We start from the raw sequence: 142,516 nt of genomic DNA, 5'->3' as shown, positions 1-142,516 counted from the left end.
CTTTTGCCCTTCATCATTTTCAGGGCAAAATGCCACATCTCCTATAGCATGAATGAAAAGTACTATTTTTGCCTCCAACAACCCTTAAGAATCACACACAAGATAGAAGATAAATCAAGATGACAGCAGCTAACAGCTATTTGATCCTCTCCTCTCAATTAATCTGAGAGACAGTGAGCTCACATGCAGCTTTAAAAGGCCTTGGCAGAGCACACACACAATCCTTCACTCCACTCAAATGTCTGTGCCCCGGATGAAGTGCCGTTCTTGGACTGTCCAAAAAAAACCCCTTCACCTGGAGACAAAGCAGGAAGCACCAGAGACAGGTGTTGAGGCACTGCCTTTTATTCCCTGGGCTTTTCCCAGTTCAGGCTGGAAGGTATATATATATAGCAGTGCTGCACCCTGAGAGAGGGCACCCTGCACTCCCTCTGGGCTCAGATGTCCACCTCCTGCCTCCTTCCCTGCACCAGGGCTTTCACAGAAGGACTCACTCCATTGCAAAATGACTCAGAACAGAAAGGTGCCAGAACCAAGCTCTTTACCTGGTATTACTGCAGCCTTAAAGTTTCACTATGACAAATGAAGCTTTTTTGGGGGGAAAAAACCCAAAAAAAACAGAAGAAAAAAAAAAAGGCTTTCAAACACAAAAGGAGGTCCAGCCTTATTATTTTGCTCTCTTACAGGGCTATCTTAATGGCTGCAGTATGGCCTTATCACTACTCACTAAAACAAGTGTACTTGGACAAGTTAAGTCTTAAGAGCATGCTTAAAAAGCAAGATGAAAATAAAGTAATCACACATCAAAATCATGCCTAGGAATACAGAGTCTTCCTATGACCTCCATTCCCTTTCTTACAAGAATGAAGAATAGGGAAGTGATATTACAAGCCAGCTGCACACAACTAAGTAGAAGCCACTGGACTTGAACTTTCGATTCCCAAATCGTCCATATGAAAAAAAAAAACAACTTTGAAAGAAAACTTTTAGATTTGTACATTTCTAAAGGCTGATTAAACTATAAGCTTTCCATTATTAGTCATATTTGCCCTCTGAGTCCAATATTTTGTTTCACTCCAATCTATGTGAACTGTATTTGAAGTACTGAAGTAACCACCCACTGAAAAGTGTAAAAATTCTGGAAGTTACTACATTACCACATGCTTTAACTTTAAAGTTTATACAGTCACTGATAGCATCTTCAAAGCTACAATGGCAAAGTCAACATGCACCTTTAATAAGTATGACAGAAGAACAAATGCAACTTTTTATTTGCATGCACATTACCTGGCTTGCACATAAATTGTGTCATGAGTTGAGACACAGGTGAGCTGTAACAGCTTATATGGGCAAAAGCCTGTCTGCACATCTATCCATATATCATCCCTCATACCCCTATAGAACAGCCACTCTCTCTAACACAAATGCTCACAAAACAGCTCCCACAAGCACCTGCCCTGCAACCCAAGAAAAGTGAATCAAGACTAACATTCCCTCCTTAAGTGCTGCTTTTGAGTTATGGTTACATTTCCCCTTTTGATTTTGTAGTCCTTCAGCTCTATTAAGGCACAGAGATTTACTTTGTTTTACAAATAGTGGATTTGTCCAATTAAAGACATTGTCAGACTAGTCATCCCAGCCAGCTTTCATATGTTCCTGAATCCTTGTGTCAGCTAAATGATTCATGCATTGCCTATAGGAGTGTCTGCACTCCCACTCTACATTTACATAGCTTGTTCCACAACTGAAGGTGCCAAAATCTTATCAAAAGAGTTGTAGTTACACATCATTAACTAGGTCAGCCTGATAATGTCTCAGCAGAAGCCTCAGACCATTTGTTGAGAAAGCCATCAAGACTACGTGTCAGTTCAGAAAACCAATTAATCCAGCCAACAGATCAGTTGAAACATACAAGTTATATTGCAAATTCTCCTCAGTCCTTCTGCATCTCTTTAAAAATTTTTCTTTAACAAATAGAAAAATCCTTAGATCTTCGTCATTAATTTCAAGAGACCACAGTAAAAACGAAATATAAGAGTGCAATGACAGCAGAAAATAAAGAAAATAGAGACAAAATTCATTCCTGTGAACAATCAGAGGCAAACACTGAACACAAAAAAATTCCATTTTTAAAAGGTTGTTTACCCATCAGAAACAGTCATAGACACTACTTCATGAGACATGCACTAGAAAAAAAGCAGAGGTCTAGAACAATTACAAGGCATCCTTTTCCCACATATCCCTCCCCTACTGCTTGAACCAGACCATCATGACAAGTATTACTTCTCACTACACCACACTCCACTACAGGTACATGAAGTTGGACAACGTAGAAGAAAAACAACTACAGAGCTGGTGGTCTTTAAGCATATGATTTTTGACCTGTTGATGGGCATCCTCAATTGAAATGTGGAAAATATCATCCTGAGGAACGTTTGCACTATGCAATATTGTGGCCACTTGACCATTAATGGAACAAGTTTCTACACAAACCAAGCATCTTTTCTGCCCTGTTATCCCCATAAGGATAACTCCCCTGGGGCTTCATGCTACAGTATCATGTTAAAACACTGCACTAGTAAGCAAGAGGTGATGACAAGTAGCAAGAAGTTCTCTGGTTTTCAGCAATGATACTGCTAGCACTGAACAAGTCACTGTATTTGCACTTTTCCATGCCTACCCGTGCCTTTCCACGGATTCAGATGCAAACTCTTAACATTTGACTTTTGAGTTCCAAAAAGAATTGTCAAGTTTATTTGAATTGCATCCTCCCCTTCTCCTCACAGACATGTTAACCATTTCTAGTGCAATACTATGTATTAACCTTTGAATAACCTTCTAGTCTGGTCCTTCAGTGACCTTGACCACCATACACATCTGAAACCACACATTTGCTTTTGTACCTTTTCACAATTCTAAATAAACATTATAGGCAGGTTAGTCCATAGCTAAGTATTTCAAGACTGTATCAGACAATTCTGCTGCCCACAGAGTAAGCAGTGTGCTCCCCACATGTAAGATCTTGACTACGCTGTAATGCCAGCTGTTTACACATCTCAGGGGCAGCTCCTTTATTCTCTTCTGTGTAGCGTATTTACAGCTACACCACCCAAAAAGGATCAAAGATGATCTGAAAAGAGATGTTGTAAGAGATTTCTTTTAACAGGAAATCAACTTAACATGGATAACATACATACTGATTCCTCACATTTTCAATAATAATTAATTTCTCAATTGGGATAGGCTTCTTCAATTCCAAAACACTTGACATATACCATCCATCAGTTTACTGCTTTCAGGTAAATATTTCAGCTTGTTCTCTTTAACAGAGGAATGAAGTTAATAAAACTGAGCTATGCCTAAACTATTTCAGCCTCTACATTTCATACTCACCCAGAAGACAATGTTGTAACTGAAGAGCAAGTATTTGTACCAACAGCTGACTTCTGCATTAGAATATCGGTAATAGTGCATCTTCTATAGCACAGCGTCTGCAAAGAAGAGAAGCAATGAGAATAATTACAGTGAAAGATTTCAAGAATTTTTTCCAAATCTCTCTTGACAAGGGACTGTAGTAACCTGTACCATACGCCATTCAGAGGTATTTTAAAAATCAGCTCACTGACCCTCAATTCCCTTTAATTACTTTATTTACTTAATATTACTTATTTAATTGCTTAATAATCCTATCTTTACGCACCCTTATGTGGTAACAGGTAGGGATCACTCAGAAAGGAAACCAGCTATACAGTTAGCCTAGGAAGATCTGCATCAGCAAGCTGACATTCATTCACTTTGTCACTCCTTCAAAACCATTTCACTTAGAGATGACTGCTCAATGCAAAAGTGTCTGAACACACTGTGGATTGCACATCCAGCAACCCAGCCAGCAGGATGTTGGAAGTGGTTACATGGAATCCCTCAGTGTCTACAGATTGCTAAATACAACAGGCAGTTGTACCTGGTCCATTCCATACTTTAATGTTTCTTTACCAAATCATATCCCATAAGAGGTTTTATTCTCAAGAACAAAAGCCCCACCATTCAACAGCCGATCTGCTCTGCAGAGTTTTGCTTCCTTACATACACTAGAGATAAGGTTCGACTGCAACTGTTGCTCAAATATTTCCAAGAACTACAGCTTTTCAGAGTATCATAACTAAACCACCTCTGCAGAAATGCCATGCACAAGAAAACAGAGGACAAGCTGTGAAATTGAGAGCCAGAGCAAGGAAGACAAAGCACTCGCAAAGCACTCACACAGCCCTCACATTCTGAGCCGAGTGCTGCCCATGACTGACAAGTTCCACAATTCAACCCTCCATTCACTTGAGGGAAATGTTAGTGAAAGACTTGCAAAGGGAAGGAAGCAAGGATAGAGAATTTATTGTAACAACTCATAACTAATAAAAAGTATTGTGCCTGGCTGGACATTCACAGACAACATAAAAAAAAAAAAAAATCAAGCCTATCCAGCAAAGCCTGAAATCAAGCACCATGGAATGCAAAACTCATAGCTTTGGATGTGGTGAACTAGTTTGCTTTTTTTTTTTCAGAAAGCAATCTGCACCTTAGTATAAAAGACGATCCCACCAAAAGAAATAAGTAAATACCTGTCAGCTTTGAGAATTCCATTCAATTCAATAAACAGCTTGCTTTATCTTTGAAGTGAAATACCAACTGTTTTCTACAATTATGAAGTACTACCATCAGCATCTTACTGAAGGAGCTTATTTTTTGAAATCTCAACACAAATATTTCAAGCTATGCCTTAAAACTTTTTTCCCCGAAGCTAAAACGACACACATACAGATCAAGGACACAAAAGAGGTCTCCAGTCCACAAGACTATGAACACAGATCCCAAACAGACTTTGATTTTCCTTCCAGAGGTCTTTTCATGCCAGGCTTGGCTTACATCTGGAATCCCACTGAGAGTCCCTCCTTGGTCCAGACACATCCCTCATCCCTCTACGAGTCCAGTCAGAAAGTTTCTTTGCTGCTCAACCAAATGAAAATTGTTTTCAGAAATACCAAGACAATGTAGAAAAATCTAAGGAGGGTACATTTTGGTTGAATACTCCACAGCTTTAAGTAGCTATGAGGAAAAATCCACTGGAAAATAATGTGAGCTGGCATAACGAAGTAAGATTGCAAGATTTGTGGATTGAGAGTAATTTCTGATTTCTTTCAAGCTGAAATGGCCTGCACATGCATAAGAGGAATTTTCAGATCCTACTGAAAGTTGGTAATTATTATACAAGTCATACTGATCCACTTGGCATGAAGTAGATTTATTTATATATAACAAAGGCAGACAACACCTAAGTAGCCTTCATGCATGTGGAATCAGTGCAGGTTGCTTAATATATATCACCCACAGGCAACTCTAGATTAGTGCATCTGGACAGACACAACAGCAACAGAAAAAAAAAATCATTAAGAGAGGAAATTCTTCCTCCTGATGATTGATGAGAAGGAGTAAAACTGAATTAAGTCAGAATTCAAACATCTTTTCCTCACTAGCCCCAGTAAAGATTTCAGAGAGAAAAGAGTCTGGAGAAAAGTAAATTATTTATTGCACACTGTTACAGAAACAGGACCTGTAAAATTTTACAGGCTAGAGAGTGTGAACATTCACCATTAATACTTGAACCTGATATTTCCACAGTTCAGATGTTGATTTTCATACAATTTTAACCAAACACTAAAAACAAGTCTTTTTTTCCTTCCAAAACCTCACCTTATAATTAGGTTCTAATGCTTACAATTCATTTATAGCAAAAAGCACTTAACTTCCGTTAAAACAAAAGAAATTGTACTTTATGGTAGTACAGGCAGTGACTGGAAAGGATCTTCCTGATATGACCCATCCTAGGGTCAGATCTAGGAATGTTTATATTGTATTACATAAAAATGAGCTTTGTGACATACATTCCTAAGAAGTAGTTTTCTTTCCTCATCCCCTGGTTCAGCTTTAGTTACTTATCTTTTCAATCCATTCAACATCACAGACATTTAGGAACTTTACCAATATGGATCACAGCAAAGAACACGTATTTAAGCACCACTCCCCTGACACACTTATCTAAGACTGCAGACGAGAGAATACAAGAGAAGGAAAAATATCTGGTTCTCAAGTTCATTCCCCTTTCTAGCTCCAAATGGTAATTTATATTTCAACAATCAATACTCATAAACTTGTCCAACTCAATAAGTATGATTGCCTGGGGAAGAGCAGAAAAAGAGGGTAAAAAAGCAGAATCCCACTAATCTGAGCAGAGTCCAAGACTCCATTTGCATGAGTATAATCCTGTATTACAGCAATACACTGGCTGCCAGTGCAAAGATTCTCCAGATCAGGCACACTAAGGCCTCCATTATTCTTCTGCCTCCCTTCCTGTGAAAATCAGGAACCTGGTAAAAGACATGAGCAGCAACTGTAAAGTGAACATACTAATAGTCAGAAATACTGCTTTTGCTGCTGCTACCTTTACAAAAGAGGAGGCAGCAGGTGGCATTCAGCTAGCACATCATTAAATTCCATAAAAATGGGGTTCTACTAGACAAGGAGGCTTAAAATATAATCTGTGCTCGCAAAACAGCAAGCACATAATTTCAGGACCTGAAACACAAGTGTTGTTTGAAGATTCTTTTTGTTAAGTTACCCTCCCTGGCATTGGGACTTATATTTAACTGCTCAAGACCCAGCTTCAGTGAAACTATTCACACGAATAAGTGTACCCTTAAAAGTACCCTTATTGATAAGCACTACTCCCAGCTACCTCATTGTTTTGACCAGCAGCTTGCAAGACATTTCTCCCCACTTCTTCAAAAACTGGTAAGATGTCCCAGTCAGTATCAATCATAGTATTTTAACAGAATGAAAAAGTGAAATGCTTTTTTAACATAAACACTTCTTATTAATGCTCTGAGGTGAAACGAGGGGGTTGTATTACCAGTAATAGCAAGAGGTTGCACATGGCTCCCCAGACACATATTACCTTCTAACACCTATCTTAAGAGCTGATTTGACTTACTGTCTTTGCTTACCCTCATCAGAACTGACAGACCACTGAACAGCATATGGCTGGTATGGGAGTGATATAATACATCTGAAGTGCAGGGATGCCTGACTTTTTCCCCAAACACTACAAACAGACCAAGCAATCCACTCAAGGCCACACAGCCGCCTTCCCCATGTTTATACCAAAAGCAGTTTCCCAATGTAGGAGGCATCTGTTACTGGGCTAGAAATCTGCTACATCAGTCACTCATTTAGCTCACATCACTGGCTACATAACTATGCTTAGGCAATACTACAAAACACTTGGAAGATTAAAGTAGTATGTGGGCAGCACAGACTAATAACTTTCTCTACTGTATTTCAGACAAAGCAAGTCACATTGTGTCAGCTGACAGTTATCACCCACTCACAGTAACAGAAATTTCTAAAAATTAAATGCAGAGCACTGCTGCTTTGTTAGAATATATAACTTTGTCTTTGTGTTTACAGCTTTAGCGAGGGGGGGGAAAAAATGTAGTCATTCATCAAGAGGCTACTACCATTTCCAAAGCATTCCTACACCCACGATTCCACTCTTACCTTCAAAATAATACAGCAGTGATCTTCCTACTGTATATACTTTAACTCCCCTAAAACAGAAGACGTAATCTATTAACTAATCTAATGTGAACATGCAGAGAAATCCTCATAGATAAGAAGATGTTAAATCTAGAACAACTGAAGCAAATCTCTTTTCTACATCTAGGACAACAAATTCTTTTAATCCTCAGGAGCAATTAACTGTACAAGGCAGACCTAAGTCATGCTGAAGTTCCAAGTTCAGCCAGTACTACCACCATATGTAGTCCTGATCCTCCTCCCTGCCCCTCCTAAAATCCACAATCATTAATCAGCCTACTCAGTGGAGCAAACAATCACACAGCAAACCATACAGCAAATCTCCACATCAATTCTGTGATCTTGTACCATGCACCAAGAAGCAAACAGTTTTAAGCCTTCCAACCTACCTTCCCAGAGCACACACAAAAGCCAGTGTGGGTGCAGTCAGGAGGTGGAAGGACAAGGATGGGAAGGTAAAAGCAGTGGTAGATGAGTGTGCTCATGGAAATGCAGCACCTCTACAATGCCAGCCTATACCAGCACCACAGGCTGCACCACACTTGAAGCCAAAATGCTAAAACGGATGAAGCTGGGGGAACAGAGGCAGAACTGAGGCAAGAGAAAACAAAAAAATTTCACTTGGCAACCTGTTGACTCCTCCACCATTCTTCACCAATACAAAGCATCAAATCTAAGTGAAGCTTGTGAAGCAAATGAATAAAGTCAACAAAAGAAAACCTTGAGGAACAAGAACTTTTAAAATACAGAGAGATGCACTTTGGCCTATGACTTGTTTTGATATGACTCCTTAATTCCATTAATCCATCAACACCAAATCTACATCATAAAGCATCAATTCATTCAAGCCATGGTGCCACTAAAAATAATTGTCATTCTTTGAAGGTGCTTAATCGTTAGCAGTTTTGTGAAGTTGAAAGAAGACATCTCTGACCAGGAATAATTAGAGATATTCTTAGGATCCCCTGAAAAATGGAACAACAAACAGACTGCTCTTTCCACATTCTAGTGAGAAGCTGATCAGCAAAGGTCATGTTCAGTACAGTGTCTGGGTGCTGGGCATAAATCTTCACTGTAGGGACTGAACTGGTACAACAAAAAGGCAAGACAAACTGAGAGGATTCGGAGCTCTTACAGGCTCATCTGTTCCTGGAAACAGAGGCAGTCCTGCCGGTGACTCAGTAACTCCCGGCAAACGTGTCATTTTGCAATTTTGTCTCCAAGGAACTCAGACTGGAGTCTTATAAAGAAAAGACAAACTTCTCTTAAGGAATACAAGTATAGTGTATTAACTTCTGCTGCAGCCCAGATGAGCAGAGAAATATTTGCTCATTCTTAGAGGAAAGCTGAGGATTAGTCAACAAAAGGGTGTTTTTTAACCTGAAAGACTCAGGATGCAAGACAGATATCCTTAATAGGTTTTACCTCAAAAATAACGGCAGATAACAGATCTCAGAATTCAATGGAAAACATGACCAAAGCCAGACAAAATTCTTAAGACATCATCATATGGGGCCCTTCCTTTGTAGAGAAGTCAAGACTCAAAGTCCTCAGTATTTGAAGAATATTTCAAGCACAAGTTGCTCCAGTGCAAACTCTAAATTGCTCAGAGCAGAACGAATCCCCTACAAATGGGAAGGGTTTCAAGATTCAATGATGAGGTTTTATTCACTACAGCTCAGACTACAATTCATGAAAACTTTTAAGAAACATACACCAGCATTCCCAAACCCAAAACAATGAAGCAGCAACTCAAAAGAGCTCAATTCCAGCTCCCTATATAACTCAGACTGAAGTTATGCTGTGCTTTTGACCAAGCCACTGGTTTTATGCACATGAGTTGCATATGAAATACATGTAAGCACTCTGAACTCAGAGTAATATTCAAAATCTAGACATTGGAAATTCTGAGAAATAAGCTACATGCACACCAAGAACCTCTTCTAAACTGCCCACTCAACTAACATCACCAGTACTTTGGCATAAAAGCTCTACATTGCAAAACCGTAAATCAAGGAGTTACTCAAACTATGATTCATAGAATATTTTCAGCTCCACTTGATTTCTTAAACTAACAAAACTACACTACGTGAAGACTTGAAAATGGCAAGAGAATTCAGGACTGCTCCCATAGCAATTAAAAAGCTGTGACAGAGGATAACAGCAGTTGTAAGAATTTCGCTTTTCACTGTTCTTCATACAGAAGCTCCTAAAAGACATTGTTGGCTGGCCTTGCTTTCACGTGCACAAGTATTTATTTCTATATTCACAGGTAGAAGTAGTATTATTCGGCCAAAAATGCTACCACTAATATTAAAAAAAAAATCCACAAAACAAAAACAGTTCCACAGATTCCACATTTTCATTTCTACAAACTGATCAGAATGAAAGTTAATGACACTGCAAGTATTGACCATGTAAATTTAAAAGGCAAATATTTTTAGTAATTGACTAAATAATTCAAAATAACTTACTTAGGCACAGCTCAATTATCCACTAAATTTTAGTGGGTTTGTGCTAGTTCTGCTCCCCTGACCTAAGGTTCATCAAAGTAGTAAGCAGACAGATGAGATACTATCTGCTCCAACATAGAGTAATGCTTGACAAAAGCACCAACTAAAGGGCATAGATATCTCACCTATATAATGGCCCATCTTCGCGAACGAAGATTTTGGGAAAGGTCTTTTTACCTTTCCAGCCTGCGCAATGGATTTTTTAGGTGAGACACAGCCTGCGCTGAACTGAGCCCACCCTTTAATCCTAAGGTTCATCTGCCGGGGCCAAGCAAGCTTGGACAATGGCAGTGAGGTCCTCAGGATGTAGGTTTGTTTAGAGTGACCTTCTCATAGATGGATGGCCTCACAGGGCTAACGGGTACCATCTGCCCGGGAGGGACTGGGAATTGAACCTGGGTTGCAGCGGTGAGAGTCCCGCATGCTAACCACTAGGCCACCAGGGGTCCCTATATCTCACCTAGCTCAAGGAAAATCTGCTCAAAGTAGCTGACTGCAAATAGACTGCAAATGCCTAACTTTGACTTCAGGCAAGAGGAAACAGGAAACAGAGAAAAGGAAGTGTCACATGTAAGCCTCATCTAAAAGCCGGTAATTTTCCAAACATGAGCAGAACACGGCAGAAGAGAGAAGGATCCTTTTGTAAGCTACCCATCTCTTTACTAATCTTTAAGAATTGCAGACAACAGCAGGAGCACAGGACGTAGGGCCCTCATTGACCTCATCCTCAAAAGCGCTACTGGATAAACCTCTGGAGATAAAGCTCAGTCAGATTACACCAGAGTAAGTGAAAACAACACTAAACACTGTCACCACAGTTCAATAAATGTCTCATTAACATCTTGGAAAAGTTTAGAAAAATATTTCATGTGTATGAAAATTTTCATGGATAAAGCTATTGACCAGTTTAACCTGAACAGGACCTTGCCTGTGCTGTAACTTATTTAGTACACACAACAAGCCAGAAGCTGTTTTCCCTTTTGCTCTGCAGAAAGTTCAGGTACTGTGAAACACACAGAAGTGTCAGTCATTCTGACCAGGAGTTTATTCACTCCAGGAAGCAAAACCTGTTAGAATAAGTAGCCAGAATAATCTTAGCTGATCCAAACTCCTCAGCTGTTTTCTACTACCTCTTAGGAGAGCACAAATATACCCACTGTCTATAACATCAACAGTAGCAAGGCAAAACTCAGCCTTAAAGAAAGCATGTAATTTGACTTTTTTTGCCTTCCAACAGAAGGTTTTGGAACCCTCACAAAGTAAACATCTTATCTGAGGAGCCAGAATTTCCAGTTTGGTGAATAATTTTATTTCTATTTGGTGACTGAGGAATAATTTTATTTCTACTCAGTAACAGTAACAGAACCTATTCCATACACTGCTCCCTCCCATACCTCCCCATAGACCAAAAGGTTTCAAGAACAAAATGCTCCCTCCATTTGCTACAGCACTTTATATCACAAAAAATAAGTCACAACTTAGATAACAAAAGACAGGAAGCCACTAACTTTCTTTGCTGACAAATACACTCTTTCTTCAGAGAACATCCTAAACTTCTATACATATTGTGGCTTTTCTCCATTTTCAGGAATGCCACTTGTTCAAACTCCAGTTACATTTTCTTCAAAATGGATACACCTTCATTTTCTTTTTTCATAAGAGAGAAAAACAAGAGACTGATTATAGCAGTATACAATAAGGAAGTGATGACCGTATAATTTGCTTTGGGTTTTGTTGTTTGTTTTCTTAAAAACATTCCTTGCTTTGGATATAATGTGCAGTCTGTCCACATCCACACCATATTTCTTAGCCTTCACACTGTATGTTCCTATATACATTTATATATTATATAAATAAATACATATATATTGCATATAATAAAATAGGTGTTTATTTTAACAGTTTAAACCAAATCAAGGTATCTCTTAGTTAAAAAAAGGATTCCGGTGTTGACATCTGATCTCCTGTAATTAGCACGTATCTGTATATATGTATATCTGTATATATGTGTATCTGTTACATCCTGTTACTAGTTACATCCTCCACTTGTTCTGGTCAAACAACGCTGATTCCATGTCATGGAAACATGATGTGGAGTTCAATCCATGAAGCCTCAGGTATTTTCCCCCCCTCCCACCCCAAGTAACAGGACCTATGCTTTCAAACACCAGAGGAACACTCATTCCAAGTGAGGCACCCTCCCAGTACCAGGGGATGCTATAGGGGGAATGGGGTGTTAACATAGGTAGGGTTTGGGGACCATGCTCTAAGCTTGCCTTTGCTGCCCTCCACCTCCACTAGCTGCATTCACAACACAACCAGGACAACCTTACTTTACTTGCCGAGAAGGAAAATCACCAGCTTAAAGGCCACAAGAGAAAATGTCTCTTTGCAGCCACGTAGACAGCTCAACAACCATGTAATTAGTCTCTCCACTGACTTTCTGGTAAAGAAACACACTTGTGCAACTTTCAAAAGTCAAGTAGCAGATAAGCCTCCAACGCAGCACCAGAAAACACAGAAGATGTGACAGCACAGCCTTCACCAGTGCCTCAGGATCATAACCACTGCCAGCTCCTTGGCAGACTATGTGTCTCAGCCCAAATACACAGCAACAAGCTAATGCTTCAGGAGATACTGCAAATAGGTTTTCAGAGCACTCTGCACATGCTACCACAACACAAGGAAAAGATTAAAAAGACAAAGACCACAGCGGCTTCAGGCCAAGCCCATGCTTGAACAGCTCCAGCCCTTCCCCCAAGAGTCAGTGCTCTGGCAGGTCGTGAGAAACCCTCGACTGTCTTGCCCAGAGACTCTGCATCCACCCCTGGGGAAGGAGGGAAAACAGGCTTTCCACCTCTTAAGATTATGCCAAGAACAACATTGTGCCATTTAGAGATCAGGGCAGCAAAGGCTGTGAAGGGACACAGACAGTGCTCCCTCCACTGCAGACCTCAGCCTCTGCAACAGCTTAACAGCAAACAACAGCAGCATTAGAAGGTGAAGAGGTTAGACACAAACACGTCCTAACCTGTGCCTTCCTGATGGAAAAAAAGTGATAACACAGGAAACTGCCACCTCAACAGGCTGACAGCATGACTGGTTACATGAGCACCACAACTGAGAGAAAATAAAAAAAACAAAACACAACAACCCAGAGTTGAAAAACACATTCCCTTCTCACTTGCCCCAGCTGGACAAGTTCTTTCAGTCGAACACACTCCTGCTTTGCAGAAGCAGACCAATGCTACGACCACTTTGTCAAAATACCCTTTGCAACCTCAGCACGCTGTACACTTTGCAAAGAAAGTTACTCTGTTGTCTTCCAAGAGTCATTCACTAATTGTCTTCCATTAGTTTCAAGTCAGACAACTTTTTCAATGAACCTTCCTCCTCAGCAGGTTTGCCACACAGACAAACTGAAGTAACTTAGTTCTCAGGGCAGGGTAGAAAGCTTTGCTGTTTTGTACCCTTTACTATATATAGCTACACCACTGCAGGCATATTTCACACAACATTAAGCACTTCCCTGAGCACCATTTAATAACAAATTGTTGAGGAAAAAGCGGTGTGCATCAAAAGAATCAGCTCCATATCCTGGCAGTCAGAAGGCTGTTGTCACATAGTGACACAAGTCTAACATCTCAGGTGCCTTTCTTCAGATGCAAGTTACTTGATGCTATTCCTTCTGTTTTCTATTCCAGGAGTGTCTGGGTGTCAGTGAACATATTTCAGCACTCATTTTATACCCCAAAGCAAGAGTAGACAGTTCTTGCCAAGCAGAGCAAATGACCTTTTTTTTAAATATTAAAATTCACAGCATTCAGCTGCCTCTGAATACTCTGCTTCATCCTGTAACTGCAAGTACAGCAACTTGAACCTGCCTTTGTTAACTCCAGGTCCATCAATTATTTAGAGAAAACACCTTTCCAGAGAGACTTCAGTATCAATTATTTAGTTTTTGAGGAGGAAACAAAAACCTTAAAAGAGGAAAAAAAGGTTTCTGGAAAGGGCTGCTGGGTCACATGAACATATTTGGGGGTGTACACTAGCAACCTGCCTGAAACAGAATGAAAAAGCCAAAATAAAACAACCCATAAAGCCAAAAGCTCACAGGTACACATAAGCTCATCAAGTGCCTGAGGCAGTCAGTGCCAAAGAGCCCCAACTACATCAGGGGGCTTCAGTACAGTTCTCCACATGGAAGACCCTTATCCATTCTGTATAAATGCCTGTTCTCTGGACTGGGACTGTAAACCAGAGAAGCTCTTTTGTACTACTAGGATAACATTCAACAATGCTTACTGCAAAGATCAAGGGGAAGCAAAGCCTCTGTTTATTACACTCTTGCCTTTCACACTCAGGTTCAAATTAAGGATGAAGACAGGCCTAAGATTTTCAGCTTTTGCAGACTTCTAAAGACAAGGATACAGAGAGAGCTCTCAGAAGAAACATATGTAAGTAGGCACTCTGGGTAAGAACAGGAATTCTTTCACTCCCACGTATCATTTATGAGCTGTACTACAATGAAAATGATAAAACACTGTTGCTTTGCTCCCAAAGAGTTGAAGAAAGACAGGAAACACTGAAGCAAAACAAGTGCTGGTCCACCCTGCCAAACAGGGGCCAAGGCACACTTTGAACCAGAAAGGAAAGTAAACTTATTTTTAAATCCTGCTAAGAGTCCTGTGTTTCAATATAGTTCCTCTTGGTGCCAGCATATTTTATTTTCATTTGCTGAAAGTTTTCTGCACAAGTGATAACAGAATTCACATGTGAATAATCAAGCAGAACGATGCTTCTCTCTGAAAAGTTCAGTTCCAAGATTTATGTCAGACTGGTCAAAAAGGTCAGCAAAAGCCTGGCCGTTCAAGGCAGTGGTTTCAACTGCAAACATCACAATCCCTTATATTGCCAATATTTGAGGATCATCACTTTCTGCAGGTTAAACCCGTTGCTGTTATCCTCATCTGTGACATGCCTAAAATAGAATTTACCCAAGAATGATTTTTCAGCTTGCTGACCATACTGAAAGCAGATTTTGTTCAGTCATCCAGAATAAAGAGAAGTTGTTTTACAATGCAAAAAAAATTTCAAATGCAAGACATTCAACTGTATTTAAGTAATAAATTATAGCTGCTTTTAAAATTAAGTCATCTGAGCCTAGACACTTCAGCCCCTCCCTTTCTTCTTTGATTGCTAAATTAAAATCAGATCTCTGTATACTTGGGAGGACACAAACTATTAAACTTTAAGACCCACACATATCTAACCTTGATAAGCTTTAGTTTGATTATCTCTGACATTGTTCTTAACCTTTATCAGATGCTTGTGTCTGAGCACGACCCAAAGGGTCAAGGAGAAGGCTCATGTTCCTGCCCAAGCTGTGCCAAGGGCTGGAAGGCAGTGTCGGTACCTTCACACAAGATACCAACACTACAGCTTTAGAAGAGCCATAGATTTTAGGACTGTGCAATACTAGTGAGGAAGATGCATGACCATCCTTTGGATGTACAATCAGAAGCCATCTGGAAAAGGACCTCTTCTTAATTCTCTTTTGGCAATAGCCTGCAGCATTTACTGTTTAAAGGTCTAATTTACTTTATCTGAGGTACTTCAGCTTAAAGCAACATGAGAACCATAACATGTTCATGAATTCTGCGAACTGCAGCCCTCCTAGCCTGAGAAATGCACCATAGATGCCAAAACACAAGAGCCCGTTCTACCAAAAACAGGAAGTTTTGCCCCAGGTGGTCACAGTGCAGAGCAGTAAGGCACAGAGAGCCCACAAGTGAAGTGCACACACTTTTCCATACTCCACCCAGGTGGAAATTTTTTTAAAAGCAGAAAACTACATAAAGGGAGGACCTGGGGAAGAGTTTGACCAATAGCTCTGTGAACTCCGCTTCCCCTCACACACACCCCAATGAGAATTCTAAACTAACACAGTGAGATTAAAACAAGAGTTTAATTTATTCACACTGATCAGTGCTCAAACTGTGCCATACTTAATCCAGAATAAGAAACTTGACAGAAGACTATGAGAATTAACTGAAGGACTTTGTCAGCAGAAAAATTACCCCCCTTTTTTTCTAAGCAGCCATTTACAGGCAATGGCCAACTAGTAGCCACCCACCAAAGCTTCATTAACTAATATAAATACCCTCTAAAAAAAGTCAGAGGTCAGCCACAAAACAAAGCAATAGAAGAGATAAATATTCCCCAGTTATTCATTAGAAGTTAGCATACAACTTAAACTTCATCACCCAGATATGATTAAATTTATAAGACACCATGTCAACAATCTTCTTGCTACATTTGAGAGCAAAGTTACATCTTTAATAACAAAGAAAAAATGCCCCAATTAAACAGTATTTTAGGGGTCAGAGTGAGGTGTTTTTATGGCCCTTTCATTAAATATTAGAAGGCCTTAGGCCAGCAAAAGTCAGACTAGAGCACACCCCCTTTCAGTCCTGTTAGGTATGTTACCTATGTGAGGGCTCCTGCACAGACACTGCTCCTAAGCAAAGACAATACTTCTTCTTTCTTTTCTGCCACCCTCTCACTCCCCGCAAGGAGGAAGAGAGGACAGGAAAGAGGCTTTAAACAGGAAAACAGCATAGGATTACTTTTTCTACAATGCACTAAATGTCAGGCAGAGCTTGTGCTCACAAATAAGACTCGATTAAGACTTAAGTGAGTTTTCTTATGATTTGGGGACTGGAGATAATGCTTCTACACAGAGGAAGCTACAAAGGAAGCTAACTGGATCGACTTACGCTAAATAAAAATCACATAGGGCACACACCAGCCAGAAAAGCAATTTTCCATGATTGCAATTTAGAGCTAGACTCCACCTTTAGCAAGTCCATCTGTGGGCAAGATCAACAAAAACAAAACAAAATGCCAAATATGTAATTTACTTGCATATTGGAAGTACATTTATGACAGTGCTGAAAAAACAAACTTTTGGGAAGCTATTCCTAAAAATTGTTGTTTCAGTGGCATTACAATTTTGAACACGACAATCTTCTAAGGACAGGCAATTCTCTCCCCACCTTCCAAGAACAGAGCTAAAAGGATATAAATCACACCCTAAAAGTAATTTCTTCAACTGTCATTAACCAGAGAATAAAGAACCAACACAAATGTCCCAGATTCTTTAAAAACCCAAAACAAAAACCAAGAAAAAACAAACCAAAACCAATACACAAACAGAAAACAAAACCTGCAAGTTGGTTTTCCCCACAGCTCACTTCTACTTCACACTAATGACTAGACTTGAATTCCCACCTGACCCCTTCCCTATGCACACAATTCTTCTGTCAAGCAAACAGTACTAGCACCTCAATCTTCCACACCCAAGCATCTAAAATGTCACATATTTATTGTGAGTATAAAGCGTCTCAGGAAGTTATAAGAGCACATGAGTACTCGCCAGAAAGGAGACCATCACACCAGGGAGCACTCCCGAACAACATATACCCTTGTATACTTCTGTTCTCTAGAAACTGCTTTCCAGAGCTCTAGGTCACAAGCTTTATGTCCCTATAAAAACCAAACAAATCCCCAAGCAAACAAAAAACCAGTGCTGGAAAAATCTTGTCCTGACAGTTATCTTAAAATATCCTTCTTTCCACCACCACCTTTGAAGATCTACTGAGGAAGGGAAAAAACAAACAAGTAACTTCTGTTAGGGCATGGGTTTGGTTTTATTTTGGGGTTATTTATTTATTTATTTATTCAGAGAGTCTCAAAATGAAACCGCTATATTTACACGGAAGGTAAAGCGCCAGCTGAAACTGACCTGGCCGTGGAGCATCACCTCCGGCTGCCGCCGCGCTTCACGGCCCGGCCTGTTCCAGCAGGCGGCTGAAAGGGTGTCAGAGAAATCCCTCACTATCACAGCTTAGAGCTGAATAAATTTAAAATAATTTTAAAAATTAAGTGACGGGCCTCAATCCTCGCCCCCACTGCGCTCCCCAGTAACAGCCATGTCTGGGCTGAGGGCAGGGTCTGGCAGCAGCCGGTGCGACGGAGGAGAACGGAGCGGGCAAACTGCGGCTGCGGAACCCCGAAAGGCTTTTTGGTTTTGTTTTGGTTTTAAATTTTTCTCCCTCGTGGCACCTCAACGAAACAACTTAGCGTGAACTCCCAGAGGAAGCCTCGCCCGGCCTCTCCGGCTTCCTTTAATGGACAAGGACAATGGCAGGGGCTCGCCATAGCCCCGCGCTGCCGGGAAACTTGGGAAGCCGGAGGGCTGCTGCCCGCCTGGACCAGGGGCCGCCAGCCCCCCGGGGATGCTGCAGGGGACAGACGTGCTCCGGGAAGGGGAGGTCAAAACGCGGGTGCTTAAAGACGGGGGGAGAAAGGGACACTCCGGACAGCGAGTCCCTGGGGACAGACGGCCGAGGGGACACCCGGGCGGGCGGGCGGGCAGGCACTCACCGGGGGCAGCAGCCTGCTCGCTAAGTCGCGCCGAGCTGGGCGGAGGGCGAGGCGGCGGTCGGCGTACCCGGGGTCCCTGTGCTGCCTCGGCTAGTCCATGGACACGGCGGCGCTCCCGGGCCCTCCTCCCGCGTCAGCTGCGCCAGGCGTGCCCGCCGGCCGTGCCCCTGCGCCAAGCCGAGAGCCAAGAGCCGAGCCCCGCCGGGCCCGAGGCAGCGCGGAAATGCTCGCCCGGCGCCGGCCACGCCCGCTCCCGCACGCAGCCGCGCTCCACACAAAGGGGCCGCGCAGGAAAGCCCAGCTCTCCCTCCGAGCCCTCGGGCTCCCGCCGCCTTCGTCTGCTGTGACCCCCCGCGCCGGGCAGAGGCTGCGGGCCCCCGCCCCTCGCGGTCCCTCTCCCACAGCCCTTGGGCGGCTCAGCCCGGGGAGACGCGGCCGCTGAGCGGGGCTCGCGGCTTTGTTAGGTTAGACCCGTGCCGTGGCCGGGATTGCCGCGTCCCCCCACCCCCTCCCCACGCCGGCCCTGCGGAAGGGGCTCAGCCCAGCCCAGCTCGCCTCAGCTAAGAGAGCCCGGCATAGCCCTGCCCTTAGCGGCGCCTCTCACCCCCCCAGGGCTTTGGGGCATGAACCAGCATGTCAGGGACGGGCACATGCTGGGTAATACTGAAGGCACGGCCGAGCTTACCTGGGAAGCCAGAAGGCGAAGGGAAAAAAAAAAACACGATTCTGAAGAGTATTTTGAGTCTTCAGGCGTCCCAGGGGTTTTATGTTTCTCGTTAGAGGCGCTGGGAAGAGAGGAGGGAGGGGAAGGAAGGGCTGAGCTGTTAAAACCCATGTGCTGAGCAAGTGATAGCTCACACCTGCGGCAGCCACCACCTGGCAGGTGGGAAATGCCCCCCCTTCCTGTCTAGCTTGGCTCCCAACCTCCTCAGAGTGCTTCTGCTCCCGTTCTGTACCTTGCGATCTCTCTAGGCACCTTCATTCCCTCACATACAGAGCAAAACTAATTTCTTCAGTGCCTCGCTAACTATGAAAATACGCTTGTGTTCAGGAAAGCAAGGCCACGGGAGGTAGTGCAGCACCACGGAAGTTTTTACGGCCGCCTCGTACTATGCACTTCCTTCTCCTGCTCCAGCCTTTGGACTTGGGGAATTCTTTATTCTCCCTGGATCAGCAATCCCATCGAGTGCTCAGATGCAAGGTGAAAGGGACTGTTGACTGACTGAAACGGTGTGAGATTAGCACTTCTTTTGTGTAATAATACTCCACTCGGTCAAGTCTGACAACCAAAACCATGCTAGAATTACCAGGGTGTAAGTGCACAGTTCCTCTGACCCACATCCTTCCGAGGTCAGAGAGAGCAGATAACACTCCAGTGTGTCACCCACATTATCGAGATTCCCTCTCGTTTCCTACCAGCAGTTTTTCAAAAAATGGGGTTTGGTTTTGGGGGGTTTTATTATAAAAAAAGGAAGGGAGGGGTGTTTGCAGCTTCCTCAAACTTGCTCGAGACTTCTTCGAAACCAAAGTAAAATTCAATTGAGTGTTAAAGCTGACAGAAGATGCTAGAAGAAGATTACCTGAATTTTAGGGAGGATCAAGTGGGGAAGGGTAGCTAGGACAGGTCACTGTATTATAAGATGGTAAGAAGAACGAGAAGAGATCCTTTCTCTATCTCAGTAGTACTGAAGTATTCTCACAGAGCACTGAGTCACATCTCCAGAAAGTCCAGAGCCAATGCAGAAAGCTTCATTATGCTGATTCTGTAAGGGAGGGGAAGATGGAGGGTGCAAAAGTAACTGGTAAGATTCAGCGGGGAAAATAGGAATTTCAGGGAAATTCAGCAGCTTTAGGATGTAAGGACTGTGGAATTAGGAAGGACATCCATAGGTAAAACAAGGCTATCTTGCAATTTAAAATAGTCTTGTAAAATGGTTAGTGTTAGCAGTTCACAGAGTAGTTGAATTGACTGTGTTCATTGTTAGCATGGAGATGGTTCAAACAACTTCTCTGTCCCATTTATTTGCCTTTGACATTATCTCTCACAGTGCTTTCACTGTGTTGCCAAGAAAATTAGGGTAAAAATCTCATCCATCACAGAAACCATTAACTAAGTGCTAGGGCAAATTGGAAGACTTTTAAAAGATAGTCACTTCAGCAGTAAGAGCTTGTAATAGTACTGTGGGAATGAAAATGGAAAATCTGATTTTTTCGTGAACTTGTGCAGGCCGATGTTCATGTATGGTTTGTCAATGCTGTTTCCTCTGACCACTGCAAAACATTTCCTGAAATTAATGAATGTTCCATTATGAGGAGCAGCTGTTGGAAAATGGCATGACCAGAGCTATTCACAACTTTATCTGCTCAGCATTATCATCAAACACCATTTTTCAGGGTAAAAAATTTCTATTTCTGGAGGGGGGTTTCGGGAAATTAGAGTTATAGTTGGAATTGTCATGTGGTTTTGATAATTATGAAATTAAGAGAGAGGGGTGCGTGGGGAAACAAAGCCCACAGAAGCCACTGGGAGACTTCAAACAGCTTCAAATACAAAGAAATCAATAGCGGGATCTAAAAGAGAAAACAGAAGTATTTTAGGGAGAAACCTTTATAACACGTTAGAGATCGATTAGGAGAATAAAAATTAGGCTGGAACTAGTCAGATATCAAATAAAATTAGGGGGGATTAGGCTGGATTGGTGATCGAACTTTGTCCGCAGCCTTTCCCACCTGCGCAGCTCCCCCTGCTGTTAAAAGTGGACATTGCACCTGTCCGCTCCGGCCAGCGGGACACGGGAAGCCACTCACGCACCGGCACTATCGAAAATTAGTATCACAAAAACGTAATATGTTACTTTTTGTAAGTATTACAGTGAGTCTGTTAATAACGTATTCCCTCCGCAGTCACTTGGAAATACCTATATGCCACAGACCGTGTCGTTCAATACAGTATATCCTTCCTCTAACTTTTCTTACTCTTAAAAGGAAACCGTCCACTCAAGTAAAAAGGTGGCAGGAGTAGGTGTCTTTGCTAACAGTGGTTAGAGTCTGTTATGCAAATCTTTTACTGCAGAAAACCCCTCGGGTTTACTGCTGACCAGCAGTTTGTTTGGGGCAGCAGTGACATCCAGCGGTGCAGAGAGGAGAAACTTGCTCGTTTTCTTTCTATCACAGCGAATCACAGGAAACGCATCAGAAAAAGGCAGGGATTCCTCGGCATTCCCTTCTCTTTGTGGATATTCGCAAATGGCACCAACTGCAGGCAATTTGACAGCCGTGTGAATAGATAACCCACACGGGGAAACAAAAATGCAGAACTGAAAACACCCTCCGGGGCAGACCATTTTTCTAATGGCCGTAAAAGGACACTGCAGATAGGAAATGCAACTGGTAACTCTTAAAGTTCAAATAAAAACACTTTCCTATATTACACCTACCCCCCGACTTCACAGAATATTCATTCTTTTATTATTATTTTTTTCCTTTTATTAACCCTGGTTATGTGCTGAAAAAAAAAGATGCACAGGCTGACAAGCAAAGTTAATTGAAGAGAAATTACTGTAGTGGAGTTTTGTTTCTCAAGCCCTGAATAAACAAATTTTAATAATTAGAGTTTCCAGTAGCCAGCTGAGTGTTGAACTGTGATGTGATATTTGATGCACCAAGAAGTGCATTTTCGGTACATGTCATGTTAAAGAAAAAAAAAATCTAGACATTAGATGCATACAAGGAACTGAGCCAGCAGAGGCCGCTGTTAGCATAACAAAATCGACACCTTTTTTTTTTTTTCTTTTACGAACATTCTAAATTTAAAGAAAATATTTTTTCTTTCTAAAACAGAGTCAGACCTTGCAGTCTGCAGCACTGGAAATTCACTAAGATTTAATTTGTTCCTCCTTCACTATTTTGCTGGGGGGATTATTTCTTCAAGACTGCCCCTTAACTGCCATTGTTATTAACCATTCCTTGTGTCTAGGCAACACATATTTTCTGTCCTCCCCATTTTTGTCAACACGGAGTTCAGAAAGGATGAGTCAACTCCAAACAAAAAAACAAATCAGATTTTTCAATAATAAATTTTTAAAACATTTTTAGATACCATTTTGACCTTCCATGGCTCCAAATTTTGACTTGATTTCTGAAATACAGGGTTAGAAAACTTTGAAGTGTGGGTAAGCTTACATAACTTTCAAATCAAGAAGTGTACTAACTGTTTAGGGGAACTAACCCAGGTCTGACATGGTTACTGTAAAAACACCTTTGCAGAACCTGACAGAGAACTTTCAGTTTCCAAGAGTATTTTAATAAACACCTTCAAAAAGACTCTGTGCGTCTTTCTAAAAATATTTTTACACTAAAAGAACACTTCGGCATGTTGTAGCATTAGTGATTTATATGTTTAACAGCCATTCTACTGCCATAAACATTTTAAATGCTGGACAAGATAGCTTCCTGCTTGTTTCCAAGATCACAAAACACAGTCCCTTTGGGTGAGCTAAGAGCAAGGCCACAACCCTGTGGCATCCTTGCCATCATCCAGGACTTCCTGCAGTCTGACTGCAAGAACGGGTGGCCAGCTCTGATAGAGTGGGTGGATTCAGCTGCATGTACACAAAATTGTAAGTAGTTGCTCTCTCCAGTTTTAGCAGGTTCTAAAGGCACTTTATCTTCGATTCCTTGGAATTTATCTGGCTTCCATTCCATTCTCCAAGGACTGTTTCTGCCTTCCACATTTCATGTTTACGTGAAATGCATAAAAAGCCCTTGAAACAAGGCCTGAAATCCAGGTCTAAGATCAGTACTTTGTCATTCTTTGTGAAGGATACATTCTCTGCAAATGGCAAGGCTTTCTAGCTCCCCCAAGAAAGACAACTCAGAACTGTACAGGAGCCACAACGCAGAATTTTTCCTATTGTAAGACATTTGTTATTAGTAACACATTGCAACTGCAAGAAACAGTAGCTCACACCCATTTCTTTTAGCATCTCTTTTGTGTTTCCTACCACTTGCACTCCCCAGTAACCACACACCTACTGCAGACAAGTGGACACTTACACAATGCTTTGAACTTTTTAGGGCCTTGTGTCAGGCAAGCACGCCTGATACCAGTACTGCCTTTCAGCAGCAAAACCCAGGGCAAGAGTCCCTCAGGCACAATTCTTTATTTCATGGAGCCAACTCTTGGCAGCTGCCTGGCTGCTGTGGATGCCATTCAGAGGAGCCCATTTCCAGTCAGGCATTTTGTGTCTTTGAGAATCCAACACCATTTATGAGCATACTTACCTGGGCAGCTCTGAACATGGACAGAGACAATACATGGTTCTCTGCACTTGTCCATGACTCAGAGGAGAGCCTATATAGGAAGTTCATATCATGTAGTAAGTTTGCTATAGAATTTGCTGCTCTGCTCTCTGAGCTCCTGTACCTTCCTCCATCCCCCAAAACAGTCACACACAAATTTAAGTTGATAGTAGCATACGAGTCCAATTTCCATTTAGTTTCCAAATGAAACATATGAATCACTCAAAATTCTCACTACTAGCCGTTTCAGGGAACTGTGAAGAACAGACTCTGAAGAGCATATAAATATTTTTGGTTAAAATCAGTTCTGCCTGGACATAAACATTAAAAAAAAAAGAAGTCAGGATTTCATCCATAATGATGCAATTAAGCCTGCATAACTGATTAACACAGACCAAAGCCACACCTCAGGGTTTGTGAAATTTTAGAGTTTTTGGCATCTAGTTTTCTATATAGTCAGCATCATGTACAGCCACTGTTTTTTGCACCCAACTCGACAAAACCCATGGATAGGTATTGGTACACAGAGCAAAAATAGGCATATTACCAGTCTCAGAGATGCAAAGTATCCCTGCCCTCGGTACCAATGACATATGAAGTTTTCATTAATTTTAAAATCAGAAGAAAGCAAAATTACAGTTCAGACTGATCTGCTGTCAGGACAAAAGAATCCTTCCCATTAATTCTTTCAATAGCTTCGTATGTTCCAGCCCACGCATTTTACCAAAGTTGCCTAGACTTTTATTTACACCAGCTAATGAAGAATATGCAACACTTAATAATCCTCTCTAAGTGCAATGTTAACATTTTGCTTAGACTTTGAAATATCAGCACTTTTCATGCTGCTCAGTTCATACTACACTCTAGGTACACGTATGTGGCTATGGATGGTACTGGCTGTCAGGGATCACATTGTGCAACTCTACATCTATTCTCAGGAGTAACAGCCCAGCCATTCCACCGCAAAATTCAAGCCAGGACAGAAACTACCTAATCTCTCTGATATTGTTCCCTTCTTTTTTTAAGAATCCTAAACACTAAAAGTAACTTGCCCTCATGCCACAATTATCTTCCTTGAAGGCAATCACACAGAGCTGGAAGACCTAGAGCCAGTAGTTAACTAACGAGAAACTTCATGTGCAGACAAAGTGGCACATCTTGACTGCAAAATCTCAGAATTATTTAGACTGACAGGATTTAGTCTTCTAGAAACATGTGTTTACATGTTAATAAAAAAGCAAAAAGCAAAGGCATTTCATTTACATAAAGATTTATTATCCTTCAACTTCAGCTGGCACTCCTTTACTCCAGCCTTAGCAGAGCCTTGCTCCCCTAGGTAGACAGGTTTTCAACCGACTGTCTCTGACTGAAAACATCTAGGCTAGGTCAGATTTTAGACCCAGCCTTTCATTAATACAGTCAGATACAAAGGAACAGTTGAAATCCTGACCACCTGGAAGGCTGCAAAGGAAAAAAACAATCCAAGAGGATTTTCATTAGTTTCTATGTTTGAATAGAGAACCTTTCCAGTGCATTGAACACCAAATAGTTAAGCAATTAAACTGTGCATTCAAGAAACGGATGCAGTCTACATTTCAAGCTGTAATCAGAAACATATGCAACTGTTTTTCCACTTATGAAGCCTGTGGTTTTATCTTCTCAGCAGCTTCAAGGACAGATGGAAGGCTGACTTTGTCTCCAAATTCCTTCTCACGATGCTCCAGTAACACACCCTATTCAAAAACACAAGAGGGAAATTCATACACTGGTCTCCTCATGGGAGATCAACTGCCCAGCAACTGAACAATTCCAGAAAACAAACTTTTGGTCTCATAGGAGGCATACAAGCCTACAGTACCTGTCTTCCTGCCCCAATCACATATACTCCTCCCAGGGTGAATCCTTCTCCTTCCAGGTTACCACTATATCCACTTCTCCAAGCACGGAAGAAATTTTGCCAGACTCCAACACGAAAGAAGCCTGACAGCATCATCTTTCGTCTGCGTGGACCATAAAAGCCTTTCTGCAGGGAAACAGAAGATATCTCAGCACACAAAGTGCAAAAGACTTTTCCTCCAAAATTAAATTCAGAAAACCAGTGAACCCTGCATCCAAGAAAAGTTCACAACACACAAAAGCTAACCAGGCACAGCTAAAAAAAATAGCACCTGAAAAAACCTCTTTAATGTTCTATCTGACCACTCACCTCCACGCAGCCAACTTGTGGCACTGCCACCGTTCATGTGGATTTTAAGCTCATCCACAGGTGTTTAAGTCCCACATACACCTGCATCCCTATTACTGACAACAAGGGTGCTTTGAGATAAACATATTTTTTGTTTGGTTGATTGGGTTGTTTTTTTTAAATTCAGCCTGATTCTTTCACACAAGCAGAGTGGGGAGGGAAAATAAAGGTATCTTCTAGTTGATTTTGAATATTACACATTGTTTTTTCTTCAGAAGCCAAATGATTTTTAAATGTGTCTTCTGGGTTTGGGAGAAAGCAGGGCTGTGGTTTTGTAGGACATGGGACTGGCAATACAGCATGTACCAGTGTATGGGGACAAGCCATATCACTGCAATTTGGCCTGTACATCATGAATTAATTATATCTATCTGTCACCTTCAAACCTTGACTCATACTTCATTAACATCAGCAAGTAACACAGCCAGTGGAAGAAAGGAATAAATATTAACAGGCCATATTGTTTACCTGTTAAAGGGGTGGAACAATCCTACAACAGCTTATTATCAGTGCATAGCAACCCAGCAGTTTGTAAGCTGAGCAGGATGTATATATATAGAAAAGCAAAGCTAATTAACTTCTTAAACCACAATGCTACTAAATCCTTTTTCATTCAGTCTACATTTTACCTATACTATTTATACAAGCTCATTGAAGAGGGCATTCATAGGCTTGTTTTTAAACAAAAGGAAAACACAAACTTTACTGCACCTTTTCATCCAGAAAGATTTCTCCTTTGAAATAATGCTGAAAATCCTCCACTTCAGTCCCTATCTTCTCTTTCACAACACCATAGAGAGGGACACCCAGCTTGGACAGCTGAGGTTGCAGAGAGGAGAGCTCAGAAGCCTCCTAAGGAAAGGAAAAAAATCAAACATTTCAGTCAGTAAATGGAAGTTGTAAAGCTTCACCTTGAATTTCAAGACCATCAGTAACATACGTAAATCCTAGGTTGAGGTGCAAACCAGAAATAGACCTGTAAATCAGACATTTAAGCTAGCTGTACTCCTAGGCAGCTCTTCATCAGATTTACTAAAATTTTCTTTGTTAAGCATAGGGGAAGGAGATTTTTTTTGAGCGTTTACTGGATAAAGTATTAAAAATCCTGAAGAAAACATATTTTTAACTCTAAGCTGTAGATATACCTTGCCTGTACTAGGGCTTCAACTATCTTTTGAAGTATTTAAGAATAGTAAAAAGATACTGCTTGCACATCACTTAAGTTTTTCAGGCCAGAAATTCCAGTGCTTTTTCCAAGTTGAAATCCATTATTATCAGTCCTTCTGCAAAGTATTTTGAGGGTTCTGTGGAGGAGCAGGCTTTACAAGTCCAAAATAAGTAATGGAGTGAAGATGCACTCTCCTTCCTAAATACCCCAGTAAAACTAATCAGGGAATTTCTTCATAGACCTTCAGTGTCCCAGAAGCAACACTGCTTTTTCTGATCTGTAAGAGTGTAACGTGTCACCACTCATCTGCTGGGTTTTTGTTCTGCTGAAGGAATCCCAGTTCCCACAGTTTGTACAAAGATCCCTGATGTTTTGAACAAATTAGAGTGTGCACTGAAAATATATTTCTTCTCATCTCCAATGGAGAAAGGTCCTTTTTACTGGATAAAATTCCCACAAAAAACCCCTCCACACTTTAAAAAATGGACACAGTTTACAGGAAAACATTCAGCCACCTAACTGAAATGCCTCAACTGAAGAATTTACTAAGTGCCAAGTAGCAGACAGACAGAGGTGAACAGACAGGAGAAAAGACATTAAGAAAGACATCAGTAAGTAAAAGGATAAGGGCAGCTTTCCAGTTCACTACTCTGCCTTTTCAGATGAAATGAAAAAGGATGAATCAACATCACAAGCAAACACTGCATAGTGAGCAGTGGGAGTTAAAGGATCTAGATTACCCTTTTACCTCTTTCTGCTTTTAAAGATCTGGGAACTTTCTGTTTTCCCTCACCAAAATGCCTTAGGATCTTCCTAAAAGAGGGTTAATAACAATTTTATCTGGGACGTTTTATATAGATCAAAACTCTCATAACCAACACAACAACCCAAAAAATAATTTGTATTGCAACCTAACATGTCTGAGAAGTGAAGTTCCAGGCTAGTGCAGTGGGGTGCCCTGTAAAGCCAGAAATCAGTGTCTGGAGAGACAGCAATACCATCAAACCTTGATGAGCCTTATGGAGAAAGACACCTCAGCAGTTTGGTGAAGTTTATTTTATGTCTCCTTGCTTGGCTTTTGGAAGAGGAAAGATCAGGAATTATGTAATGTAAAAGCATAGTTAAGTTTCAAAATTCACAAGAGATTAGACTTCAAGCAGCATCTTGGGACTAGACCAAATTTGGTTTTCTTTACTGCTATTTTAAGATGATACAATAAGAGAAATCAAGGAAGTCTATTTTTGTGGGCAAATTATATTACATAATATCTGTATGGCTGTGACCATTTCACCTAGTCTGTGAAACTGTTCTCTTGTTTTTCTTAAACGTGGACAAGCACATCCTAGCGGAATACTTCCTCTCTCCACCAAGGCAGGCACAACCCAAAAGAGCAATTCCCATTTCAGCCGGTCCCTCTGACAGATCTAAAGCTATGGCTTTAGATCAGCTGCTGCTTTAGAGTGCTTGAGTTAATATCTACATTATTTAACAAGCCCATGGCACTTTCACAACAACGGGAGGACTGGATCACTACACGGCTGGATCCAGACTACGCGATGTACAGTGCAGTGCCACTAAAGACAGTCCATAATAACAAAAAAAGGGATCTGATGATTTAGGATGCAGATGATAAAGACAAAAGACTCCATGTTTCTTAGATTTACACGCCTCAGTTCTCAAGGATCCCAAGGCATCATTCCAGTAGGATTTGTGACATCCTTTGCAGTGGGGAGCATGGAAGCATGTCCTCACCACTGATCTTAGGACAGTGATCTGTGAGGTAGAATGACTGCTTTAAAACACCACCACCAAGCCCAGGGAAGTATGTATTCCTTCTTGGTGCTGTTAAGAAAGACAAAGTTCAGCATCCTTTCCAAGGTGTAAGATAGTGGAAACCAAGGGTATCCAAGACCTACTGCCTACAGATTAACAGATATGGCGATTGACCTGCATTGAATCATTTCAGCAGCTCAGAGTCAGTGACAGTGGGGAAAGAAGCTTTCCATAGCTTTCATGCTATGGAAGAACATTAATGGACCAAAAAAACAGCAACTAAACTTAGGACAAAGGCAAGAGGCAACTCACAAAATGCTTTGAGTATACAAAAATCAAAAATAACTTAAGTTTAGAAGCTTTTTCAAATGGTTTCATGGTAAAAATACAAAACTCTTCGCCCTAATGAGCTGATCAGCAGTGTGACTACTGTGACATTTTAAACCAAAAATCAGAATTATAAAATTAAATTTCTTTGTCCTAATTTTTTTCCTGAAAGAAAAAGAAACCACAATTTTTTTTTGGGGGGGGGGCTCTTTATTTCTACTTAGGAAGTTTGCATTAATAATAATAATAAAAAATCACTCAAGGATTCCTTTCTGACTGTATGTGAAAGTCCCAATCAGGCACATAAGTGCATTCTGCTCCTGCCTACGCTACACCTGTTCAGAGAGTAAAGTACTTTAATCTTTAACCTTGCATGAATTCTACACGTACTTATGCAGTTACTACTGACGGGAGCAGATGCCTTAATGAAGTGGTTACAATACTAATTACTCCATATTATAGTGAGCAACAACATAATAGCTATTTTTCCCCATAGCTATGAGAAAAATAATGGCCAAGGTGCAAGTTATGGCTGTTCCCAGGTACCTGGTACATTCAAATCATATTTTAAGTGTCTCCTTCAGAGGAGCTCCACCCAAGGAGCCTAATGTCAACTCAAGGATCAAATGTTGTTTCCCAACCCACCTTGTTATGGAACAGTAACTACTTATCTTCAGACTCTTTACCTTCCTGCCTCACATTTCAGCATCCAGAACAGTAAGGGACTCCCTTTATGCACACCTCTTTATATTTTTTTTGCTGATAAGTGTTATCCGATGGCTTTCTGCCAATCCAATCTTGGGCTGCTTTTGACCAGAGACTACCTGGCTCAGAGAGATTTATTTTGAACATCTGGAATACAACTAGCTCGTAAGACTCATTACTAATTGGATTTTGTGCCATCTCCCTTTCTAATTACCGTGGGCTGGGTCCCTGGCAGATGTAAAAGTCATGTAACCGTCCCCTTCAGAAGGAAAATATTCAGGACCTGGGTTATACAAACAAGCTGCAAAGGAAACTAAGTTTGAACTAGGAAACAAGACCTTTCAGATATCTTAGATGTATTTGATGACTGCCCTATTTGTTCCTATCCTTTATTTAAAGGGGATCTAAGAGGATCTATTCAAGTATACCTTAACTCTTCTTAATTAATCCCCAAACCCAGCAAGTACCTCTCTGCACAAAAATCATCCAGGTCTTCGCACAGCCATGATCACTGCACCATTCTTCTGCCACAGTTCACCTGCTTTGAATGTCCTTTGCTCTGTTTGTACAGGAGAAACAGCACCAACAATAGTATCAGTCATTCTTGTTTATAATGATTAATGTTTTAAGGACCAACACAAAGCACTGCAGAGAATTCCACATTTAAATACAGTTCTATCAGAAAAAAAATATATGCATAAGAGGATATTACTGCTTTATTGTGTCTTTTTTCATTCACAAATAACAGTTTTGGTTGGTTTTCCTTCACTAGAACTACTGGATATCAAGAACACTCAACTACATGTTATAACCAGGAAAGACTTAAGAAAACTGCTTCTAACCCTGGCCTTACAAAGGTTCTTATAAAAGTCCAATTATTGAAGAATGTGGGCTGAAATACGCAGAATCTTACCTGATCCCAAAGTTTTTAGCTCTATCTCTTCTAAAAACTCCAACGTAGCCTTTTCTGGCTTGGACAAAAATAAGTCAGTGTTAGCAAGGACAATCCCTGTCACAGCTGCACCAATGGCTCCAAGGCCAACAGACCACATGCCCATGGTGAAGATCCCAAGGTCAGGCAGAAAGGACATTTCTGGAAAGAGAAAGAAGAAAGAGGGTCTAACATTAGACATCAATAAAGCCACAGAAGGAGGAATTGGACTGAAACAACAACTAAAAGCTCACATGGATATTTTTTGTTTGACTGGAGATGATCTGTATATTTATTAACATACTGAACTGGGTTTTAAAAGACCTAGATTACATTCCAGTTCTGTGCCTGACCCACATCAAAACTAGATATTAGAAGATATTCTTACCTTCTATTGAAGTGTTCAGATGCAATGAGGAAAAAGATTGAAGTGAATATATGTAATAAAGAGCCTCTAACAAGATGACCTCTGTGTTAGTCAGTAACTTAAATTATCACACCAAGACAGTGGCTTCTTTCAAAAAGAGAAGCATCTGTAGATTAAATGTTTTACACACATGCTAATTTATATTAACCAGTGACCTTTACAAGTATACTATAGAAGACTTGGAAAAAACTGAATCCAAACCTGCTATATGTGGTTCAACATAATTGGTAAGCTTCCACAGTCCTTACAATTCCCCACTAGAACCAAAGCAGGCACTAAGCCAAAATTAGAACTCATGCCTGCAGACAGAAATATGTAGACTTGCAACCATTTTATTACACACAGTGATCCAACATTACAAACATGCCTGGGACAGCACCTTCCTTCTATATGATAACTAATTTCCACTCTTGCTAAAGCAGAAAGTGCATCAGAAGCAAACAAACAAACTCACACCCATCAGTTAGAACTGATAACACTGCAGTGGGAACCATTTCACAGGCATGAAAACGTCTGAGAGCACAAACACTGCTTGTGGTTACTGGTGACTCTACTTAGGTGGCAACTTTATTTAACCACCTTCCATCCACAAATCCCCCGCAGCCCAATCTCGACCCTTGCACATGTTTCACAAGCCTGGAAAGGGCTGACAGTCGCCTTCCAGTGAGGCAGTATCAGTTAATGAGGATGCTGGAAATCACACTTAGCCCAGTCTCATGGACAAAACTCACGATCCAGCTCTGAGCACAACTGGTACAAAAGTCACTGAAGGTTTGGCAGTATAAGAAATCACAGTACACTTACATCACAACATTTGCTGTCACCCAGCTGCAGCATTACAGAACATGGAGAATCAATTTTTTTCACAGCCATCTGCAAAACCCCATTTCCTGATAGAATACTTTGGTAAATATCACTGTCAGTATATATGCTTGTATGGGAGAGGTTCTCACTCCAATAAATATAAGAAAATATTATTCTTTTCAGCTGTGATTGACAATAAACCAGACATACACATTATCTTTATCCCCACAGCTAGCTGTTGCCAAAATTCAGAAAGTGAAAATTAGGAGTAGCTCCTCATTTTTGTGCCCAGAATTTTCTGTGAGAAAATCCCTTTCCATCCCTAAAATTAGCTCCACAATACTACTGACAAACAAATACAACTAACTGCTTGTTTGCAGAAATAGCTAGAAAACATCTGGGGGAAAAAAAAAAAGATCACATTGTTCTTTTAATAGCATACTTGGTTCCACGGAAGACAGTATCATGGTATCTAGAAATGTGAGTAATTCATGAGCCCAAGCAGGGAACAAGGCCAGTTTACACAAACATAATGCAGATAAGAGAACAGATTCTACCCTATTTCACCACTTACTTCTACTCAAGGGAAAACTTCCTTGACCATATCTGCTTTCTTTGCATAGTTTTGTCAAACATGAAGTCATGTTGTAATGAAAATTTTTTGATATCTGCCTCTGACACCTATCAGAGACCATCCTGACACCAGCCTCTGGAATGACCAAAATGTAACTCCAAATATATGTAATGCAGCAATATCCTTGCATTAAGACTCAAAATCTCTGTGGCATACCCAAAAGGCTATAGCCCTGCTCTCTCCCAGAGCCTGATTACTCAACTTCAGTCTTGTCGGGTCAAGAACTGTTTTCCTCTTAATTCTTAGTTACAAGGAAGAGAGTGAGGATGTGGGGTAAAACATAAGTATTAATATCTTGTGCACATCATTTGTGTACAGAAATGTTGCCAAATTTGTGGCAACTGATTAATGAGTAGTTTTCACAAAGCTTTTCACTTTTATTAGCATTATTATTCTTAATGTCAGCATTATTAGCATCGCTAAAAGCCAGCTTCCACTCAGCAGCTGTTGATAGAGCAGATCATTGATCTTAGTCAACACATCTCTTTAGTTTAGTTGGACTCTCTGGTCTCCATATAATGACAAAAAAACCCCTATTCAAATATGTGAATTTTTTTGCTATTTATATAAATAGGGGAAAGGAAGATGCAGCTCTACACAGTGATACCAAAATTCCTCCTCTGCTAAGCAAACACCATAATGAGCCACTCTGAAAAACATGCATGGGAAGCAGCAGGCAGGTTATTAAACATTTGCTGGTGAGACAGCCTGAGCCTTGACGCATCATGTCATTGAACCCCAAGAGGTTCACTGGAAAATAGCTGAGCATTTGCAACTAGCAGCTTCATTTCTGTGTAGCTGCTGTTTATTAAGAAAATCTGAAGCTCAAAAGGACTTCACAGCCCACCTTAAAATACAAACACAACTGCCTTGTGACCAAGCCCTACGAGTTTTTAAACACCAGAGGACAATCAGCAATAAGAAGATACAACAAAGCATCCCATAAACCCTAATCCGTGAGAAGAGACACCAGAGCATCCTGAACCCCTGTAGCCAGAGGTGCAGGCACTCACCAGAACCCATGCAGCCTGTAGGAGCATCAGCCACCAGCAGCAACCCTGAATGTGTGCTCAGGCAGGAGAGAAGATAAACTGCTCTGCCACGGGTGGCGAGAGGGCAGGACTAGGCAGGAGTCCAGCTCTGGAGCCTTTGCCTTGAGGCCAGGCCCGGACTCTCCAGTCTTTGAGCAATCCCTGCCCCAGTCACCCTGCAGCGCTTACAAAAGAGCAGCTGTCCAATCCAGGGCAAGGCTGTTTTAAAGGCATCATAATCATTCAACCTTTTATTTTTTTTTTTTTTTAACTGAACACATGGTTACCCTTTTCATGGGGTGGGTAGGTACAGGGAACGGGAATTACGGAAAGCTTTTCTGAAGCTGGGAACACGGCACAAAGCTTTAAGATCTGCATGCTAAACCATGCTCTTCTGTAGAACTGTGCATTTTTACAAGTAATATTTTCTTTATGTTTCAGACTATTCTACATCTAACCACTTCACATATGCCACTATATACCAAAACAATACAAACAACTCTGGAAACAATTAAAAAGCCATCACATTGTGCAATATTAGGAAAAAAACCTCACTATAGAGGCTGTACTAGTGAATTAACGCAGCATTTCTATGGTGAGTTTCCTGCTTCAGTGGCAACATCCCTTTGCTAACAAAACTATCATTTTCTCTCGAACTATCAGATCTGCAAGCTCTCAACTCTGCTAGAACTTCCAGAAAAAAAGAAGTACTTTTCTTTAGAAACTAGAGGACAAAATAAAAAGGAAAAACATCTTTTTTGTGTGTTTTTGTGGTGACCACAAGAGATCTCCAAAATAACAGTGTGTTATTTAATGGTCTGTCAGTACTCAGGTAACCAGAATTTAAACAAGCTTAGTCTTAATCCTGTTTTAAGTGCCAGTTGATGGTCTTCACTTTCGTCAAGACCAGTTAAAACATGGCTTTCTAGATGTCTCATATCCCTCCCACCCACAATCAGAGAAAAAATAGTCATTCAGAGGATAGCTATCCTTAAACATTTATTTTAGCAGTGTAAACAAGACCCATTGCAGCTGTGTCCAAAACAAAAAAAAAAAAAAAAAAAGAAAGCTTATGTTTTCAAGTTGTCAGTATAACTCAGGGTAGCAAACAGATTTGCTTACATACTTTTCCTGAAAAGAAAACTGAACAAAAGTGGAAACGCTCAGTGGGCACTCTCACAAGTTGGATTACACTAGCAAATACTCTCTAGCCTAAAATGGCTTCGACCATTGCTTGTCTTTTTCTTCTCTCCCACTCCCAACTTCCTCAAGACATTCTATATCAAGCCTAAAAATGTTTCAGAGCTTTGTCAGAACTTGTGTATCCCAAACAAGTTGAGCTGATTTTTTATGAGACATTCCCCCCCATAAATGAGTCATGATTGCAAATATCTTTGTAAGCTGACTCCTATAAAGAAAACTTACAATTTACAATAACCCGGTAACATGCTCATCAAGATTTCATGAGCTTTTAAATACCATTAAGGATTACACAATACAGCATCCTGACAGACCTTCAAACTTAGCCTTGCTTTAAGTGGGGACCCGACTGGAGAAGCTTAGGAGGTCCCTTCTAACCAGAATTGTCCTTTAAATGCCAAAATCAATGAGCAGAGAAGCCTCCTAACATTTCTGTGAATGGCATAAATGTAAGCAATTTTCATGAAACGAGGTATTTTTTTTCTTTTTGCCATTGTAAAGGCCTAACAAACCATCCTTCGTGTCGAGAATAACAGTCATCTTTTTAAGTTTCTTCCTGGTCTGCACAGGGTTCGTTACTGAATTCCATACAACACTGCTCTTGGCTCTAGGTGAAGAGAAAGTTGCTGCGTCAAGCAAGCAAACCATACTCCTTCTTTTGAAATCAAGTTAGTTGCTAGACCAAATTATCTCCCCCGTTCTCAGACTGTTTTAAGAAACCCAACATCTCAACAAACCATTTTTTTTGAGCAAGGGAGAGCAAAGAGCTCTGGTACACCACTTTGGAAATCTTCCAGCTCTCCTGATGTATTCAAAGGGAACAACAGCCAGATACTGGTAGGGAAATCTCTGATCAAATCAGCAAATGGAGATACCATGGAGATGGGAGACAGTACCTGGAGCACAGAACTGCAAGAAGTACTTTACCTGAAGATAATACAGGCTAAACTCACTGCTTGGTCTGATGGTGATCGAGAGCAGGAAAGTTGCACTCTGCATCAGTCTGTAGAGGTGAGGGAAGAAGGGGAATACTAACAGACCCACTTATAATGCAAATCAGCATTCACTGAAAACATAGCAGATACTAAGCGGCAAGTGATCCCTCCTGTTCCAACCTAGCAGATTCAAGAATTCCAACTGCTGCAGATTCAAGCTTAAAGTAAAAATTATTTTCCTATTTTTTTGGATTCTTAGGCCTTGCTTGTATTTTAACTTTCACGTTCCTCACACTACATAATTCGTAACAGCAAAATTATTTGTTTCTAAAAGCAAAAATGCAAGAAAATGGACACACGTTTCAACTCCACCCCATAGGGCAGGGGGGCTCTGTGCATAAGTGAGACTGTAACACATTGCCATGTATCCAGCAGAGAACAATTTCCCCCACAAGCTCGTTTCCCTTGTCCATTTCCTGCTAAGACCCAGCTCTGATGGGGCACACTGTCCCTGTGGTTCTAGAGGAAAAGGTGAGGAGAGCTCTAAGTTGGTCCTTGGAGCAGCCCGAAGGTGCGTTCAGCGGATTTCTTGAGTCATGCGACTGCACCCAAGACCCAACCAACGCATTGGGATTAACATGAGAAACGAAGCAGTCTCTTCGTCCTTCATCAACCTTATTGTGCCTACCTTACACACGGGTTAAGTTACCCGAACAAGCAGCGATCTTTCAAAACGCTAAACCACAAGGGCAGGTATAAGCAGGATTTCAGAGCTCGACACCGCGGGGGGGCCGCAGAGCTCCGATGGCAAGAGCCGCGGGCCCAAGGGCGGCCCAGCCCGCCCCGACCTTCGCTGCTCAGCAGCCGCAATCGCTGCCGCCGCCTCCCGCGGGCGCGCACCGCGGCCGGACCGCACACGGCGGGGACGGCAGGACGGGGCAGCAGCCGCCGGGGACAGCCCGTGACGGGGACAGCCCCTGGCGGGGACAGGCCATCTCCGCGGCCGTCACAGCGGCGGTCCCGGTGCCCTCCCGGCCCCGCTCCCACGCCCACAGCCCCGCACTCACAGCGCCGCCGCTCCGGCTCCGCGGCCGCCGGCACCGCCCCCGGTGCGCTCCGCGCAGGCACCGCGCCGCGCCCGGCCCCGCGCCCTTCGGCCCCGCTCAGCGCCCCTCGGCCCCGCGGCTCCGAGCGCCGGGGATTATCCCCGCCGTTAGCGGCTGGAGCGGATAAAAGCCTCCTGTTCCTTCCCGGAACCCATTGTCCCCTCGCTGGGGTTTTTTCAGCTTCTGGCTAAGCAAATAAAGGAACGAAATACATTATGGGATACGGTGCTTAAATATGCAAGGAGGAAAAAAAAAAAAAAAAGCCCTAACGACTCGAGTCCAAGAATGCAGTGAGTTTATCATTCAAGTAATCTGATTAATGGGGCACTTGAAACGTTTACATATATATTGCATTCATGAATATACTTGTTCAGATAAGCCAGCCAATAACATGTCACAACATCCTTGAACAAACATGCTCTTGAGATGCTTGTGGTCATTAGGCACCACTCCAGCCAGAAATTCAGGGTACTCGTCTTCAATACCTTGGGACTCTTTCTGGAGGTCGCCTGTTAACCTGGCACTTAAAATTAAAAAACAAAACATAACAAAAAAAACCAACAACAACAAAAAAAGAAAAGTAGCAATGACAGAACAGTCTGGTCAGTAACACAACAGCAGCTCAGGAGAATTAATGTAACCCCTCTGATGGTACTAAAGAATCTACATTCCAACAACTAACCAGAGCCACTGTTATTCATCATGACCCAAACTTACCTGGACCAAATGTCCTTTTCTTATCTCTCTTAAATGGGAGTCACCAGCCACTCTGGTTAGACCTGCTCAGTTTATCCCTCCTTTGCAGTTTCTGTTTATCTTTAGTGCAGAGCTTGTTTTTCTGAGCAATCTCACCACAAAACAAGTTCCCCGCTAATTAGAAGCAACAGCCGCATTGCCATTCTGATCTAGCACAGATCAAACTGGAGGCAGCAAGCCACATGTGCTCGGATGCGCCAGAAATCACCTGGGAGCCTGCCCAGGCACCCCAGGAGAGTGCTTTGAACACAGGACCATCCTCCATGACCACACTGCCCTGCTCCTGCAAGAGGGGCACAGCAGCCTTGTGTTGCCAGAAAGCCACATGGAACAGCAGTTCTGCAAGATAGAGCCCCATTGCAATATGTTGGGTTGTACGTGTCCGAGTGGCATGGGCTCAGGCAGTTGCAGGGAGAAGGCTTTGGGTCTTTTTGCCCAAAATTGTGGTAGTTACGCTTTTATCTATACACTTTTCTTTTTAAGTCAAATGGATTATAAAAAGCACTAAAGTCACTCAGTCTCAGCAGCAATTAAAAATAACCTAAGCAAACTCCATGGTAGAAATAGCATTCCCAGACTACTTGAAAGAGCTGAGGAACTTGGAAAGCTTGAGAGTTTGGGGCTGCCATTTTTCCTTGGAAAGACATGAAACAGTACCTCTTCTTTTTCTCCTTAATCAGTTGGGAAGGTTCTCTGTCAACACTAAACATATGCTGAAGTGGCCTTCTTATGTTTTCTAAATGCAATCAGGAATAGAATATATGTATCTTTGCATGGTGACACAGCAATTTTTGGAAAAACACTATGACCAAAAAAATGATCAGTAAATTTTGTCAGCCATCACTGTGTAATTAAAACCCTAATTTCTGCAGGCTGTCAACGTTCCTTTCTTCTGAATTTTATAATGGTTGTGGATCCAGCTGTCAACATTTATCAATAGAACAGCAGCTCCATTATATTTGTTGCCATGGTAAGCACACAAACAAAACTTTTTTGTTAATGATACTTCTGCACATTACACCTCTAGCAAACCTGGCAGCTGGCCTTCACAATCGCCAGGTAGCCAGTATTGCTGGGGGGGAGGGGAGGAACCACCCATCACAAAATAGATCATCTTTTTATTTATTCTTTGCTCTGGGTAGGAGTCCATCACAAGGCACCAGGCAAGAACAATAAGCAGTTAATCACAGAAGTGACTCTGACTCCACTTGTCCCTACTGTAAAAAGGTTCTGAAAAAAGCAGAAAAATATGAGCTCACACATCTGGATTCCATCAAAAAATATCTTCCTACTTTACAAAGCAGTGAAATCCTTTGAATGCTTGCACACATCTAGTAGACACAGAACTCAAAAGAAATATGGTGTCATAAAAATACTGGAATATAACCTTCTCTACCTACACCTCCAGAAAGGCTACTGTGTTGCATTAAGTGGAGTTGCAACAACGATTATCTTTATTAGACTATCTTTCCCTTCATGGCATCAGAAAGATAATGAAATTTTGGCAGGAAAGTTGAATGGGAATTTGACTTCTTTGGTTGTCTGTTTTTCCCTCTTGATAAAATCATATTATGATTGATCTAGTTTAGTTTTCCCATACACCTATTCACACATTTTTTCCTGTTAAAAAAAAAGACAATAATAAATTCTCTAACAAACACACACAGAAGAACATTTCACAGAGGAACAGACACCAGCATGTAATCTTCAAGTTCTCAGTTTTGAACAGCATTCTTAAAAAGCACAGAGCCCTTCTCTTCCTGCCTTCATAATTCAGTTTTATAATAGTTAAACTGAATGAAGACTATCAGTCTGTAAAGTGCTTGTACATCAGTTAATTAAACTTCTCTGGCATGCCTGTGCATAAGTCACCCAGAATGCACTGTATCAGTACCTATGCTAAAACATGATCTAGCATTACGAAACTTTCAATTCATGTACAGAATGACAAAGCTGTGTGTTATTTCAGAAGTTATTTCTTTTTCTTGTTGGATCATGCTTCTATAGATCAACTTTAGACCAAGGGCATTGTTACATAAATGGCTTATATTAAACAAACTGCCTTTTCTATCAAGAAACAGGACATCTCAAAAGCAACAAGGAAAGACAGTGGTGGACTAAGACAGGATCTAGGTCTTGTGTCTGTAGAAGGATTTCCAGGCTAATTTAAGACTTTTGATACCAAGCTGATAAGATTGGATGTAGATATAAAAAAATACAGCTTGAACTTCTCACCTGTATGCTAGTAAAGGCAAATCCACACAGATGCAGGCTGACATAGGTCTCCACTAGGCCAGGCAAAAGCCATCTCGTCTTTGGAGCTGTACAGGGATGTGCTAATGTGGTGGTGTTCTCAACGTCATTCTGATTCTTAAGAAATAACAGCACCAGTCTGTTTACAGCCAGCCTAGACACAGGAACTCAGATTTATTTTAAGCAAGATTAGGGTGCAGTAGTCACACTAAGTTTCACCCCCACGAGCAGCTTGCTTCGGAACACCAAGAAGAGATTGGTGCAACACCCTCCATCTGGACAAGAACAGGAAGAAAGAATCAGTAAGTCTTTTTAGTGGGTATACAGATTCTTGTAACAAATCTCTTTTGCAATAGCAAATGCAAACACTGAATCACTGAAAAGCCTACCATTTACAAGACAAAAGATAACCAAAGCCTTTGGAAACAGCAGATGAAGTCATTAGTCCTCTGACTGTCCTTTAGTCTTTAATATCTTTATGTCAAGTAAGTGTAAGCAAAATAGAATCTCTGAGGTCTGTAGTTTGTCTTTCTCTGATTTACTGCAGTGCTACCTATAATGTTATTCTGCTTTTTTAGTATTCTCCATTGTTCACTAGGACACTGAAGCCTAGTAAAAACCAGTTATTTTTAATGACTGTTCAAGCCACTAGAATAGTGATCAAGCTTCAGGCTCTATAAGCAAAACCAAGCTCCCAAATATCCTGAAATACCCACGAAGATAGCACTCCAAAGGCAGTACCTGCACTTCTGCAAGATCAGGACATCAGAGGAAAACAGTCAATCTGCAGTGGTCCAGGTTAATTGCCTGCAACTGCTAGTTTCTATTAAAATCCAGGGACTCAACATGTTTCTAGGCTATTTCTCTTTCAAATTGTTGGGGTAAAACTGACACATTTAATTCTTTCTATAGACTTCAGTAGTAGTCATGCATCTTACAATCTACAGAAGTCATTAGTAAGGACAAGGCTGCTTGTGTTACTAATATAGCTAAATAAAGTGCCTTACATTGTCCTTAAGACAGTGAGTTTCTATACTCCATTAAATACTCACCAAGTCAGTTGTATGTAGCTAGAAAATCCAGTGTAAATATTTTTTATGTAAGTTGTTTGTTGATTTAGCTGTTACTCAGAAGTATTTGTTCAAGCTCCAAGGGAGAAAACTGGGCTTTCTCTAACAAATTTAACCTTCTCCAGTAGATGAGCTGCTCTTAATATTTAAAATTCGAGAGAAAAATTCCACAGCCTCTTTTGCTAAAAGAATATTCACGTTATAAAACCAAAATAACCCCGGTATTAGAAGTGTTGATGCCAATTTGGGTCATTTTGACAGAACTTGGCTAGGAATCAAATACACATGCCAGCAAGCCTCAGTTCCAACTCCTACTAGTAAGGTTGTAATGAGTAGTTAGGCACAGTAAACTTCTAATCTAGCAGAGCTACAGCCACACTCCAACCACAACCTTAGAGTTAAGCTCTTAATCCTCTTATTACACTAAACTATTTGTCTGAGCAACTTTCTTCTGCTAGAGCAAAATACAGATGTGTTACTCTCACACCTAATTTCAACACCGCATATCTGTACTTTCTGTTAGCATTCATGCTTGGTCATTGAAAAACATCAAGGTAGGAAGGGCCACAAACTACGTATTTCATATTTTCAATATATAGTTTCTATTTAATTGTGAACTTTCTTTTTAAGAGGCCGTGCTCATCTCTGGGAATATGGACTGTGTTCATGTTGATATCAACTATTTTCACTTAACCTTCATCACAACACCTTGAAAGAAAAACAATGTAACAAAGCACCCAATGCACAATCACAGAGTATCTCAATGACTCTAAATAATGACTTAAATGTTGAACATTGACAATGTTTAACATCATAAAAAGAAATGCAACAGAAAGACATTCTACTTACTTAGCAACATACATTTCAAGTCCACAGTGACCCTTCGGTAAGTCCTATTTCCTGAAGCATATGGGTTTATGTGCCTTAATGGGCATGTGAAAGACTTCCTGCAGAAAACATAACTGTGACCAGTCTTTCCTCCTAGAACTAAGTTATACTCCATCACCCATCACATATAATTTATACACCAGTCACCAACATAGAACTAGAAGTTCACAGATATTGTTTAGATTTTGCCTGAGTATTTTGTTCATTAGGTAAAGCTTGTCAAAGGCAGTAATTTGTTTGAGGAATGTTTTTGTTTGTCCAAGTAAAAAAACCAACAAAGAAATACCCCCAAAACAAAAAAATGAATTTTGGCCTCTGTTAGTACTGTGTTTAAGCATACTTACTTTCAAGCATTTTTCACCACACCCATTTTGTTCACATCCACTATCATTTTCTTCCACTGCATAAACTGTCAAAAACAAACTTAAGCGTAGCATACTTAAAATGATTGTATAGGGGCTAAAACATAAGAAATTTGTGGTTATGCCATTAAGCTAAATTAAAAACAACCATAATTTTATTGCATTTTGTATCCTGTTCTTAACTAAATTTCTATTTGGGTGATCAGCAGTTGACAGTGGAACAGAATAATGTGTTGTACAAAATAGTGTGCTGATTATGTTAAGAACTTTCAAGGTCACCATTTGCTCTGCTGTCCTATCACAACAGCATTTTTAAAAACAGGGATTGTTCCTGTATCTTGCAGGTTAGGCTTGAAACTCAGACTTCTGGGAGAGAAAGGAGGTTGCTTAGGTAAAGGGGAGTGGTGAGGCTAATTTAATTTCAAGCCACAACTCTTCAGGAAATGATCCGTCATTCCCCATTCCTGTGGTTTTACTATTTTGATCCAAGAACATTCACAGAAAACCATGTTAGCACCCTGAGATCATTTGGCAAATGCTTTTCTGCCTATGCCAGCTATTGTTCTAGTGACAGACAACCTGCAGAGGCCCTGGATAGCTGAAGTTGGAAAAAGCTCTGGAGAAGAGCAGTTAGTGAAGTCCTTTTTACAGCTTTTCATGTGTAGTAAGAGAGATTACAGACCTAAAAGGTTTATGGGATATGAATGAAAGTCACTTCAACTGGGAGATGACAGGTGAAAAAGAGATGACTAAAGGTCTACCAAGCCAGATGAGCAATGCCCTAAATGCTAAATAGGGAGGCCAGTGAAACCCACTCAAATTCTGACTTGTAGCCATTAGACTCACCTGGAAATCATTAGAGTTGTGCTCTTGTTGAATCAGGGGAAGCCCTAGGTAAGCATTTTACAGATGACTCAGAGGAGTGGCTCTGAATTGAAGCAATTTCTAAATGACAGAGATGCCAAATACAACCTTATCATCAAACTTTGGATAAAATACAAAATAAACAGAAAAAACTTTGTTTCCACTTCAATTAAGATGGTATTCAGGCTTACTCTAATTAGTCCATTTTTTCTAATTTCCTTTAACTATTGCTATCAAACCACTTAGCTTATTAAGAACCACAAAAGATCACAGATGTAAATAACTGCCTAACAGCTGCAATGCACTTCATTAGGTACAGTCAAGCTTTTCTCCCACAGGAAGCAGGCACCAGTAATTACTCTTTCATTAATTCAGGGGTCTCTTTCAGAAGAACAGTAGCAAACTATTCACATACTAAAACACCCGGAGAACTTATCTCTCCTAGAACAGCATCTTCTCTACACGCATGTGAGGAACTACTACACAAAGAAGCCTAATATAGCTTTTTTCTGAAATGCTGATTTTGTTAAACATTAAGCAAAGCTGTATGATATTTTCATGCTGGAACTAAAGAAAATAAATCCAGTGATCCAGTGCCTAGAATAAAAAAACACATGGCTATTATCATGTCCTAATCACTATCTCCTTAATATCACTAGGCAAGTTATCTTTTAGTGAAAGTGGTAAGGTCAGAGTGAGCATATGTTTGGTCTTATCTGATCTTTTGCTTTAAGCACCCTGTGATTTTTTTCTGTTATGCCCTATAATTATTTTCTGGTATTCTCTACCTGCACTTCTATTCCCAAATTCCATAAAATACTAAATAATCACTTCATGTGACTGTATAAATAAAAGCATCTGACCAGAATGAATGAGCCATGGGATACTTTTTTCTACCTTAAGTAAAGACGTATTGTTTGAAGTTTTAATACAAAAAAAGCAAATATATTGTTTACAAAATGACCAGTTTTCTTAAAGAAGACTTAAGTAGTTAGTTACACTTCAAAACTCACAGCTAATGAAAGCTTCTAAAGAACTGTCTCCACATCAACCAGAAAATTCATGAATGTGAACATAAACAGGGCTTCATAATCACAAAAGTGAGTAAAAACAAAGTTCCTAAACAAGAGAAGAACAAGCTGAGTGGATAAAGAAGGGAAATGAAAAACAACCAAAGCACAATACTTCGTTTAAAAAATGGCTTTTAATATAAATCTGAATACAAAAATAACAAAAACACCTTGCAGTCATCGCAAACAAATCCTCAAAGTTTTCTCTCATCAGTTCCCTGACAATTTGGCAAGTGCTTGTCTTCTCTGTTCTGCAGTCATATACTCACAGGCTTCCAAAATATTTACTACAATTAAAGTCTGTTGAACCGTTTTTGCTTTTACCCATATTCTTCCATTCATTCCCAGCACCAGCTCAAATGGGTATAATTGTGACAATTCCTGAATTATTTCACATTTGGGAGCCAAGAGTCTGTAAATAAGATCAAAAAAAAGTCAGAGAAAGAAGTGCTTACGTTTACAGACACCACATTGTTATCATCAGTAACACCAGCAGCACTGCTGTTACGGCAGCTACTAAAGCAACACCAAAAAGTAAGATTATCAAGTTGAATATACATCCAAAATAGTTACACAGTATCAATATAGCCACCTAAAAAAGTACAAGAGTTGTGAATTCAGCAGGGTTTTTTCCTAATTAAGATTTGGAAGTAATACCTGACCAAATTTAAATGAATTGATAGTGTTATAAGAATTGTATGATTTAATAAATTCTAAAAGTACACTATTTGACAAAGTGACATCTTTAAAGTGCTGCGATTTATAAATTTGACACCCAAGAGGCATCTTTCAAAACAGGATTTCCTTTCTACTTCAGGAGACAATATTAACAACAGTAAACAGACCACTTTATTTTTATTAGCTGGCAGCATACTGAAAAATAAAGTTCTCAATAATACTGTAATATGTCTAGGATTAAATCAAGCTTGAACAGCTTCACAAAGAAGAAAAACATATCAGTATTTAGCAGTTTACTTGTAATATACTGTTATTGCTTTACTTGCATACAGACAAAATTTGGAAAACAAACAGAATGGCTGCAAAAAGTCTTTGTATCAGTTCACACTGACTTCTGATGGGACATATAAATCAAACAAATAATTACTGGTGTGAAATAGTGGCTCTACATCTCCAGATTGCTTATCCAAAGAACAAAACCAAATAAAAAAACCCCACCCAAAAGGCAACAACAAAGCTTGACTATCATTTATCCATATAATCTGGTATTTCTTGATAGTCACAAAAAAATCTTGTCTTTACATCAGCATAAGAAACTCCAAACCTCTTTAATCAGCTGTCAGCCAAACGTACATCCCCACTATTACATTAAGCAGAAAAAGGACAGTAAGCATTTCCATTTTTTAAACTCCAAGGTAGTCTGTACATACCTGAAACACTATCCTGAATGTTTGACATTGGAAAATAAACCTAGCTAGGACACTAGTTTTATTTTCCATGCTCCCTTGGCAACCACATCCCTTTTTTTTAAACAGGTCATGCACCACCATACAGAAAAGCATCTAAATCTCTTAAAAGGAAAAATAAATGCTTCTTCTAGGTCAATATTCATACTCCATTCAGCACAACTGGTATAAATACACTACAAGAACTACACACACCGATTACCAAATATCCCACACTGCTCGGAGGGAACAACTGGCAAATCCTACCTACCATATTACATACTAGAGCAACTACTTATGTTTCTTAGTACTTACTTTCTTATTAGACCTAAGGAAACTTTAAAGAGGAAGCCATCTTGTCCAATTATTCCCATTCCACTTGATTTTCCACTGCTGTCTATACAGACCATCTCTGGTTCCATGTCTTTATTTGCTACAAGGAACTGACCATAAATAAGATCTCCCACCTAAACAAAGCAGTGTCAAAAAGCAAAAGTAAAAGAGAAGATCATACTGTACATTTGTAACAAATACTGATTATTGATAAAGATCCTCTAGTGAGGCAACAAAATAGATTTAAAACAGTAATGATAGAAAACTAATTTTCATTTTCTCTTCTTCTACTAAAGACAGCATCCTCCGCGAACAATTATCTTGTACCAATACTAGAATTTGTAAGATAAAAAGACAGAATTTTATTTAAAGGAGTTAAATAGCTCCAGTCTTTTTAAATACCATATATGAATTCCTCTTTCTTCAGACTCTAATGATATTTAAAGCCTAAGCAACCTGCTCTTGTAATCATTTATCAGAAGAAAAAAAAAATCACAAAGCTATTTTGTTTTTCTTTATATTTTTCTTCCATTTTTACATTCTGGTGATGATATTTCATCAGAGTGCAGAAAGTGTGGCATGCATGTGCCATACAACTGTTTATAACAGTGTCGCTAAAAAAAAAAGCAAAACAGATACAAACATTTTATACCAGCATCACGTTGCATAAAAGCTTGCTTTAAAACCTTAACGTCATAGTGTCCATTTGGATGCACATTACTCATGAACTGCATGTGCTACTGGCAGTGTTATGGGAAAATTAAAATGCGAGAGCAAGGAAGCTTACGACCTGACAGAGATCAAACTACCCTGGTCACAGTGCTCTTAGGAAACCTCTCAAAGGCCACAGTCTAATCTTGCAAAAACCTCCGAGGAGGGCCCAGGAGAAATCATTGCAAGCAGACCGGCACTCCCCATTTAACAGGCGACTTATAAAAAACGCTTTTAACTAAGAGAAGCTACTAAAACGTAACAGAAGAATCACCAAACGACACGGCTACAGCATCACCGCCAGCTCACCAGCGCACCCACCTGCACGTTCGGCCTGTTCCTCTTCGTGGCGCCCTCGAAGGCCAGGTAGGACAGGGACGCCAGCTCGCTGCCGCCCACGTCCAGCTTGAACACGTCCCCCACCTTGGCCGTCACGATCCCAATAACGTGGTCACCCTTCACCGGCACGTACTGGAGCGGGGCAGGGGCACACACGGGTCAGGGGTTTCACACACACACACACACGCACATCCCCCAGTCCCCCCGCGCCCTCACCCGCTTCTGCTGCGAGTCCACCCAGTAGGCGCCGGGGCCCGCGGGCCGGTGCCGCAGGATCCCGCACTTGGTGACCAGCAGCCCGGCCCCGCTCCGCCGCAGCCCCGGCCCGCACAGCAGCCGCCCCACGGGCGCCGCGCCCGTGCTCAGCCGCAGCCGCTCGCCCTCCGCGCCGTCGTCGTAGAGCGCGGGCAGCAGCAGCAGGTCCCCGGGAAGCACCACCTGCCCCACGCAGGCCTCGGCCGCCCTGCCGCGCTCCGCCGCCATGGCCGCGGGGCTGCCTGGGCCGGGCCGGGCGGCTGCGCTCTGTGTGCGCGGGGCGCCAGCGACACCCCCCGGCCGGCGCCTTCTCACCACCTCCCGTCCCGGAGCTGATGGAGCTGGCTCGTCTCACCTCTCACGGAACTCCAGCACTCCCGTGTAGCTTTTTATTCAGGGAAGCAGTCCTTCTGCAGCCTTCCATTTCTGCCTGGGAACTGCTAAGATAACGTGAGCGCCGTTAAGCTTCAGAATTAACATCCGCGCTGAATTAAGTCTTCCAGCTGTAATTATACGCTGTAAATATACGTCCCAAATCTTCGTTCGCGAAGCCTAGCCACGAATAGAAATTATATGCAGGGTTTTTTAATACCTGGTTAGAAGTTTGCCAGTAAAACAAACAACTGGTCAAATTTGAGGTGAATGTCAGCCAAGGAGAAAATACAACTCTGCCTTAAAGCTGGAAATTCAAATTCCATAATAAAGCATTTATTGAAAAACGCACCCTGTACTTGGCTATAAAGTTCTTATTCTATGTTAGCTCAGGTTCCTTTTGCTAAAATCCCAAGAGTATTTTCTTTCCTGAACTGCTTTCTAGTCTTTATCTACGTGTCCGCATGCATTTATACACAGATGTGTATAATCCCCTAAATTAACGAAGAAGGATCAGCGCGTTGCCAGTTGATTGCAGACAGACAGGGCTGGCTGAAGATGTTGATGGACACCCCTTTCTGTTGTGAGTGGAAAACGGCCACGGAGAGAGGGCGTCAATCGCATTTAAACTGGCTTTTCCCCTAGGAGATATCCTCCAGGGAGCGGTGGAGGCGGTGCTGCGGGGCTCGCAGCGCTGTTGCGGGGCAACCCCGCGCGTCCGGGGCGGTGCCGGAGCGGGCGGGCGGCGCCGGCAGCCGCTGGGCCGGGCAGGGCGGGCGGTGGGAGCGGGTCAGGCTGGGGTTGCTGTACCGGGGACAGCAGGAGCAGGGCTGCTCTCCAAGGGAAGGCGAGCAGCTACAGTGCGGCGCCAGAAGCAAAGAGGAACCAGTACCACATCCGAGTAACTTTCTATGGGTAACGCGCCAGGTCCTCCCAGGAAATCCGCGCCCCAGGAACATGGATAAGGAGCGGACCCGCCCCGCGTGTAGCGCAGGGGAGGGGTGGAGGCCCCGCCTGTGCTTAAATAGAGCCTGGGGGCGGAGGGTGTGGGTGGCGGTGCAGGTGAAGAGGGTTGGGATAATCCAGGTCTGTTCGTGCCCGCAGGCCCTCGCAGCTCGCCCCGGACTCGCCGCGTCAGGAGCCGCCAGAAAGGCAGAGGGTGGCACGGAATTCCCACCTTGGCCACCGCGCCCAGGGCAGTGCCAAGAGCCCCGGTTCTCTGCCCCGCCCGGGCCAGGGCTGTGCCAAAGGGTTTGAGCGCCCTTGGCAGTAACGGAAAGGTCGTGTTTGCTGAAATAGGGCGAGTAAAACCTTGTGTGTGCTCAGAGTTTTGTGCCTTTCATGACTGCATAGAGTGGTTGCTTCAGGCCCTGGTCTCGCGTACATATCTTAAAGATAGTTATGTTAGTTCAAATTAAAATCTGCCCTTGATCATTCACAGCACTTCACTGTTCTTAGAAGACTTATATACAGATATTCAGTGTCCTGTTGTGCTTTTAAGTTTTTTTTTTTCCTCTCATGTAGACCTGGAATTACCAGAGTATTTCCAGGTAGTTTGTGAAATATACATATCTAAACAATAGGGGGAGGAGGAGTTGAGCATTTTTTTTCTGCAGTGATTGGTGTAACTGAACTATCACTGGAGCTTATAAGAACTAAACCAATACTAAATTTAAATAACTTTCCTGTATAAATTGCAAGGTTCATAAAAAGTAATGTCATATTCAGAGTTAACTGCCTGAGGCAACAATTTTTAACCCCCCTAATTTGATTCTGTCATTCATAGTTAATATCTGTTTGTTTCCTGTTAGTAGATTTGGATGGAGTCTCAGTATCTGAAGCAATGCCTGGGAGATTGCTTGAAAAAGGGACTGGCAGAAGTTGTAGAGCATCGGCCAGCAGATCCAATAGAGTATCTTGCACATTGGATTTACCGTTACAGAAGAAACTTAGATGAAGAAAAAAAGGTGGATCCAACTTAAGCAAAAAAGAAAATCATTACAATATAATTGATGGTATATATCTCTGGTTTTTTTAATTGGTTCTGTGTAACCTCTGAAATAGAGAATGTTGGAGAGTGCTGAGCTGGAACAAGAACGGGAGGCAGCACTAGCAGAGCTTGAAATATTAAGACAAAGGGAGGAAGAAGAGCGAATGATCCAGCAGAAACTTGAAGAACAACGTCAGGTTAATAATAACTTAGTAATACATAATTCTAAATAGCATATGGTGCTGTGGCATCCTGTAGCTCTTTCTATACTTCCAATCTATAATGGTTTTGATAAAGTTGGCATGAAACAAGTATTTTAATCTCAATTTTCTGAATAACTGGAATTATTAGTCATCACGTGGGTAGGAAAGCTTACTATGCAGTAAAATGTTATTAAAAATGAAGGCACTTAAGCTGAAAAGAAACTTATATGAGAAGTAGCTGAAAATAAGTAGACTATCCTCTGTAGTTAATTATGAGCAAGAGCTGGTGCAAATAAAGCTAGAAATCATTGCAAAAATGCTAGGAGGTCTGAGAGTAATAACCAATCATTATCTCAAGCTGCTCCAGTGTAATATCAGTAATGCAAAAAAAGGTAATGAGAATGTTTACACAATTAGAGAGTCCTGAAAATGGTTGGGAATCAATGAATGAAGATTGCTTATTTCAGCAGTATGTTTAGCCTGATGCAGTGAGATGCCTTTTTCTTTCCTTAGCTGCCTGAGCTTTCTGTTGGCATAAAGCAATTAGAATCTTGTACTGTTTGGACTTATGAGAAATAAATATAACATCTCTGTTTGTAGCTATTCTTTAGAAAGGAGTCATGTGAACTTGATAATGTGTAAGAACCTCAGTGTTGCTATGGTGATGTTGACATGATCTGACTGGATTTCTTTACATGGCTAACATTCACAATGTTAAAAGTGTAATTTTGAATCCATGCTGCTCACATTAAGCCCAGTTCTAGTGTAAGATGCATTCCTTCTATTTCGCTTGCAATTTTTAAATTCAAAATTTCCTGATTTGCAGACCAGCAGTTATGTGCTGAAGGATTTCATGAGAGATTTAAAATAGTAAATAGAAATAAGAATTGTGTCTAGAGATAATTCACAGAGAATTAAATAAATCATTTCATATAAACTATGGGAAAAATATTGAATGATACTCATGTTAGATGCATTTCTTAACCTAACAATTTTGTCTGTAGTCAAATACTCAGGCAAATTTTGATTATATGTACCAAAAAGGAACATGAAAACTAGTTACAACAATATGACCATATTTGTTATAACTGCTCACAAAATGCAAGAGCTAACAGTATTCTCTGGTGCTGTTGAATGTAAATACTTAGATTATGAAGTTTCTGAAGTTTTGATGCAATAGGACTTATGCTTACAAATAATAAACACTTTCTATTAGATATTTCCAGTTGGAAATACTAAAGGTTGCTGATGGACGTGATTAACGTTAATGATACTGCTTACCAGTCTTTTCTATAGATTTCATACTATATTAGTTCATCTATTTATGCTAGATACTATACAAAGTACCAGAGAGCTCAATCCAAAGTATAGGAGACAACTAATATAGACTGCTACACAGCATGTGGAATGAGACAGTATCCAAAGTGTGTACCTAACTTCAGTGAACTGCTTCTCCTTCCCCTTGGTAGTAAAGCCTTCTTATCCATGAGAGTCTAAAACCTTTGAAAATGTTGAGCCAGATGATACTGAAAGGACTTTGTTACTAACACTGCAGTTAAGTTTTATGCTTCCTTTTTGTTTTATTTGTGATTTCAGTTATGAAATCCATTGTAAGCAACGTGGTGGAAATATGAATGTGGGTTTTTTTCTTTCTGATTTGTCCTTTCTTAAACCAATTGCAGGCTGAGTTGGAGCAGCAAGAACGTGAGAAGGCTGAGTTGGAGCAAGAACGTGAGAAGTTGGAACTGCAGAGTGAAGAACACAACATGCAGTTGCAGCAGGAAGATCAAAAGGTTTAAGCCAAAGCTTAGTTGGTAGTTTGAAAATACCATGAATCAGCCATCTTTTCTGAATGCAGGCATCAATTATGAAACACAAGGCAGGAGCCCATTAGTTTTGAATTAACATATAATTTTTTTAAAAAATGTAAATGGGGGAAAAATGTCTAATACTCTGGTTTTGCAGTCTGAATTTTTTGCCTGAACTTTAATTAGTATATATTCAGAACAGAGCATATATTTATTGCAAAATTTAGTATAGGGCCATTTTAGTTGATGCTTCCACATTCCTTCGTGGTATTTATGAGAAAGTTATAACAATATAAGCATGTCTAACTTAAGTATTGAGACAGTAATGTTTTACAGAGTGTTAGTGTAAAGTCCTATGCTGTACCTGGAAAAGGAACTGTGGTTTTGAATTGTGATACCTCTTGATTCTGAGATCATCCTGGTGCATGGGAATTTATACTAACAGAAGAGTGTGTAAACAGATGTCTGAGTCTTTTAATATGGTCTTTTAATGCTATTTCAGTAAAAACATAGACTGATAATTGTTTATCTCAATAAAACCTTTAAATGTAAATATCTCTTAAATTTATGTGGAGTACATAATATTTGAGAAATACATAAGTTTTTAGAACATTCTGTTAATATGCTGACAGAACATAATTGTAGAAAGGTGAGAGTATGAAAGTGTCAGGAAAAAATGAATAGGTAGAAATTTAAACTGAAATTGCTGTTATTAAAAAAAAGTTTTAAGCATACTAAGACCTTATTCACATACTAACAAATTTTATAGTACTTACCTTAAGTGTTCTCCTTATATTGATATATAATGTCTTTTTAACATACTTAAAATATTTTCTGTAGATTTCATGACATGGAGTATTTTTAACTGAAAACTGGTTTTCATTACCATAGGAAAATGAAAAGACAGTATCTGAACTCACAGATAGACCTGGAACACCTGCTGAACTTACAGATAGACCTGGAACACCTGATTTGACCAAAGCTGAGGAGGAGCTAGATCAGAGTGGACAGCCCGAGGTAAATGTTTAGAAAGAGATTACAAATGAATGATTCTCACAGATTCGCTTTTCTGTGCTGACCTATCGAAGGGTTTAAACTTTTACTGGTTCTCTCCTATGGCTTTAAGGGATGGTATCTTGGCCACAACCTACAAACTGCCCATAGCCTGTTCTCTAGTACAAGTTAAGCCATTCTAATTTTTTAATTCCTTTTATACTTGACAGTCCAAGGAAATGAGAGAACATGAATCAGCCTTCATTTAAAGCAAGGCAAGGCAGTGCTTTTAACAGATGATGCCAACTCCTGCAAAATCACTGTTTTCTGAGTATTCATTGGTCATAAAGAGACTGATACCTGTCTGACATTTTCCAGTTAGAGTATTCCAAGTGTGATAACTTGAGATTTTGATATACTAGTTTTAGTATATTGTTAGCAGAAAGCTTTTTCCTTTATTGACTTTAATAGTTTGCTCACTTTACTTCTGGTATCAGTAGTGTAATTGTAGCTCAGAATTTATATCGTGATATTAATATGCTTTATGCTTAAATCTACTTTAATAACAGCCTATTTTTTGAGTGTTCTCTAAATATGTTATTAACATACTTATGACTATTCTTATGGTCAGGTTTTCACAGGTGTTTTTTCCACTAAGGTAAATCAGATGAATTCTCAATATCTCATATAGCCCCAATTTTTATAATTTTCTGATAATTATATATGAAAAATTTTTCTTGAGGCTTCAGGCATATTTTATGGGTTCTTGAATAAGCAAATTGCAAAAAGTTAAAAAAGCTAATAAATGTGCCTGCTACTTCTTACATGTGCCATCTTCCAAGTTTTCATGCATAAAGTTGTTTAAAGTTAGATTACATTGGCCTTTGGTAATGTTGAGTTTTTACAGTTATATGTTTGTTGAATTAAGGTACAAATTAAGAACAGTCAATAAAGTAAAATATATAGACCTTTACTTTTGAAACAATTCTGCCCTGAGAATCACAATGCTTCATCCAGATTCCCTGGATTTTATAATAAAGTCTGATGATAACATTCATTGTGTTCCACTAAATGAAAGAATAGATGATTATACTGATGAGTACCAACTTGTCTGTCACGTGCAGTTTCTCCAGTTTTCCTTTTAACAAAGTTCAGTGAATTCTGGCAAGTGATAGAATTTTTTTGTTGTTTTTTAGAGTCAAACAGATCTCACAGCAGAAGCAGAAGAAAGTTCCGAACTGACCTGAAAGCAGTAAATATATTTTCTTCTCATTGCTTGCTTATCCTGAAGTGTAGTATCTTGATTTATGTATTTTATATGAAGAACTGGTTTACATACCTGTTGTTTCAGGATGTTTGTATAAAGTCTGTTAATTCTGGCATTCATTCTTCCTTTTTGTTCTTAAACCACTGTAGCTACCATGGCTGACTCGGAGGAAGAAAACTGCAACTGAAATGAGAGCAGCAAATAGATTTTCTGCTTATTGCACATTGATACTTGAAGTGTAACCATAATAAATACAGATAAAATTAATGTGTTGGTGTTATTTGAGGGTAGATGCTACAGTATGATAATTTGAATCTATATTAACAGAGATATTTTTGAAAAAAGATTTTTCAAGAATTTGTATGGTTTCTGATAGAAAAAGATTAGAAGATGAGAAGAGAGTTCTGCACATCAAACTAGGTGCAAAAATCCAATCAGAAGATTTTTCCAATATATTTGGAAGAGATTAATTTAATTCTGTGACTCAGTTGACAGATGTACTAGAAGATCTTGTCTCTTAGAAATCATTAGGTGATTTTTGTAGCTCTGGGTGTTCGCTCTAGGCTTTAAAATAACCTTTTCTGAGTACTGTGTGATACCAGGTGAGCTGCAAGTGTCTGCATATCAGTTTTGATTAGTCAAGTTTTTAAATCTTTCCTGCATTTGTTTTGAATTTGTAAACAAGTTGAATCTACGTGGTCTTTACTAAATACCATTATTACTTCTCAAAACTTCACTTCTAAAAAAATTAAGGACAATATTTAGCTTGATCCATAGTTATCTATAAAAATAAGTTTTATAATCCCTAAAGATGCATTAATTTTTATAAGAACAGATGTCTGTAATCTCTGATATTTTGGTATAGTTGTCAAGAATGTTCCATGTCTGTTCACTATGAATGAAAAAGATATCAGCATTAAGAAATGCTTCAATAAAATGTGCCTTTGTGTCTCAGTGTCTTCTAATACAAGTTAGTTGGACAATTAACATTAAGTCATTGCTGATATTGTATAATGAAAATATCTTTCATTACAAATTCAGTGTGCAGTTAATGCATTCACTGCATTCTTCAGTTTTGGGATGAAATAGATTTTTGCGATAATTTCAGCTTAATTTTTTTATATTATTGCTGTCTCTAAGGGTTTTGCTATCTTTGGCAAACTTAAAAATATCTGTATACTACACAGGCAAAGGTCAATTGCATAATAAATATTTTTTTGCTCTGCATAACTTTTGTTCATGTAGCTCATACTAAGCATAATACTATCAATTTTTAAAAATGTAAGCACTAATGATTTTTAGTATAGTAGTATATTATTTTTCCCCTAAAAATAAAGTATACGTTTTCTAAAGTTTCCTGTGCCCTTTTTTATTGTTCCATTGCTTTTTGAGTGCTTTTAACTAGCATATCTTACATGAATAACCTTAAAATCAAAAGCAAAAAATGTCACTCTACCAGGTATAAATGCTTAGAAATATTTATGTAACCTTTGAAGTAATGAAAAATGGAACTACTTTTGTGACTAGGTGGTCAGGCTTTCTGTCTACATTTAATCAGCACTGGTATAGGTTTGCAATTTCTGTGATAGTCAAGAATCTTTTTGGTGGCATGAACATGCCCTTATGGTTGACATTGCAGTAAACTGATTTTGTCACAGTTTATGATTATACTATTTTAACTGTTACTAATAAATATAATTTTAAGGACGTGCTTTAAGATACTGCAGTTCTAATTACACCTGTTAACACTGTAAGCACAGCAGCTTCCTGTGCCAATTTCAGAGGAGTGGAGTAATTGGATAAATAAATAAATGGAGGTTCTCTTATGAACCAGTAAATATAACTGAATCTTGTTCTTTAGAGTAAAATTTTTAAAAATTGGTAAGTAACTCATGTCTATTTACATTTTATGTCCAATCATGTTGACTACAAAAATTTCAGCCTTCATACAGCCTTCAAATTCAAGACAGTGTTTTAGAACATGCTACAAAGTAATTTTAATAACATATGGCCTTTGCTTTTTAATCTTTTCATAGTATTTGTATCTTTGTTTGATTCTGTTATATGTGTGTCCACTAGAGTGCATCCTAAATAAGCACACTGGGGGCTCTGTCAGTTACAGCCCATGAAAACTGCAGAAAGTGTTTGTCATTTTGTTTCAGTTTATTTTTAACTGACTTTTTCTTTGTAATCCTGCAGGACATATTCCCCATTTTTCTTTCAAAATAGGAACTGAATTTTTGGATGGAAACTCTATCAGAAAATGGCTTAGTAAGGGTCAAAATAAAATAGTGGATTCCAATTTACCTGTTCCTTTGCTGTTATGTACAGAAGGTATTGTTCAAATGTTATATGTAGAAATTCCTGTTTCTTCAAGATTTTATGTGCATAGATGTAGTGCATTATGCACCTTCTGCAGCTTTATAGGAATTTTTTTATTGCATATGGGACAAGAGGGTAAACAGTTCTTGGCTCAGTGCTTTCTTGAGGTGCAAACCAACCTGTAGGTAACTTGGAAATGTAGTTCATGACAAAGATGACTTCTGCTTGGGTGTCTAAACCTGAAGGAGAAATTAAGGCAGCTTAAAATAATTTTTACCTTTTTTTTCTAAACTTTCACCTTCTTTGGAGTATAGCAAACTAGAGCCTGGAACAGGACGACAACAGGTGAGAAGATAACTATTCTAGTTGCTGCACATGATGTGATTTCACAGGTATTAATAGAGTTTTACCTCTGTATAAAATCTGAAGTTGTATATTGAATAAGAAAAAGGCAGTTACCTAAGCTAACAACTTCTATAGCTTACACTTCCTTTGAATACATTTTTGTGGAATGAAGAAGATGGTAGTTTCTACCATTCAGAGGCAGATGGTAGAAACTGTCACTGAAAATAAGGTGCTAAATACTGAAAGAAGATTTATGAAATTGTCATTTTTCCTTTCTTCAGAATAAGAGCAGTCTTATTCAAGCTGCTATCAGACCATGTGCAGATCCCTCACAGAAAGTGCTGATAGTAGTGTGCCCATTCACAGCTGTTCTCATACCAACAATACTGAAGCATAAGGATGAAAACAGATATGAAGCCCAGAATAGGACAAAATGATTCAGATTAACTATCAGTCTGCTCACAAACATGGTAACTCAGCTCTGCAGTGTAAGAAAGGAGAAATACATGTTGCAGCAAGCACATATTAATGTTATCTTTTAACAGAATAGGCTTTATTAAGTTTGCAGTCCCCTTTCTTATGATGGATGGTTTTCATAGTCTAGAGGAACTAACTTATCTTTTTGTAAGCAAAAGCCTTATACAGTAATTTGCTAATGGGAATGGGAGGCAGGTGAATTGGTCTGGATTAAATGTAAAATAGAATTCCTCTGAACTTTGCTAATACAGTTTACTCACATTTGAAGTCAACTGCTTTACTTCTATTCTGCGAAGTTTTTCCTGTACTTAGGTTAGAAAAAGAAATGTTTTCTATTGACTAGAGCTAGAAAAGAGAGCCTAAACCTGTTGCTTGCTGATAAGGACTGATGTTCGTTTTAAAATATCTTACCAGTACACTTGTTTGCTTTTTTGGTTTTGTATTTGTGGTGGAGTTCTTGGTGGTTTCAGAGTTTTGTTGTTGTTGTTGTTGTTTTGTTTTGGAGTTTTTTGTTGTTTAGTGTTTTTTTGCTTTTGTTTTGTTTTGGTGGATTTTTGTTTGGTTTTGGGGGGTTTTCTAAAACTTTTTTTTTTTGTTTTCTGGCGTTACCATTATAATCCCTCACACAGTCATTGTACTTTATACTTGTGTATTTGTTATAACTAATACAATGGAAGAAGTTATACCATTATAAACATTTATATAAACATATATATAGACCAAAATTTGTTGGTCTAATAGTGAAAGGGATAAAGGCCAAGTAGAGTACAGTGCCATTTAATTGAGCTGTCACAATGTAGCAAACTTTTTAAGAAGTTAAGCAGAAGACTCATTGCCAGAATTTGAGAGTTCTCAGATGTGTATATACAACTTAAATGCTGTGGGTCTTCTGTGTTAACCTGCACCTCATAGAATCATTCTAATTAACCAAAATCAGCATTTAACTTAGATCAGACATCAGAATTTTTGTAATCTATGCTATTTTGTATTTGAAATAAATTAGAAGGTGCTACATCATGAAAAACTAGGTTCATTAGGGCCTGTGTGAAGATACTGAATGCTTCCATTTTATCTTTAGTTGTAGGTCATCCAGAATCAGTGGCCAGAAATTGAAATGATTTTATTATTAATATCAGGCATGTTTGTATTATCACCTGAAAGCAAATCCAAGACATACAGTCAAGTAATATACTAAACAGAGAAGTCGCCATTTGCTTGTTATTGATTAATCCTATTTGAGTTATCTGTCACCAAGGCTGTATTGATGTCTCTGTACTGATAAGAAATCTATATCTCACTAAATATCCAGATTTTCCCCATTAGTTTGCATCTGGTGTAATTTAAAATTTCAATGTACTTTAAATGATGATGTTAAACTTGGGATTGATTTAGGAAAAAAAAAAGATATTTAGGCATATCATGCTGAAGTTATCTGGATAATCTTCACCTCTCTAAGGAGTATTTAGAAGGTTTGGGAATCTTTTAATGAACTTTCCAAGGAGATTCTGCTACTTTCTGCATGTAGTCATTCATGGATCTCAACAGAAGTTGCTATCGTAGAAGTTTTGGGCTTTTTTTTCCCACGATCTTGGGAAAGTAAGTGTGAAAAATGTGACTTTAGCTTCATGCAAGAACCCATTGGTGCTTGAGTTCAGCAAATTGGTTTTTGGACAAAAGAAATTATCTTATTCAGTGGTTCCTCTATAATTTAGACATTGTCTAGCAGATTCCAGATAAAGAAATTGGCTTTTCCTATGGGAGGAGGATGAAGTATGTTTGAACTTGATCAGTATTTTGGTTAGTTTGTTTTTTGTAGTGAACTGAATCATATTTTCAGCTCTATTATAAAGCTGATTGTTGTTGTTGTTTTGTTTAAAAAAAAGTAAAATTGAGGTAAACCATTTTTGGTGTACTGAGGAACTAGTCTTCCAAGGACTTCAGTCTTCTCATTGAAGTTGCTGAAAAAGCTGTGGTTGAAATTATAAGAGGATTGAGCTCTCAACTGATATGAACATGAGTTCTACCTTTGAGAAGCCATCTCCTAGTTATTAAACTTTTAATATACTTAATAGTAAAACATGAGATAATTGATTGATTCAAATTACATGCAGGGAAGATACTGCAGAAATAGAGATGAATTATTGTAAGGAGGATTGGAGAGAAGAAACATTCATATAAGATATCATTCCAATTCCAGCAAAGGGGCACTGCAGCTCCCTTTTGCTCAGTTTCAAGTCACATTCCTGGGAGTGTGTTGGGCTTCTCCAATCACTCTGCTTAATTTCTACTCCACCTCTTGGATGTACTTTCTTCCAGAAATGACTGGCTGTGTGTGGACACACCTGTATTTGGTTCATTATTATCTTAAGCAATTGCGGTTTTGCCACTGATGTGTTTAGTAGATAAGTTTAAAAAGTGCTATTTATTTAGCCGATAATTGTAATCCTGGAAACAGGATCTGTTGTTTGTTTCATTGTAAACCTAGCTGCAGTGAAAAGTTACCCTTAGGCACTGACAGCTGAAAATTTCTAGGGCTGGGACTGTGGTGAAGTTCTGAGACAGCTGTTCTTCAACATTTTTTTCAGTGGGCACATGTGTCTAAGTGGAGCCTATAGTAAAAATGCACCACTGGTTTTTTTCTCATTTGAACTTGGGTTAAGTTTTATTATATTTACTTGTATTTGAAACCTATTCAGTCAGGTTTGAACTGTACAAGAACTATCACCGATCACATACTAGAATGCTATACTGAGACACTAACTATTCTTTTATCTCAAAAGATCGTGTTTTTATAGACACTGATCTCTTAATATCTTTAGGATAAATGTTTTTGCCACTGCTCAGATGTAGGCCATTGTTAACTTACACACATTTTCCCCTTACTCCTATGTGACTTATCTAGCTTTTTTTTAAACTATCACTTGGAAACGCAGCATAGTTATGATATACAAATCTGTCTTAGAATTTGCCCAGGCTTTGCTTGGCACAAAAAATTGGGACAATACAGCCAGACCTATATATTTCTATGTATTTGTCCTGTCTCTTGACATAGAGTACCGTAAAGGCAGGTTTCTTTTTTTTGTGCAGTTTCTTCAAATGTCTTTCCAGCAGCTACAACTCTCTCACTATTTTGTGACTGCAAGAAAGTTTCCAGTTGTACATGTGGTAAGCTCATGTCGCTGGCAGCAATACACCAATATTCTTCACACTTCCTTAAATCAAAGAACCATCTAACCTTTAAAAAAGATCGATTGATTTGTTTGAATTTTACTTTTTTTGGTAGGATAAGTAAATTCCTAGTGTTAAGTAAGATAAATTTTTATTGCTTACAATATTTCAATGTTATACACACTGTAAAAATGAGACCTGCAGCTTTGGATAGATTCAGATATTTGTGAAATCAAGATCTAGAAATGAATTTCATATTCTAGTTTTCTGTCTGTGTAGAAATTGTTTTAGTTTCTAAGGAGATCAGGTCTGTGCTTACTGAACATGCTGGCAGGAACGGTAAAACATTCATGCCAACCACATGGGAATATCTATATGTGTCTTAAAAATAATTACACATTGAAATAACTTTAACCTTACTTCTTAAGACTTACAGAATCCTAGTGATATGTTTTATGGTACTGCGGAGGTGGAGAGTTAACAAAATAGAACTGATTACCCAAAACCTCTAAATGCCTTGTTCTCTGACTGTTTCTGTTGGGATGCTAAGCCACTGGTAGCATTTGGGAAGAATTTAACAATCAATTGCATCATAAACTTTTCATTACTTTTCTCATTAGCCAAGGTTTCTGAAGATGCAGAAAAGAGGTTGTTTTAGAGGAACTAATATATTTTAGGTGCCAATTTCAATACTAATATTCAAAAGCAGAAAATGAGATCTTTCACTTCACTGTCCAAACCTTCTAATATGTGTGAGTCAAATGCTTTTTTTCTTAGAGTTGATAGGAATAGTTGATAGAGAACAGAGCAGACCTGCCATAACCAAAACCTGTTTTCTGGCTGACTTCTTATCAAACTATTGAGAGGCCAAAGGCAACACTGGTGTTTAATTACAAGCAACATGGATTGTGGACTTAAGAAAGCAGCAGTAGCAGGAAGCCTGTAAGCTGTCAACCTCAGAAACAGGAAAGAATCTTCTACCTAGAAACAGAACCGATGATTGATATGAATGTAGGAAACTAAGGTGCTCCTTAAATTGATTAGTTGGAAAACCTGGAAGAGGGGAAAAAAGAAAAAGAACCAGAAATGGGTGAGAAAATATTGAAGTAGAAGAAGAAAGATAAACCTTAAGAGCAGCTCTTGCACATGTTTTGCTATGTGCTACCTCTGGGTAGCCTATATACCTGTGTAGGGTAGGGTTTAAGATGGTAAAGAGAATAGTTAATAGTTCTGACCTTCTCTTTGCCTGCCTAGTAGAGCAAACTGCAGGCTTCAGTTTCCTCTTAAAGGACTAAAACTGGGTTTGCTTCCTTGACATGATCTAGTATTGCTGGTTCATTTTCTAGAGGACTGTGATTTCTGCATAACTTGAATTCTCTGCATTGCAAAAATGAAAAAAAGTTATTGATCTTTAAGAACAAAATTTTGAAATTTATAGTCATAATTCACTGCTACTAGGTCATATTCAGGAGGGTTTGTTTGTTTTTTGTTGTTTTTGTTTGTTTGTTTGGAGTTTTTTTCCCCTGTTTGTTTTTGAGGGGGGTTTTTGTTAGTTTGAATCACTTTTGCATGTTTCAAGCAAGGTGTGACATCCTCGGTCCTGACATTTCTCATTGCTAAAAGTATTCTTCTTGCTAAGGGTCAAAGCAAGATCATTACACCTCACAAGTGCTGAGCTTTTTAGTTTGTTTCAGGGCAAAGGACTTGGGGGAAAAAAAGAGAAGATTATCAGATGGCAACTATGTCTATAAGCCTGAAGATCATTTGGTGAGATCCATTTTCTATTCCATATTTCATCTATGAATAGGAGTCTAAAAATGTTGGTGTGTTCTGGTTACTATATGCATTTTTGTATAGCACTATTTATTATACTTGTGTTGGTTTATGCTTCATAATCTTCATCCATTATCTAATGTCCCCCATTTAGACAGATATCTAAGAATATTTTTGGCTATGTTTTATGTCAGACTTGTTTATCTGAGACTGCTAAGTGACTAGCTGCAGTGAAATCTTTCAGACATAGATGAAAGATAATGATGTTTGCTGTTTGCTAATATATTTGCCCAGATGAAGTATGTGGAATTGCTACCTGAGTGTCAATTCCTTGTCTAAGTCAACTGTAGTAACAAGGTCAGGTTGGAGGATTTCTGAAAGATGTGACCAATCAGATGATTGAGAGTTTCCTGAAGACCTCAGAGCACCAATAGTGCGTTTGAGCTCTGTAGCAATGACAGTGGGAGAATTTCTGAAAAGGCTGTGAATAACCTATGGATAGGAATCACGACTAAAATGGTTGCTTGGATGCATGTTGTATCTTTTCATCCAGATAACCATACAAGCCTAATTCTGGAGCTCACAACATTGTGCAGTCATTTTCAGTCATGCAAAATGCGTGTAAAATTCTGCTATTTATTATTTAGTAGATTAGTAGTGAGTGTTTAAGTAGATGTGTTTGCCTGTATCAAACAGTTCAAGTATGTAAATATTTTCATTGCAAGCATGAAAGAGGTACATCTGCAAATATTGGTTATTGTTCACGTAGATTGTGCACATAGGGGAGACAGTTCACAAAGATTTTTGGTCCGGAGAAGTAACTGCAGTCCTAAACCACATGAAAGAAAAGGATCTTCTGGCATTATATCTAGAAAAAGTCAGAAGTGCCTGAATTTAACCTAATGTTCCTTGTCAGGAAGCCAGAATTTACACATTCCAGAACACTTCTTGCAGGTAGGTTTCTGAAACCTGACTTCATGTACTAGAGTCAATATTTGTTTCAAAGTCTAAAGACCACCTGTACTGTAAACATCTGTGAAACACTGCAGCAAAAGCTCTTGGGTAATAGCTGTTTAAATGCATCTGTCTGTTTCCTAAGGTACTGAGGAAATCCTAATGGTTTACATATATACACTAATTATGTCACAAGACATGGGAAAGCAGAAGATTGTACAGATCCCAAGCTGATGGAAGACAGCTGAAGTTCTGTAGCCAAATTGTTTTTGAGATACGGATCTATGGCTGTAATAGGGTTTAGTCTGGGCAGGTGATCAGACCTGTCACTAACAACAAGGAGTCCTAAGGAACTGTGACTGTGTGTATCTGATGTGTGGTCAGACCCCACGTGGGTGAAATTAGGTGTTATGCTTTGTTACATATCAGATGATAATCTCTCCCTAGCCAAACAACTGTCCATAGCAACTGGAGAAAACATCCAGTGAAAATATATAAGTGGCTTTTTGTAAGATTAGAGGGAAACTATTTCTAATTGAAGACTTTTTCATACCTGTCTGAGGCATAACTTTAATAACAAATGGGTTAATTCATTAAATTTGCTATAATAGATTATAAGCAAACTCCTAAATCTGTAAGTTGTACATTGCTACATTTGCAAACTGAAAAACTTTTAGCTGTGTGAGGTGAATATGGAGCAGGGCTCTATTCTTTTTCTTCTACCCTCTCATCAATTATGAAGAAAACAGAATTCGTGGTTCTCTTGTAATAGGTCTTCACATAAGGATGTAACACAAACAAATGGTTGTGCATTGCTCTGTAGAGCTTCTAACTTAAAGAGGAATACTGCCAAAGACTAAGGGCAGAACTAATTATATGCCAATATAGTTTAATGCTGTTTAAATGAAGCAATAGAAACCAATCAGGGAATGGAAAACTTTAAACTTTAACTAATCTTGCTATTTTTTCACTATTTCTGGTACAACAGTGCTTATTTATGAAGACCGATTAGGAAACAGACTTTTTAATTTATCATTATCTTAATGTTGAGACATGAACAGCTAGAACTTTTATTAAGTGAATAAATAGAAAGTTAAGTTGTATTCACTTCCACTTAGTGTTCCAGTTCTAAGGAACAAAAGCACCCAATGAAATTAATACCAATGTACAGCTGATTTTAATTAAATCAGAATTTAGCTCCCAGTATAGCTTTAAATATTTCCTAAGAAGCAAATTAAAAATTGCCATTCATGTATAAAGCCCTGGCACATGTTACTTCATGACACGGCCATGAGCAACCTGTTCAAGTTGGTCCTGCTTTAAGCAGAGGGTTGGACTTGAGACTGTCCAGCCTCAAATATTCTGTGATTCAGTGATATGTTGGAATAGAGAATCTGAGGTCAAACAGATACAAAGAAGACAAGCATATGGGAGAGAAGCAAAATTAATTATTTTCTTTGATATTAGTAATGGAAGAACCTGGAAAGACTTCTTAGGGAGTGGAAGGGAAGGCAAATGGGAGATACAGCAGAGGATTTCTCTAAAGCTGAAGTAACTGTGGAATGAGTTACATAGAATTCACATCAATAAATTACTCTGGCTGGAATTGATATTCATTCAAAAAGTCATAAAACCCCTCCAGAATGAAAGAGCTGAATTGCTTATGGTCCTGTGCAGGGGTTGCAGGAGGTCCCATACTCCCATCCTGAGAAGGTGAAAGGTGATATGAAAGAATAAATGCTGGTGATGAACACCCATCTCAGGGCACATACTACCTTCTTTCCTTCTACAATCACAGCTCTTTTTTTGTGCTCTGCAGTATGTATTTTACCCTGAATGTTTATGGGCCAGTGAAATTCTGCACCTGCACATCTGAGAGGCCTTGAGCCACTCTCAGGTAACAGTAGATAGGGGTGAGAGTTTTGGTGCAGGTGGGAAGCAGGTCTTGAGTTCCCGATGTTCCGACTCTTTTGCTCTTGTCATTCTTCGTGCAAAGGAAGTAAACACAACTTGACAAATCTTCCTTATATTAACTTCAAAACCCAAACAAAACATCTACCTCCTCCAAACCAAAATGTACAAAGACAAGGCTTTTCACCAGCAAACCAAAAAGCCCTCAAAGACTTTCCCATGAAGCTGGCATAATTAGTGTGTATTTCCAATAGGAAAAAAGATGGACTGCAGTAACTCCTTGAAAATGCATTATTTGTGTTATACGAAGTACTAATAGTAAACAGTACAAATGAAACTAATGATAAAGTTGTTTTTCTAAACACCTGCAAAACACCTGCCTGTTTTGTTTCCACAGGCATTACTTAGGAGTAAATTCTAAAAATAGAATAGCAAAATAAGAAACTTAGACTGCTAGACTGTTAAACAGTTAACTTTGGTAAATAATGTCTTATCTGAGGATAAAGATGAGAGAACAAAACAGAATTTTTTAGGAAAATACTTTCTGACATTATTTGTGTGCATGAAGTATTTCTGTATAATGCTAAACTTAAGCATGTTTGGGGTCTTCAATAATAGTGCAATTGTAACTTTGAGTTACTGTGAAGTGTGTGCTCTCTACAGATCAAGTAATTGTCCTCAACATTTGAAAGCTGTGATGAGAAAGACAAATTACATAACTTAAGAAATGGTTTTCCCTTGACTGATTCTGGTAATGTGGAATTTCTTCAGAGTTCTTGGTACAATTTACTCCTCACTCAAAAGAAGCTACCTAAGAGTTACCATGATGACAGAACAGTAGGAGTGGAGTGTAAACCTGTACTGCTTCCAGGGAAAACACGATTCTTCTGTAGCTGAAGTAAGGATAATCAAATCTTAAAGAAACCTACTTTCTTCCTTCCCCCCTTCTGCTGTGATAGTGTTTTATCTGTAATCTATTGGCTCAAACCTGTTTTTTTATTTCTACAAACAGAATTCATCCACATGGACTCCATATTCAGTGGTTTATAACCTAGAAGGGACATTAATAGTGACAGATAGGGAGGTGGAAAAGAGTAAATAAAAGGAAAAAACCAAGAAGGAAGGGAAAGCTGTTTTAACCAAATGGATATAAGCAAGAAAAAATGAGGGAAAGGGACAAAAGCAAATAAGGGCAGAAAAAGAGAAAAGGAGAAGCGAAATGATCTAATGAGAATGTCATGAGGTCTAGGGCCAAGGCAATTATCAATCATATCTGTCTAGACAATCAGCAACATCAATAGCCATCACTGATAAAATTTTTTTTGTCGGTTTTATCTTGTTCATTACTTTCAGGGTTTCCTCAGGACTGCAGTAAACCCATGCCCCCTGGAAGGTGTTAAGTGTTTGTTATATGAACTAGAAGAGGGATTGTTTTGCAGAACTGCTGTGAGTAAAAGTAGCAAAATCACGGGATGATTCCAAATAAGAAGACTCTTTTAGTTAATGGAGAGATTCACGTTGCTATTCCAGTGGTTGCAATTGACATTATACTTGATATAGAACAATACAGAAGGACAGTGTTGTTTTCACATCATTATTTTCCTACCTTTAGCCTCATTTCAAATCACAGGAGTCATACTGATTTAGAAGATTTTACCATTAGGTATCTTCTGAGTAAAGGTCATAGAATGTGGTCAAAAGATAATACAGTGCAATGGACAATATATGAACCATAAAGAGATTTACAGAGAAACTTTATTAGGGCTCAGTCTACAAAGCTGTTGATTATGGCAAGAAATTTAGTAAAAAATTTGGAAGCCTTTTACATTGAGTGATGAGTCATTATCAATAAAATGGAATAGGGAAAAATGCTGATATCAATTGTTCTTTTATTATCTTTTTTTTTCTTTTTCATAGGTAGAAGTGCTGTGCCAAAAAGACATGATGGTAGAGCACTATCTTACCTTTTTACAAATATTTAAAACGTCACATTGTCTGGGAAGAGAAGCCAAATTAAACATTACCTAACCCTACAGTGCTTTAGCATTGGTCACAGATGTCCTAGAAGAGAACACGCTGAGGTGCTTCATGGCCATAAAGCAAATGTGTTACTCTTGATAGTAAAACCACAGCCAGAAGGAGTTCAAACTGGAGTTTTACGTTAATACACAAGTTAATGTGAAATGCAGCTGTGCAACATTTCTAGAATACTAGTACCAGAGAGGATGTTTCAATGAAGGGGTGACCTCCAAAGGTTTCAAGGGCCAATGCATTTAACTAGACGAAAGTGAGTCCAGAAAGAGGAACTGTAAGAGCAAAATAAACAGTGGTTCTGCAAATTCATTCCTTGTATATGTCAAATTACTTGTGCTCTTCAGCATTTTAGGAGCTTGTGGGGTTTTTTATTTTTATATGTGATAAGAGAGGCTTGCTTCTGCATTCTGCTTGAGTGTTACCTTCAAAACATGAATGCTGATTCCCAAACTGCAGTTTCTTTCCTTAAGTGGCATTGAAAACCAAGAAAGAGCAAAACCAGAAGCAAGAGAGAGTGGAACTCACATACTGACAATATTTGATCTTGTCTGCCTTTACTGGATGATTGTTTGTAGAATTAGAAAGAAAACTCTTAACGTGTACAAAAAGGGTTTTTGTTAGTGTTGTTTCATCCATTTGAACTGTCTTTTGGTGCTTCCATAAGGAAAAAAACCAAAACAAAACATTTGTATTTAAGAATGAATGTTTATCACTTCAAAAGATAATATGGTTTTTGAATGTTACCCATTAACTAGAGTTAATATAGTTAGTTATTCTTTTTCTGGGTGTGTTAATGCGTAATTTATTCAGGCTGGGATAGTATCTTCATGTCAGTGAGGTGATGACAGTTTACTGAAGGGAAAGCTGTCCCTCATAATGTGTATCTGATGTGTGCATTGTCTATGTTTTTAAGTGCAACCAGTGCTCATCATTCCATGAGACAAATTGTCTACAGTGGAAAACCAAGAAAAAGTATTTGAAATGAACGATTTCATGTCAATGATAATTAGAGAGGGGCCAATGCTGCAGCAGATTACTGGTGAACATTCACAGGCACTGGTTATTGTTTTCAGGAATGTAGGTAGAAAGTGAAAATTGTAATGAATTCTTACATAACTATGTAGTAATGCAGCAATTTGAATCCAAGGAACCACATAAAGGGATTTTTGAAAATAATCAAGGGTTTGAAGTAAACTAAGTAGGTTTTTAAACTGAAGAGTGATAAGGGTTTCCTTGCTGTCAAAATGGCAAAGGCTGTGAAACACATTCCAATCCAAGTATCAGATACACTTTGAATGATTAAGAGAGTATGATTCAGAGTGCATTGAAGTAAAGATAAATTTTTATTTTGATAGACCTGTGCTTTGGTCTGAAATTGAGATTATAATGGTTCTTCTAAAGGAATTAAGGATACTTACACTTATTTATAATGGTGCACTAGTGCTGGGCGTTTTGTGGATCTACCCCATGGTTATGTGTACTTGTTTGTTATATAGTAACTTAAAGACACAAATACCCACAAAATGCCATCTGTCTTCATACCTGGCATACCATCAGCATATTCCAGACACGAGCCATCTGACAAGTAATTTTCCATAGCAGAACTGATCGCTGAGTGCTCAGATGTGGCAGTTACTATATTTCTAAGGGTGATGGAATATAGTATGAGAATATGATATAAAAATATAATTGAAATGGATCTGGATTAATAGAGGACGGGAAAAGAAAAGCAAAGGCTGAAGGGAGAGGTCTGCGTAAATGAGAAGCAGCCGACATGCTAGATCTTATCAGATGTTTTGTCTCTCAAATGTGCATGAAGAATGAATGAAAATGAAAAAAAATACTCAAGGAGAGAATTCTACTTTTCTAGAGATGTAAAAGTAAAAAGAAAAACAGTTACATGACACAGAGCAAACTTCTTCCAGTCTTTTGTTAGGGAAGACATGTATTTACAGAGTTTGTATCTATCCTGTAAAACCTCAACACACAGCTGGAAGCACGACATAGATCCCAGAATTAGGGGAGAGACAAACTGAAGAAGCAGCTGCCCTGAGCTGTCACTAGTACTCCTGCATTACCTGGTGCTCGGTTGAATTGCTAAGATAACCAATCTTGCACAGGTTGAATCCAGAATGTTTCCAAGAACTGAGTTAATTAGTGAAATATCCTAAAGTTAACTAACTCCCCTGCCAAGAAATGGGCTCTTCCATTTTTCTCACATGATTATCTAGGCACTTTCACTTTTCCATATATAGGAGCAGCTCAGGGACTGACAGATCAGGCTAGGTAGGGATACAGACTTCAGGCACATGCGTTCTCCTTGTATGCATGCACAGATGCAAGCATAGGCTGCTTTCACACACTGAAATTAAAGTTAACGAAAGAGGTAACAAGTGAAGACAGTGATAGTCCTGCTGATAAAGAACCTTCTCCTTAAAGAGAAGGCACTAAAGGTAGAACTCTTCAACCACTGTTTATAGTAATTCATCAAGAAAAGCATCACAATCATGAATGGACCAGTGGATGGTTTATGTGATTACACGCTGGATGATGAAGGGGCTTTCATGTTCACATCGGAGTCAGTGGGAGAAGGACATCCAGGTAAGAAACCAGCTCTGGTAAAAGTGTAAAAAGAATAATATTTCCATTTAAGATGAATCTTTTAAAAGTCTGAAGAAGAATTCATCTGCTATTAATCTTATTATGGAAATTATATGTAACAGGGTGCTTTTTACTTCTTTTCTACTTACTGGACTTTGTCCACACAAACTACAGGACTGCTATAACTAGTGTGCTTCCAACAGTTTATGTGCTTTTGCAGGGTGTGTGTTAAACTGAGGAGGGCACTGAGGTTTATGTTGCTGCTCCTTCCTTTTCATCTGAATTTCTTTCAGTATTCCTGTGGAGACACTACTGTGTTTCTGACAGACTCAAGTTTCACATATGGATAAGAATGCATAGCTTACTTCTCAAGTTCTATATCATTATGGGCCCAGTGAAACTGTCCTCCACATATGCAGTGCTCTAAAACTGTCACCCCATGACTGGAATATCCCTAAGCAGCCTGTTTTAAAGCCTTTTTTTAGTGGTCCCAGCAGCTGTACAGGGCAAAGTCGCTGATTTCCAACCCCACTGACTCCCGCCCCTTTCCATCATCTGATGCAATATATGGAATTGCTTAAGCAAATAGTGGACAGTTATTTGCTAAACTTTATGTATGGTCAGCAGAGATTAGTTCAATTTTATTGAAAACAAATATTCATCCACCATAAACATGTACCTTATGTCAACAGCAACTGTTCTCTCAAGTGAGGCCAGGGGACAATAGGCTATTTGATGTCCTGAAAAGTGTATTTGTTTTAGAAGCCAATTTGGTGGCCTGTACTTTTTGCTATAACAAGGCTTTTTCAGGTCTGTGTTTATGTTATGTGAGTAACTCATAAATGGGTGGAATAACATAGTAGAGGATAAAAAGGTCGGCAATGAGAACTTTGTGTCTATAGTTCTGATACTCCTATGATATAAACTTATTACTGCAGATCAAATCCATGGCTGATGCAATTGAGTATATCTCCATCAATGGGGAGGCAGCTACATCAGGTTGAACCAGTTGGGGTTCTTTCTGATGTAACACAATCAGAAAATGACAGTCAGGTTTTGTCCTTGGGACATAGGTCCTATCCCAAATTTATGTATAATTACATCCAGCGTCTGTAGTGCTGTGTAGTTTCATAGGAAAAATAACATTATACAGTATAGTAATTTAAAACGGATGATGGTATTTCCAAAGATTACAGGTCACAATTTATGCTACTCTAATAATTATTTTTAATCCCCTAAGGGCAATAATAGGGAACTCTCAGAGCAGAAAGAGTTCAACTGAGTCCCCAGGTTTAGCTTTGTCCCTTGATTTCTTTCCTTTACCGGTTCTCTTTTTATCTTGTTTCTTGTTTCAGAATTTGGCCTATTTTTCAGTTCTTCTTCACATTCTCTTCTTTATTTCCAAACACTCCATAGGCCCTCAGTAGCTTTCCTTTAAGGCCCATGAACATTATTTTTCTCCTGTGTTAAACATTGGGCAGGCCCTTGAGAAACACTGTTAGCACTTGTCTGATGTGTGTGCAGCCTCTTACCCTGGTGGGTCTCTGGGTACTCTGAGATGCGAAGTGACCACTTGGGAGATTAGTTGTGGAGTGAGTAGAAAATGGAAAATTACTTGGATATTTTCAAGACTGTGATGCTTGTACTTTCTTAAACAGCCTAGATCTCCATCTAGGTACTGAAAACCCAAACCCTATGGCAAAGGGAAGATACAGATTTTCCAGATCAAAGGAGGACAGGTTAGCAGTAAGTAACTCTGGGTGGTCCAGCAAATTCTTGTTCCTGAACATAGCCCAGCAAGGGAGCTTAATTGTCTCAGCTGTAGCTCTTAGTTCCTGACAGCAAATTGATCTCCCTTACATCCTGGCCAGCTCCCCCTTTTCCTTCTCTGGTTTTGCACAAGAGGTGTAGACATGCCGCTAGGATTTTATCACCCAGGAAAATCTTGGCTATTTCTTAAAATGGGGCCCAGTGCCTGGGGCTGCAGTTGGGCTTCTGACGTTATCTGTAGCAATAGAATTTTATTGTGAGTTTTGATTTCCTCTGTTTATACAAAATGGGTAATTTGCGTGTTCTTGATTATTTCTCTTCCGTATCTGATAGTATAATTTTGCTAGAGGGCATTATGTGAAGTAAAGATCCTGAACCACATCTTTGTCTGGTGGAAATCTGAATTGTTCTGATTATATTAGCTGAGGACTGAAAGCTTTAATGGAGACCTCCTCCTTAATGCACAAAGCAGGAGAAATTACGTGCTTATTTATTTCATATGAAGAACTGCCTTATACCTGTGCAATACCTAGAGCTGGGTGTCACTGAGAAGCCCAAATTCCATGGAAGCAAGTAATAGCTGCCAGTAATTGACATACAGGTATTACCTCTGCTCCCCAAAGATATTATAGAAGACTGTTTATCCCATCTTCTCAGTCCAGATTCTTGGGTGTAACATTTGGGAATCTCTTTCAGATCTTTAATCACTTAGTCATTTAGTGGGGTAAATTCCAAATTCTCTGAAGAGGTCTGCATTTCAACAGAATAATAAAAGCACACAGACAGTAGCATGACCAAGAGAAAGATTCTGTATTTAGTTAACTGGTTTTTGTCACTGCTCCATTTTGCTTAGTCCAGTTGTGTCTGTGCTGCATGATGGTTTCACGGTGCTTTGAAAGGCATTGTGTGTTTCTCTGCCCCACAATATCTTACAGATGTCAAACCACTTAGGAATAACTCCTTCCCCTATTTGGTGTGACTTCAGGTGGAATTTCCTGCAAACTAAATGTCGTTCAGTTTTCCAGAAACTATCAAGTAATCTTTAAAAATATAAGAGCAAACATCTGCTAAAAGCACCCTCAGATTTTCAACCATATTAAAAGCATATGTTTATCTCCTAGATATTCACAGGGGAAAAAAAATCATGAAAGAAAAAAAGCAAACCAGAAAATGCAGATCTTTCCAGCAAGTTGATGCTTGCATGTCTTATATCTAAGATTATATATACTTAATGATATATATGATACTTCAGTAAACTGCATATTGAACAGAGAACAGATGTACAAGATATTTAAACGGTGTTAATAGTGCAATATCACTGCAGCTATCAACTAGCACTCCTCAAGAGTCTTTTAAATAGGAAAAATGTACTGCATAATTAAGCTATTTGAAGTCTTTCTGGTGAAACTTTTTTGGTGGAATGCTCATTTTTTGATGAAATGCTCATGATAAGTATCTGCATTTCTTCACTGTTTTTTTTACCAGAAAACTGAGAATTGCTCAGTTTTTCATATTTTGAATATAAAATTTCACATTCTAGTTTAAAATTATCTTTTTTTTTCTGTTGATATAAATAAAATACCATTAAAAATACTGAATTTTATTTTGATGATCACAGGATTTGAAGAAAGTCAACCTTGCCATTTCAAATGTTCAGTGTTTATTATATTTACTACACCATTGAAGTCAGAAGTGTGGTTGCACCTGTTTGTTGAACTTCAAAAAAATGGAGCTTTTTCAAATTAAATTTTCAGGTTTTACTGCTGTTCATGGTTTTTTTCTGTTTGTGATGCGTCTGAGAAACTTCCTGGGAAGGTCCTGATAACTTGTGTTAGGCTCTTAAGTCTTTTACATGAATCTAGAATATTTATGTCTTACTATCTGGAATCTGTGAAGCTCCTTCTATTTATTGGAGATCACTTTTGTTGTTGAACACCTCCTTTACTTCATAATATGACAACTGGACTTTTGAGGGCTGGTCTTATCATCGGTCTCCCTAGACTAATTCTTTAGTTAGCAAGAGTTGTTTCATGACTATTTTGCATCTCCACCATAAGGATAAATCTGTGGGATGATTTGATTTCATAAAAAGAACTCATGGTTATCTAATACTTTTGTGCTCAATCAAGACATCCTTACCTTAGACATCTCTTTTGCAATAGTTATCCTGCTGGATGGTAATTCACTACATGGAAGGATGCATGAACTGAATTCTGACCTCTGAAAGCATCTTTTAAAAATGATAATGTCTCACCAGAGGTGGTCCATTATGCTTTCCCTGTTTCCAAAAGGAAAGGGGAAAAAAAAAAGAAAGAAAGAAGCATATTCTCTCATATTTAGCAGCTAATAAGAGAAATGAGATGGCTGAGATGAGAAATTTGAATAACAGAATGAAGGGTGCACAAAACCTGCTAAGCATTACTAAAAATAGAATGCCTGGTTTTATTTTACACCCGAGACCTTTGCTAATAGACTTGCCTTTAATTTAATGCATTAATCAGCCAATCATCCAGCTCAATTTCTCTTTCCAGTCTTGATGGATGTATCTGTATCTGTATTTTGAGATCTAGTTGCACTAGATCTGTTGGTTGTTGCAGCAACAATCAGATATGTGATGAATTATCAAACTGATTTGCCTCAGACTATTTTAATGTAAAGGTAAATTCTCAGCATGGTACACTAAATTATTCTAATTTATTATTTTCATTGATTAGATTCTCACATAGATTTTTAAAGGCCAGAAGTGACCTCCAATATATAATCTGGTCTGACCTTCATACACAGGTAATATTATTTCATGCAGGAATTCATCAGACAAGCTAGTAAATGATGGTTGAATTTCATTTATACCTTTTAAAATTATGTCTAATTTTCATGTGGCGATTTGAAGGAACAAGGAATCCTGAGTGCCTCTAGATGAATGGTTTCAGTGCCTCTCACTCTTTAAAGATTTTGCTTTTTGAATCTTTGTCTGTCTCTTTTTATTTTCATTTATCAGCTGTAGTTACGTTATTGCCCATCAGAAAAAACCTTTTCTCTCAGCATAGTATTTTTGGGTTCTCAGAGACTGTGATCCCAGTGCCTGTAGGGATTTCCTCTGGTAGGTTGCCTCTCCTTCAGTCTTTCAAAACTAGATTGAGTTTGATATAATCCTGTAAGGTAGACTTTTCTGATTTAGGGCATCCTTTTCAGTCTGGCTTAAACCTTCCCACAGCTTCTTAACTTCATCTTTGGAATACCAGCACCAAAATTTGGTATTTCTGTAGCAGTCTAATACTGTTGTATGGATATAATGTCATTTCTATGGATGACTGTCCCTCTCGTTTCTATCACAATCTTTTTAAAGTAGCAGCTTTGTAAGACAAACTCTCTCCTTCTGTAAATGTGGACTACACTTTTTGTTCAGGAGTGTTTGCTGGTCCATTTCTCTGAGAAGGAAGCAAAAGAGCTGCTTTCAATATCCATGAAATACTGTAGATACTAATGATACAGTTAATTTAAAAAAAACCCCAACAACCAACCTCATGAAAGCATTTGGTTAAATCTTCACTTATTGATTTCACTGGCTGCTATGGCTCGTGGTCCCTTAAGACATTTCATGGTACTTATAATTCATTAATTAATTTCAACCACAGCATGCAAAACCAACATTTGTACCAGCTGGCATGCTTCATGTGGAGCAAGGACAGGGATAAAAGTGTTCATGGCATAGAAACTCTGGGTGGTGAAAAAAAGACTAAAAAACAGTCCCAACCACTAGCACTTTACTACAGGGCATTGGACCTGAAGTAGGAGGGGCATTCTAACCCCATTTGTTTTGTTGTCTTACCCAGATAATCAAAAATTACATCTTTTCATCAATAATTTTTGCTTTTATGCTTGAAAATGTGACTCTATTTCCTTATAAATCTGAGAAATTTGAAGAGATCAAGCAGAGATACCTTTAAATCACTCCTACCACCTTTGTCCCTAGGTTTGCTAAACAAGGTTCAGTTGGACATCTGATTAAACTGCAAGAACAGTATCTGATCTCTGTTTGGTAATAATTGTCCCAAATTTAGTAATCCATGTACAGTTCTTGTAAGGCTGAAAGTTCCAATGCAGCTGACATTCGTTAATTGTCTTTCATGTTCCTTCTTTTTGTGTTGAAGTAGTTAATATGGGAGACAAGAGTGTCAGAATCACATTAGTTCTCCAGTCTTTGATTTGTCCCTCTTAGCTAAATGTACGCTATCTTCCTGAAAATAAATGAGAATTTGTTTTGATTTGAGGTTAAATGTATTAAAGGCCTCTAATGACAGACTCTTACAAAACATTGCTTTCCAACAGATTGTGTTGCACAGGGCACAGCAGCAGATTAATTTATTTTGCCACGCAGCATGTTATGGCGAAGTCTAAACACAGTATGCAATACTAGATTTTTTTTTTTTTAAGAATGATACAATTAAATTATATGAGAAAATTTACTATTTTAATGTAGAAGGCATTGCTGTGGGTGCTGCCCTTTTGTGTTCATTAGATTAGCTACATTATTTAAATAAGATTCAAAGAAAGAAAACGATAAAAGATTATTATGATAAACCTGAATTGAAGCCTTTGTACTTGGCAGGTAACTAAAGATTTACTTCAGGCAAACTTCAGTTGATAAACCCTTCTTGCTTCTGTGTGTACTCCCTCTGCTGCCTTGTGTGCAGGCGTTTTTAGGAGGCAACATTGCTGGATGGTAGGAAGCAGTGACAAAAAGCAAACCTGAAACAGGCTCTCCACTGACCTGTGCATTATGTGTATTAATCTACATACTTCCTTAGGCTTTACCCACAGGGTTGGTCAGGTACATTCTAACTTTCTGCTAGGGCAATGGAAGTTGGTAGTGAAACATCACTGTTCCATTAGAATATCCCTGGTGTGGAGGGCATGCTGAATTGGCTTGTGGTGTTAGAGAAAGAGAAGGCTGGGGGGAAAACCTCATTCTCTGTTCATTGCTTCACAGCTAAGTGCAAAAAAACTACAGGTAAAGTTATAGTTACTGTTAGTTTACACCACTAAGTAAATTCCCCACTGTATCTACGGAGTTTTGTTTGCAGGATGTTTCATATGTCTTTCTATTTAGCTGGATTAAATATGCCAGTAATAAGCAATAAAAGAATTCCTTTCTGAAATACCTACTCTAAGTGGGGCAAGCAGTCCATGGTTTATATTGAGTGCTATGGTTTTGAATCACAGCTTTGATGTCTTGCAGATAAAATCTGTGATCAAATCAGCGATGCTGTGCTAGACGCCCACCTCAGACAGGACCCAAATGCCAAGGTTGCTTGTGGTAAGTTGTTCGCTACTTTGCTTTAAGTCATCACACATTCTTCTTTTAGGATGTTGAAAAGAGCTAGCTCATTTCACTCTCAAAAAATGACATAAGAATTTCAATCTTGAAGAGAAGGAGAGATGAGAAGAACCAATAAAACTTTTTACAAAGGCTGAAGCCTAAGCAGGCTGTAGTAGAATAGGGCTGTTGATTTTGTGCATGGACTGAATTGTCCTGGGAGAAACAGATTTGGATTGACTAGAGTGGATTTTTGAAAGAATATTTGAATGTTTTTTTTTAAAAGTTCATTTACTATATTTAATAAAGTACTATTTTTTCAGTCCAAGTTCCTTCTTGTTTTTTGAAATCTACTTAGAAGGAGTTGTACCATCAAATCTGAGGTTATTACTGCAGTTCATGTATTATGTAACTAAATCCCATCTTCAGATTCTTCCTTCTGGGACTGGAGGCAAGTTTTCAAAATAGTTGATCACTGATTAGTTTCATTTAGCCTCAGTATATACCTTAGACTGTTTAAGTGGATTTAAAAATCATGGTTTAATGCTAAATTTCTCTTAAGTTGATGCATATCACTGAATCATGCTCAGTGTTTTGACTTTCCCATTTGTAAATAGGACATGTTAGTCTTTTCCTTACTTTCAGGCATATGGTGAATATGAAATGAATTTGTAATAAAAGGAGATAATAATGCTAAAAATATGGATAGAAAGGTTTTACACTGTATACACCCAATAGATCTCTCAAAATCACCATTGTTGCAAACACAGTTATTTGTTTTAGTAGGCTGGCTTATTCTGCCATTGTAATCCCGTTTTCATCTCTCTTTTCAGAGACAGTATGTAAGACAGGAATGGTGTTGCTCTGTGGGGAGATCACATCTCGTGCTATTGTGGATTATCAGCGAGTTGTCCGAGATGCAATTAGACATATTGGCTATGATGATTCAGCTAAAGGTTGGTGGAAAAACTCATGAAATCCTGGAAGAGCAAACAATAGGCAACTGCAAAACAGGTCTGTCACCAATTCTATACATGGGCTTTAGCAAGCCTGATAAAAACTCAATATACTGTTTGACAGTTGCTTACATGGTGCTACATGATACACTTTCTGGCTTTATCCCAGTAAGAAAGAAACTGCCACTTATTAGTTAAAACTGAATTGGGAATAGGCAGACTATACTTTGAACTGTGGTATTAGGCCAGAATAGTTAACTGCAACTTGAGCCACAGAACTTACTACTCCTCCAAACTTGCAAGAACTTGACTCTTGGTTTTTCATTTGCCAAGCAGATTGATGCATCTTGTTTTGAAAGACAGAGAAGAAACCTAATTCATTTCACTGTACCTTTATATTTTTGTACTGTGGTACCACCTGGAATTCCAGGTGTAAAGCTGGTTCTCAGTGTGGAGGGTGTTCTGAATAACTACTTCTGCAATGAGGAGGGTGCAGTGCAGATCTGGTTTGTGTGATGTGCAAATGATTAAAAAGACAAAATGCTCTGTGTACCAAACACATTTCACTTTCTGATTTGCATGGGTCTGTTTATACAGTATAAATATTCCAAATATTCTGTTACAGTGAAGTGTATCTTTTAAGAGCTTTTGGTTAAAAAGTTGTTTACTGCAGTCCTTTAATTGCTATTGAATTTGCAGGGAGATTGTGGTGGGAGAATATTATAGCAGCACATCTGCAGGTTGCCTCCACTATCATGTAATAGCAGTGCTTACAAAAAACACTGGCAAATCTACTAGGTCATAAATCTCCTGTTTATCCTAACTGCCCAAAATTATAAGGGGAGATGCAGTGACCCAGTAAAAAACAATTTCTAGAAGTGAAACAAAACCTAAACCAAACAATTGTATACGAAGACACAATTTTCTTCTCTACATAGCCTACTTAAAAGAGGGTGAAGAGCATTCAAGTGGATCATGTGCATGTGGACATGTATATATGTTGTACTGGCTGAACATGAGTTTGGTCAGCAGTTGTCAGTGGCTGCAGTTCTAGGAAAGGTTGAATTTGGAGCGAAGCAAGGTACTATTAATATACCTAGGAACAGGTGGGAAATTTTGGCACAATCTTCTTTCAATTTCTTTTTAAAACCTTACTTTTGGTCTTTGAAAGTCATGTTAATTCCCACTTCAAGACTTGCTGTGACACTTGAATCTGGATTTTTTCTCTGTTTGTGGTTCACACAAAGTCCTGTGAGAGATTTAGGTACAGGCACTACCTTACATGTATTATAAATAATGTGCTAGAGAGCAGAGCCTTCAGTGGCTGAAAATATCAGCCTCTAGGAATTTATGTAGAAGGTTTTATTACTATTTATTTGGGAGAGGCTCATTATTTACCTTTTTGTCTAATTTTCTGAGTTGACAATTCATAATCTGAATTGGCTTGGCACAGGGAACCAGTGCAGGAGAAAATAAGCAGTAACAAGCAACAAAAGCAACCCTATGTATCCCACACCATCCTAAAAAAGGTTTCAAGTGCGGTGTTTACAAAATAATTACTAAAAACAGTGGAAAGATTTTGAGTTCTGAATGTGGTATCCTATATAAAATGAAAATTTTGTCATATAGTTCCATGTTACTTTCCCTAATTGTGACAGAAAAAGCTAATTCATTGCTATTCTTTTTTCCAAATAGGCTTTGACTACAAGACTTGTAATGTTTTAGTGGCACTGGAACAGCAGTCACCTGATATTGCCCAAGGTGTTCATCTACACAGGAATGAAGAGGATGTTGGTGCTGGAGATCAGGTAGATGTGGCATCACATCTAAAGCATCAAAGATATTTTAATAGAAAAAGTTTACCCCATCTTACTGCCCTATTTTCTGTGTCAAAACCCTTGTCAAAATATTTCCACACTTCTATCTTGGGCTACCCCAGAATAAAACCCATATTTTTACTAAAAAATTGAAAGTTCTTTGAGAGCAGACTTTTCCTGGTGCTTGTTTTAGCATTCTGTTCAAGTAAGGAGAGCTCTGGCATTTGGTAGTAGCTGAGGAGGTACCCTTTAGAACTTAGCAAAAGTTCTTTTGCTTACACGTTTCATGTTTTTGCTGAGTAGATTTAGGTTCATCAGTCCATTCATCTTGCAGTCAGACTTGTCATGTAAGGTGGAATAAACAAAGGATCTTTCACAGAGCTCTTGAGATTTTGCACAGCCAAAAATTGGGTGATGTTTCAACTCTCCTCAGCATTAGTACAAAGAATACCAGAGTGCTTTTAATTTTCGCTTATTTCCCAGAAGCAGATATTGTAATAGGTGTTCCACATAATTAAGGCTGTCCAAACTGCATTTCTATGAGCTAAATAACGCATGTAGGTAATTATGGTATGTTCCCAAGAGAGAGATACCAACACAAAAACTCCATAATCTGACTGATGCCAGTATGAGTGAGTTCAGCATTTACAGTATAACTATCATTAGAAGTAATATCTAGTTTATAACTGCTGTTGAAAACTGTAAGTGAAGGTATCAGAGTACAGGGGGCAAACTAATATTGTTCAAAAAATCCCTTAAGGACTAAATTAAAATGCTTTTATACTGTCATGGAGTCATAATACTACATAAGATGAAAAGATATCTTCTTGGGCACTTTGACTTTCTTTGGCACTTTGGTGGTCTCCCTTCCCATTCCCATTAAAGTATGTCTTTTTTTTTTTTTTTTCCCCACAACATACACTGGATGAGATAAAAGGAAATGCTTCTAACTCTATTTAACAAATTATAATGTGGTGCAGGGAACATGAGTGAATACTGGTAGAAGCTGTGACTAGAAGCATTGAAAAATCTGAGGCAGGTGCCTTAAACTGGTGAATGGTGTGTCCTTCATGGAGTGCTCACATCCCATTCCACTGTCATTTCAGAGCTGCAGTGTGTGTGTCTGTACTCATACACAAAAGCCTCTGCAACCTGTTCAGACTACTGATAACATCTTTCCTATGACAAAATAGTCCTTCACCTTTTTCTCCAGCAGATTTTTTTTTTTCTGTGAAAGAATGTGGTGGGTTTTTTTTTCACAGAAACATCTCCATTTTTGTCCAGGTTTCCAGTTCAACATGTAAACCTTCAGGCTTTCAGTCGAAAAATCTAGGAACATGGTTTGTTTCTCATTACACTGTAACATGTTGGAGCCTGACCTGAGTTTAGGCTTCTTGCACTGTAATGTAAAACAGTAGAAAGTAAACCTGAGGGTGCTGTTTACTCTTTGCTTCAGGTGAAATCTCATTGTCTCTGGTTGTGGTGCCATTAACAGTGATTGAAGTATATTTTCTCCCCCTGTAGGGTTTGATGTTTGGTTATGCAACTGATGAGACAGAAGAATGTATGCCTCTAACAATTATTCTCGCTCATAAACTGAATGCCAGGTTAGCAGAGCTGAGGCGTAATGGAGAACTTCCTTGGCTGAGACCTGACTCTAAGACACAGGTAAATACTGCTATGGTTGTCCAGATAGTTGAAAACTGAGCACATCAATTGGTGTCTTCAAAACTATTTAATATTTCTAGAAAGAAAAGGTGTTAAGCCTGTCAGGATAACCTACAAGTAAGAGAAAAAGCTTTTCCACTGCTAATGATACTGTCTCCTTGACTGTTGGAAAGTGGTTAACTTGTATCAAAGCCCTTAACCACCTACGAGTGAAGAGACATTTAACCCTTCGGATTTAAGTGGTTTGTGCTCACTGAAAAAGTGGCAGGACATCCAAAGGATTTATTTGTATATAGGGATTTGGACTGACACTTTCAAGATGCAACGAGAATGTAAATTTCTGAGGCTTGGGAATTTTGATGGAAATCCCAACCAAAAGACACATTTTGGATGATTTCATAGAGAATCAGGTGGTCTACCAGATGAGTTTGGTATTTTTTTTATTTTCTATTTTCTTCCTTAGCATGGAAAATATGAGATGAGAAAATAGGCTTTATTTCTCATACCCTGGCAACGATGTGAACAGTGATCAATATAATGTATGACAGCATTGACATTTTGCTACAGTTTTACTTTTGTAATAGTGTACCTGGCATTTGATGAATACCAGTAATACATTTTATGGCAACTTTGGTGTTTTCTTCCTCCTTCTCCCTGTTCCATTCAGGTCACAGTTCAGTACACCCAGAAGAACGGAGCAGTGATCCCAGTGCGTGTGCACACCATCGTGATATCCGTGCAGCACGATGAAACCGTTTCGCTGGAGAACATGCGCAGAACCCTGAAGGAACGTGTGATCCAAGATGTTGTCCCTGCAAAATACTTGGATGAGAATACTGTTTATCACCTTCAGCCTAGTGGACGTTTTGTTATTGGAGGGCCTCAGGTTTGTCTTCTGTTGTTTTGGTGCTCTTATGGGCTTGCCTTTCACTCTGTGTGTGTGTCTTAAATGCTCAGTTTTTTGACATGTCTGTCTTTAGGTGTAAGACGAAAGCTGCTTAATGCAAGTTTTTCCTGCAGTTGTATGTGGGAGAAGGACTCAGGATTTCATGCCAAAATAACCTTTGACAGTGTGGTTATATTGTACATGTACTGTGACTAGGCAGGCAGGTTGAGCTGAATCTTACATTGCATATGGAATGTACAGCCCAGCTCTGAGTTTCTTCAAACCCCCTTGAAACCATCACTGAGTGAGACATGCTGTCTTTTCTCATTGAAAGCATTTCTTACAGAGAGATGGACAAGAGAAAATTTACTTGTCTTACAGTGAACCTGATTTTCAGATCTGCATAGCTCTCACTCTTCTGCCTGACGCCAGTAAGAGCTGAAGGTGTTCATCTGTCCTGAAAATCAGCCCCAATAGGCTTTTTCTGGTGAGAAAATAAATATTCCCTTTACTTTATTTAGGCAATGCAGGAGCTGGGATTTATAATTTGATCCTGCACTCACAGAAGTCAGGCAGAACTTCCACTCTCTGAGATTTAGTTTTTGAAAACAAATTCACCATCACTAATGTTTTAATCTTCAGATCCTTTTAGAACAACGATAGCAAAATTTCTGAGCTCCTTCCTGAGATTAGGTTCAATTTTACAATAAATCCAAGTAGACATCGTTTTTCCTTTGTTGTTTAAATTCATTCACTTACTGGAATTTGCCAGAATTATTTCCAAGGTGCTGCGTCTTTTTTACATTAGTGCCACGCAACAGGTAGGAAGGGGTTGAGATTAATCATTATAATAATTTTCCTATAAAAAAATGTATTTTTGTGCAGTTGAATTGGTTGTATCACTGTACTTTTGTGTATCATTGACATCCTAGACTATGAACAAATGGAGAGTCAAACTTGAACCATAACTTGAAGTGAATGAACCAATGCAGCAATCATAGCTACATACAAAAAAAAGGCTACATATATGAAAATTTTTATGTGTGCAGTAAGCTGCACCCATTAAAAATGTAAATCTTTCAGATGTGTACTGAACTGCATCCATTTAAAAATGTAATATAATTACATATGATAAACCACCCAGGAATACCCTTTCTACTCCCGTGCTAGAGCTCTATTGCATATGTTTGCACATACAAACAGAGGCATGTCAAAGTGTCTGTTTACAGCTTTTTAGACCTGGGCTAAGTTTACTTAGTGTGGGTCAACCAGCCTATGTGTCCGTGACCTTACAACTGCTATCAGCACTTGTGCAATTTACAATAGCATTGCAGCAACCAGAAAATAACTATTTCTTTTCTTGCCTTGAATATCTTGTACTTTCTGGTTACTCAGTTATATTTTTAACAAGGATAGCTATAGAAAGCTGCCTTAACTTCCAGCTCAGTTCATCTAAGGAAGGCACATGTATTTCACTTTATTTTTGAGTGCAGTGGTGCCTTGAGTTCTGGCTATGGCAAAATGGTTAGTTTTGCTGCTGTCACTGTTTTCCCAACAGCAAAACCCTCTGGTGTGGTGAGGACATTACAGCTTATCACAATAATGACTTCCACATGCTTTACAGATCCATTTGTGCTTGTTCAGCACCTTTGAAACACCCTTTCACATGTCCATTTATTTCTCTCCCTCTGACTCGGTTCTGCTGTCAAGTCATGACAAGGTGTTCTCATTGCAACTGTCTGTGCCATCAAAAATTAAGGATGAGTCAAGCAGAAGAACCCAAGGACAGGTTCCTTTAGTCAGCCTAAATTATCTGAAAATTTACATCTTGCTCCTTTCTTAGCAGAACGAAACAAACAGTGCCAAAGGTTTTCTTCTGTGTATATGCATCGTCTCCCTAAGAAAAACGTTGACTCTCCACTTGTGTTTGCCGTGCAAACATCCCAACAGTTGAATTTTAGTGACATGATGTTTTGAGACAAAGAATTTCAGATCTGCCTGCACAGGTGGTGACTGAATTTCAAATTTGGACACATTTCCATTCACACCAAAAGCTTAAGGATTTAGTAAATTGTAGGGGTCAGACAATTAGTCAGCTCTTGGTCAGCTAACCCAGATCAAATGAAAAGATGAAGTTCTTGTAAGGAGCAGTCAGGATAGCTGTGTAGGCAGCTAGAAGGTTATCGGCGCTTCCTTATTTAATATTTTAGAATATTCATCTATAAGTATCTGTTCTTAGAAGTAATTCTTCCTTCTCAATTACATATTACTGCCTAGTACTCCATAGCTGTTGCGTACAGTTTAAATTATACTATAAGTACTTTGAGGTTGGAAATGTGTTTTTTAGTACATATTTGTATGACACTCTCTGACACTGCACTGGAAGTGCTGGATACCAGCATCCATATAATGATGTATAAGGTACTACTGGCATACCTTTTGATGGTAAATAAAAAAAACTCGTTTACTATTTAATATTCACACAACTTCAGATTTTGACCAAAAGATATGAAAGCCTGCTTTTTTTGTTGTGGGGCTTTTTTGGGTTTTGTGGGTTTTTTTCAGTTTTTTTTCAAACAGTGTGAAATCTCTCAGTGATTCCTATATGGCACATAGTTTTTTAGCAATATTCTGTAATTGGTTTGGGTGTCATAGGTACATCATTTCTAAACTAAAGTTTCCATATTGCCAGGAATATTCACTTTTAAAACAGGCAGTGCATGCTCTAGCTATCTGTATGTAAACCTGTTTGCTTGATTACCAGACAAATTGATGAATGGCTTGTCTTGTGAATCTGGCTTTAAAGAACAATTAGAGCCACTGCTGTAGCTTGGTGAGACAAGTTCATTCCTTCAGCTACCCCACAGCATTCCCTATGTGGTGAACTGCCTTACACATTGTTGTAGTCTTCTGAAGGAAAGCATTAGCCTTGTTTGAGACTTACAACAGACCAGATTGTAAAATGGACAAATTCTTTTGCTGATTTAGGGAGATGCTGGTGTTACTGGGCGGAAGATCATAGTGGACACTTATGGTGGCTGGGGAGCACACGGAGGTGGTGCCTTTTCTGGCAAGGACTACACAAAGGTGGATCGGTCGGCTGCGTACGCAGCCCGCTGGGTGGCCAAGTCCCTTGTGAAAGCTGGGCTCTGCCGCCGTGTCCTGGTCCAGGTATGGTTTGCCAAGAATGTTGCTTTTCTCAAAAAGATATTTCCTTTTCAGATTTGCTTTGAGTATGCATTGTACAAGACCCTGTACAAGACCCTGTAGTAGAAGTGGTTTTGGTGATGGTTTGGGGTTGAAGAAAGGAAGACTTGATGTGCTTGGTTCAAAACCACTGTAATGTCACCAGTATCAGCTTCTTGAAGCTGGAACTGTTCATTCAGCTTTCATTTTATGGACCGTTTTTCTGGACTTTTATTGAGCCCTCAACCCTCTGACACTTACTGTTATGGGAATGAGCCTGGGTGACTGGATAAAGGGAAAGAAAGTCATCCAGAGACCTCAGCATTTTCAAAGTATTCTTTTTTTCCCTACAAATATAGATTGTACAAATATGAGAAGTGAAGGAGAGGCCCTAGTTTGCATAAGGAGATTAAAAAATGAATACTTTCCTCTACTGCATACTGTTGTTCCCTGAGGTGCTGTGTTTATTGGCTAACTATGGTGCCTTTTTTCACACAGGTTTCTTATGCCATTGGGGTTGCTCATCCACTGTCCATTTCATTGTTCACTTACGGAACTTCCCAAAAAACAGAGAAGGAGCTGCTGGACATTGTACACAAAAACTTTGATCTTCGGCCCGGAGTCATTGTCAGGTATAGAAACACACAAAAAGGAAAATATCCTGGTGGTCACATCCTATAAGTGACTTCTTCCAAAATCTTTAGCTGTTACACTGTAAGAGGCAGCCTCATGAACCAACAGGGGATTGTTCCATGCAGTACAGGAGGACTTCCTCTCATTCTGTCATTTTGTCAGTATTTACAGTTGACAGTTTTTACAGTTCTCCCTGTGTGCCATACATTTTAAGATTACAGATAGATTTTTGAAGTTTCATATGCAGCATATACTTTCAGCATTTGACCTTCAATAGCATATGGAATTTAAATAAAACAACTTCTGTATTCCAAGAATTTTATATTACTTTGCTGTGAAAACAAAGATATGTTTTGTTTTACAAAATTAATTGAAGATTATTTCATGTTTTCACCTACAGTTAATAATTTGCAATAATAAGGCCTGTAGTCCAAAAGTACTCGACATTTAAGTTGTGTTGTCACTTTTATTGTCCCCATTGGACATGTTCACTGGTATTCTTGCATCTCCAGAATATGCTTGTTTGACTAAGGGTGTGAAATGGCTTTGAACATCAAGATTTTAATAGTAGTTATCATGAAGTATCTTAATATGACAAATTTTCTCTTCTTTTTATTATATACACAGGGATTTGGATCTGAAAAAACCCATTTACCAGAAGACTGCTTGTTATGGTCACTTTGGAAGAAAGGAATTCCCGTGGGAAGTACCTAAAAAACTTGTGTTTTGACATTAGCTGTCGCCTCTTAAAAACAGAAAGGAAGTCCACTAATGATGAGGGTGCTTCTGAAAATCAAATTTGACAGCTTTGCATTCAACAAAAGGAATTTTAGATTTTAAATGGAAAGAAAGAAAAGGATATTTTCTTGGAAATTGATTTTTTTTAACCCTCAATGTCTTTTATTATCCAAGATATAATGGACAGAGTCTGTTTTTTCAATCAGCATAAGACAACAAAATACAGTTTACTCTTAACTGCTGCTCTGTTGGTTCTTTTCATAAAGACAAAGTGTGACTCAGGTACTCAAACCAATAGCTGAACCTCAAACCTTTGATGGGCAAAGGTGAAGACAACTTTCCCAACTCTGACTAAGGATCAGCAGATCTCTTGCTTCTAATTAGATGATGGGAAATTCTGGGGTCCAATTTCCTTACTGGAGTTAGCTGGGGGTTGCTTTGATGGGAGAAGGCTGAATATCACACAACCCTATCTTGGCCTCTTTTGTAAAAGATGTTATCCTATATGTAATATTTAAATCACCATCACTGTATATGTGCTGTTATTGTTGTGTTTCAATTACCTGTGTTTTTGAAACATAAGCGGTCTCCTATGAAACAACAATCATAGAATAAAAAGCTTTTTCCTACCCTGAATGTAAAGGGGTCTCTTTTTCTGTGTTTTGGGTTTTTTTAAATATTACAGTGTAATGGTTCATCTCAACTCAGCCTCTTATACTCTTGTAGGATTTTAGTTTACGAACATAATTGAATTTTTTATTAGATTTTGGAATTGTAATACAAATTTGTCTTACAATACATGTGTGATCACTCTTTAGTCCTTGTGATTAGTAGAACCTTGGTGAATAAGTATTCTTATTTGTGACTCTTAGGTTGGTGTTATACAGTATTTCATAATTTTTGCTCCCAAACTTTAGGTTTATTGCATGGCTTTCTGTGTTGGATGTAATTTGGGAATAAAGTAAAGCACAGAGAAATAACTGCAACATAACACAAAGCACGAGGTTAAAATTTGGCCAAAGAGCTGGGCCCTGGCTGGCTGTGTGTGCCCCACGCCCACAGAACAACATCCTCTGCTCCTGACAGGTCAGGGTTGCTGCTCTGCATGTGGGCTGGATTGGTCCAGGCTGAGGGCAAGGACATTTCTGTACCCATGTCCTGTATTCTCTTAGATTGTGGTGAACTACTTTTCACAAAGGACTGTGGATTAATCACAGGTTTGTTTAAATTTGGAGGCTGTCAGATCTTTTGTGATCGGCTTTGTTTGTCAGTAGGCAACAAGGGGAACTTAATTCTGAAATACAAGGGTTATCTGTGTATGGCCCCCAAGAGGGACTTTGTGGTTTACCCAGCTTTCTGTTCAATTTTCTATGCTGGAGAAATGCTGCCACCCCGTGTTTATCTCCTAACTAAATGTCTTTGTACAGTGCCTCTCAAATAGATGTGGTGGAGAGTGCCTGACTGTGATGAATGCTAAAGGAAAAGCTGCCATTTATTCCTTTCAAGTATGTCATAAATACAAAGTCTATCTGGTCAAGCCAGAGGTTGCTCCACTTTATTAATTATGCTAATGTTCCTGAGATGGCATAAGAAGACACTTCTTTGTGAATGTGCTGGATGTCTTGCTGTTGGCTTAGCTTCTTCAGGATCACCTGATCATAATACATCACACTACAACCAACAGAAGCAAATGAATGAAAAATTTAAAAAAAAGAAACCTGAGAAAGTAAGTGCCTTATAAATAAATGTGGTGCGTAAACATAACACGGAAGCAGAATGTCCATATCTCAACAAAAAAAACCACCTGCAGACAAAATGAACAGTTTTGCTCTGGTAGTGACAGCAACAACCATTAAACGTTTGTTGGAGAGGAGGGGTGGGTGGGAGTTGTGTCTGTAGCTGGTTGGTGGCCAGGCAAGGCTTGGCAGTGTGTGTATGGGGGGTGTGACGGGCAGTCAGATGAAAGGTTGTGACTGTGAACCCTGGATTTTACAGATGGGGTCAGCACACCCCTATCATGTTAGCAGTAGCTGGATAATTGGATTAATCTGCTAGTAAATGTGTAGGGTAAATGATCAAACTTCTGTGGCAATTCTGCTAGTTATTCAGCTTTTACCAAAATTGGATATGAGCATATGAGGTTCATGCCTCCATGAAAAAAAAAGTAGCTAAATTCTGGATGCTACAGAATCCAGGGTATATCCCCTTGGTTCAAATCAGTTGTCATTTGATGTTCTGAGCTTTCTCTTGGAGCATAACATATGAGGTGGAGCCCTGTAGGTAAGGCATTCTTATGTCTTCTATGAGAATATGTGTGTGGGAGAGACAAACAGAGGCAGATGGGAAGGTAGATAGAGAGCAAGAGCACACAAGAATGTGCATACACTAAACATGTTTACAGTAAACCAGTTAATCTGAAAATTTCCCAGTGGAGTTGGCAGCAGCACAGAAGCCGATCCGGCTCAGTACCCTAATGAGAACGCCCCTTGCCCTCTGTAAACCCTGCTGGCAAGCTCTCCTTGGGCTTCCTGGCAAGTAGGGCAACATGTTCATCCCCCTAATCCCTTATCACAGCTCTACCTTGGAGCCAGGCCCACTATAAACAACCAGTGACCCACAGACATGCAGCTTTGTGCCTGACTCCAGTGCTTTCGCTCCTGGGCACCACAAGCAGAACAGGTAATTAGCCCCTGGTCTCCTGCAGGAAAAAAATGTTGTTCTGCTCCTGCCCACTCTGGAAAACACTGGTTTTCCTAAGCTCAGCACTGCTTCTTGCAGGTAAGTTATTGCCATTCTTGAATATGATTATCAATTATTAGTATTAATAATAATTAGTATTATAAATTATAAATTAATTTTATAAAAATTAGTATTAATAATAATTATTAGTGGCTGTCTTACAGAAATGAAGGACCCTGCTCAGGAACTCAGCCCCAAGTGGCCACAAATGATGTTCAGATTGCTAACTGCTTCAAATAAATCAATATTTGCACAGCTTATTCACATTTGAGCCCTGATCACCTCAGGTATACAAGGCAGGACTAGGACTGCAGGATAGTGGCACAATTCCTCTAAACAAGCACTATGATGTGGTATTTGGGGTTTGTTGGTGTGTCAGGAAGGATTATTACATTGCTAAGTACCTGCTTCTGCTTGTCTTTTAGATTTTACTGAAATCGGAGCTTTTGCCAGTCCAAGTGAATGCAAAAGTGCAACCATAGATGATGTGAATGAGAGTCTTGAGGTAAGAACTTGGCTGCATTGGCCACTCCAGGGCCTGCTCTGCATCCCCTTCCTGTGCTGGTGAGCTCCTGCCACCTCTGCCTGGGCTGGCTGGGCAAGCACGACTCGTGTACTGCTTTGGCAACGTGCAAAGTACGTGCTGGGGAGGGAGGGGAGGACATGCAGGGGCAGAAAAATATGTGTCATTTGCCTTGCCGTGTCTTTGGTCCTGCTACTGCTAGACCAAAAAATGTCCTTGTGGATTTATTTTCCAGTTTTGCTTTGCTTTAACATAAACAGTATAGCTATATAAATAACAATAGCTAGCTAAGAACTCATTAACTTCTTTGTTTGCACACATTCACCAATATTTTTTTTTTTTACACTCGCAAACATAAAGAGTCTGTAAGGTGCCAGCATTCAGAAGATAAGCATAACAAACCAATGTTTTATATAGAAATAAAGTACATACAGTTGTTTACAAAGGCATCTTTTCACGTATAGGAAGAAAACCACCAAACCCATACCAGTCCTCTTCTTGAGCTCAATATGATGGAAAAATCCTATCTAGTCACAGTTTTAAAAAAAAGCTTCTAGATTTCTTCCAAAACATTGTGGGGAGATTAGGATTACTTAAAGCTGTGCAATTTTCCAGATGGTTCTTGTTATGTATTAAGAAAAAAAAGAAAAGGAAAATAATTTGACCACTTTAATTAATTAACTCCAAGGCTCCAAGGTTTTTCCTCTTAAACTTAGACATTTTCTCCCTTATCTCCATAGAAATATTCAAAATGCCTTCCTGAAATGATTGCCAAGGGTGAGAAAGCTTCAGTCAATTCCCTTGTCTGGACACTGCAAGAAACACTTGATCTCCTACGCCCTGTTCAAGAGAAATGTGAGTCCCCTCCAGTACCAACTCTCCCCTTTGCTGGTTGTTAAGTGGCAGTGGAGAAGCACTAAGAAAATTTGTCCTCCCTGCAGTCATAGTAAACCAAATGTCTGCATTTCTTTGGGGGAAATAAGCAGCCGAAGGTACAGGTGCTTAACCACTGGGCAGGCAGGGACTGGGGAGGCACAGCAGCACAAATATGAGCAGCACCAGTGCTGAGCAGCACTGCAGAATCACAGGGGCAGCAGGGCCTTCTCCACCCTCCAGCCAGAGCCTCCTTGGTGTCTGGGAGCCAGTATGCCAGTCATATTTTTCCAAGAAATATTTGGATGGTTTTGGCCATAATAGTACTGAATGTCAGCGCTGTTGTGGTGGGAAAGTGATGGGAAAATTGGGTGTTGCCAAAAAAAAAAAAGGGGAAAAAAAATCTTTAGACAGGCGAAAATGCTTACTTTGACAAAGTCAGCTAGTGGGGGCAGTTATCAACCGTACTCAGGTCAATGAGTTTGCTTGGGAAGGGGAGACTTTTATAATCACTTTCACTCTGATACATCATTTTCTTGCCTTTTTGTTTGTTTGTTTGTTTGTTTTGGGGGGTTTTTGTGTTTTTTGTTTGTTTGTTTTTAATCCACTCAAAAGTTTGCAAGCGGCTACCTCCGTGCCCTCTCCCACTGGCCCCAAGGAACGGTGGGCTGGTGTGTGTCACCATCGACAGCGCTCAGTACTGCAAACCCATGTGCAACAAGGTAACATTCATGGCTTTCTGCTGCTATATTGCTGCATCCATGCATTAATTTACAGCTGTTTATTGTGTAATGCATAATTTTCCTTGCCATACCTTTTTGTATTCCTTAGAGGGAGAGGTTGTAGTGTTTGTATTGATCTTCACTGGCTGAATGTTTCTTCATCTTACAGTTACCATGACCTATCCTAAGACGCTGTTTGTTTATTTGCTCCCTGTCATTGTTTCCCAAGGGTTATGACTTTCAGTTCCTCAGAAGCAGCAGATTGTATGAAGTATGTGGCAATGCCACTGGGTTTTCCTGGACCACGCAGCTTGTTGGGGGAAAGGAACTGGCTGTTTGCAACCGTGAGTATTTCTCAGACATATCTGTTCATGAGGACGGGAGGCTCTGCCTCTTTTGTTTAAAAAAAAGGAGGAAAGAAAAGGCTTTCTTTCTCGGCACGTGTGACAACCTTGGCATGTGTGACATTTTGAGAGCTAGCTCTGGGCTGGCAAATTGCTGAATGAGAAATCACGTTAGCTTTAAAACTATCACAAAGGCCTGAGCACTGCCATTTCAGCTTGGGGTAGCAAATATGACACATATGCAATATCTGTGGGAAGATGCACCTTTTTTTAACAGGAAATTGGTATTACCTTGACACAAACCCCCTGGTGCACAAAGGCTGTGTGACCCACTGGACAGACAGCAGCAGAACATAAAACTATTTACCTTGCAGCAGTAGTTGAAGAATCTCAAAAAATTGGCCAACACCTGCACTATTCCCTGTGTGTACGCAATAAACCCCAGCAGCTGGTCCCCAGCCAGCATCTTCATGCAGCAGCCCAAGGGTTTTAAGTCTGCTCCCCTTGTGCCCATTGAGCAATCTGTGACCCTAAGCAGGCTGTCTGACCCTGTTGCTATTGCCTTAATTTAAAAATAAGTGTGCGTATAAACACACAAATGGGCTACCCTATCTCTCCTATGGTTAGTGGAAAAATATTTTACTGTTGACGGTGCCTTGTTGTTAAAGCAGTTGTTTTCGAAGGCTTAACAAAAGCAATCATTTAGGCACTTTTATTCCAAGTTGAAGAGTAGTCTAGAAAATGGGAATCCCAGCACTTGTTTAAAGATCAGGACAAGCATAAGCTAAGTAATTCAGCTGCCTTTTTTTTTTTTAATTTTCCTTTTGGTCATCTTTGACCTTTCCAGCCTCTGAGATGGCCATCGGTGGAGCTAAATCTGCCTATTTCCCCAGCAACAGCACCTGTCTGCACACACTAGCCTTCCCTGAAACTCAGAGAGAGCAGCTAAACATCTTCCTCAAAGAGCTTGCTGAGCAAGGCATTGACGGCTCCAAACGGGATGAGGAGGCTGATTGTATCATCTGTGGTTACTAGCACCAAAAAGCTTGTGCCACAGACCAGCCAGCTGCCTGCAGTCTGACATGGGTATTTTGACAAGAGAAGCAGAGCAGTGAAATCGTTTCTAAGACATGTAAGCATACAGCTTTTATTTAGTTAAAGGACTAGAGACCATGGTCCTAATATGACCTCAGCTTTGGCATAGAGATATAGACTAAATCTAATCACATGGCTCATGGTAGAAGTGTTTCAAAGAAAGAAGTTCACTTCTATGGCTTAAATTTGTCTAGCTGGAATCAAATAAGGATTACAGTTGTTTAATGGATGTAGTCATTAGTTAAACATACTAATTGTTATCAGAAATCTGTTCTCTGTCAGGGGTCATCTTTGATGAGAAAGGGCCGTACTTCTACTTGCTTTTACGGTTGCCAATTAATCACTATTGTTGCTCTGATGAACATTAAAACAATGAAAGTCATAACAGTTACTGGCTATAGGGATGTAATTCTTTATTCATGTGCCTGCTTAACTGGGGTTTAGAACACCAGTAGAAAACCTGTCCATTGTCTACCTGGCACTTGGGGCAAGTGAAGACCAAAGACAGCTTAGCCCTGGTAATCCAGTTAATTTGTGGAGCTGTAGCTACCAAAGAGATGTGCATGTGAATTATTACGAAATGTAAACAAGAAGCTTAGTTATTGCTTGGTTTTCAGTGGAATCTGTGCTTGGAGTTATATTTTAATTTTCTTCTGTTGAGCAAACACTGAAGCTGTAGATCTGAAGACAGACAGCTCATCTGTTTGTGTTTCCTTTCCCTTCTTTACCTTTTTCCTATTTCTGTCAATCTCTCAGACACAGACAGCATAGTTTTGTGCTACATGATGTATAATTGACCTTTACATCATTAATTGGATAAATGATTCAGATATATATTTACATGCTAATATTTCAGACTTAAAATCCAGTCATTACAAGCAAAAGAAAACAGCAGCTGCTTTTGGGCCCAGAAGCAGACAGTCATATGACAATGAATGGAACAGATAATTACACCAGCAAAGGGATGATTTGGCTGCTTTGGCTGCTTATAAACCACGCAGCAGTAACTTAAGTCATTGTGTTGGAGACAAAAGTGCTGTAGTCTTAAAGAAAAGCAGTGGCTTTTGAATCACTGGTGGGTTTGTTTATTTCTGTCAAACAAATGATCTCTATCAAATGAAATTGTAATGGGTTTGAGTCTTTTCAGCCAGTTCATTAACAGCTGATGCTCAACTAAAAAATCTGGAGCAGTTTCCAGTATATTTTTTCTACTGGTGTTAAAAAACATTTTTTGTCTCAATTATATTAATCTATTCTAGTCACTTTCTAAACCAACCAAAAAAAGAAAACTAATATTGTATTTCATAAGGAAATCAAACCCATTGCTCTTGTAAACTAACAGAAACTATTAAATCTGTTTAATTAAATTAATTTATTAAATTAATTCTGTGTATCAGAAATCCTGATGATGAGCATCACATAATGTGGAAGAATTAGGCTGGAAAGCTTTAATATGATGTATCATAAATTTGATATTAAGCTGGAGATTGGGTTGCTTGGTGGTTTGGGTTTTTTTTGGTTTTTTTTTTCCAAAAACTTGCAGAGAAACAGTTTTGTTCTATGCCCACCATCCAAGTTATTATTTAGATATGAGAAAGGGAGGTTGACCCAATAAGCCTCTACAAGACAGTTAAAAACTAAAGTAAACTTAATAACATTATTTCCCAGAGTAAATTTGCATAATTTATTTCAGGCAAACAGTTGCTGTATGTTTGCATTAACTCCATGTTGGTGTCTGGCCGGGCATGTCTGAGCATTGGGCCATCCCTCATGCTCCTGCTCCAGGATGGGGGGGCTTTGTGTTCTGGCACTTGGATGTTGCAGAGAGAAGAAAATTCATATAGAAGGAAAGACATTAAGAACATTTTAGGCGAGTAAGTTTTCAGATCAGACAAAAGAAGCACAAGATGCTTATTTATTGCACCATTCTCTGATTATTTATTTTTTTAGGTTCTGCAATACAACCAGACTAAAGTACTACCTCCCCAGAGTATCCTGCATGCTTTTGATAAGTTCACTTGCACAACTGTCAGTCATCTCAGCTAGAAGGCTCTGGTAATATTTACAGTGTAACTATAAACAGGGAGGCTTTCCTGATATTAATTAAGGAAATACAATGCTGCATTATGCTTGCTTCTCTTTCAGGCCATTATAACACAAGAGAAGAACTCAGTCTAGGAACTGAGCCAATAACAGTAATTAAAATATGGCCAAAAAATGAAAGGCAAAGTGCTGAGAACTGTAGTTCATGACAACAAAATCACACACATTCTCTACTCACAAGAACTAAGCAGCAATAGACTGGTAAACCCACTGCTTTTGCGTGGATCTTGGGCAGAAAGAGTGATCCTGAGAGATGTGATCATTCCGAACCATCCTCTGCAGGGATGGGTGGTGTTGCAGCTGTTTGCAGGGCTGGCTCACACCGAGCCCTGCAGGGAGATCTGCGGCACACGCTTCATCCTCCAGAGCACCATGGCAGCCGGGGGCAGGAGCATGAGGAGACTCATGGCCAGCACTGCAGCAAGGATCACCAGCAGGATTTGCCACGGGGTCAGGATTGTTTCCACCGTTGTTTCCTTCATTTCAAGAGTCCGAGGCTGTAAAGCAAAGAGGGACACTGCATTATTTTCTTCCAAATGGGACTTATGATCTGTGTACATGTGTTTGCTTTAGCCAGCCTGGGCTCTCGCCCTCCCGGCGGGTTTTTCTTCTGGCTTTGGGAACGATTCCCTTTCCTTGGCTGCTGGTCCCAGGTGGCTTTTTCCTTTTCCTTTTCCCTTTTTCCTTTTCCCTTTTCCTTTCGTTTTCCTTTTTCCTTTCCCTTTCCTTTCCTTCAACTAATTCTACAATCTTTGATATTTTAGTAGGTCACCAATTCCACTAAAATTTGCTAATTAAGCACGTTAAATAAAACCAGATATTTATTATTGAAATTCCAGTATCTTCTACAAACAGGGCTTATAGCTCTCATATTATCTGCATATGAGAGCTGCTCAGTGAGATACAAAGATGAACTCCCAGGTGCTTTAGCACAACTGGAGCTGCAGAACACTTCTTGTTTTGCAGAGGTGTGAACATTCTTCTCCCAGGCACATAATTATTTTAATGGAAAAGCAAGTCAAGAGGCATAAACCAGCAACAGTGATGACTTGTTCTGCTTCATTTTTCACACAGTCAGTGATTTAAATATTTAGCCTTCAAGTGGGGGAAAGCAAGTGCTACTGTGTACTTGTTCTCTAACTTAACTGCCAACTTCCTATTAATAGTTAGAGATAATTACACATGATTTGTTTTCTGAAGAGGGAGGTCATTGCTGCTGCAATGTCCATAGTGTACCATGTAAGCATGTGCACCTGCAGAAAGGTGAATTCCTCTGCCACTTCTTGTGTTACTAGCAGAGGTAGGAAATGGTAGGAACATGAAAAGTTTTGAAACGTGGATGTCTGGCACAATCACGGACTTGAAATGAGGGTGATGATCAAGAGATAACTATACTGCAAGTTAAAAGCACCACTTAAAACTCCTTCCTATAAGAGCCAGAAATCAAATTAATGAGTTTGGTACCTAAGAGAAAAGGCTGCATTTCAACTATATTAAACCTTAGAAAGATCTAATGACGCTGCTTTGATCTCTAGAGGGCTAAACCTTTCAAACCAAGAGTGTACGAAAATTCTCAGAATCATTAAATATTAAAAGAAATTTCATTGAAATTGTTTGTTATAAATATCTCCCTCTACAAATAACACTTGAATTCAGTGCTAATTTTAAATAGTTCAGTATTCATTTATACAGGATTTCAGCCTTTATAAAGCATGCTGTAGTTTAGTCTGATTAAGTAAAATCTGCATATATTTAGCTTCCTGTGAGTAAAGCCACAGCAGGACAAAAATCTAGCTTAAAGTACTTAAAAAAAATATGAAATTTGGGTGAAGAAATGAAATATGTGAAACCTGGGAGAAGATTTTGAAAAAGAAAGTTATGATGAAGACAGAAAATATTTAATAAGGTAAAAGTAGTATAGCACACTGTTGGGATTATGCTGATCATGCCTTTCGTTTCACCTCACTTCCAAAGGAAGCAGGTGATTACAATAAAAGTTAAAATGCAAGAGAATTTTCTCAGCGGTTATTTAAAGGAATCATCAATCACACTTTTCTGGACACAAAGATTTTGACTTTTGTATTTTGTCTCATAAGATGGCTTTGTGTTATCTCAGATAACACATTCTGACATATGTCTATTATTTTTCTGATTACTGAATGTGTAGCAGAGATGAGTTACCTACATCTGAGTCAAACAGACATTTCCTGTTCTGAAATATTTAGACTTTAAACACGTTTGAATAACTTATGCAAACTGAACGTCTGCTAAGTTTAAAAGGAGAAGAAAGCATTGCCCTATGCAATTTACTTGCAGACATAATTCTAACCATTTAGCAAACTATTTTGATATTAGTGAACTTAAATTATATGAATAGCAACTCTACAGTTTCTTTTCATATCTCCCCTGCTGACAACCTTTTAAGCAAATGAGAAATAATTTAACCATCCCTTTGTTTTTGCAGGAAGGACACAAAGCAGTTGAATTTGTATTTAATTTTTTCACCTTTCTCGACTTGACTACCTGAAATAAGTTCTGGGTTTCTCTAAGACTTGTGTGGCCCTGTAGGTATTCATATCTTTTCTGTCTACTCTTACCTTCTCAGTGTCCTCAGGGTGTCTTGCACAAAAAATTGTGCTGCCTCGTTTGGGTGTCCATCCTCCACTCTCAGGCAGCGAGAGCGTGTGTTAGAGGTGTTCAATCTGCAGAACGAACAAGGGAGGGTGAGGGCAGCGTCCCCTCACCTGTGTGAGGCTCAGGTGAGCACAGCAGTGTACACAGGTACTTGTTTGTTCAGTTCTGCTTGTGTTGCCTCCCACTTGGTGTTCTTAAAGTGGCACAATCGTTTCCAAACAACTGATGAAGCCGGCCTGCCTTGACCGCAGTTTGCTCGGAATCAGCAAAACAATAGCTGGCTGTTCCCACATGCACAAGCTGCTTTAGGAGATAGTTGCTTGTAGTGAAAATTGATGGCCCATTTTTTGCCAGGAAACCACTGGAGCTTTCCTTGTAAATCATTTCATTTACTCAGAAGTGAGTAATCTGATTAACTCATATTCTGACTGATTATTATTATTATTATGAATAACACATGCAGCTTCAGAGATGAAGGTCACTGCAAATTCAAGGGGTTCATACACCCATGTCTCTTCCAACTATGCACGTTCTACAACCCACTTTGCTACTTATAAGCTTAGCTTTATTTACACGTCTGAAAAATCACAGCTATGCTCAGGCTGCTGCAGTATCTATTGTACGTAGAAAGAGCACGTAGAAACATATTCAGAGGTTTTGCTAAGCCAGCTCTGGCTCTGATCCATGCTGTTGTGGAGGTGGCATTACACAGTCCCTGAGAACTGGCCCTCCTGCACGAACACAGTACTGTATCTGGCCCTTGTCTGTTGACAAGGGAAGGTGTGAAGGACAAACTGCAGTCTGGGTCTTTCTACAAATCAGAGGATGCTATACTTCCCTCTCATTCAGATTTAGGAAATAAATTCAGTGTCCAAATCTTGAACTAATCTGTTTTTCAGGACAAGACTGCTGTTTCCAGTCCTGCCTGCTGTCAGCAGGGTTGCTGGAGGTGACAGTGTCAGGCAAGATGACAAATATTTGCTTTGAGGTTTTTTATGTCCTCACCTAGAACCACAAGTTGCTACAGTGTCTGAACAGACTTACCATCTGTAGCTGTGCAGTAACACACAAAGTCCTTTACCCTCTTCCCTGGGAGTCCACAGGGGAAATGGCCAAAGATGGCATGGTGATGGAACATTTCTTCTGTGGCACATATTCATTAGACTAACACCAAAGGCAGCCAATTTTTCAGACACCTGCAAATATCTCTAATTTTGAGATAACTCTATAACTCTCTGGAGATAAGAAGGATAAAATTAAAAAAACTTACCTTGGCTTTAAATGTTTGGGGGGGGGTGTCCAAATTCATTCTCAGGATGATGTTAATCATTGTAAACTTCCTAAGCTTTATTGGAATATGAGTGGAAAACTACTATACGAGGCGATGCTCACGATCCTGTTTCCTTGTGCTCATGGTAGAGCTGGTTTCACAACAGGAGTCACGCAAGGCTGAGGACATGGACAGGTGAGCTGGTGGGTGCAGGCAGGTACTGGTGAGCTGTAAAACATTTGTGAGTGAGAATAGAGTTAGAAAGTGACACAGTGCCTGTGGACTCCTGAGTCCTCACTTCCCCTCCATGTACCTTTCAGCTGGATTAATACAGCAGCCTACCTAGGCCTCAGATGATATGGGGTTCAGTAGTTTATATTTTGCCTGTGTTGTCCAGAAATAAGGCATTAGTTAACATCTTGCAGATCTCCTTACATACTAAACACATGCATGGATAAACTGAGGACTTTGCTCACATAAGTTTTATCTTTGCATATGTTGAGATAACTTTACAGTTCTTGGAAACATGGTCTTATTTAGTATGCATTGTGATGCTAAGGATTTGAATACTGCTGGAGTGAATAATCAAGTAACCTGTGGAGGTAGACCACCTGCAGGCACCAAACTGTTCAAGCAGAAAGGTGTCTTGGTTTGAAGTTAGCCCTGTTGCATTAATCATCCTAAGTAAATACCTGTAAGATAAATTGTTTAGCTGCCAGAGAATAACAGCAAGAATTATTTGCAGGCCCTGACATCAAACACAGGGCTGAATTGTGGCCAGGAAGAGCCATGCCTTGTCACAGAGCAGGTGGCGAGACCTTGTGCTCAAAATAATTCAGTAATTGAATTTAAGCCAGTGTAGGAATGTTGTGCATGGCAAGTTGCTGCTCTGGAATTACAGTGATGTGCAGAGCTACGAGGCTCCAAGCAGCCCCTTCGCTGGCCCCTGGGTTCACACCAGCTGTGAGCATGCTTTCCCTCCCCAGTTACCTTCATACTGTGTGTCCCTGTCACACAGAGGGCAATGTTTCCTTGCTCAGCTGTCCACGACCAAGCTGGAACTAACACAGTGCGAGTGAGTGTGACTGATGGCCAGGCACTTGGATTTATGTGTATGCAGGCATGCCCAGACACTCAACCAGCCTTTGTGCCATGTCATGGAGCTTATGCAGAGCCTTTAGCCTGAGCTGGAAAGTGCAGGCTCTGAGCAGCTTCTGCAAGGAGTGTGGAGTATTGGCTGCTTCAGTAGGGTAGGCATCCACCAAGCTTAGCCCTGTGGGCATCTGTTGTGGGTGAGAGTGGCCAAGGAAACACAGGCTGAGCAACAATAGTGGTAGCAGGAGTGTCTGTACAGGTAGTTTTGGTAAGGGAAACTTACAGAAAGGGATCAAAATACACGCAACTTTGAGCCTCATGGGTCAAGGGGTGCTGGAAGATCTTATGGCTGCAAGTCACTTTGGGTATGTGCCCAAGAAATCTACTTTTTGGTCTTGTAATAAATTAGCAGTCTAACAGCAGTAGAAACCCACAGAGACTCAGTGGGCAATGAATAACAAAACAGGCAAAATGGCCACTGGTTTTGTTATAAACAATTATAGCTGGCATTTGTTTAAAAGATAAATCAGGCTGGGAAAGAATGAATTTTATTTTTTCATGTTGCATTATCTGAGTTCACTAGCTACAAATGAAGGAGACAATCAAGAGAGAAGCATATTCCAGAAAGCCTGCCAGAGAGCAGCAAGGGAAGCACTAAAACTGGCAGACAATAAGGCGATTCTGGTTGCACCTTTTGTCGTTCCAAGTGCCATCAGTGTACATCTCCACGCATCCCTCCTCCCCTTTGCCAGAAGGTTCATTTGAATGCCAGTTAGTATAGCTCAGCTCTGTACCATCCAAAAACTGGAATTTGCCTGGAATAAGAGATTCCTTTACCCCTAGGTAGGCGTAGGTATTAAAAGTTTTCACAAAGTATTGAATGGCATCATTCTCGCCCGGGTTCCTCGGAGCAGCAATAGACCCTCCAGCTTCTTTGCATTTTTGCAGTGTAGTATTGAAATCGGCCTTTTTCCCATTGGTAGCAAATATTTTTCCTCCAGATTCTGTTATCGTCTTTTCCAAGCGGAGGACTGCAAGATGAGGGGAAAGCTGTTAACCTTTTATGCACTGTTTTGTGGGCACTTCACTGCCAATTTTAACCCCTGCTATGTTCCTCCATAACTTTAGATTAAACTCAGGAAAAGATAAAGAAAAGGTGAACTTGAAATCAAAGCTAAAAAAAAGGAAGGAAAAATATAACCCCAAAAAGCCAGAAGAAATCTGAAAATGAGGAGAAGGGATAAAGGGAAGAAGCACATTAATAAACAGGAGAAGCACAAAACAAGTTGGAGATGGAGGGAAGGAAGTGAGGAATTCTACATTTGGAAGAAGTATATGACTTCCTTTGAGACTCTCAGACTCTGAGATGGTTTGCAGTATAGAAATGTCCTTGACATTTGGTGTTATGTGCTTGAGTGAGTAGGATCTTAGATGTGATCTAATTGTTATTGTTTTGGTATGTTTTCAGTGTTCAGTTTATTTGTCTGTTGGGAGCATGAGGTGCCCATGGAGCAGTTCAGCATAGGCAGTGGTTTTAATCTGGTTCATTTCTGACTTGCTTGCACTCCTACTTCAGAACTGTTACCCAAGCATCTCCCACTAACTATGAAAATCTAATCCTCCCTCCCCCATTTGAGAGTTATCATGCATGATATAAACAGGATATAAATAGAATGCAACAAAACTGGAGAAAATACTGCCTTTTTCCTAAGAAGCCATTTTTGCTCATCTTATCTATCGCCACTAATCAAGTTACAGCAGAAAATAAAGGCAGATAAAATACCTCCTTCCAGTCTGGAAACCCGATGTTCCAATTGACGATTAATGTCTCCCATTTCATCATCAGCCACCGGTATGTAAGCTAGGAACAAAAGCAGCTATTACTTACTTTGTGTTACAGTTTGAGACTTGGCTTTCAAGATAAAGCACAGGTTAATCATGAAAAATGAATGTGAACTTTTAAAATGTTTGACATGGTTTAGTTTACTGCTGTGTTTTAAATAGGGGATATCTTTGTACGTTGATCTTTGTAAGGATAGGGGATACGTTCCTGGAAATTACCTGCAGAGCAGTGATATTTATGGAAAACTGCAATTGGTAAACTGAGTTAGTCTTCCCTCTAAGTGACTGAGCCATTCCACTCAAAACACTGGCACTTGTGCCATAGGTTTAGCTGATTTTTAACTGTGTCTAGGGGCTGAATCCTTGACAGAATTCTCTAAGCTGTTCAAGCACTTTCTTGCAGCTCCAGCCTAAGCACTCCACAGCAAGTTCCTTCTGCTATGGAAAACTACAACCTTTTCTTTGTGGATTGAACCACTGAATCATTAAATAGGAGAGATTTAGACATATTACTTCATATAGAGAATTAATAAAGATCTGATTATTTTCTCTCAAGTAGAACCCATATCAGATTATGCAAGGTAGCCCTGAGTTTACCAAGCATAAAAATGAAACACAGCGGATAAAAATAGAGATGGTAACTTTACATACCTGGTATAAATCCTTCATCTCTTCCATCTTCAGTCAAATGCTTGAAAATATATGAAAGAAATCCTGCAGGTTTACCTTGGGCGCATAATGGGAGCAGGAAAAAAGCTACTCCTAAGATTTTGTGGAACAACTGTGGAAACTGCATCATTTAAAGCCAAAGGTAAAACAGACTGGTTGTCTCTCCAGTGTAGAGTCCTGTATTAAAAAAAAAAAAGGGGGGGAAAATGTTTCAGAATTTTGCTGTCTGGGTGTGAAGTTTTCTGTGTGTTAAGCTTTGCTTACAGTGACATGAATGCCATCAACGTAGTTGCAAAATTATCTTATTTCAAATCATTAAAATATTTTTCCAAAAGACAGTCTGCTACTCTACAAAAGTCCACAGAGCAAAAACCCAAAACATCCCTTTCAGAGCTCTTCTTTGTACAACAGATACCATTATATGACATTTTGCCCCATGGAAAAAGCTATAGTTTCAGTTTTAATTTTACAGGAGAGCAATAGACACATGGTTGCTTTAGCAAGAGAAAGTTGGTTTAGGACAAACTGGGTCAAGCTGTCTTTATCAACTGGTTTAAGAATAAAACAATTTTTAAAGCTCATTCTTCCATTGCAGCATCCATTTGTAACATATCTTCACAGCAGGTGACATGGTCTATAAAAATAGGTGAAAGTGATAATAAAAATGTTGAGAGATAAATCAGAAATGGAAAATTTTGTAATTGTTTAATAGGCTCAACAAAATTTGAGCAAAAACATTAAAAGATGTTCAACTTACCTAGAAGCTCCAATATGAATTAAGAAAGGCTCATTAAATGGTCTAATTTATAGGGCATGTAACTTGAGATTCATCTTCTTACTTACAGGAAATACAAAGAACATATCATCTGATATGAATTTGCATATGATTTTCTTCAAGAGGCAAACATACTTAAAATGTGAGGAAAATACTTGAAGGTACTTTTTTAATTTGTAGAAACACTTTCACACATTTTAAAACACCAAACCTAGAGCAGAACAAAGCAATTTCTCAATAAATATTTGAAATACCTGATGTTTCCACAGAATGGCTGTGTAAATGTTAAATTGGAAATGTCACTGAAGATAAGCCAAAACAAATTCACCTGGAATAAAATATGAATCATCATTCTCATTACAGACCAAGGACTTACCGGTGATAATGACTGAAGCAGAATCTCAGAACTGTAGCAGCAAAGGCAAAAATCAATGGTACGTTTGCAGAGTGCATAGAGGAGACAGCTACAGAAGCAATACTTAAATATCTTACAGAATACTCCGGGGGAAGTTTATAGATCGTAAATAACAGTTTTCTCCAACAGAACAATGACCTTTCAGTGAAGGAAAAAGCTGCTCTACACCAGTCATGTGAGTACAGAGGCCTCAAGATGAGGAACATCACTGGTGCCTTGCCAAGCATTTTAGAGTTATTCCCAGCTGAGAGTTGGTTCTATTTAATGGAGACTTTCAGGAAAGCTGTTTGAGGCTGTGCTCCAGTTCAAACAAGTAAGATGTGGTCGCATCATCCTTGTGGTGTCAGGTCAGCATCCTGATGCTGCAGCAAGGCCAACAGCCAAGACAGCTGAGCAATAAAGTGCTTTGAGACAAGAGGGGGAGCGTAAGCAGTATCCATATTGGTCTGAGATGCTACTGGACCACCTCCACAGGCACTCTGCACTGTGCCCTGCACGTTCATACTTACTTCAACAACTGATGTAGAGCCCTTTGTCCTCAGTGGTGTGCCCACAGATGCCTGACTAGTTCCTGCAGCATTGTTTATTGAGTGCCCTGGAAAAGGCACCAGTCCTGTGAAAAACAAATAAGCAGTACCCAGTTGTACTTACCTTGACAGAAGAGGGCTGTTTTAAATTTGCATGAGTAACCTTTGTTTAAAGTTTCTTGTTAAATTTCAAGTTTCTTAGCTTCTGAGTGCTTGATGTAATGCTTTTAATAACCTTCTGGCAGAGGTTTTCTAATTGTTTTTTTTGAAAAAACCCCACCAAAGCCAAAGAGAGAACATGAGACAAGCCATCACCTGGGTTCTAAATGAGCCCTAGAAAAGGTCACTGGCAGAACCTTGGCCTTTGCATCCGTGGTGAGAACAACTTTAGCGTTTCAACTGCACCTGGAAGAAACCACAGGTTAGGTAAATGTGAGAAGAGGATGAGGTTTGGCCTGCATTAGTGGGTTTCCCATGTTGACTCATGGCCTGGGAAATCTGCAGGGAGACAGAATTTTTCTTGTGATAGACTCCTGAGAAAAACTGCTGTAGTTTTGATAAATTATAAACTCTCCTTCTCTGGATTTTCACCAGCATATTAATAAGATGGAGCAAGCTAAAATAGATATTCAAATATACCTGTATTTCTACTATGCTTGTTTATGATTTCCTAATAGAATATTTTTTATAACCATCATAACTTGTAAACTATTTTCTGATCTTACTCTGAGCCACATATCACAGAAGCCCAGGAAGATTCAAGGACACAGATCTGATAAAGAACAAACAAATTTTTGAGTAGAAAAGAAACTTTTCTTCTGTGTTTCCACATCTATCTTAAAGGGTTTTATGATTTCAGTGCTAGTGAAGCAAACGAAGGATATTCCGGGAGTAGGTTGTGTTGCACAACGTAGGCAGGTTAAGTGCAAAACATGCTAAGGACAAACGTTGTCCTTAGCAAACATTGGCCAATGCTGCTTTCTTAGCTGGTTCAAGAAATACAGACACTGGAGTTGAATTTCAGTTGATGAAAGTGGCTGTGTGTTCCTTCCAGTAAATCTGTTGGTTAGCCTTTCCTTTGTATACTTAGCTTCCTAAAAGTTAGTTCTTTTCCTCCATAGTGTTAGTCACACCTCAGATGACTTTAAAAATTCGTTCCTTATTTTCTGTTTGTATTTATATGCCACCAACCCCATCCATATTTTCTGTTTACATTGATTTTTGTGGTGTTCTGCTGTTGTTTCCACCCTGTCTTGTCCTGTGTTTTCTGTATTTCATTTTCTTTTCCAAATCAGCACCAGACTGCCCCCAGCAGCTCCCTTCTGTCTGGAAATATCAGGAAGAGCACAGAGCATGTAAGACCTGGTGTCTCCCCTTCTCAGAGGACAGCTGAGGCTAATTTTGCTAAGCATTAAAATAAGGAAGCAAATAATTCAGCAAGATATGGACACCTGGGATGGCAAACTTCAACATGGGCATTTTGTTTTGTTTTACTTTTGTTGTTTTTAAAATTGTAAGCAGCATTTTAGAGCAGAAAGTCCTCATTTTACCTGGAGACACTGTGATCAGTGCACATAAATGCTGCTGTCATCTTGTTCCATTGACTTAAGTTATGTATGAAAGATCCAAGTGGTCACTAGATGTCTCTGATATGTCACTCAGTGCAGCTCAGCTGAAAAATACAGAAAGAAATCAAGTTTTGTCTTTATAGCAAATAGAAACTAAGACAATATCTCATCTCTTCAATAGTTGTTGATGGCAAAATAGCATTCTACTGGGAAAGAACCCAAAACCTCATGGATATGAAGCAGATGAAACTATTATTCCATATATTTTGTTGTTGTCTTCCTTTATCTGCAGAAGGATAAATTCACTCAAGTCTTTACTACCATAATTACCACTGCCACAGGCTCCTCAAGGATTAAAGTTCCCTTGCCCTCCAGTACTGTTCACCTTCTGAGCACAAGGGCAGAGATGAGTGAAAGTTTCATTCCAGGTTTCACCTGGCATCCTACCTGGATTATCACCCTTGAGCCAAATTCTACCAAACCCTAGTTTCCTAACAGGCACTTCAAATAAAATCCAAGTCCCCTTATCATTTTTAAGGTGCTACTATAATTTCCAGGTATCCTGTATCTATGGTGCTCTAAAATCAGGTATGTTTGTATAACTGGAGGTTAATATGATTATATAACAATGTGTTTCAACTTCTGGTAATCACTTATCACTTGCAATCAGATACTCTGACGTCCAGACAAATATGTCTCTTGTACCATTACACAATACTCCCAAGAACATTGTTTTCCTCTGGTTCATAGGCATGGTAATAAGGCCATTAGTCTTTCTGCCACTTCTCAGAGTGGTTTCAAAACCAGCTAACAAATTTCCTGGTGGCAAATATTTCTTCTCCTACTTGCACTTCTTGTTCCTCTAAAGAAAAGCTGCAAATAAATGGAAAACACAGGTGAAACTTTACCCTTTCTTGTGGTTGTGGCACTACTAGGATATTGCAGGAGCAAGCACTGGTGTTTTTCCACCATATAAGTTCTTTTTTTCTGGAAAAGAACAGAACAGTAATGCAATTATTCTTTAAACTTGGCTTAAAAAAAAACTGCAAGAGGCACAGCTCACAATTTATACAAGATAAGGTAGCTCTGCCAGCCTGTGTCACAATCCCGTCAGTTATGATCACATAAGGCTGAATACGAACTCAATTTTCTCAAGAACCATGGGGCTTGCTTGCTTTTGAGGTTTTTTTTAATCAAATTTCTAAAAAAATCAGGAAGTCACAGAAAAATTCTCATTTGCTGTAATTGAAGGTTAATTTCTTCACATGTGGTAGGGATTGATGGGAGGTGGTGTGAGCTTTTTAAGTGCTCAAAATTGCTAATAGTATTCCTAAGCTAAAACAACTAAATAAATTATACCATTATAAAAGAAGATATAACTCTGGACCAGAGAGAATTCTGTCTGAAATAAATATCCATAACTTTTATGGCCATGGCCTCACTGCTAAATATACTGTAATAACAACTGTATTCAATTTATCTTATGTGAGACACAATCCCTTTGCTTATACTAAGATCTTAATTCTTAAAATTGGCTTCTATAGCCAATGAGTAACTCATTTTCTGATTTAAACATCTTACCTTTACATTGCATTTGTGTAGCAAATTATTATAAACTAAGAAAAAAAGACTAACCTGGATTTTTCCTGGTCTGGTAATTATAAATCAGGGATTATTGTTGCTCTTTGCACTCCTAAAAAAAGATTTTATCAAAATTATATATACTACCATAACAGAACACAGAAACAATTTATTGTTTCTTCTTGTGCCCAACCTCTCCATCCATTAAAAAAAAATCCATTGATATGTAAATGGAAGATTCAGATCTTTCACAAAAAATAGACCAAAATTCTGGTGTTTTAAACAGCATTTTAGGGTACAAATTGATAGGGTTATACACAAACACAAAAAAAGCTATCTAAAAGAACAAAATAACCATTTCTGGATAATTTTCCTCTGTGGAACTGCAAAGAATAAGCAACATTCTACTGAGTATCTACCTACGCGAGGATTTTAATTGCCATGTATGAAACCCATGAGATACAAACACATTCCAGGCTTGTCTGTAGAATATTCCTTTTATTAGGGAATTTTATTTCTTCCACATACGGTAGTCGACACTGGACTTTTTTTTTTTCTCTGAAGTTCATGAAAATCAGGAGATGAAAGTCCATGCAAAAGAACATGGACATAATTTTTTATGAAGAAGGCAGGGAACTGGCAGAACTTCAGTTTTATGTATGAGGCATAGTCAGGACTTTGGGCACAGAACAAGGAGGTGCTTCAGAGTGGTAAAAGGGGAAGGCCAGAGTGTAGCAGGAGAAGAGCTGAGTACAATGTTATATGGGGATATTTTATGAAAATATCTGAGGTGTTTCATTTAATTACCCGAAATGCTACAGATCAAGTGTGAACCATAAAGGGGGAACTGCTGCCTAGCAGTTCATAAATAAAAACACCACATCTGAGGTGTTTTTATTTTTTGGCAGCATATATGTTCTTGATTTGGTTTTTTTCCTTTTCTTGGTAGTAATGGCTAAAATGGAAAGAAATTGAAATCTCAGAGCTAGCCAAGATGCTTTTCTTATTGATGTAATAAATACTAGCTTTTGACCGAAAAAAAAAAAATCTTTTTTTTCTTAACTGGATAAAAAACCCCCAAGTGTTTTAAAGTCTAAATCTGTTCAGATATGGATGATATATTGTGTTAGGCCATTTTTAAGATTTTACACATTAAGGATTTTAACAAGAGATTTCTATAGTTAGCTTGAAAACACCAATGTGGTAGAAATAAAGTACTCATTAAGCAAAGGAATAGAATGCTCCACAACTAATTGTAGATCTATGTAAATGAATATGCTTATTTGGTTCTGATAGTAAGAGACCATGTTGGTAGTGTTTTTTTTTCCTTGGGTGGGGGTCCCTTTCTCTAACATGATGCCTTTTTGTGACAGGTAATCACCTTGCTCTAACAAAGAATCTGCATGAGTAAAAGACTCAAAAATTGCTTGCAATGTTTACTTACTTAAATACTAATAATTAAAATTTAAGTGGTAGTTTTAAGTAGACCTTCCGCTCTTTCCAGAAGCTTGAGTGCAGCTGGTCAGAGCTAAGCCCAGGAAAATTAAAAGGTACTAATTTAGCCTTACTTTTTCTCAGTGTAACCTGAGAGTCAGAATTTTCATCATATCATAATCTATTTCCTTCCTGTTTGACACTTTTGGCTAAAATGGTATCATGGTCATAAGTCTCAAAGCAAGCTACTTTGTAAAGCATGTTCACACTTTGAAATCTATCTAACATGGTACTGGGTGTACTTTTTCAGCTTCCTTAGGGCTCCCTGCACAGAGGCCAAATGTGGGGAAGGAGCAGGATATGAAGCGTTTATAAATGTATTTTTAACTCTACTCTTTCCTCTTTTTTCCCCTCAGGTGGTATGAAAATGATAATGGGTTGGCCCAGGACCCCTCATGGCAAGGTAAGTATGTGAGAATTTTCTACTCGTGGAACTCTACGGAGCTGACCCTGCTCACCAGCTACCCAAGCTGAGCAAGCAGTGAAAACATTTTGTAAAAGATAAATATTTTGTAAAAGATAGTTTTCGGAGGGAATGTGCTGCTTTAGCAACGAAATGGAATCTTTAGCATTTTATACACATACCTTTGTCTACTTGGATCTAATGCAATATTTAGTGTTTTATAGAGAGTAGCTTCTGAAACTAAGATAATTAATTGTAACTGGTACTGTTAACATTTTCACAAAGCATAAATTAAATGTGGATGCTGAATGAGCCAGTGTGTGCTTAAACATGACACAAGCTCTATAATTGAAAGTGAGATACAAAACCTGAGACCATAATTGCTCCAGTGAAGTCAACTCTGGGCATCTCTTTTAAGACAGAAACTATTAAGTACTTGGAAACTCTTCCACTATGAAGCTATGGGCAATTTTAACTTCAGACTTTTCCAATATCCCAGGTCAGACCTTGCAATTTTCCTCTAATCTTCACAAAGGCACAGAGACAGTCTGCCATGAAAAATGAATTCTGAGGTATTCCCAACCCTCCAAAAGAGAGAAACACATCAGATTAAGGACATTTTAATTATGTTAATCACCTACCACATTTAGCATTTTCTTAAGGATAAAAAATTACCTAAATATGATTCATTTTAGATTTTAAGATACAGAAAATTTGCAGAAATTTTATAAACCTAAGATACAGCATATTTCATTGTCTCCACACTCTGAGGTGGCTGAAAGGCCATTCTTTAAAATTCACAGACTGTGAGACGATACAGGTTGCACTTTTTGTCATTCCATGTCCCATCCTTGTACATCTCTACACATTTTTCTTTCCCTTTGCCATTAGGCTCATATTGGTGCCACTTGGTATAACTCAGGGGCATGCCAGTTATATATGTAAACTGGCCTGAAGTCTCACACTCTTTAATGCCCAAGTAAGCATATTGCTTATACTGTTTCACAATGTCCATAATAGCTTTATTCTCCTCCTCATTCATGGGAGTTGCAAGAGTTCCTCCAGCCTCTTCACAGGATCGTAGTGCAGACGCAAAATCGGCTTTCTTTCCATTGGTAGCAAACACTTTCTCTCCTACTTTTCTTATTTTCCCATTCAAAGCAAGTGCTGAAACATGAGAAGAAAAAACCTACTTAGCTTTTTAAATTTTCTATGGCCTATTGAAGAAAAAGCAAAAAAAAAAAGAGAAATCGAGAGATGAAGAGAAAATTAAAAGTGGTAAGAGGAAGAGTAGGCAAAAATGAGAGTAAAAGATTAAGAGAAAAAAGATCTTAAATTTTACCCATCCACTAGTTTTTCCCTAAGTAGATTGTTATGCTCCTTGTGACCATTTGTCCTTGTCTCCAAGACAAGGATGCCCCACTCACATTTGCTGTACACTCTATGAGCCCCGTTATATTGAGTGTGCTTTCTAAAGAGGATCAGTTTACTTCAAATTTGGGCAAGTGAAATAGAGAAGTGATAATTTTTGTGAATTCTTTCTCAATAAGAAACAATTAACCACCCTCAACAATCTGGTTGCTGACAGTTAAAAATATGGAGTACAAAACTCAGGAGTTCCCATGAATCTGTGTGGAAAGTGCAACATCATTTGGAATATTTTTCAAATAAATCAAATTTTAATAAATGTGCATTACTGTTGCTAAAAGAAATCTGCTACTCCAGGGAAACAGGGTCTTGATTTCCCAAGTTTTGGATGAGAAAATGGAGTTTTGGGACTCAGTACCATTTTCAAATGCAATTTCTTTCCTATAAGTCATGAGTCTATAATTAACTTTGCCTATTGTGCTTAAAACTGTTTGTGAGCTGAAAAAGTAACAAGGGGAAGAATTACCAGCTTCAAGTTGGAAAAGTCGGTGTTCCAAATTTACTAAAAGATTGTGGTGTTCAGTGTCCAGAGAACCAGGTAGACCTATACAGATAAAAATAAAAGTTATACAGTCAAGTAAAACTAGGCTCTGCTGATAGGAACAATTGCTGTGATAAAACTAATACTTTTCCAGAACTAACTAGCATGTAATAGTATTTTTTTTACATCATCAGGTGTAAAATAAATATTTTCCCAGTAATTTTTTCATGTTGTTGTTAATCTATATAAAAGCAAACTAACAAAAACCTCCAACCCTCTAAATGCTACTAATTCCCCTCTGCACAGAAGCAACTGAATTTTTCGAGGTTGAAGAATTTTGTTTCCTATATTTATGAAAGTGGTTTTGCAAAAAAGAATTTGTTTCATTCTACTAAATAGTGGTGAACAAGCACAAGGGAGATTTTGGGGAGGGAACAGTTCCTATGACACCATACCATTTTCTTTTAATGTGCAGGGTGGATGCTTTGTGTTTTTATGGTGGGATCTTATTTTAATGAAGGCATAAACACTAGTAGAGGAAAGTTTCTGCACAGATAGTGTGAAATAGAGTCCATCCAGCAGTGCTTGCTAAAGTGGTACTTTAGAAGTATTGTAAAGCACTGTAAAGGTAGATTCCTTTTTCATACCCATTTCCATGGGTAATAAAAGTCTTACATGTAGAATAAAGTCACTAATGTGCTCCCATGATCATGTTCCAATTATTCACAACTGAAAAAAATAGCAATGTAGAACCACAAAATATTGCTGCATCTCCAAGTTGCAATTTTGCAACACTTACTGCACTTCACAATCCATTAAAAAACTCCCATATTTGACCTAATAGAGAGAGTTTATGAATAATTTTGATAGTGCTTTAGCCTTGTCAACAGACCTGGAGAACGCATTTCTACATAGAAGGAAAATTACACAGTGCAAAGTGTGTTCCTTACAAGTCTACTTTTGCACATACCATCTTTGAAGACTAGAGGAATATGCCAGAATCCTTTTAATTACACTTTTGAATATTGGATAACATTGCCTTCGTACTTAAAAAAAAAAAAAAAAAGATAACTTCTCCTGTGAAAGAAGCAATTCCCCTTGGAAAGTCAAAGGAAAAAGGACTGCAAAGACATATTTATATATATAATATTTATATCTTAAAGTATTTATAACCTATTCACTTCCCCTCTTCTCCCATATGAGAGAGGAGGCCTGGCTTTTGGGTGAAAAAAAATTAAACTGCCCCTTTCCTCCATTCAGTTTTCCTTCTTCTGCTTAACACAGCTGCTTCCTTGAGAGCACATGTCCTTCTGTGTCATGCTGCCTTCATGACAAGGATCTGGTGCAAAAAGGGAAGTTTACTTACCCGGTTCACGTGGCAGTCCTTTCAGAACATCTTTTCCAGGGATATCAGGTAGCCCAGAATTTTCTGGGCATTTACTCAATGCATGGCAAGTCACTAACGAAGCAGCTACTGCTGTGAGTACGTAGGATGAGTAAGACAACATGATTGCTCAGGCCAGCTGTAAGAAAATCCACGCATTTGTCAGGCAATGATTTTGTAAGAAATTTTTGGCATTGGCTTACATAATTGAAAATTCTGGAAATTTACATTATTTCCTTGTTTAAATACAGTCTATAGTTTAGGTGTAAGAGATTTCCCAGATTTATTTTCTACCATTGTGTAGCTTATACACGAAACTCTTTTTAGTCTGATTCAGCTTAACATGCTCATTACAGACTGATAGCCACACATTTGGGAGCAGTGAAGATAAATTATCTCTTTTGCTATCACTGACTATTTGTTGGATTAATCCTTGAGAAATGATGGGCTTGGATGTAACTGATCACACTTAAGGCCATTAGTTGGCTGTTAAGGACTATAATCACTCAATGATTTTATGATACCAACCTGAAAGGCACAATCTGTTACAGTGGTTATTGCAATGTTTTGGAGCTAGTTAGCAATCTCTTTAACCACAGTACTATTTAAGCACATTTGTTTGACATAAACAGACTGATAGAGTTTTACACACGGGTAAAATTTTATAGCTCAATTGACATTCCTATCTTGTTTTGAACAAAATTTCACAAGCTTGAAAATGTCAGAGTTATTCTTGTGGAAAATGCATTTTTGCTGGTTTGCAATAGGCCTATTCATCTTATTCTATCCTTTCAGATATAACATTAATCAGGGTTATAATCCTAGTGCTGAGATACCATGACTAAAAAGCACTCAAATTATATACATCATGGGTTTACAACATAGCAAGTGGGTATTCTGTGCAGTTATGAAACCTGAATTGAAGGACTGTAAGTTACTATAGCATGGAGATACCCAGTTATTGACATCATTCAGTTAAAATAATAAGAGATATAAAGCAAGGTTCAAGAGACCAGAATTGGTATCCATTTCTAATAGGTGATCCTGTTGGGTTGATTCTCATACAAAATATGTAACTTAATACCCATACTTCACTTTTCTATTGGCATGAATTAGAGAGGATCCTATACTACTCTCTCTCAAAAACTTCCATCCTTAAAAAAAAATCAGAATTGACAATCATAATATGTTCTAAATCCAACGCCACTCAAAATTGAAAATAAGACTTTGGTTGGCTTGAATGCTGCAAGATTTTAAAATCTGGGTTCATAAGTAATAAAAAGGTATTTGTTTCAAAGTATATATGCCAAGCAGAATCAAAATATCAGTTTATTACCATTTGTTAAATGGGCTGAACTTTTTGAAAAGAGAAGTATTGCTATATCTTCCAGATTGATTCTGTCATAGAAGAGTTTTGAGATTATTCTTAATCTTTATCAACACTAACTTGTTTTTCTAGGGGAATGTCTTATCAAAGTAAATTCAGTAGGACATACCCTTGAACATAAGAATATTCAATTATGTCATAAATTTGTAGCATACAGTATCTGTTTAATTAATAGCAGTATCTAGTCCTCATGGTCAAGAATTTCCACTTTAAAGAGTGGGAACACACGAGCAGTATTAAAAGTGCTGTTGAGTTTTGTCTGTTGAATCTGAAGTGTCTTGAGCTGTTTGCCCTTTACTATACTGAAGGCTAGCAGACACCTCTGAAAATGCTGGCCAATGACTTAGAGAGAGCAGATTATTAAACCTACCTTAGGTGGCTAGGAATACTTACATCCCTGAGATAAGCAAATGCAATTACAACATGTACCCTTTGCCTGATGATCATCAGTCAGGGAATTACATTTGAATGGACTACTGCATCCAGCTCATAATTGGATTATGATGCAGAGTCAAAGTCTTGATCAATTATAAAGCAAAATGGAATAAAACCCAGCTCTTCAGTTTTAATCCACTTTTAATGACCTTCATCAGTCATTACTATCTAGTGGCCTTCAGGCGTGTCCTCATCTACTAAAATTGCTAGTATAAGCAAAGTAAAAAATGACTAATAAAGGAAAATTTAATTTTAAAATGTAAGTATGACCACAGAAATAAAAAGAAATGGGTTTGCCTTCTAGCTGAAATTCCTTGTGATTTATGAAGAGGAATATCAACTTACCCTTCTGCTTCAAAGTGAAATGAAAGTGCAGTTCACACAAGTCCCCTTTATATGGTGTCATGTTTGTTGAATGACACTGCTGAAGTGGAGACTCAATGCTGAGGGCACAAATGTGTTTTTTTAGTTTCACTCACACATTTGTGATGCAAATACTGAGATAATTTTTAAGGCTTGAGCAATTTCTTATTCTTTTATAACAATAGAAAGCTGAAGTTGTAGAAAATACAACCTAGAACTAACAGATAACCCCAGATTTGTAGACACAAACAAAACGTCTAAAAACGTAAAGTAACTTTCCGTGATTCCAGGTCATATTGTAAAAATTGTTTCTCGTTTTACAAAAGCAAAAACGTCATATGACTATCAGTGGTTTTTGTGAAAGGAAAGATACTCCTGTGAATTAAGGAAGCTTGATACCTCCCAGATAGTCTGACCTGGAAGTCAGAATTCTAAACTTTGCTTCCCATCTCTGTGTGTGATGTACTTGCCTTACCTTAATATAATTTTCTAGCTGTGTGTTATGCTCAATGCTTCCATGAGCTTCTGGTCTCTCTTGCATGTGGAGTACCACTGATCCTTTCTTGGCCAGAGACGGATCTTGGAAAAACCTGTATATGTGCACAAAATTCTCAAATGGGCAATATTTTCAAGAAAAAAAGAAACCAGAGTTTTTGTTCCTCTGGTTTCCCAGGAATAAATATTGTGATCTTGTGAGTAACTTCCTTCTGGTTCTGATGTCTTCTATTGTAGGATGTTTGATCCTAGATGAAGTTTGTTTCATAAACCTCAGCAAGCCAACACATCAATCCCCCACCTGTAAGATAGAAATACCTCTGCTTTACAGCTGTTCTCTGTTTTGTCAATTTATACTGTGGTCTGTTAAGGATAGGATGTTCTCTACTTATCATTTGTATTTTACTAGAACTATTAAAGTTTCATCATGATCCCTAACTATAGTGTCTTTCTACCCAGCAGAACTGACAGCTGCAAGCTAACATCTTTAGGCTCCGTGTTCAGCAATTAAAAAGATGTTTGATATCAACTAGCTGACCTAGCTAAGAGAAAATTCCAAAGGAGGAGATATGTGAGGGATCCCCTTTAGAAGTAGTGTAGTTACTTAAATCCACACTTCCATTCACAACTGTAAACCTCACCTTGCAGTTAAAAATGCATTACTCAGCATGGTCTGTCCTCCCTCTCAAAAAAACCCCCACGAATAGCAAACTGAGGACAAATTGAGTGTCTTTTTTAACAAATTATCAATTAATATTCACAAACTTATGTTATAAACAATCTATCTTCAAGTCCTTCCTCTACCTGATACGCAGCAAAGCTTTGAATGCAGGTTAGTCATTTTACAAAACCTCTCACCTCACCAGTGGAAACTATTTCCCTCTGTAGTCCAGAAAAGGTAGATGAAAAGAACTGGTATTGAGTGTATAAGACATGGATTAGACAGTACCCAACACATAAAATACTTTTTTTTTTCCTTCTGAATCCCATTGCAGTTTGGGAATAGGACGGACACCAGGCAACTCAGCACCATTGAGACATAGGTAGTTCTGTTTCTGAAGGGTAGCAGACCTCTGGGGTACTTAGGAAATTTCTTTAGCTGCAGGATAAGATGAAACTTAATGGATTCAGATTTTGAGAAGTAATATTTTAAATTACTAGATGCCCAAGTTCTTGCCCATGTTCTAACTTGCCAGAACACCATCTCATACAGATCCAGTTTCTAGGCAGCTCTGCAACAGTTGTAAGGGTTAATTTTTCTGCTGTATCACTGCACCCAGATATCCTTCCCATGTAGATACATGCAACTTTAATACATGAACATGACATAAATCTCTGCAGATTTGGACTGTTTCTTCCACCTAACACAGTTTATAGTTATAAAAAATTAAATAAAGAACTGAAAATATTAAACAGGGAAATCAGTTAAGCCCTACCAGCTATTATCTCTGTCCATTCAGGATAGTGTGGCAGGAGCAAAACATGGCTTATAATGCAGGAAAACCTTATAAATTATTATCTCTTACCAAAACTTTCAAGGAAACATACATTTGATAACAGTTGTTCTCCCATGAGTCAGACTATACTTACACAATGGATGCTGATAAGAAATCTAAACCATAATCCAATGCGAGAGATTACTTAGCCATTTCCTTAGTTATGTGGCAGAGAATGAGGGAAAACAAATATACTAAAATAAGGAAGAAAGAAAGTAAATATTTTTTTCTGCAACCTAGCACCCCTGCAGAATAGCTACAAGGTATTCTGAAATTTGCAGGTAAAACTGTGTGGTAGTGGCTGAAGGTCTTTAGCTGGGAAACACACACAAAACCCAATCAAGGACCTTTACTGGTTTTAGGGGGCCTCAGGTACTGCATACCTCTTTCTATCATTAAGAAGAACAATAAGAATTTTAAATATGCTGTATTGTTAATGCCAGTAAATTAAACCCAAACCCTGCAATGGCCTCCTCAACCATCAGCAAAGGAGAACGTGGGGAAAAAAGGAATCTGATTTTCAAAGACAGCATGTACCCAGAAAGACTGCTTCTTTATATAACAGCTGTGCATGCTACCCTCAAAAACTAACCACCAAGGGGGGGCAAAAACCAGAACTAATGTTTTTTAGCCTTCACACCTCTCATTTTCAGAATGTAAGGTAAACTCTTCATTTTGGTCACACTGTCTTGAAGTGAGCTGATTACTGATTATGATAACTTACCATATCCTAAACAGCATGAAGTTATGCCACACTCAAAGCACAGTGCTGTACAGCCTTGCTAGTTTATTTTAGCAATTTGTGAGACATTAATCTCAAATGTGTCACTCTGCTGCAAGTTCCTGATACCAGATCTCTGAGCTTGTCCTTGGCACAATATCTGTGTAGCAAGCAGGTGTGGTCAATTCTCCACATTTACCTTGTTCAAAACAACAGTAGTTTTTAATATTTGCCTATTATGTCCACCGTAATCTATTTGCTGTGCTGCTACAGAGCTTTAAATCATACAGAGTTAAGTGCCTATAGTTAATTTTAAGAATTCTCATTGGCATCAGCTTAAGACCTCATGAGAAATATAGAGCACTAAACATATGTCACCTCTTAAATCATGAAACAACCCAATGGCTGAAGTCCAACCTCCTCTCCACCTGCAGTTTAACTTTACTGAGATAATATGGGAAGGTAAACAGTCCCCCCCTTTGGAAAATAAGAAGCACTGATAAAAAATTGGTAAGCTAATTTATAGTGCACTGATGCAGGAATGGGATGAAAAAAATGTAGAGAATATGGTACCTTACTACACTGCTAATACTGAAAGATAAGAAATTCTGCTGTAGGTAAGTCTTAAAATTTGTATTAGTGCTGTGTGTACCCTAGACTTGTGCCACTTTGAGGATAAGAATCTTACAGGAAGAATATGATTGCTGATGAGGCACATTTATATTTATGAAAAAACATGGCATCAGTGACATGTTGTCAGCTTAATAACACTCTTATTTTGGGCAATGGATCCAAGGTCACAGATTTCTAAGTTTAAATGTAGATGGAGGAAAATAAGGAATGCTGAATATAGGTCATGAGGTTCCCAAAAAGAGGATAGTGGAGATAGGGAACAGAGCTTGGAATAGTGGATTGTAAAGAGCTGGCTCCACTAGACTGTACTGAATAGCCCTCTCATAGCATTGCTATTGCAAAATACAGAAAGCATAAACTTAAGACAAAAAAACAATTAAAAAAAAGGCTTCAAGCAAAACACATACTCCTTTCAATTTATTTTCCATTCCAGGAAAAGTGATTCAAACTATACTATCAAGAAAAGAGATGACCAGGTTTTCAGAGCTTTTTTTAAAAAAACAGTGATTATCTCCAGCCAAAAAACTTACAACTTAAACCTATGTTAACAGAAGAGCTGCTTGTCCTTTGCTTTTAGATTATATTAGATTCCTTCTTTATCATAGGATTAAAGCAATTGATTTAAACTACACATCCAGAGTCAGCAAAGTATGGGACACCAGCAAAGCAGCCTCTCGAGTTATATGAAGATGGTAGGCAAGTTGCTAGAAAAGTCATTTGGACTGAACCATTATTTCTAAGCCTTGAAAAAAGAAAGAGAAAAAACTCAAGCAGAGCACATGAGCAAAGGCATCAAGCAGCTCTTGCTTTGACAACAGTATAGCAGATTTTTAGACACAGGCTTCTTCCTTCAGACAGGACAAGTACTCTCCCCTTCTGCCTTTCCATATTCTTTATCCAGGTTTAGTAAAGATTTAGCCATACTGTAATCAGCTTCTGTCTCATCCTTTTATAAACAAACAGAAACTCACAAATAATCTCATTCTAATTTCACAACCTAGTAATGATTTTCAGGTCTGTTTCTTAACTGTTTCACAGGTAAAGTTTAGAGAGATGGTATTCCTATGATTATTGAGGAACCACATTTTTATTTCCAAAGCATCAATTCATTCTTGTATCCTGTAGGTCATATTATCCACTCTATAATTCCTCCTTACATCTTCCACACTGTGTAAGTAGCCCTCTATGGGAATACTACATAACAGTATGGAAGAACCCTAATCTTTATTCAACAACAAAACAAAATTACTCACTGCAACATCAATTACGGGTGTCATGATGGAGTAAATATTGCCTGTTTTACTGGGAACAGTGGAAAGAGTTCTGCTCTTCCAGAGATGGAAGTGTCCTGCCACATTGTGTTCCCATAGAGGTGAACTGGACTACATCCCTCCTACCAAAAGTGGTAATAGGAAGCAATTTATGCTTGAACAGCCACTGGCCAACATTGCCTTGGAAACATATGCTTGCAATTCATATCTTGCCCTTATAAATAGCCACCTGGCCCCTGTTATCAATTTAAAATAATCTAGCCTCCAGATAGAAAAAAAAAATATCCTGCCAAGTTCTTATTATGTTGTTATTGCCAGGAAATGGCCTGTATTATGTCTCACTGATAAGTGTTAGAACATATATATCCAAAAGCATTGTCAACATTTTATTTGCCATTGAAATTCAAAGTCCTTGGGAGAGACTTCTTACTGAAAACACATGGCAGAAAACACAGAGTTGCAAATGAAAATAATAAACTCATCAAGCTGCTCTTAAGGTCTGATGATCACAGTGAAATAAAGCTGCTTTGCATCTTACTGAAGGGACACCAACTGGTCATGAATTCCCAGGAAACAGCACCTGTCATGGTTGTTATTGCTGTTATGAGCTGAAAATTAAGACAACAGGTATTATAGAATTCAATTTTGCACAGAATTTTTCAGGAGACTGAACACAAAATTCTGTATGTTTTAGCTGACTGTGTTGTTTGAAGCGTATAGAACTTAATATACTGAATCTGCTTCTGTTGTAATGGCCCATTTTTAGATTCTAATCAGTGTAAAAGCATAGAGGAACACTTTAGAGATCTCTGGTAGCAGACAGCTAGTAAGGCACTTCATTATTTCATTTCCCATGGAAAGCAGAGATCCTGAGCACCTGAGGGGTTGGTGAAGCCCGGCCCTGCATCCATCCAGCTCCTGCAATTCCATGTGGTGGTTTTGTGCTTCACCTCCTGAGGAGCAGATCTCAGTTCCCAGGGCTGGGGGATCAGGCAGCAGCAGCAAGTGGTGCTTCAGGGCCCCAGCCCTTGCCAGGCTGAGCTGCTGCACTGTGCTCTGCCTTTCAGCAACAGTGTCACACAGCAAAGACTTCTGCCTGTAAAACCCTGGCAGCTCCAAACTAGCCATGCTGAGCATTACTAGGGGGATAGCTGGAGTGCTGAGATGCCAGAGAAAGGCCACAGACTGAAGTGCCCAAGAAAGAAGGTTGTCTCCTTACCTTTTATTGATACACCTGAGCTGACTTGAAACTATATAAGGTGCAGATATTGCAGCCACTTCAGTGCAGAAATGTTCTTGGAAGATTCCTGTAAGGGAAAATGAGAAGAGCTCTATTTAAACCCCCTGGAAGTTCATCTAGTAGATAAAAACCAAGGAACAGATGAAGACTCAGAGAAATAGAAATAAAGCAAATAGGAAAGAACAGAGTTCTACAACCTCAGATTCTCTCTGGAGAGATAGGGACATCTTGAATATTGCTTGAGGCCAAAATGATTCAAACTGAAACTGTTTAGTAGGTTATGAAAACACAGCAGACGTAACTTGAATGACAAATCAAAGAGAATATTTAATAATTCTGAGAAATATAATAACCATGAATGTCAACTACTTAACTAATAAAATATCATTTTGTTATTCCATGGGGGTCACCCCTTTCAGCCTTTATAGGAGCTTTATGTGTAGTTTTGAAGATTTAACACTATTTTTCTTAATAAGACAAAAGAAACTCTACAAAATTTTTAATAATAATTTCAGCTACCTATTGAAATCTATTAATTATATTTGTTTATAAATTTGTTTTAGCATTCAATGCTCTGATTTGAGGAATGATTCTAAGAGGTTGGCATGCAGCAGTCTAGGCCCTGTGTGCTCAAGCAGCTCACAGACTGGTTAAAAAGCAGTTATCCTATTCTTAGTGAGGCAATGTGAACTACAGCCTGGCCTAGAGATTTCATATCCATTCTGCTAAGCATGACAAACACACACACATCTGTACAATGCTTTATGTGTTTCCCCACAATTTCTCCATCTGAAATGCAAAAGCACAAGCAGCATCTTCAGTTCATTTTGTCTCAGATCCCAATGTATGTGTGTACCATGCAACTACACAGCCATTACCTCATTCCACTCTTATCTCCACAGCAGTGATGTAGTAGATTGCTGGCCTGTCCATACTGTTCTGGAAATACAAACAGCAGCACAACCATGGGCACCCTTCCTGTTGATTATGTTTTTCATTTGTTCTGTCAGACATGAGCTTCCAAAAAAGTGCTGAACCAAAACAAATCTTTCGGCATTGGTGTTGCTCATATACACCACAGGTACAGTGAAGTCTACTTAAAGGTCTCAACCAATATCATCAGATAAGTTTGTCAAATCACTGGAGCAGCTGTTGTCCTGCTAATAATATTTTCCTTTTCCTGCCTTTCTCCCATCTCCTGAAACTCTGACTGTTTTCTCATGTCTATCACCAGTCACATACTTGCCCATTCTCTGAATATTATTGTTCACATTCATGAGAGGTTGTAGCATTCCCTCTATAAAAGCAGGCTGTGACATCTTAGAACCTCTAGTTTGTGAGGGAATGGACTGCAACAGAGACACATGCAAACATCTGGCAGACAGGAATATTCTTGTTTCTCAGGAGTGGGAATCTACATAAGAACACTTCTAATATGCTTATTTTTCAAGCAGTCTCATTCCTTGTCTGTCTTACCAGACCACCTCAGGGATTCAAGCTCAAAAATAAGTGTAGCATAGTTTTTTCCCTAAGTGTGTCTTTTCAGATGTGTGTTCAACCCTGTGCAGAGCCCAGCCTGCTGGGTACACCGAGTACCTCTTTCACAAGGTCAGGCCATTTCCATTGTTCCCATGGACAATCCTCTAAAGCTGAAGTGGGTTTTAAGTATTAACTTGTAAAATTTAATATTCAAAACCTGAAGAGCAAAAAACCTGTGCTCCTGAATGTTTTGGTACCAGTGTTACCATGCCAATGGTACTTTGCATTTCTCTAGCATCTATTTTTCCACACAAATAGAGCTCAACTGTCTATTAACATCTTTTATATTCTTTTACCTTTCCAGAGGAACACATTGTGCCACTGTAACAGACATAAGTGATGTAAACTATTATACTTTTCAACAACTCGAACAATTGCCCAGAATAAAGACCAAATTCAGAACTATTCTGAGAGTATTTGACAAACCACAGGACTGCAGTATTCAAAACCTCTGGAGAGCTCACAGTAACTTAAGACAGAGTGTAATATACAATTTTCAGTGAAGTGATTTATAAGCACTGTAGACAACATGTGAAGCATTTCTTAAACAGCTTTTACAACTGCTATTGTGTGATGAGCTGGCAGCTTTTCTTGCCATGCAAAGTCCTGCAATACTGTTGCTGACACTTCATAGAATCAGCTGGGTTGGAAAGGACCTCTGTGATCATCAAGTCCAACCCGTCATTTTTTTTTTAATTTTTATTTTTTTTTTTTAGAAATCCAATACGTGTTTTCCCCCATTCCGTACTCTGGACAAAATCCAGGCCGGGTCTTCCCCCATTCCGTACTCCGGACAAAATGCAGGCCGTGTTTTTCCCCATTCCGTACTCCGGCTGAAATCCAATCCGGGTTTTCTCCCATTCCGTACTTCGGACAAAATCCAGTCCGGGTTTCCCCCCCAAGCAGCCCCGACAGAGGCACCTCAAGGTGTGAACCCCCCAAGGTGACACCAGAACAGTGTTTTACTTATTGTAACAAACACGGAGGATCATGATGCAATGAATTATTTCCAAAAAATCAGCCATAACCCTTGTAACTATACAAGCACGCAAGGAGTAAATGCAGTATAGCAGCGTGCATCAGGCACTGGTGTCCATCTCACACTGGTGTGAAGCAGCCATGTTACTGTATCAGTTTCAGAATGTAATGGGGATCCAGAAACATCTGTGATGGCTTTTAAGAGAGCCCTAGAGAAGTGTTCTACAAAGGGTAGATCAGTGAAGCAGTATAGCACAAATTTATTGCTGTCAAACCAGACTGCTACTCAGTCTACAGCTCCAAGATGTCGAGGGACATCTTTATATCCTAAATAAAACAAGTCATCTTACCAAAGGGTAGCTGAAGATTAGAGATTTGGAAACTCCCTCCGTGGATTCCTATGACCTGGGATGTTTATTTATGTATCCCCCATTTATTAAAAATACAGTTTCTGCTTTAAGATAGACAAAACATGAAATTAAAAAGAAATGAACATTTTTACTTTGCTTGTAGAACTTTTCCATTGAAAGGCTTTTAACCTTTTTTCCTCATTAGTCATGAAACTAGAAATGCACTTCAGTCATGAAAATGGAAGCTGAGATTCTCCAGGTGCTGGCAATTGCAGCTTTAAGCTAAATACCAGGAACTGGAAAATAACAGCACATAGAGAACAATCTGAGGCTTCAAGATAATGCTTGCTTTACTAGCTTTTGTTGCACAAATAAAAGAGGTTAAAGTGTTTAAAAAATGCATCACTTCCTCCTGCCTTTACCTTGCTTCTGTGAACACACGTTGCTTAGGCAGGGTGGAGAGGGCATAAGGTGACAGAGGAGTTAAAAGGTTGTGACCTATAGGCAACATAGTATTGATCACACCACTTCTGAGTGGGACACCCTTACAGAGGTGTCATTGGATCCAGAAAGTGCAAGGTAGGAGATATACAGGAAAGTAACCAATGGACACACTATGATGTTGCTTAAGAGATTTCAGGATTTCTACCTAAATTTGGTGAAATGCTGTGCCCATCTCAGCTAAAGCAGCTTGTAGTAGCTTAGCTTCTCTTGTAATAAACAAAAGTTTGAATCATAAACATGCTTGGGAATAAGTCTTGGGGCAGGACGGAAAGTTGCAAAGAGCCTTTTTTTGTACATATCTGAAGCACAAGGCAAAGGTGGCCAAGCATTGTAGCCCAGCAGTGCAGATGGGAGGAAGGGGAAGAGATTCTGTCCAGAGCTCTCCCAAGTGAGCGCAGAAAGCCTGATGGGGGTGCAATGAAACACTGAAATTCAGTCTGCTGCACAACTGAGCTAATGCAGGCCCATTTCCATGAAGCCCAGCGTAGCACACTCAGACTCTCTGAAATCAGACACCTAAATGTGGGTTGATTTCTGCTTTCACATTCTGTATACTTAGTCCAGCTGCTTGAAGTTTTATCTGAATTTAAACACCTCAGAAAGAGGATGCCAACAGTTCAACACTGTAGAGTCTTCCTCCCATTGCAGAGCTGTCAGAAGCTTCTTGAAGGATTAACACACAAGCTCAGCTCTGAGGGACAAACTGTGTCACTACTTAAAGACATAGAAAAGCCAGAGCACACAGAAAACCAGGAAAAAGCTCTCACAACTGTCTACCCTGAAGCACTGATCTAAACAGCTCACGCTACTGATGTCTGAAACTTCACTGGGGTCACAGGGCATAAAAAGAGATGTTAGTTGCAGGTGCCTCAGGATAAACTCACTCCCCTTAGAGACAACACGGAGTGTCCAGTCATGCTGTTAATGCTGAGAGGTTTGGCAGAGAGCTTAGAAGAGGTATGAGACGGTACCTAGGTTTCCAGGCTCTCCTGCATTATTTATTCTCCTAAGCATTACTGGCCAAACTACAATCCAGGAATTATTTTTCATTCCTTATGTCTCCAGGTGCTAAGCCTAGGAGTAGAGCCATTTGGTAGCGCTAAAATCACAGACCCTGCACAATGCTTCTCCTCTGCATATTTCACATCAGAGTTTGATGCCTTCACAATAGGAAACAAGCCAGAGCAAAGAACATGCTTTTCCTCTGCTCTGAGCATAAGTTAACCACCCCTTCCCCATATTTATGTGTTAAAAGAAGAAAATGAAGCAGTAAGTACAAGTTGCTACCGACTGAATAACTTCCTGTTTGCACCTTGTACTTTCCACTGAAAATTGCCACTTGAAAAATTAAGAGAAGGGAAAGAGCTTTTCAGAGATTGTGTTTTTTCACATGTGACAGGATAGCTCTTCCTAAGCCTGTACTTAACCTGAAATTGTGTTTTAGCAAGATAAGCCCAGCAGCTGATTAACAAATGCTGCTTTCATCCTGAATTACTCAGAAGCTCTGCGGAGGTCATATTAGCACCAAATGAGATGGTTTTAATCAGGGGTATAACAGCAAACACAGATTAGTTTAAATTAATGCAAAATTAAGTGGTCATCAGGGATGCTGATTTAAGCCCCTTGGAAGATAATAGAACACAATTTCAAACTGCTTCTTTTTAGCACATACTGAAGAAAGGTGTCCCTGCAGGAAGAAAAGGTGTCCCTAATATATATGATGAGAAAGGTCAGAACTTAGGGCACATCTGATAGTACCTTGCTGAGTTTAAAAGTTTCAAGTAACATGACTAAATAAAGGCTCATTTTCTATTTCCAGGTCTGGTTCCTGCCCTGTGGACTTCTGTCCAGCCTGAGTTCAGTCTGCTCCCATGCAATGGCCTTCAAAGCTCTCAGATTTCAGCACTGTTATTCTGCTCCTCTGAACACTGGTTCAGCACAGGATAGTTTACTGCAAAAGCCTGGATTAATACAGCTATAATTTCACTTGCACAGCTGCATTTCTAGGGCAACTCCACCAGAGATGGATTTTCACCAGTGTAATAAAGAGCAGAGTTTGGTTTTCTAGAAAGGAAGGGAAGCAGCTTCGTTTCTGCACAGGGGGTGTAACAGCTGGGGAACCCTTTCCCTTGAGATGGTTTACACCAGGATATACCTACAACACAGAGGATACTGGAAACAGGAGAAGTGAAACCAGATTGAAGCCTAAAGGCTTGAGGACTGGGTGTTTACTTCAAGAAGATTCAAGAAGTGCAGCTCAGATTTGCTATACATACCATTCTTGCTGGTGCCAAACACAGCCTTAGCGTACACAGTCTGGTAAAAAAGTTGGTTGTCTGATAACTTTAAACTGTACAAAAGTGAGTATGCAATAGGAATGTTCTCCCATTCTGCTTTTGTGAACTTCCAATATTTTTAGCATAAGAATAGTTTTGCACTTACTTGCAAGCAGTTTTGAGGTTTGTAGAGATCCCATTTGAATGAAGCATAGTGCCCTCCGAACATAAACAATATTAACGTAAGGTTACAAGAAGTTTCTATCAAGCATATTGGAGATTTGTTGGGCAAAAGAATGTAAAAATCAGTCTAAAGTACGTTTCAGATCTAAACTCCTGAGACAGGCACTGATATGGGAATTAGGAATAGTATTTCTAAAAAAATTCAGTTGAAAGAAAACAACCATTCACATCTGCAAAATGCTGCTCCAGATGTTTTTCAAATTGGTAGTTTAGTCATTGTAACCCAATGGCTGGCACATTGGGGGCATAGTTGCTCTTAATCCAGCTCCAAATGAAATGGTCAGAAAACATTTCACAGTGTTTTTTTGTATACAGTCTTAAAGTAAACTTACATAATCATTACAAATAAATGCGTTGGAGACTGAATTACCACTGATCCCTAAACCTGAAAGAACAACAGGACTCTAGAATATCTCTTTCGTGTCCTAAATTAACCCAAATCTGTCTTTTAAATATTGCACCATGTCCTGTATTTTCATATAATAAATATTGATTAAAAACTTCCAGGCAAAAGTTAAAAAGTTCTGGTTTTCATAGCTGCAGGACACCAATTAATGCAGAAAAGGAATGCAGTTCCCTTGAGAACTGCAAAGATGCAATGCCAGTAATGACAAGGAGAACATGATGCAGATCAGCAGATAAATCATACTCCAGAAAATTCATATCCTTCGCCCATTTCAGTAATTGCTTTTTCGCTGTACTTGTTTAACCTAGTGCAGAGAAAAGAAATGTCAGTACTCACAAAGGTAGACAGGGAATTAGGCAATGAAAATAACAGCTATAAAACAGATGAGCTGGGCATCAAATGCTCCTGTGCACACACATGTTCCCATGTTCCTGTGGGTCCACATAATTTGCCAGTGTAGACACAGCCCTTCTCTCTGTAGAGGCACTAAGCTTACATGTGTTAAAGTGGAAGAGGAATTGAAAATCTATTCCTCCATGGACAAAAACTTCAAGCCTTCATGTAAACATTTTTCTTAACTGTCAAACTTTTAGTATTGGGCTTTGTTGTCATGGTATTCACATATTCCTTCTTGATACAGTTTGCAATTGCCTTTCTGTAGTTCACTTGAGGTGAAAGAAGCTCCCTTCAAGAAAACCATAAAAGCCTGTGGTATCACTTCTCTCACATTAAGGACCTATTCACATAAATAAGGCCTTTTGCTCTTTTTCTGCATGAGCTAAATTCCACTTGAAGTACATTACGCCAGCAGGCTTTTGTGTTTAATTTAAGACAAAAATGTTCTGCTTTCTCCTGCATTTAAATCTTGATTTATATCTCCTGTACTTCAATTGATGCCTACAGATTGCCAAAAAGCATCATCTTGTTCTTCTCTGTTTTACTGCGCAAAACAACCTGGTTGGCCAGTTCACTGTTTTATTCCTCTTTGTAGTTACAGCACATTTCATTTTCCCATCACATGGAAATCACTGCACAAAAATAGCTGAAACTTCAAAAAAGAAATTATTCCTATGTCAGTAGTCACTTGTGTGCAGTGGACTTCTGTACCCAGATGACAAATACCACTCTAGGCTCTCAGTGATCATTATCAGTCAATTTTAGAACCAGAGTAAATGTGCACTAGGAGCAAAGGCATCACTAAATACTGAAGTAACATAGGACTGTATGCACTGTCTATTATTTCCATCAAAAAATAATATATCAGAAGCAACATGTGGAGAGTAATTTCCCCAAGTTTACAGCTCAGCTCAAAGACGGAATATAGACAAATTTTTCACTAGTTTCAAGACAACTAAAAACTGCCTCCTTCATGCTGCATTTATGAGAAACTCAGACAGATATAACAACTAGGCTGCTGAGCATGCCATAACTTATTAACCTTATAGCACTATGATAAACACAATTTATTTCATATCGACGAAAAAAATGAAATCTGTACTTTATTAGGAGGTTTAAAACTGAACATCAAAGAGACAGCAATTGTAAATACACTCTGGTTCTGGTTATTCCAGGCCACCTTTACAGGAACAAACTTCTATATCAACCACATAAGTGAGAAAAAAACTTTGGGTTTTCTTAGATTCATCAGCTCAAGAATTCAGAAGTAATTAATGCATGTGAATTTGAATAATTAATGTCAAACCATTTCTCCAAAGTCTTGCATTACTCCACATTCTTCATTTTGTAGATTACTTAGTTCTCTGTCATTCCAGCTCCTGTAAGTTACGGTCCTTCCATTCAGATTCATGAACCTGCCTTCAGTCTGTTCATCATACAAGCCTGTTTTCAAGGTGTTACAAACTGTTGTACATCTGTGTTTTTAGCCTCATTCCTGAGATAGGCAAGTGCACTTACAGGAAATCACACCTTTCCTCAAATGATGTTATAGGAATACCAGACATTAACACAAATATTTTATTTTTTTTGAAAATACACTAAAAGGTTGAAAACCAGATTATAGAAACACGAGAAAATTATTTCTTACTTCCATATTCTCCTTTTTCTCCTTTCTTTCCTTGGGGTCCTAAAGCTCCTTTTATTCCTGAAGGTCCCACTTTTCCAGGGAAACTCTCCAGGTCTCTCAATTCTTCTCCTAAATTTTGATTTAAAATAAAATTGTTTAAATGTTTTCCAAGTTTTTCTCCCACTATGTTTTCTTAGTGCTTAGAGAGAGCACCAAACACAGACTCCTTCCCCCTTCCCCTGCCCACCACCAGGAAAATAAAGCATCTCTGGAACACTGAATTACTCCTGTGGAAAGCTTCATTTACTAGGGAATGCATTACTTTGATGAAAAAGCCTTTAGTACACCTACTTATGGCATTGAAAATCCAATGAAGTAAGTGCTGTCTCATGTTATTGCAGAGGTACACATGCTCTCAAACCAGAAAGCCAATACACTTCAGCTGTAATCCAATCACACATCACAGTTTATGATCTGGAAAATGAGTTAAGTCTTATGATTAAGGACATCTCTCTCAAGCAGTGTGTTGAAAGACAGTGCCGAATTTACTTATTTCAACCATGGAATTGCAGAGGGCATACAGAGGGGTATGTGAACCAGGAAATGTCTATACAGAATATCAATATACGCCACAGAAATTTTATGCTATAGTTCATAACAAGTGGTACTGATAATGATGAGAGTTTTCTTGGAGGTTGAAAAGCAAGTGTCTAATTCCAAGATGAGTGGTATACATACGATAATACAAAAAGAATAGGATAAGAAAATGTACAGTTCCACATGTACTTAGTAGGAGTTTGGACAGAAACTGATTTGGAAACTTGGGAGAGCATGTGACTTGTCCTACCACATGACAGAAAGCACTTGCAGATCTATTTGCTGTTTGCAGCAGTGCATGAAAAAGTTGCCTCTGTTGTTGAGGCATAGAGAGTATGAAGCAATCAAGTCATGACCATCAGATTAGTAACCAACAAGCATGGTTTCTGATTTTGAGAGCTGGCCCCTCTAGGGTATAATAGGAAGTGATTCAGAGTACAAATGGTACAATCAGATTAAAACCTCATTACTCTTCTGTTTTATAGGCTGCTGTGAAAATGTATAGTATTTTTTTTATTTATTAAAAGCCAAGTGTCTAGAGTAGCATTATAAATGCAGAAAGCATTTTCAGCTTCCTGAAATTGTGCAAAGTCTAAAAAAGGTTAATGGGGCAGAAAAAAAGGAGATAAGTAAAAGGACAAAATGAAAGATTGAATGAGGCATGAAACAAGACTAAAGGGATGATAAGGAGTGTCAAAAATACAATATCACTAAATGGTCATAGCTCCGTACCTGGTTCTCTCTTTGCACCTTTAGGACCATCTCTGCCTGGTGAGCCATTGACTGCAGGAGCACTGCACTGAATTTCTGTCCAGGAATAAATTTTCTCTTCAGGATGAACTTGTTACCATCAGCAGCAAAACCCAAAGGCATTGAAAGGCTGAAAAAGAATCATTGCTAAGTCCACAGATCTGCAACAAATCAAGCAAAGTAATTTCATTAATTTCTCCATTGACATCATTTTAAAGGGCTGCCTGATAAAAACACTCCTGTCTTCAGGCAAAAGACCAAACAAGGGATAGTATCTGAACCATTCCATGTAGCCTCTGATTGTACCTGTATGTATAGAAACCTGAAAAGAAACAACCAAGCTTCTAAGAATCTGAAAATCTCAAGGTGTAATGAAAATACCTAATATAGCAACAGTCACCAATCTTGCCATGCTGCAAATTAATTTCAATGCTTTGTTCATTGTATGTCTAAATTTAAAGCGTTTATCTTCACGCCAAATAAGTCATACAGTGTTCCATTTTGGGATGAATCCTCATCTCTCCAGCTATTTTGTTTCTGTGTGGACTCTTCACAGCTATCAGGGTTGCTGTATGTCTGAACTCAAAGTGATTAAGCTGCTTCTCTTGATAGCATCTCTACTACTAGCAAACACCCACAGCTTAAAGGACAAAAAGCTTACGTGTGTTTAAGTGGCCATGATCTCATTGCCTCCCCTATTTCTCCTTTCAGACCTTGTATATTAATAAGATACTTTCTCCTCAGTATCACACCTCAGAGTTGAAGTCGTCTTGGATCCCAGATCTGCAATACTTTGCTGCCCTCTCTGAGCAGAACAGTAAGACTGTAACCATAAGGGAAAGCTCTGCATGACGTTCTGACAAGCTGAGCCACAGTAATCATCCTTGTTTCCAATGTGAGGGTTTAATTTGAGACAATCACACCCCACGTATTCCATGTTTATCTGAAAAAAACACCAAAATGAAACTACCACAAATATGAGCTGATGAACTTTCACAGTAAACAGCCACATACTAAAGTCAAGTGGCCTCATTTTCTCACAGTTCTACCAGACAAAATGAAAAAGAAACTTAGGGAAGCACCATTTGGTTGACAGATTTGGGTAAGGAGAGAAAAATCAAATCCAGCATGAATTCTGCTACTCACCTCAATTATTTCTCTTCATTTTAAGCTTCAGAAAAGATTTCCCACAGAAAGCAGCTTCCCCTGTCATGTTTCATCTGATAAAGTACAATATAAAGTACAATCACTAGTGTATTACTGTGAGAACATCATTATTAGGATAAAAAGCAGGGTTTAAGAAGCACCATATTTCTATATACTTGTTTCTGTTTCCTCCATTAGGTTCCCATCAAGGTCTAGGGAAGTGGTACACACCAAAATAAAATAATGAAAGGTATTTAGCTAACTAATATAACAAAACTTGAATCTTGGTTATATTTCTTATCCATCTTCATGGAATCCAGCCAGTTCTTAATAGCTCTGTAAGGATTTCCTTCTGCTGATTTTCTATACTATGTAACTATCAAATATCAGGGAAGTTGACATTGCTGATGTCTCCCACGAAGGTAACAAGACAAAGCTCAAAATAATGGCACAACAAAAGAAAACTTGAAAACAAAATGTAAGCCCTCAGATAAATCCACTCCCTACAGAGGTTCAGCCTCACACAAATCTCTGTTGGTTTTGCCTGCCAGGAGCTAAGATCCATTTACCTCCAAAGTTTTCCAGGGTGACCACCCAATTCTTTACTCTAGGAGAGCCAAAGTGTCTGTTTACCCTTTGACAAACTGGTGGCAGGGTTTCCTAGCAATTCAATCAGTTTCCAAAGTGACTAACGACAATTGGCACCAACAATGGTTTAGATAAAAAAGGAAAACGTTACAAATTTCTCACAAAAATTGAATAAATCTTAAGGAACTGAAATAGAAAAAACAAGTTTTGCAATCCATATTTATATTTATAGAAGGGTAGATAATCCTACATGGAGAATCACACTGTGTGGATGTAAAGAGAGTCTTCAGGTCCCAAGACATACACAGTTGCAGATTTCTCAGCAGAGATCAGAATTAGGCTTTGAAAGATGACCTGAAACTTATATTTAGCAGGCAGCTAGTTCTGGAGGTCCTATTTAAAGATATAGGTCTCAGGTAATTCTTTTATTCCTCCTTGAAAATTGCTCTAGGACATTATTCACCCAATGGAGGTAACAGCAGAGAAGAGAACCTGGAAGAGGCAGCACGAAGCGCTTGTTCCAGACCTAGTCTTGGAGGTGGCAACTCTTGGCGATTAGCCCAAAAGCTGAGAGCCTGGCAGCAGAGGACAGCCCTACTGGAGGTAAGTGCTAGGGAAACTGCTCTTCAAAAGTGGTCTTACATTTATACACAGGCTGTTCAGAGACAGAACGCTGTTAAATTGTTAGTTACATCCTCTTAACAGCCTCCTTCTCAGCCTGCTGTGCCCTGGTGGGGCAGCCTAAAAAAGTCCCTTCCAATCATCATGTCTGCACCTGAAAGGCTTGCATGGCCTCACTACAGTCTCATTCTTGTTACAGCCAAAGAGATCTTTGCTTACCAACACCTTTACTTAACCATTACACAGTGAAACTCTCACTGCACCACTGCCTTGCCTGGCAGCCAGCACAACAGAATGCAGTAGGGAAGAAGTTAAACAGAAACTTGCTGAATTTTTACCATGAGGACAACCCTGCCAAAAGAAAAAGATAAATCACCAACATTTCTAGCAAAGCTGTTACTTTGTGCTTTGTTTTAGGAAGAGGTTGCTGATTGGCTAATCTCAGTCTTGCACAATCCTGATGATTGCCTACCTCAGTTTTACCACCCTTATCTAGAGGGGCTGCACATGACATTCTGGGAGTGAGCCCTTTGCTCTTTGCCTGGCCTTGGGCAGACGTTGGCTGTGTTGCAGTACAAACCAACAACTAAAAAAGCACAACTGCAGGCACTAAAAGTTTTGACTGTAAGGTTTTTTTCCCCTTTATTCAGTCAATGGATAAACTTTTTAATAACCTAGGAGAGGGAAGGACATTTGAGGCTTAACTTCAGTGACTGCCTTTCCTGCAACGGAGCTTGCACTGTCCAGCTGGCTACAGTATTATTGTTTGGAGGTGGAAAGTACAGTAGCAAGAACACAGTGTGCCAGGTAGCTCTGCAAAATTAATAACATGAAATTTAATGCTGAGGAAGAGATGTTTTAGCAATTTTGCTTGCAAAAAACTTCCTTACCCAGAAGAAGATCTGTTGGACATCTGCAGTGGCACAAATTAAAACTCTCCATCCATGCAGCAGTGTCAAGATCCCATTTCTGGGGCTATTGTTCTCTGTTGTGGTGGCATCAGAGAGAAATGTAGGCTGTCAGGCTGCCTTATATCTTTCTTGTTCAGAAGCTAGGATAAATTCAGGGTCTGTAAAAATAAAATGAACACATCAGTTCAGAGCAGTGCTACTTGTCAGACATGATTTGATTAAAACATTGTAGAGCCAACATAATTCAAAAAGAAATTTGGAATTGGAGATTTTTTTAAAATTATTGTTATTTTAAAGTAAGAAGCTGAAATTTCCACACTGACCTTTGCTATTTTGGCCGAGAAGCAAATGTGGGATCTATATGCTGTCAAAAACTGGTATCCAGGGCTCAACTTGTAACCATGTAACCCACAAAAATGTCTGATTTCTTGTATGACTGTTCAACTTCCCTGAAGGCTTGCCTGCAAAAGCAGAAGTATGAAGTAGATAGGATTGTCAGCAATTTCTCCTCCCCTAGGGTCTCACCAGGTCAGGACACCATCTTGTTGAAACATAATTTATCACGCAGTAGAAATTTTCCTAAACTCTGGCAAAGCCAGCATGTTAACATGAAGTTCCAAACCTACAGAACTATTGTAAATGTCTGTATTAAGTGACAAATAAAAATCACAAGGGCAGGTGTCTTAGTATTCAGAAACAATTTTTTTTTTCCACTGGATTTGTAATTTCTTTTTCTATCTGTTTGTTTCTATACAGCCTTCTCTTCCTCCAGAATTATTTGGTTCTTCTGATTCTAAGTTTGCATACAGAGTTCCTCACTATTTAGATCCTTGAACATACCTTCTTTCTGCATTTGGGGGAGTGGTCTTACATCTGCATGGTCTTTGATACATGGTGTAGCTCTCTGCACATTTCCTTGGAGAAGTAAGCAGCTCAGCACAGGAGAACACTTGGCTTTTGAAGTTTCAAACTTGCCTTTGGAGCCATCAGTTTTGAGTATTCTTCACCAACAGCAACATCATATGGGAATAACAGAAGTGGGAACTATATCCAATTATTTTCATCACAACATAGCAGGATGACAGCTTCTAGACACTTGCAAGGGAATATATGGCTAAAGCAGTGGATAGAAATGCACAGCTAGCTCATTGATTCACTTTGATGTCAGACCATCAGAGTGCTTTTATCCCGAAACCAGGAGCTAACAAAGTGTTTCAAACTTTTCATTGAGACAATTAGAGTCGGATTAAAGACTTTTGAAGAGCAAAACTCTAGGAATAACCTTGTTTCAGAAAAACCTCAGAGCAGGCATTATGGAGCACCATTCTTAATAGGTGATCATACAGTGAGTGTAATTAGAGGTCTTACAAAAATATAAAGTGGAAGCTGTTCTGTGCAGGATCTTTTTCTTCTGAATCAGTAGTGATATATCCCTTGCCTATGTATCTTGCCATGCATTTGTACTTCTGCACAATAAGAAGGATGAAGTAGAGCTGAAGCTCTTTACCTGTTTCTTTCCACTTGTCAGTCTGCCAAAGAGACTGTGCAGATGAACAGTCCCTTTCTGTTTTATTTTCTACCCTGAAATAGTCAACCCTCATTAGTGATAAAATCTTTGGGTCTCCCGTGTCCACTTTGTATATTAAAATCAAGGTAAAAGTATCAGCTGCTTGTGAGAGAACAGGGAATTTATATAGTGGGACACGCTAGGAACAATGCCACAGTAATGACACAGTTTGCAAGGCTGAGGATAATCTTTAAAGAAACTGTAAGAGAGAGAGAGACAGTTCTGAGGCAGACCACACCAAAAACCCCAGAAAATTCAGAGGAGGTTCTGTTTGACATTCAAAGTTCACAATTCACACAGGATCCCTCACTCAGGATACTGACTATTAAGAACCCATGTACTAAGCTTCTCCTCCTCTTTTGAAAATTTGCTGACTGAGTTTCCCGTCATCTGAGGTAAAAGAGATCTAAGCTTTAAAAGCATGAGATTCTGAAAGAAGATAACATCAGAATGCTATTCTTACCATCCCTAGTCAGCTATTCTGCTTTACTTACTTGGAAAAGTTTGACTATAAAGTAAAAAACCTTCTCTCTTTACCTTCATAGAGATTTAAGGGATCCTACCTTATACATTTAGAATGTATTTGTGTATGGGCCATCCATCACTCAGCAGAAGTTTTTATCCAGCACCACTTTTCCCTCAGCTTTCTGTTTGACTCCTGCAAAGAATGCATTGCTTAGTGCAACTGGAAAACTAAGCACAGTGTAAAATTGTTGCATATTTACACCTTTATATTTGAGAACAGCTACAGTCTTGTTCCAGTATTAGAATAACAAGGGAGTTGGAGAAACAGAGAATATCACAGGCTTTTATCTGCTCCAGTACACCTACATACAAAGATAAATTACAGTGCTTCATGATAAAAGCAAGGTTTACACCTTGATATTCACTCAGCTGAATCAAACAAAAAAATATACTGATGCTTATATGTGTGTATGATGCCAAACTGTTCAGCATTATACTGCTCTGTGCAAGAAGTGGTTAAATCTTGCCATCCAAAAGTAGCAAACCAAAAATAAATGCCAGTGCTTAGAGTACATTATCTATTATGGGGCTAACAGAGTCTATGGATTAATGGGGGATATCTGTCCTTCATTCAGCTTGGAGGAACAGGAAATCTTCCTGCTCTTTTCCTTTGCTTTTCTTTCATCTGCTGTAAATGAAATGTGAACTGAATGGGGTTATTTTCTGTTCAGATGTCATCAAACACAGGCTAGTTCTTAATGCTTAAGGACTCATAAAACATCATGTCTGATTTCCAGTTTTTCATTTTAGCCACAACTGAGGATGCAGAATGTCAACTTTTGCCAAATTTGGATGAGCTGTTCACACTGACAACTGATCTGTCAAGTAGAGATTTCTCAAGGGTTTTCACCATGTTGCAACAAAAATTTAAGAAGCAAAGGCCTCTCCTAGCATGCAACAGCTGATATTCACATGCAGCTGAAGTTTCAGGAGCTGTAAACAGTTTGCTTCTCAACTTAGAAACACATTGAGAAAGGTTTCGTGAAGAATGAGAAGAAAATAATCCAGATAAGAATCCCACGTAGATGTATTAATACAACAGGGTAGAGTCTGTTCACACTGAATGTCTTCCAATATGCACAGCAAAACTTGAGAAGCATGGTGTAGTCACTGAGATTACCTACCAAGGCTATGGGATCAGTAAAATCCCCACAGCTTTTCATGATTTTTCTTACGTTCTAGCAGGATTTTGCTGTTCTGTTTCTTAAAGTTAATGATTCTAGAAAAGATTCAAAATCATTAGTAGGGTCTTCAGGATCTGCATTTCCACAGTGGATCCAGAAATACTTAATACGGGAAACACTAGATGCTAACTAGGCAAATGAAAGCACAGCCAATAATAAAGTTGCCTGTAAGTGACCTCTGGTGGACAACAAGAACGATGTTAAACTGCTTTGCTTTGTATTTTTCAAGAGAGTAGTTTATACATTTAATTAGCTTACATCCATTCAGTTGAATATTATCTAATATTATACAATAATCAAAAACACTTTGTAGCAATGGATTTATGGAAAAAGTCCTGCCAAAGATGGACTGGTGAATCAGAAGTTTTTAATGTTGTTTAAACATGTATTAAAATGGCTTTTTGCATTTCTGCTGAGTCACTGCTCCTTCTTCCCGACACCCTCTGTAAAGACCCCTTATGTCTCAGGCAGGAGTGTCCTGGGAAGATGTCCTAAGGTGTTCTCATTGGTCTTTTGTTAACCCCTTCCTTATTGGCTGTTAACTCCCTACCTGATTGGTTTTTCTGTAAGACCCTTTACTTGTAATTGGTCCCCTTTGACCCTCCCAAGAGCTTTATAAACCCCTACCCCACATTAAACTTCCTCTTTCGTCCGTCCCTCCCTGGTGGTCAGCGTGTGTGCTCCTTTGGGGGGTCACATGCCACAAGGCAGGGGGCAGGGTGGGAGAGCATGCACCTTCCAGGTAATGGACTGAATCCCAGGGCCTGAAGGTTACCCCCTCCAACTCATCCACTGTAACACTTTCCACTTGAACTAAAAGAATTTAATGCCAAAAAAATTAGAAACTAAAACAGGAATGGTAAAGTTTTAAATCATCAATTTTAAAAGCACCTGTAACAAGGGGGATTCTTTATTGTGTGTATACCATTAACATTATACCACCAACAAAGTGAAGCTAAGGCAATCTTTCAGGTGAACTGAAAGGTGAACTTACAAGCAGTTTCAAAGGGAACAGGGTGATCCTTTGAGGGCATGTCAGTCACTCCAAAAAACCACCAGCATTTCCCAGGTTGGGTGAGGTGTTGGAATCTGTTGCTTCCGGCACATGCAGTGGCTGATCACAGCCACTCTACTAAGTCATAAGACTTAATATATCTATTTTTTACAGTACAGAATATCCCCAAGGATCTTTTCCCAACTAAATATTTTTAAAGAGATTTGTAAGCTTGGGAATTCATTTTGATCTCATGGCTTGAAGAGGCTTCCAACGCAGGGTTTTGGGGCCTCTGTTTGCAGAGCGCATGCACAGTCTGACAAACCATAAACTTTGTGCAGATCCCTGTAGGACTGCAAATTCCCTTTTGATAATTGGACTTGCTTTCCCTTGCTACCGCTTCCTAATTTCCACATGGAGCTAAAACTCCAGTAGTTTCTCACATGGGTCTAACAATAGACATGGGAGATGGTTTGCTGTACAGAAATAACACACTGAAATTGTTCCCAAGGAAAACCAGTATGTCTTGGCAACAGTTGTCCTGGCAACCAAGTCTCCTCACAGACGATGATGGCCACTGATCTGTGGAAACTCATCCATGAGTCATATTTTTGCAGAGACCTGAGTGGATAGGGAATAGAGTGGCAGAGACCCCACCATTTGGTTCCCCCTATCACTTGCAGTGACAGGGAACTCTCACCAGCCAAAGAAGTTAACTGGAATTTTGCCTCAAACATAGATCCATGACATACTAATTATAAGGCATACTAATAGTCAGCATCTTTTCATACAGCACTATTTTTTTCTTTTTTTTCGCTAGTCATGTTAAGGACTGGCTAAACTCTCCACCAGGAAGGAAAGCTGCACTGGAAAAATCACAGCAGAATATAAGTCAGCACAGCCATGATAGTATTAAGCAGAGCACAGATAAAAGTGGCAGAGTGCATTTTTTCTAAGCAGCTTTTCAGAAGACTGTTAAAGCTTTGAAGGTCTGCATAGCTTTTGATTTCATATCCTGCGTGCAGGGTGGCACAGGTGCTCATCAGGGCCAGCACTGCTCCAGAAAGGCTGTGCTGCACTTGTAACTGCTCAGCCCAGACCGGAGCCCAAATGAAGCCTGAGGCTTCAAGGAGCACAAATGGTGGTCCTTTGCCTCAAACAGTGTGCCCATGTTCAGCTCTCTCTGACTGCCTGTTATGACTTGCTCTTTCTGCTAAAGTGGCCTTACTGCAAGTTACTATCATTCTGAGACAAAGCACATGCTCTATTAATTGTTGCTCCCTCCACTCTAAGGCTCATGCCTGGCACTCATGAACCGAAATGGACAGAACATGAAAGTAGAAATGCCTCCTTTCCAGCACCGTTTGCACACACACACACACACCAGGTGTAACAGCACAACAAACAAAGCATCACTTCCCAGCTAGAGCATGATGTTCCCTTTTCCCTTGCACTCCCACCTCTGAGAGGCCCAAGCACAGTTTGCTTCAACACCTTCTGGAAATGTCTGAAGTCTTCCACAGGGTGAGCCTCCCTTGGTCACAGCTATGGGGCTCTCCTGCCAGGACAGGGCTGCAGGGACAGCAATTCTCTTCCCAGGGAGAATGAGAAGCCCCTTGGCCACAGAGCTGCTGGTGCCCATCCATCTTGCAGGCCTGCGCTGCCTGGAAATCCTGCCACCTGGAAAAAGTAATGAAACAGAAAACAGCCATTTCATTTTCATGGGCTTCTTATCCCTGAGCAGTCCCTCTCAAAGGACACGTGTGACTGCAGTGCCCGGTCAACTGAATGACCAGCAAGAGGTTGAGTGGTGAGCAGAAACTTCAGCTATTGCAGTCTGAAATGGATCAGTTAAAAGAAGTGAGAAGTGCCTGAGTCCATCCCAGCCCAAAAGGGCCAGCACTGAGGGTCAGCAAGGCTGCACCAGGATGTCCCAGTCCAGAAACAGCAGCATTTCCAGCAGTTTCTCAGATACTGATGTGAAAGAAACATTTCTGTTTCAGAAAACCTGACTTGCCAAAGAAATTATTTCCTCCTGAAATATTTCTCAGGGTTTATTCTACTGCTTTAATCTGAATTATGCCAATTTATGCATACGATGATTCTATTTAGTCAGGAATATTTGGACACATACATTTTCATATAGGAGGAATGCAAAAGAGTTTATTAGAAGATAGCACAACCATTGCATCAATTCAATATTTGCACAAGAAGCAGAGAAATGTTTTTCATCAGTTTACGCTTCTCTTTCTATTACCTGCACAGTAAACTCAAACACAATAAATGTTTCAGGAGGCTATTAGGCAAGTGGACTTGCAGAGATTTTCAAGGTAAGGAAAAAAAGCACCTCAAGCAGTAAATTATACAGCTTGAAAATTGCATAGTAAACATTTGGAGACATGTAAAATCCCACTCCTAACCTAAACGAGTAAACAACTTGAAAAAATGAGCTCAGATATAAAAATTATGAGCTGACTACAAATCAACTGCAAACACATTAAAGGCCTATATTTGTTCAAATACATTATTCATAAGAAATAATTTGAGTAGTAGTTGTATGCAATTTATGTTGCATAAACTTAAGCAAATACTTGTAACCAAAAGCTGATTTAAAGAATTAATGAGCAATCTCTAAATAAAATTCTATTACTAAATAAATTCCTCCCTGATTTGCAAAGCCTTATGCTTCCTTTAGCATCTGTTCCAATGCTTGTATTAACAGCTGAGTCCCAGAATGTTAGGATAGTAACAAAGAGCTTAGATCTGATCAAGCTCTTCCTAAGCAGGACTGATGTGAGGTAAGGGGGGAGGAACCACTGTTTTTGAAATGTTCTTAAAGTATTTAACATTCAACAGCAACACGAGCCAATTATATGTTTATGCTAAACAGCTACATTTCTTCTCTAGGATACCTAGGATTTTTGAATTTTTAGTAAACAAATGAACAGGAATGGGAATGTACCTTTTCACCTCTACTAAAGCACTTCCACTGTCCATTGCTGGACTCCTCTGGACATCAAATTTAACAAGTAACATCTCAGGTTAAGAGGCACTGCAATAGAATGTGGTACATATGCACAGTTTGAATTGCTATACCAGTGCTGGCTATGGAAAAGCATGAAAGGTGGCTTGATTTACATTAACTGCACTGCACTAACTCCACACTCCTCTGCACTAACTTGGAACTAAAAATGTGCATTATGCTGAAGCAATATTGATATTATTATTCTGTAAATTTTTATATAGAAGCTTAATAAACCAGATGCTTTTGAACTGTTGGAGATAAAAGGGAATGTCTACAGATTAACACCTCAAATTATTACCCTCCAAAATTATTACCCAAACAGATGAAAGAACTAGTCTGGCTTCCACAAATAGATGTCTTTTAAAAATGAATTTAATTAAAGTACATATGCTGCTTGACCAAGAGTTGAGACACTGAAAAGTTTTCCTTAGACTTGTTGGCCTGTGAATTAAACACATATCAGGGATAATGTTGAACTAAACTAAAAAAATCAAACATCTAATCCTTGCAAACAGATTACATACTTACAATTACTCTAGTACAGTAGCTCCTATTATCTACTTTCCACTAATATCTACCAGTTCTCTTGTATTCGCTTTGTCTTAGAAACATGACTTGTACAAATAACTTCCTATTATGTTTTCACTTATCCTCTTAACCTTTTTATTTCAAAAACACTTTAAAAGTTCTGAATAATTTTGGAGAAGATTCACATCTTAGTCATGGGGCAGATGCTGTTTAGCAAATTGACCTCCCTTAGAGAAATGCATCCAAGCTTCCTTGTGATGTACCCATAGACTGTTACACAGTAAATGGACAGTATTCCAGAACAAGCTGTTTCTCCCTAGTGCCTCCTCTGGATCTGACTCTTTTGAATATAAGGACAACAGAGATGAAGTTTTGCTTTTTGGTAATGTCATGCACAATTTCCTCACATTATGGACAAAAGAAAATGGACTCTCCTTTTAAAATTTGTTTGTTTTTTACCTCTATGCCATAGTTTGGCAGAGGAGGTTTATCTAAATACAGGCATAATTCAGATTATCTAAATACAGGCATAATTCTGAAAAATATGGAATAGATCCCCAACATACAAGAGAAGCCCTAAAAAACCAGCCATCATTTTTCACAACCTTTTCTAAGCTTGTTTTAGATAACCATAGGATACATCACAACTCTTCACACATAACTATGAATTGACTAGTAAATGACAGCTAACTAGGAGGATTTACACAAATATCACCTTACAGTAAAAAGGATAGTTCATTTCCTTTCAGTGAGTCACTATCCAGCAGACAGTTTCTGTTTGTCTAAAAGTGATAAGAAGGGAGTTACACAAGGAAGTTAATTTTCACTGGCAACAAAGTGGATGAAGGAAGAAAGTCATGTATCTGACAAACTTCATTGTGGAATCCAAGCAGGAATGCTAAAATAGTGAATTTGTTACTGAGATGCAATGCAGCCACTATGGGGACATCATTTATGCAATGGAATAGGGGAATGTTACATATGATATATTGACAACATATAAGGCAACATGCACATTTATACCAAGTGAAAAATAACCCAGGGACAGGTAGATTATAGAGTCAGAAATT

The 142,516-nt window shown here is 39.0% G+C and overlaps 8 protein-coding genes and 4 long non-coding RNA genes across 22 annotated transcripts in view; 5 read left to right on the top strand and 7 right to left on the bottom strand.

Annotated features, from left to right (window-relative positions):
• TSPAN14 (tetraspanin 14) overlaps positions 1-19,309 on the bottom strand; it is a 39,393-nt gene extending 20,084 nt beyond the window's left edge. The window contains exons 1-2 of one of the 2 annotated variants that reach the window (XM_027700018.1): positions 19,291-19,309; positions 3,394-3,491 (exon numbers count right to left, since the gene is read on the bottom strand). In XM_027700018.1, the coding sequence (XP_027555819.1) occupies positions 3,394-3,474 (81 nt within the window). In that variant the 5' untranslated portion in view covers positions 3,475-3,491; positions 19,291-19,309. Of the gene's footprint in view, positions 1-3,393; positions 3,493-18,607; positions 18,716-19,290 lie in introns of those variants that run through there. The other variant, XM_027700017.1, reaches the window with a different exon arrangement.
• A 5,850-nt stretch (positions 19,310-25,159) lies between these two features.
• Positions 25,160-34,060, bottom strand: PRXL2A (peroxiredoxin like 2A). The gene is made up of 6 exons (XM_027700019.1): positions 33,934-34,060; positions 31,038-31,217; positions 30,592-30,683; positions 26,863-27,003; positions 25,765-25,929; positions 25,160-25,639 (listed from the first exon to the last, which is right to left on the bottom strand). The coding sequence occupies exons 1-6, from the start codon at positions 33,941-33,943 to the stop codon at positions 25,541-25,543; spliced, it is 687 nt and encodes a 228-aa protein (XP_027555820.1). The 5' UTR covers positions 33,944-34,060; the 3' UTR covers positions 25,160-25,540.
• Positions 34,061-44,570: 10,510 nt separating this feature from the next.
• Positions 44,571-47,739, bottom strand: EXOSC3 (exosome component 3). The gene is made up of 4 exons (XM_027700230.1): positions 47,458-47,739; positions 47,224-47,373; positions 46,174-46,325; positions 44,571-44,867 (listed from the first exon to the last, which is right to left on the bottom strand). Exons 1-4 carry the CDS (start codon positions 47,722-47,724, stop codon positions 44,666-44,668), a joined length of 771 nt encoding a protein of 256 aa, XP_027556031.1. The 5' UTR covers positions 47,725-47,739; the 3' UTR covers positions 44,571-44,665.
• Positions 47,740-48,617: 878 nt separating this feature from the next.
• Positions 48,618-54,396, top strand: DYDC1 (DPY30 domain containing 1). Of its 6 annotated transcripts, none has more exons than XM_027700237.1 (8): positions 48,618-48,750; positions 48,973-49,148; positions 49,683-49,835; positions 49,933-50,055; positions 51,744-51,854; positions 52,761-52,886; positions 54,059-54,112; positions 54,271-54,396. In XM_027700237.1, the coding sequence occupies exons 3-7, from the start codon at positions 49,689-49,691 to the stop codon at positions 54,107-54,109; spliced, it is 558 nt and encodes a 185-aa protein (XP_027556038.1). In that variant the 5' UTR covers positions 48,618-48,750; positions 48,973-49,148; positions 49,683-49,688; the 3' UTR covers positions 54,110-54,112; positions 54,271-54,396. The 6 variants fall into 6 exon arrangements, with proteins under 6 accessions (XP_027556038.1, XP_027556033.1, XP_027556036.1 ...); XM_027700235.1 differs by lacking the exon at positions 48,618-48,750 and having other exon boundaries at positions 48,977-49,168; positions 51,774-51,854; positions 52,761-52,779; positions 52,810-52,886; XM_027700234.1 differs by lacking the exon at positions 48,618-48,750 and having other exon boundaries at positions 48,977-49,168; positions 52,761-52,779; positions 52,810-52,886.
• A 6,880-nt stretch (positions 54,397-61,276) lies between these two features.
• On the top strand, positions 61,277-67,687 carry LOC113975797. Of its 2 annotated transcripts, XR_003536929.1 has the most exons (5): positions 61,277-61,531; positions 62,081-62,208; positions 62,984-63,168; positions 64,988-65,081; positions 66,997-67,687. It is a non-coding gene; the product is annotated as an uncharacterized LOC113975797 (long non-coding RNA). The 2 variants fall into 2 exon arrangements; XR_003536928.1 differs by lacking the exon at positions 64,988-65,081.
• Positions 67,688-69,341: 1,654 nt separating this feature from the next.
• Positions 69,342-87,321, top strand: MAT1A (methionine adenosyltransferase 1A). Its single transcript, XM_027700238.1, has 9 exons — positions 69,342-69,714; positions 76,724-76,801; positions 77,635-77,757; positions 79,453-79,565; positions 81,099-81,242; positions 81,910-82,128; positions 85,117-85,299; positions 85,813-85,946; positions 86,575-87,321. Exons 1-9 carry the CDS (start codon positions 69,621-69,623, stop codon positions 86,675-86,677), a joined length of 1,191 nt encoding a protein of 396 aa, XP_027556039.1. The 5' UTR covers positions 69,342-69,620; the 3' UTR covers positions 86,678-87,321.
• A 1,950-nt stretch (positions 87,322-89,271) lies between these two features.
• LOC113975790 lies at positions 89,272-93,372 on the top strand. Its single transcript, XM_027700239.1, has 6 exons — positions 89,272-89,463; positions 89,850-89,929; positions 90,688-90,802; positions 91,436-91,542; positions 91,772-91,886; positions 92,734-93,372. The coding sequence occupies exons 1-6, from the start codon at positions 89,397-89,399 to the stop codon at positions 92,919-92,921; spliced, it is 672 nt and encodes a 223-aa protein (XP_027556040.1). The 5' UTR covers positions 89,272-89,396; the 3' UTR covers positions 92,922-93,372.
• Positions 93,373-94,895: 1,523 nt separating this feature from the next.
• LOC113975793 lies at positions 94,896-97,867 on the bottom strand. Its single transcript, XR_003536925.1, has 2 exons — positions 97,682-97,867; positions 94,896-95,581 (listed from the first exon to the last, which is right to left on the bottom strand). It is a non-coding gene; the product is annotated as an uncharacterized LOC113975793 (long non-coding RNA).
• Positions 97,868-100,567: 2,700 nt separating this feature from the next.
• Positions 100,568-103,465, bottom strand: LOC113975791 (pulmonary surfactant-associated protein A-like). 3 transcript variants are annotated; one of them, XM_027700240.1, is made up of 4 exons: positions 103,352-103,465; positions 102,577-102,771; positions 101,867-101,944; positions 100,568-101,114 (listed from the first exon to the last, which is right to left on the bottom strand). In XM_027700240.1, the coding sequence occupies exons 2-4, from the start codon at positions 102,722-102,724 to the stop codon at positions 100,738-100,740; spliced, it is 603 nt and encodes a 200-aa protein (XP_027556041.1). In that variant the 5' UTR covers positions 102,725-102,771; positions 103,352-103,465; the 3' UTR covers positions 100,568-100,737. The 3 variants fall into 3 exon arrangements, with proteins under 3 accessions (XP_027556041.1, XP_027556042.1, XP_027556043.1); XM_027700241.1 differs by having other exon boundaries at positions 101,867-101,948; positions 102,587-102,771; XM_027700242.1 differs by having other exon boundaries at positions 102,652-102,771.
• Positions 103,466-103,622: 157 nt separating this feature from the next.
• On the bottom strand, positions 103,623-104,931 carry LOC113975795. The gene is made up of 3 exons (XR_003536927.1): positions 104,627-104,931; positions 104,294-104,397; positions 103,623-103,697 (listed from the first exon to the last, which is right to left on the bottom strand). It is a non-coding gene; the product is annotated as an uncharacterized LOC113975795 (long non-coding RNA).
• Positions 104,932-109,961: 5,030 nt separating this feature from the next.
• On the bottom strand, positions 109,962-115,377 carry LOC113975792 (pulmonary surfactant-associated protein A-like). 2 transcript variants are annotated; one of them, XM_027700244.1, is made up of 4 exons: positions 115,311-115,377; positions 112,633-112,789; positions 111,252-111,329; positions 109,962-110,524 (listed from the first exon to the last, which is right to left on the bottom strand). In XM_027700244.1, exons 2-4 carry the CDS (start codon positions 112,772-112,774, stop codon positions 110,148-110,150), a joined length of 597 nt encoding a protein of 198 aa, XP_027556045.1. In that variant the 5' UTR covers positions 112,775-112,789; positions 115,311-115,377; the 3' UTR covers positions 109,962-110,147. The 2 variants fall into 2 exon arrangements, with proteins under 2 accessions (XP_027556045.1, XP_027556046.1); XM_027700245.1 differs by lacking the exon at positions 115,311-115,377 and adding an exon at positions 114,818-114,843.
• A 38-nt stretch (positions 115,378-115,415) lies between these two features.
• On the top strand, positions 115,416-118,543 carry LOC113975794. The gene is made up of 2 exons (XR_003536926.1): positions 115,416-115,527; positions 116,326-118,543. It is a non-coding gene; the product is annotated as an uncharacterized LOC113975794 (long non-coding RNA).
• The last annotated feature ends 23,973 nt before the right edge of the window (positions 118,544-142,516 follow it).

Source organism: Neopelma chrysocephalum, unplaced genomic scaffold (assembly GCF_003984885.1).
Source record: "Neopelma chrysocephalum unplaced genomic scaffold, ASM398488v2 Primary Assembly neopelma1_143, whole genome shotgun sequence".
NCBI lineage: Eukaryota > Metazoa > Chordata > Aves > Passeriformes > Pipridae > Neopelma > Neopelma chrysocephalum.
Note: the sequence above shows the minus strand (reverse complement) of the source record. Positions and strands in the feature narration are given on the sequence as shown.

Coding starts and splice junctions, on each gene's coding strand:
- EXOSC3 (XM_027700230.1), bottom strand. CDS start 47,724: ATGGCGGCGGAGCGCGGCAGGGCGGCCGAGGCCTGCGTGGGGCAGGTG. Junction 47,374..47,457: donor TGGACTCGCAGCAGAAGCGG/GTGAGGGCGCGG, acceptor GCCCCGCTCCAG/TACGTGCCGGTGAAGGGTGA. Junction 46,326..47,223: donor GGAACAGGCCGAACGTGCAG/GTGGGTGCGCTG, acceptor TGCTTTGTTTAG/GTGGGAGATCTTATTTATGG.
- LOC113975791 (XM_027700240.1), bottom strand. CDS start 102,724: ATGATGCAGTTTCCACAGTTGTTCCACAAAATCTTAGGAGTAGCTTTT. Junction 101,945..102,576: donor AGATGAAGGATTTATACCAG/GTATGTAAAGTT, acceptor TTTTGTTCCTAG/CTTACATACCGGTGGCTGAT. Junction 101,115..101,866: donor GGTTTCCAGACTGGAAGGAG/GTATTTTATCTG, acceptor CTCATCTTGCAG/TCCTCCGCTTGGAAAAGACG.
- LOC113975792 (XM_027700244.1), bottom strand. CDS start 112,774: ATGTTGTCTTACTCATCCTACGTACTCACAGCAGTAGCTGCTTCGTTA. Junction 111,330..112,632: donor AGGACTGCCACGTGAACCGG/GTAAGTAAACTT, acceptor TTATCTGTATAG/GTCTACCTGGTTCTCTGGAC. Junction 110,525..111,251: donor ACTTTTCCAACTTGAAGCTG/GTAATTCTTCCC, acceptor CTCATGTTTCAG/CACTTGCTTTGAATGGGAAA.
- LOC113975790 (XM_027700239.1), top strand. CDS start 89,397: ATGTTGTTCTGCTCCTGCCCACTCTGGAAAACACTGGTTTTCCTAAGC. Junction 89,464..89,849: donor CTCAGCACTGCTTCTTGCAG/GTAAGTTATTGC, acceptor CTTGTCTTTTAG/ATTTTACTGAAATCGGAGCT. Junction 91,887..92,733: donor GGAACTGGCTGTTTGCAACC/GTGAGTATTTCT, acceptor TGACCTTTCCAG/CCTCTGAGATGGCCATCGGT.
- MAT1A (XM_027700238.1), top strand. CDS start 69,621: ATGAATGGACCAGTGGATGGTTTATGTGATTACACGCTGGATGATGAA. Junction 81,243..81,909: donor GACCTGACTCTAAGACACAG/GTAAATACTGCT, acceptor TGTTCCATTCAG/GTCACAGTTCAGTACACCCA. Junction 85,947..86,574: donor CGGCCCGGAGTCATTGTCAG/GTATAGAAACAC, acceptor TTATATACACAG/GGATTTGGATCTGAAAAAAC.
- DYDC1 (XM_027700232.1), top strand. CDS start 49,689: ATGGAGTCTCAGTATCTGAAGCAATGCCTGGGAGATTGCTTGAAAAAG. Junction 50,056..51,743: donor AACTTGAAGAACAACGTCAG/GTTAATAATAAC, acceptor AACCAATTGCAG/GCTGAGTTGGAGCAGCAAGA. Junction 51,855..52,760: donor TGCAGCAGGAAGATCAAAAG/GTTTAAGCCAAA, acceptor TCATTACCATAG/GAAAATGAAAAGACAGTATC.